Source organism: Phoca vitulina, unplaced genomic scaffold, assembly GCF_004348235.1.
Source record: "Phoca vitulina isolate PV1807 unplaced genomic scaffold, GSC_HSeal_1.0 scaffold83, whole genome shotgun sequence".
NCBI lineage: Eukaryota > Metazoa > Chordata > Mammalia > Carnivora > Phocidae > Phoca > Phoca vitulina.
The window spans coordinates 3,683,390-3,827,568 of record NW_022589786.1 but is presented as its reverse complement, the minus strand read 5'-3'; the positions used below and the strand labels follow the sequence as shown (position 1 = coordinate 3,827,568).

The window sequence follows — 144,179 nt, the reverse complement described above, 5'->3', positions numbered from 1 at the left end:
ATAATCCTCCAGGAAGGGAATGAAGAAAACTATTAGTGAGGAACATTTATTATTCATTAGTTTATGGTTGTTTAGAGAAGGACTATTACACTAGAGAACAACAATTTTATATTCTGATAGTAGTTCTATTTTGTAAAAATGTATTACTCCAAAGTGAAATATTAGTGACTCAACTGAGTACACTTAAGATTTTTGCACTTCACTGTGTGTTAATAATATGTCAGTGGAAGAAATAAGAAACAACAAAAATCATATTATAAAAAGAGCAAAAGCAAAAATTTTAAATGTATCACCAGTAATGGAAATTATTCCAGTGAGAAAGGATAATAGAAAGGCTCAACTAGGGGCACCTGGGTGGCTCAGTCGGTTAAGCGTCTGCCTTCGGCTCAGGTCGTCATCCCAGGGTCCTGGGACCGAGTCCCGCATCGGGCTCCCTGCTCGGCGGGAAGCCTGCTTCTCCCTCTCCCACTCTGCCTGCTTGTGTTCCCTCTCTTGCTGTCTCTCTCACTGTCAAATAAATAAATAAAATCTTTTAAAAAAAAGGCTCAACTATTTCATATTTCTAAAGGACAGTTCAAAGTTACCCCTAAGATGCTTACCTCTTAGAAAACGATAAAAGAATGTGGTTAATGATCATTCATATTAATGATTACAGTTAAAAGCAACAGAATTATTTGGAAGTAATCATTGGTGGGGTTATAATATCTTGCTTTAATATCTTTATGCAGATATTTCCATTTTTTTCCTGTATACAATTTTGACTTATGTTTTCAAATTCATAGTCCCCCTTTTATTAGTTTGCATCAAAGGTTCTTTGAATTTAATCATTACCAAAAAAGACAATGTTTTTTCTCCTGTTTTCATAATTTCAGATTGTCTCATCCATCTTTATGGACATTCTTCATTAATATCCTTATTCAAGATAAGATCACTATAGTCACGGGAATAAAAGGTACAGCATAGGGAATAGTAGTCAGTGGTACTATAATGGTGATGTATGGGGACAGATGGGAGCTATACCTGTGGTGAGCATGGCATAATGTGTAGAATTGTTGAATAGCTATACTGTATACCTGAGACTAATGTAACATTGAGTGTCAACCAGACTCAAAAAAAAAAAAAAAAGCCAAGCAGCAGGTGAACTTCCCCATCTCCAATAACTTCCCAAGGGCTGTTTTAATTCAATTTTAAAGTAGAATATGCTGATGCCAGTAAGCAAGGCAGGTGGTACAGGCCCCGAGCAATTGGCCTCATAGATGTGTCTGTATGTGCACAGGGATCACTAAGGTGGGAGCCACAGAAGCAATAGTGGTGACAACAACAGGTACAGCCCCAGGAGAGAAGAGGGGCTCCACGTGGAACAGCAAGCACAGGGACCTGGCTGGATTCCTGACCATTCCCGGACCCCACCCCTCTAGTGACTGTAATGAACTCTCTGGCCTGAGCACCAGAACAGGTACTGTAGATGCCCAGGCAGTAAACTTTGTCAGTAAATTATTACAAAATAACAGCATATCCATGGACATTGTAATAAAACATATCAAGAAGTTATTAGAATTCTTTAAAGAGTTCAGAGTCTCTGAAAATTTGAAAATTGCTGGGTCAGTGCAAGTACCCACAAGCTTAGAAATACAAATTACATTTAAAGATCACCCAATTCAACAGAAAAAAAAAAGAAACTCCACTGTGTTTTTACATGAAGCTTTGCATAAACCAATTAAGACAATTTGAAAATTAATTTTTCTTTTTAATTGAATATACAGAGAGACAATGTGTAAACAGGTGTTTTGAGCTATTTCATGAAGGCACTTTTGGTTTCTTGCATGACCTCCACAAATTACAGAAAATGTTATAGGAAACATTAAATTGCCATTGCATAACCTTTAAAGTTAAATTCAGACAGGAAACTCAGCTGTATAAAGAGCTAAATCTTTTTAGAAAAAGTGTTGTGAAACTCATCAACTGTAAAGGTACGATAATTTATACTTCAAGATAATTTATCAGAAATATGTCCCAGTGTTGTCACAGTCTATAAAATACTCTTAACAACTCCAGTAATGGTTGCATCAATGGAAATAGTCTTCTCAAAATTAAAAATTATAAAAAATCAGTTGCAATCTTGGATTTGCCAAGAGCTACTCACTTTGCTTTCAATTATATCAACTTGATAATAAAGTTACTACAAGTATAAATTTTGAAGACATAATAAATTTGCATAAAGGCAAGCCAAAAATATCTGCTCAATAAAGACATCAAAATAATATAGTATTTTATCCATTATTTTGTATAAATTATGACACCAAAATAATATTTTTTTACAATTTTAAAATTTACATTCTTATATATCATTATTACCTCTATTATATTTTATAAGTAACAAAATATTTTTAAGGTAAAATCTTTATATTTTAGTATCCTTAGTAGTCCTTTCTTTTAAATTTTTGAACAAGGGTCCCCATATATTCATTTTGCAGTGGGCCCTAACATAAAACAATATGTTACACACACTCCTATTTACTCAATAATTTTTTGGTTTTATGATTAGAATTTTTTCATTTGTAGGGCACATACAATTTGCTTTGATATTCTTTCAGTTAGTTTATATGTTGATGCATTTTATAAAATTGTGTACCTTTAAGAAAATTTTGATATTTAACATGATGCTCAAAGTGCAGTGCAGTTATATGTCACCTGTACATGAAAGATCACAAATAGTGATTTGTATTATTTGAAGGAAAAGTAACAGGAGTACCAACCACCACCCTAGTTTTGATCCCACAGCTCCAGATACTCTGGGCTCATTGCTATCTGGAAATGTCCCCAAAGCTTAGAACAATGTCTGTCAGAGAGTAGGTATCCAGTAAATATTTGCTGAATAATTGAATAAAAAATTTCTTGATTCTGTGCATGGGAAAATAAAGGTTTAAGTAACTGCATCTCTTCAGCTTAATAGGTGTTATTTAATATATATGTTAAATATATATTTATGGAGTAGGCACATATGCTGTTTAGATTTTGAGTGTTGAGTACATAGGATGTTATTTAATATACATTTTGTAGGGATAGAGAACATATGACCTAGGATTGCCTTTTAGCTGAAAACGTGGTTGTTGGAGGAAGGGTAGGCCTGTGAGCTTAAAGATGATAATGTAAGAGTCAGCATCAGCTGAGATTGGGAGAAAGGAGGTAAATTCTATGATAAGCTAGCAGCAATTGGGTAAGGACTAAATCACCCAGTAATAATGACAGGTTACTTCATATGTATGATGACTTCTTTGTGTTCATGGTACCTACACCCCTTATGGACCAGGAAGGTCCATGAATTAGACCTGCTGTTTCTGGCCTGAGCATGGTGGCTCTGTGACATTGGCAGCAATATTTTTTTGGCATCTGATTCAAGAGACAGAGTCTGTAGAGAAAAGTCCAGATACGTTCTTAAGTTGCCATTGCCATAATTAAGACCGTGGGCTGAATGCTTTGAAAAAGAAAGAAACATCAAAGCTCTCAAAATCTTCACTTAAACCCTGTGGCTTAAGGTTAAAGACTGGCAGGAAAAATTTAAGTAACAGTATAAGTTACCAATTTGACAACTCTTTCTTCTACATTTGAGTTAATTTTCTGGATATGTGTTGCTTCTTATTATTTTTAAAATATTTACATAGGATAGAAATTTAAAATTCATTTATCTAAAATGCTTACAAACTCACTGTAATTATGTGTAGTATATACAGATGATTCGTTCTAATTGAATTATTCTCTTTATCCCAAATAGTTTTTTCTAATGCTGAATCCCCTCAGATTTTAAATTCAAAATCTGAACAATATCACAAGATATTTGATGCATACGTTAGATCCCTATGGAAAATTAAGCCAAGTATCATGGGCTCCATGATAAAATATCTAGTTTATAAACAAGAACCAAATTAATCATAATATGGAGTAATTTTTGTTTTCTAGTTATTGTGAAGTTGAGATTATCATTTAGACATAGTCCCCAAAGTTTAGTGTTCATTATAATTACTAGGTTTACTCTAGTCTAGCTGAATATTTGGAGCTGTGTAAACATGGATTCAAAACCCAAAAATGGGGGCACCTGGGTGGCCCAATGGGTTGAGCCTCTGACTCTTGGTTTTGGCTCAGGTCGTGATCTCAGGGTCTTGAGATGGAACCGGCTTAGGCTGTGCACCCCACCTCAGGCTCTGAGCTCAGTGAGGAGGCTGCTTAGGACTGTCTCTCCCTCCCCCTCTACCCCTCCCCCGCCACGCTCATGCTCAAACATGCAATCTCTCTCTAAAAAAAGAAAAGATAAATCTTAAAAAAGAATGTTTTCTAAGCTCTAGCTACTGGAAAAGAAGCTTGACATATGGTAATGTGGAGATGTTTTCTGGAAATATCAAGTTGATACTCTTTCCAGTTATACTGGATTCAACAAGTACCAAGAGTTTTGACTCCCAACTTTCCCAGGCTCCGCTAGAACACTACACAGACACTGAGAATAGTAGGCACATAAGCTGTTCAGATTTTGAGTGTTGAGTAAATAGGATTTCCTGAAATGAACGAAGAGAAAAAGAAGGCTCATAATTACTTGATGGTTTTGGCCCAATCTAACTGGAGTGATGGAATTGCTATTCATAGAGTCTGGGTAACTGTTGGTGAAACAGAGGGAAAATAATAGTTCCATATATGTTTATCTTTTTATCAATATGTAAGAGCTCCTTAATGGTAGAGAAATACAGCTTTCACTTGATATAAGTTGCAATTTTTATTGTTTTATGGGTTATTTTTACTAACCCATAACTATAATTAGCATTGCTAATTATACATTTTTGATAATTGATTGTATTTTATCGTGGGTACATTTTTCATTAGACTTTTAAATGCCTTTCTCACACAAAGATTTTTAAATAACTCTTATCTTCTTTTTTTTTTTTTTAAGATTTTATTTATTTATTTGACAGAGAGAGACACAGCGAGAGAGGGAACACAAGCAGGGGGAGTGGGAGAGGGAGAAGCAGGCCTCCCGAGGAGCAGGGAGCCCAACGCGGGGCCCGACCCCAGGACCCTGGGATCATGACCTGAGCCGAAGGCAGATGCTTAATGACCGAGCCACCCAGGCACCCCAAATAACTCTTATCTTCTTTAGTACATTTTAATTTAATCTTAACACTTAAATCTTTGATCTATTTGAAGTTATTCTACAGTAAAGTATGTAATAGAAGTGAAAATTTATTTTCCCCCATAGGGCTATCAAGTAGTCTCAAGTTTCAAGTCTAATTATTGAATATTTCATCTTTTTTAGGCTAATACTAATCACCAACTTTATAACATATGAAATTTATGGATATGATTGAGCTTATTATTTTGTTCTTTTGAGAAGATAATATACAAAATCCAAGTTTGGAAATTTGAATCTCAAGAACCATTGGAACATCTGTGTATTTCTGAATCCTTCTTCTAATTCACCTCCATTGTTCACGCTATTCTGCCTTACTGAAGTCTGATGTACTGCATATATTGAAACATGCTTGAACTTCATCAGATGCAAACTGATCAATGTACCATTTCTATTTCTAATTTACTCTAAGTATATTCATTCCATCTGTCATGCCTGCTGCCTTTAGCCTTGCTCCCTGCTTTATATTGCATGCCCCATGCATCCTCACTGTGCATAGAGACAGAAAGCTGGAAAATATATAAAAAGAAGTTCTAGACTATGAAGAATTATGAGCCCAGAGGATGGCTAAGAGAGGTGAGGGTCAGAAACATTCTCATTGGAGCCCAGTGTCCCTTTCATGCATGCTCAGAAATGTGTCATTGTCTTCCACCAGTGCCTTAAGAGAAGCCACATTTCACAATGTACAGTAAGGTGTCTGGGGAGTGCAGGATGATCTGGCATATGCTAATTCACTCTCAGTACTCCCTGCCATGATCTGTACTGCTACTGATGCAGGTTCCTGCAAAAAGAAAAGAATTAACAACGGCTCTGTAACTCCCTCTTCCATGTAAACACTCTGATGGAATTTACAAGTAGGAAGATAACCAAAGAAGTTCTCATCTAAGAATGTTTTTAGTGGAATTTTGGCATTGCTTACTATAAACTAATCTGGAATTTATGGATTAGGGGTACAATTTAGAGAACAGAAGTTAGTCAGGTAATTTCCCTGTGTAACTGATGGAATGTAAAAACGACGAGGCTCTGAACTTAAATAGCTTCCTAGGACAAGCTGTACAACACATGTACAACACACACAGTGAACACTCATCTCTTTGCCCGAAAACAAAATATATCCCAGTGCAAAAATCTATTGTTTTGGAGGTACAGATGATAGTTCGGACCCTTCCAGAGATAGACGTTGCTATCTTTGTGCTTGCTTTTTGCTTGTATCCTTCACTGATTATTAGTAAAATTTGCTGTTAAGTACAGTGCTCGCTTTGGCAGCACATATGCTAAAATTGAAATAACACAGAGAAGATTAGCATGGCCCCTGCACAAGGATGACACACTATTAAGTAAAGTGCATTCTTTCTAGGGCTCTGCTTTGACAATTTGACCTCTGTGGGTAGAGTGTAAGGACTTTTCATCAGAATTGTGCCATTCAACCAGCTTTTAGTGTGCTTCTGAAACTGCTATAAATTCTTTTTTTTTTCTATATTTGTTAATTCTATTTTAACGGACCCAATGGGTACCCATCCATTTTTTTTTAATTCTATGCTCAGCTTCTCATTATTATCTTATTTTCTCCAAAATTTTCAATTATTTTAGGTCTTTAAATTTTCTGGTTCTTGTCTTTTTCTGCTACATTTGATTCCTTGGGGGGCAATCATTAATTTTGATAAAGTTATTCATAAAATCATTGTTTTCTCCCTAGGTTGTACAGGAGATCACAGTCCTTCTGTTTGGTTCATCATATTCAAAACACTCAATGAGAATCAAAACACTTGATTTCTTAGTTGAACTGCTTGTCCCCTTCTCATTTTATAGGAATAGAAAATTCCTCACATGTTCTCATCAAGAACAGTGATGCCAAAGTGGTCCATCTGGTGTGTAAAGCTGCAGGGTGGTACCCAGAGCCTGAGGCAAGCTGGAAAGCTTAAAGCCACACTCTAAAGGTGACAGCAAAAATGGGAAAAGCTTATTCTCCAATGAATCTTTAATCCTGGTAACTGAACTCAAAAGACTGCTCTCTGTTCCATCCTCAACTCCAGGCTCAACCGGAAAAAGGGGACAACTATTTCTGTTTCAGGTTAGTGTCTATAATTATATCTCATTGCCTGGAGAAGTGTTTTTAAAATGGAACGCATATTGTTGAGTTTCTAACAGAAAGGAAAATGATACTGAGTTCCTGTCCTGTACTTGTTGGGCAGCCTTACCACACGTACTACATCATTCTCCAATCTTTATTATTTTCTTCTTTCTGCTAGCTTTAAGTTTACATGGTTCTCCTTTTTCTAGTTCTTTAAGGTGTACATTTAGGTTGTTGAATTGAAATCTTTCTTTTTTAACATAAGGGTTTACAGCTATAAATTGTTTCTTTAGTACGGCTTTTATTGTATTCTATAAATTTTAGCATGTGTTTTGTTTTCATTTGTCTCAAAATATTTTCTAATATCCCTTGCAATTTCTTTGACCTGTTAGTTGTTTAAAAGTGTGGTGTTTAATTTCCACATACTTGTGAATTTTTTGGTTTCCCTTCTGCTATTTTTACTTTCATTCCATTGTGATTGGAAAGATATTTTGTGTGATTTTAGTCTTTTAAAATTTATTAACAATTGTTTTGTTGTCTAATATATTGCCTATCCTGAAAAACATTCCATGTGCACTTAAGAAAAATATTTTCTGTTGTTGTTGGGAGGAATGTTCTGTATGTGTCTGTTAGGTGTATTTGGTCCTTTGGTGATGTTCAGGTCCTCTATTTCCTTATTGATATCCTGTCTGGTTGTTTCATACATTATTGAAAGTAGGGTATTGAAGTGTCCTACTATTGTTGTAGATCTGTCTATTTCTGTCTCCAATTCTAACAATGTTTGCTTCATCCAGTTTGGAGATATGTTTGGTGTATATATGTGTATAATTGTTATATCTTCTTGGTGAATTGATCCTTTTATCAATATATAATGTCCTTCTTTGTCTCTTATAACAGTTTCTGACTTAAAGTCTATTTTATCTGATATTAGTATAGCCACCCTGCTCTCTTTTAGTTATTTGCATGGATATCTTTTTCCCATCCTTTCACTTACACATTATGGTGTCCTTAGATCTAAAGTGAGTCCCGTAGACAGCATATAGTTGGATCATTTTTTAATTCATTTTTGTCAATCTCTACCTTTTGATTGTGGATTTTAATCCATTTACATTTAAAGTAATTGCTGGTAAGATAGGACTTTCTTCTGCCATCTTGTCATTTTCTATGTCTTGTAATTTTTGTACCTCACTTCATTACTACTTTTCTTTGTATTTAGTTAATTTTTTGTATTTATGTGTTTTTATTCCCTTCTCACTTCCTTTGGTGTATATTTTATAGATACTTTTTTGTGGTTACCATGGGGATTACATAAAACATCTTAAAGTTATAACAATCTATTTTGAATTGATACCAATTTACTGTCAGTCATATCCAAAAACTCTACTTCTTTATAACTATAAATTAAACTTTATATATTGTGAACCTGTTCATATAAATTTATTATTTTTATGCCTTTTTCTTTTAAATACTATAGAAAATAAAAAGTGGAGTTCAACAAGCCAAAAGTACAATACAAGCATACCTCAGAGATCTTGCAGGTTCAGTTCCAATAAAGCAAATATTGCAATAAAGCAAGTCAAATGAAGTTTTTGCTCTCCCAGTGCATATAAAAGTTAGTTTTTAAACAATTGAGCAACCAGCCTTCCCTCCTGCCCTCTTTGTCTTTCCTCTTCTCACCTCCCTCTCCTCTATAGCCATCTCTGGTATCACAGCCTGGGGTCAATATGAAAAAGCCAACTTCATACTCAGTTGGATACACATCACATATAATTTATGACCTAACCATCTGTTTCTCATGAACAGTGTCACCATTTTGACCTGTATTCACAATCTCATAACTTTGAAGACATGGCCAAAATAATTTCTCTATGGAATTTACTGAGACCACTTCCTAGAATTCACAGAGTATGGTCCATTTTCTTTCCTAATTATAGTGGCAGACATATAGTAATTTTTCATACTTGTGTGCCAAATTTTTTTCCATCCCTTCCTTCTCTGTGTCTTCTGAAGTTCCATGGTCTTTATTAAAACTGTTTTCATCACAGTTGACCTTAGTTTGAAGATCAGCAATTTGTCTTCTTATTCTTCATCAATCTGTGTAATATGCTTTTTTTTTTTTTTTAAATAAAGGAAAATTACAGACATTTTAGTACAATGAGTTTCTACCATGTTGACCCAGGGTAATAAATCATCCGGATTTGTTTGGGACTAGACCAGTTTAGTGGTGAAAGTTATGTGTCCCAGGGAACCCCTTTTCATGATACAGAAACTCCCAGTTTTCTGTAATGGGTGCAGAAGGTTGGAGGAAAACTCTAAAGCCAAAACAGCAGCCCTCAAAAATAGAACTGAAAGAACACTCATTTTAATATCAAATGAATACAGCATAGATTATCTGACTTCTTTAGTCACTGCCACTTGAGTCACTGTCACTGCCCTGAGCCCTGACCTTAGTAATCATAATTTACAGTTCATAGTAATAAATCACCCATTGTTGCATCAGTCTGAGTGATACAACTTAAGTGTGCAAATTAATTACATTGTACTCATGAGCATTACCCATCCACCTTTGACTTTCTTGTAGATTAACTACTGTGCATTGTATCGAGATAGTGCTAAAATTTTTTTGTGAAAAAATTCTGGCTTAAAATTTCCCAAATTTGATGAATAGTACAAACTCAACAGATCTAAGAAGCTCAGTGAACCCAAGGCATAAGAATCATAAAGAAAACTATACAAAGTCACACCATAATCAAATTGCTTAAACCCAGCGATAAAAGGGAAGATATAAAAAACAGAAAGAAAAAAGATACATTAATAAGAATTACAGCAGACTTGTCAGAGGGACAAATGCAATAGAAGAGAGTAACTTTTTTTAAAGCATTAAAAAAAATTTTTTTAACTGTCAATCTACAATTTACCCATCAGAAATAAATTTTAGAAGCAAAAGTAAAGTACTTATTCACCTTATTCACTTATTACTTTCACCTACAAAAGGTGAAGGAATTCATTACCAACAGAGCTGCACTATAAATGTTCAAGGAAGTCCTGTAATTACAAGGAAGCTATAGCAGGTGGAAATCTGAAAAATGATAAATACAGAGACAAATGTAAGACTTTTATCCCTTAATATTTAAGTATCTTCAGAAGATGATTGACTGCTTAAAGTGAAAATAAGATTATATTCGTGGGTTTTATGATATATGTAGAAGTAAAATGGGTGAGAAGATAGGCACCAAGGCAAGGATGGGTAAATGGAAGAGTATTTTTGTATGGTTTTTAAACTGCCATGAGTATAATATAATAATAATTGTGGTATGTTAGAGATGTGTATTATAAATGTTTAGCTAAGAATCCATCAGGATCTAAAACATAAAGTATAATCAGAGGGAAAAGCTAAAGTTGTGCACTGTTCCTAGAAGTTACCATCGTTCATAGCCTGGAGGATGTGCTGAGGATGGAGTTAGCAGGTGTCAAGCCACAGAGGGCTTTTAAAGGCAAGAGGGTACCATGAAAAAATTTTAAAGCAAGGCTGTGACAAATGACATTTAGGTTTTAGGAAAAGGGTTCCAAAAGCTTCTTGGAAGATGACTTGAAGATGGACATCTGAGGAATCTGACCAGTTAGGAGGCTTTTCCAACAGTCTGGACAAGAGATGGTGACCTGATTTGAGATGCTAGATTCAGGAATCATGAAGGGATTAAATCAACAAGACATGGTATGGATGAGCTGGGGTAATGAGAATATGGATCATAGAGCTTGGGCTCTTGGAAGATGGTATTACTACCAACCAAGACAAACAATGTGGAAGAGTAGGCTTGTGGGGCAATGGCCAAGTTCAGGAGAGGACATGTTGAGTTGGTGGCAGCTAAGGGGCATTGCATGGAGGTGGTCAACTGTGCAGATGATTCTGAAGCTCTAAGGAGAAGCTGGGTTGGTGGTAGAAATTGGGAAGTCCTCAGCACAGAGAGAGGTGAAACCACAGATGGATGAGTTCACCAGAGATGGGAGAAGAAATGGAACCCAGGAAGGAGACAGAGAAGGAAGAGTCAAGGAAGTGTGAGGGAAACTGGGAGTGCACATTGTCATGGAGCCTAGAAGGAGTTTCTAGATGGAGGAAGTGATCAGCCACATCAAGTACAGCAAAAAAGTTATGATTATACAAAGGCTGAAAAAATGGCCTCCATTTGGGCAATGCCAAAGTCACAGTGACCCCAGGCTGACGTCACGCAGTATCATCCAGATGCCAACCACTTTTATTCAAATGGCTTACATTTAGGTAATTACTCACAGTCATTTTCATATTTCCCCTCTCTCCTTCAAAGTTTAAAGTGTTTGATTTGCTGGTGTCCTGGCTGACTCTGAAATTATGGTTGCACAAGGAATGTTTTCCATATTCACTCTCTGCCCTTTCTATTTACCATTGTCACCTCAGAGTCAGCGTGGGCCAGTGCAAAGGTAGGTGCAGGCATCCACCAGTGAAAATAGGTTATCTTGTTGCAGGGTTTACCTCCCAGGGTTTTAGACCACCTTGTTTTCCTTTTTTCCCCGGATGAGGCCACCTCACTATCGTTCAGTAATGCTAGTTGTTTCTGGTGGTGATGCCCCTGCCATCGCCCCTCAGCTCATCTTTAGTGCTTGTGTCTCCATAATGCTCACACACAAACTGTTGGGTATCTGTTTTGTGCAAAGCTTTTGATGGCTCTATATCTTGGAACAGAGCTGTATAACAGAAATGAGGAAATGCTCAAATGCACAAAGTCCCCAGGGAAGTGGGATGGCCTGGGAACTAGAACAGAGAGAAAGTGAGGTCTAAAGAGGACTTTTCTTCTCTGATAGAGGAGGAAAGGATGGGGTGGGCAGGAACAATTTGGAGAGAACAAGAAAGGAAGCATTCACCTAATGTCCTCCATTTGTTCTAGACATAAGAATTTTTACCCTGGGGGACCATGGAGCCCTTGGGAGTCTGTGGGTAGAATTCAGAAAATCCATGGAATTGGATGGAGAAAAAAAAAAAAATCACATTTTTATTTTCTCTTTTTGGTGTCAATATAAATTATTTAACAAGCACGTAATGCTTGCTATGTTCTAATCACTGTTCTATATCCTTTAAAATTCTCTAAAATACCCTTTAATCTTTATAACAAGTTTATGAGGCAGGTGACTACTGCTGCCTCCTTTTTACATAAGAGGGAAATGTGTTAGTAATCTATTGCTACATAGCAAATTACTAAAACTTCCCAGCTATCCCATTTATTACCTCCCAGTTTAGGGGATCAGGAATCTGGGCATGGCTCACAGTCTCTCACAGGGCTGCAGTCAAGATATCAGCCAGTTCAAGGACTCATCTGAAGATTTGACTGGGGAAGGATCTGCTTCCAAGCTCATATACGTGGTTGTTGGATTTAGTTCCCTCAGGCCTGTTGGACTGTGGGCCTCTGTCCCTTGCTGGCTATTGGCTGGCTGCCACCCTCAGTTACTGGCCACATGAGCTTCTCCAACATGTGAACTCTCTTCATCAAAGCCAGAGGGAGCGAGAGAGAGAGTTTTCCAGCAAGATAAAAGTCATGGAAGTGATAATCCCCTCATCATTGCTTCTATTGGTTAGAAGCAAGTTACATAAAAAGGATGGGATTATATAATCTGTGAAGAGCAGGAGGTAGCGATCACGGGGGGCCATTTTAGAGCCTGTCCACCACAGGAACAGAGGCCCAGAGGGGATTAGTACTTACCAGAGGTCACACAATTAATAGCAGTGTCAGGATTCCAAGTTAGGCAATTTCATTCCAGAATCTATGTTCCCCCTGCACTCTGCTGCTTCCTATGATGTAAATTAGGTGAACCAGTGCATACACAGAATTTTCTGTAAGGTCACACTAGAAACCATGGATAAAAGTTTCCTGAGAGAAGGACAAAGAGTGAATAGGATATTAATTCTTTATCAGATATATGACATGCAAATATTTTCTCCCAGTCAGTAGATTGCTTTTTCGTTTTGCTGGTGGTCTCCTTTGCTGTGCAGAAGCTTTTTGGGTGATGTAGTCCAGCTTGTTTATTTTTGCTTGTGTTGCCTTTGCTTTTGGTGTCAAATTTAAACTACATGCATGTAGTTCAGTATTTTATCTAGTCTAACACTCTTGATTTCTTTTTCTTTTTCTTTTTTTAGAGAGAAAGAGAGAGAAAGCCTGAAGGGGAGGGAGGGGCAGAGGGGGAGAGAGAGAGCAAAAATCTTAAGGAGGCATCACATCCAGTGTGGAGCCTGATGTGGGACTTGATCTCACGACCCTGAGATCAGACCCATCAGATCATGACCTGAGCCAAAATGAAAAGTCAGACGCTTAACCAACTGAGCCACCCAGGCACCCCTAACACTCTTGACTTCTAATTAGAATATCTGTTTACACTCAGTGGAATCAATGGTGTATTTTGGTTTAGCTCTATTATCTTAATATTTGTTTTCTATTTCACTTAGCTGTTGTGTGGTTTTAATTTTTTAACATTAAACCATAGTATAGCTTTGTGGATAAAAGCACTGGTTCTGGAGTCAGGCTGTGTGTGAGCATTTCCTAGTTCCACTACTTACTAGGTGTAACCTAGGCATGTTTCTGAACCTTTATAAATTCCATTTTCTTAACTGTAAAATGGGAAGATAATAGCAATCATAGCAATTTGGGCTGTTGTGAGAATTAGTTTTTAAAAATCACAGGCAAAAAATAGTAGTACTGTTTATACAATATGCTTTGTATCCATCTTAACCACTATTTTATTAACAATAAACATGATTTCTAAAGCTAATATATTTCCATATCTGACCAAAAAAGCAGGAGCTGCATCTGCTACTTCCTGCCACCTTTCAAATCAATGTTTTCCAATAATTTTGCTTGACATTTGTATGTGTTTTTGACAAGGAAATTTTTGTGCATGACTTTTTCTTGTCTCTTACATTATCTTCTTGGATTCTGTAGCGTGGGTTTTTGATGCCCTGCCCTATATCCACTTGGCCCTCATGAGTTTAGTAATAACCACAATAGATATTTTCCCTGGGAGCTTTTCCACCTCAAGAGCCTGGATCTCTTTCTTCTGCCTGAGAGCTTTCTCAAGCACCCTGGGAGCTTGCTCAGCTGCTGGGAGGAGCATCCCAGAAGTGCAGGGAAGGACAGTCAGTAGATAAATGGCCTAGCACCCCCTGTCCTCTGCTAGTGTGATTCTGAGGCATTTTTCTCCCGATTGTTTAGAGTCCCTGGTGAGCTTGTCCAATTTCGCAGAGCAACCCGCTCACTAGTGCACTCCTCTTAGCTTTCCTTCCAGCCTTGTCTCACTGGCCCGCTTTTCTCACTTGTGTTTTCTGGGCTCGTCTTCCAAATAAATACGTGCACCCAGAGTTCTTCTCAAATGTACTTTCTGTACATATTGAGATTATCATATGCTTTTTCTCCTTTGTGTCTTACAGTGTGGTGGTTTTCAATAATTTGTTTTCAAAAGTTAATCAACATTGCATTCTGAAAACAAAGTTAATACAGTTGTGATATACCATTAGATAGAATAGGCAAGATGAGATAAGATGGATAGATAGAAAGACGGATGGTTAGATGTAAAGATAGATAGATAGATATAGATAGATAGATGATAGATAGATAGATAGATAGATAGATAGATAGATAGATAGATAGAAAGAAAAAGAAAGTAAGGGACTCTATTTGCTAACATGGTATAATATAATTTTCATTTCTTATAATGTCCTTACCAGGTTTGGGCATCAAAGTTATGCAGTCTTTATAAAATGAGGCGGGGAGTATACCATCTTTTTCTATTCTCTGGAAGAATTTGTGGGAAATTTTATTTCTTCCTTAAATGTTTAGAATTCCTCATGAAAGTCATCTGGATCTATAGCTTTCTTTATGGGATGGTTTTTATTCTATTCAATTACTTTATTTTTTAAAAGATTTTATTTTACTTATTTATTTGAGAGAGAGTGAGAGCGAGCGAGAGAGAGAGAGAGAGAGAGCATGAGCAGGAGGAGGGGCAGAGGGAGAGGAAGAAGCAGGCTCCCTGCTGAGCAGGGAGGCTGATGCAGGGCTCAATGCGGGGCTCCATCTCAGGACCCTGGGATCATGACCTGAGCCAAAGACTGACACTTAACCGACTGAGCCATCCCAGCGCCCCTCAATTATTTAATAAATAGATCTGTTCAGATTTTCTGTTTCTTCATGGAGCAGTTTTGGCAAATTGTATTTTCTAGGTATTAGTAAATTTCATCCAAGTTGTCAAATACATTGTCATCAAGTAGTTCATAGTATCTTCATATGAAATTTGTAATCTCTATGGGACACTTTTTCTGTTCTCTTTCCCTTCTAAAGATTTATTCCTATTTTAAATTTCTTATTTCATATCAGTAGTATTTTGAACATGAAAAGAGGCAAACATTAGCTTATTGTGTCCTATTTAATCATAAATTCAATTTTAAAATACTCTGAATTTGGGCAGAAAAAAATTGAAAAATTTCTCAAAGAGATTGTCTTTCATGGATATAAAATCACCTCTGATGACTTTTTTTTGTTAAAGGTTTTATTTATTTATTTGTCAGAGAGAGAGAGAGAGAGAACACAAGCAGGGGGAGCCACAGGCAGAGGGAGAAGCAGGCTCCCCGCTGAGCAAGGAGCCTGATGCGGGGCTCATCCCAGGACCCGGGGATCATGACCTGAGCCAAAGGCAGATGCTTAACCAACTGAGCCACTAGGCGTCCCACCTCTGATGGCTTTTGAAGTGAAATTTTCTGAAGCTCTCATTCTGTACTCCTCCCCCCCCCCACCCCCACCCCCCACCCCCGCCCATCTTGCATCGGAGAGAGAATCACAAGCCGACTCTTCTTTGGAACCAGAATTTATATCTGGTTTAATTTTCTTTCTATTACGCTCACCAAACCTCCCTACTGTGTCCAGGTTCAATCCCTCCATTACCAGCAAAAACCATCTTAGTTTACCAGAACTACTCCAGCCTTGTATTACTTAAATGGGAACAAAAATCACAACTCAGAGTTGCAGTAGAGCTTAGACATAACACATTAGAAGGGACAAGCACAGCATTTGCTTCACAGTTGTACCATATGTGAGAGCTACCATTATTGCTTTCTATGCTTGATGTGCCAACGTGCACGAGGATGGCAGCCCATAATGAGATGGGTGATTTTTCATACACCTAGGTAAATCTCTCACTGTGGTCAATAACTGGCACGTAATAGATCCAAAATAGATATTTTTTGTTTGAGAGTCTGACTTGAAGTCCCGATCTTCCAGTACAAATCTTGTCCCTTAGATCCCTGGAACCACTACAAAGTTTCACAGTTTGATAAAGGCAGCATAGTTCTTTCCTGTAGTATGTAAGAGGGTACGGTCGAGTGATGAGTCACGAATGCCTCACCACCACTGAGTACAGTGCCTAACACACAGGTAGTTAATAGTTTTTAGTGATTGCATATTGAGGAGAGGTAGAGGAGAAGAAAACTCCCCTACAGAATCTGAACTCTTTTCACGTACATGCTTTACTAGCACTATGCCCGGCATATAAGGATGTTCAATGTGTTTAAAATAAAGTATTACTTTTGTATTTTATAAAGAGCACATACAAATCAACAAGTAAAGATGGGCAGGCTAAAAGACAAACAGAAAAGAAAAACAAAATTTACAAAATGCATTTTTGAATATTCAACATAACTAGTATTCAAAAACTACAAAGTTACAGAAGAGGATATCTACCCACATACAAATAAACTCAACTAGGCAAAGAAATAGCTTAAAGATTTTCTGCAGAATTGGTGAGGGTGCAGAGAATAAGATGCCCTTATAAAATGCGGGTGGAATGGCACGTGGGCACAATGTTTCTGGGTAAGACAACTGGGAAATGCATATCAAAAACTTTAAAACTAAACAATACTCTTTGACACAACATCTCCTTTCTTAGGAAATTATTGCAAAGAAATTACTAGATAATTTTATGGGAATGTAGATACAAAAAAATTGTTACTTATATAAATAAAAATAAAGGTATTGGAGAAAGAATGCCAACAAGTTAAGGAAACTTTTATATCTTAATTCTGATGTATATTAGTGGGTTTTATTTCAAATACTCAAGAACCAGTGAGTAAAAGAGAATAATTGTTATGATCACCAGGTGGCAATGTGGCTCTTTTTTTCAAATGGAACATTTTCCCATTTGCTCCAGGTTTGCTCTATAGAAGTTCACAACTTTCTTGGCAAATGCATTCAGGTTTCTATTATCAGAGTCCTGGAATCAAAACTGAGAGTTGCAGGGGAATTCAAAAAACTTACCTAGTTCTGACTCCTCACATCCTTTCCATGCCTGACTAGAGTGTTATCCACTAGGGTTAACCTCTGCATGTTAAAACACCTCCTACCAAAGCTGCCTTTGGAGATGTTAGGGAACTCTACTTAAAAGTACTTAAGGGGTGCCTGGTTGGCTCAGTCGGTGGAGCATACGGTTCTTGATCTCAGGCTTGTGAGTTCAACCCCCATGTTGGGTAGAGATTACTTAAAAACAAAACATTTAAAAAAAAGTTCTTTAAACAAAAATTTACTCCCATTCACCCCAACTGACTCTGCTCTCTGGTGCCACATAGGAGCATGTCTCCTCTCCCCTCCAGAGCTCAAACATAGGTAAAGATAACTAGCACTGTTTTCCCATATTTAAGATCTCCAGTTTTCTGTTCTTGTACCATTTGCCGCTTTGTTGTAGTTTTCTCTTTGTATTTTGCTGCCATTCCCACATTTTCCAAGCAACCATGTAGCTAGTGCTTACAGCCCAGGGCTTTGCGATCCTGACACCGCTTCCTAGTTGCATGTACTTGGGCGAGTTACTTATACACTCCGAGTTTCAAATTTTCAACACTGAGTGAGGAAAATAGTAGACTCTATGACCTCGTTAAGTGGTGGCGAGGATTGAATAAGACAGTGTGAAAAGCAAATGGCACCATTCCTGGCACAGAAGAGGCATTCTGTTTGTGTGAACTAGAACTAAACTTCTATTTTATGTAAAATAATACTCAGTTCATAAGTCACTGTGGGACTCTAATCAGAATGTCGGTAAACTGGCTCATACAGTGGCTCGCACTCACGAAGCATTGCAGAGGTGAGCCACTGTGCAGGGGTGCCTAAGGCCTCAGTCACTCAAGACTTCTGAACACATAAATGAGGGAAAGAGTGGTAGTTTGGTTTTTTTTTTTTTGTCTTTTGTGAGACTTTATTTTTTTAGAGTAGTTCTATGTTCAAAGCAAAATTTAGAGGAAGGTAGAGAAATTTCTCCCTGTTCCCACACATGCAAAGCCTCCCCCATTTTCAACATTCCCTGCCAGTGGGGTACATTTGTATCAACTGATGAACTGACACTGAATGTCATAATCACCCAAGTTTACTTCTTCTCCTCCACTCCCATCCCCAACTATATACACTTTAGGTAGAACCCAAAGCCAGCAGGAAAGTTCGTCTCACCAAAAAAGTTGAGCCAAAAGAAAATGGTCTTTGGTGTCCCCAGGCTACATTTTTTGGTGTTACGTACTTTTTCTACTTCATAGTTATCTGAGACTGCCTTCCATTTTCAGGGAGTTGTTTTCCTATATTCGCTCCCCAGTTCCCTATCTAAACCCACACTTAGATCTTCCATTCCATTTAAAGTCCTTTAATCTGTAATGATTTTTAGGGTAGTTGTCATGAGAGAGATTCCTAATCTTTTATAAAATTATCCCTTCAACACAAGATTTATTTAACTGATTTGGGAGAATATTACTGATGTCCGCTCATTGGGAGCTGGGAAATGGGACAACTTCCCCACATTTAAAAAAAACTTATTTATTTATTTGAGAGAGAGAGAGCACGAGGGCAGGAGAGACAGAAGGAGAGGGAGAGAGAGAATCTTTAGCAGGTGACATGCCCAGCACGGAGCCCTGCCAGGCTCCATCTCACACCCTGAGATCGTGACCTGAGCTGAAGTAGAGTCAGATTCTCACCCGACAGAGCCACCCAGGTGCCCCAACAACTTCCCCGCATTTTAAGATTATTGTCCTGGTATAAATGATGCCAAAGCATAAGACTTAATTCTATCTACTCATATCACACATCTTACATTTCTCAAGTTTAGTATCCCAGATTGTCACTCTCTCGCCTGAGCTGTTCTATATGCCAGGGAGAGTTGAACCAATAAACTAAAGATGACTCTTCACCCACTCTAGTTCTATTATATTGGTGGCCAAAGGATCAGATTTCTCTAGAACCTTACTTGTCTCATTGGAAAACTCCCCAGTGGACATGGGACAGAGTCAAAGCTGCAGAAGGGCTCCCCTTCTGGAGTAGTTTTTCTGAACCCAGGACCACAGCTCTGAGAACATTCAGAGACAGGAGTCTGAACAGAAATTGGAGAGTAGCATTCAGGAAGGATCTGAATATTAATTTCAAATGGGGAGGGGAAGAATGGAATAGAAAAAATGCGAAAATGTATACAATACATAAGGAAAGAAGTTAACCATAATCAACAAAGTGAAAAGGCAACCTATAGTATGGGGCAATATTTGCAAACCATGTATCTGATAAGGAGTTAATTTCCAAAATATATAAGGAACTCCTAGAACTCAAAGGCAAAAAAAAAGCACAGATAATCTGATTTAAAAATGGGCAAAGGAACTGAGTAGACATTTTTCCCAAGAAAATATACAAATGGCAACAGATACATGAACAGTGGCTCAACATCACTCATTATCAGGGAAATGCAAATCACAACCACAATGAGCTATCATGTCACACCTGGCAGAATGGCTGTCATCAAAAGGACAAGAAATAACAAGTGTTGACAAAGGAAACCCTGGCGCGCTGTTGGTGGGAATGCGAATGAGGGCAGGCACTGTGGAAGACAGTATGAAGTTTCCGCAACAAATTTTAAAAATATTTCTTGAAGGGGCGCCTGAGTGGCTCAGTCGTTAAGCGTCTGCCTTCAGCTCAGGTCATGGTCCCAGGGTCCTGGGATCGAGCCCACATCGGGCGAGCTCCCTGCTCAGCGGGAAGTCTGCTTCTCCCTCTCCCACTCCCCCTGCTTGTGTTCCCTCTCTCGCTGTGTCTCTCTCTGTCAAACAAATAAATAAAATCTTTAAAAAAGAAATATTTCTTGAAATTAAAAAAATTAAAAATAGAACTATCAGCCATCCTACTTCTGGGTATTTATCTGAAGAAAATGAAATCACTATCTTACAGAAATATCTGCAACCTCATATTCACGCAATGTTATTCACAACAACCAAGACATGGAAACGACCTAAGTGTTCATCAATATATGAATGGGTAAAGAAAATGTGATGATTCAGAGGGTGGTATTAAATATATTGAAGGAAAGGAACAGACTCAGCAGTTTTATCAAAACAGTCTACATTTAAACATGGAAGTGTTATTTTGTATAGCAATTCATGAATTTTCCTTATTTGTGGCCTGTTGCTTTAGAATATTGTGATTTCTCATTTCTTTATTGTTAATACAATTGCTTTTCTATGAAAAAAAAGAAAATGTGATTATATACACACACACATGCACACACACACACACAGATACAATGGAATATTATTCAGTCATTAAAAAAAAAAAGAAAATTCTGCCATATTCAACAACAAGGATGGACCTTGAGGGCATTATGCTAAGTGAAATAAGTCAGACAGAGAAAGAAAAATATGCTCTCACTTATATGTGGAGTCTAAAAAAGCCGAACTCCTAGAAACAAAGAGTAGATTGGTGATTGCCAAGGGCTTGGGAGTACTGGAAATGGGAGGCATTGATCAAAGGGTACAAACTTCCAGTCATAAGAGGAATAAGTTCTGGAGATCTAATGTACAGCATGGTGACTATAGTTAACAATAGTGTGTTGTATACTTGAAAGCTGCTGAGAGAATAGATCTTAAATGTTCTCACCCTTAATAACAACAATAACAAAATGGTAATTATGTGAGGTGAAGGAAGGGTTAACTAACCTTATTGTGGTAATCATTTCTCATTATATACATGCATCAAACCATCACATTGTGCTTCTAAACTTACATATTGTTATATGTCAATTATATCTCAACAAAGCTGATGGAGAAAAAAGTTACCTTTTCACAGGAATTAAGAATAAAATAGATAGGGGCACCTGGGTGGCTCAGTCGGTTAAGCGGCTGCCTTTGGCTCAGGTCATGATCCCCGGGTCCTGGGATCGAGCCCCGCGTCGGGCTCCCTGCTCAGCAGAGAGCCTGCTTCTCCCTCTGCCTCTGCCTGCCGCTCTGTCTACTTGTGCTCTCTCTCTGTCAAATAAATAAATTTAAAAAACAATCTTAAAAAAAAAAAGAATAAAATACAGATAGTAAATGTGGATGGTACAAAGGAAACCTAAGACAAAGCATCCAAATGTTGTGTACAAGTATAGGAAGATCTAAAAATCTAAATATTGTGCCAGAAATAAATGCTCAATTACATCACAATGAATGATTTAGTAATATAAAAGTTAGTACGGGGCGCCTTGCTGGCTCAGTCACTGAAGCATGCAACTCTTGATCTCAGGGTTGTAAGTTCAAGCCAAACATTGGGTGTAGAGATTACTAAAAAAATAAAAACCTTAAAAAAAAGTTATAATGTATATTGTGATTTTTATAACAAACAGTAAAGAGTTAACTTCTTGGCGTGCATACAGACATAATCTCTAATGCCTGCTTATATTGTTTTTATGTTTTATAATATTATAAGTTGCCACATATTCCAAAATTTTGAACAACTTTTTTCAATACTTTTTTTTCCATGCAAATGGCTTCCTTTGAAATGAAGTAATTTTATTCATGCGGATGGTGTGCAGATTTAACTAAAGAGGCTGAGAATTATTGGTGTTATCTCTCACTCTTCTTGCTATGGCAATTTATATCAATTCTGACCTTTTTCTTATAAATCAATATCCACTCTATCACCTCATCACAAATGATAAATTCTTGACCTAATGATTCTTTCAGGATGAACTGCCCCACTTTTCTCCGTGCTTCAATATTAGAAACATAGTTCATAATCTCATATTTTGCTTCTGGGATTTTTCTTCATCTATATGATCACCCATACTCTTGTTAAATCTGGTGGTCTTCAGAAAAGAGTGGAGCTGAGAGGGGCATCCTGGGATGCTGACATTGATCTGTGTTTTGACTTGATTTGTATCTATATGAGATACAAATTATGGTTTATATACAGATATATACAGTATATTAGTTAATTATACTGTGCATTTATTATATGCCTTTTCTGCATGGTTAACAAAAAAAGATTTTTAAAAAAGTAGTTAGATAAGGGGCGCCTGGGTGGCTCAGTTGGTTGAGTGTCTGACTCTTGGTTTTGGCTCAAGTCATGATCTCAGGGTGGTGAGATGGAGCCTGGCATAGGGCTCCCTGCTCAATGTAGGGTCTGCTTGTACCTTTCCCTCCCTCCCTGCCCCTCCCCCGCTTGTGTGTGAGCTCTCTCTCTAAAATAAAATATTTTTTAAAGTAGCTAATTAATTCATATTTCTAACAATTTTTATGAAAATTATCTTGTGTTTCATATGTAGACCGTTATATTATCGCTATATAATGACAATTGCATTTCTGATTTTCCTGATCTTTGTCTTTACTTCTCCAGTAGAACAGGCTTTGACCTCTACTATAAATGTCAAATAAAAAAATAATAGTATAAATCCTTTCCCTTATATTTCTCTCCTAATAAAAGCTTTCATCCTTCCCCTATTTTGAATAACGTTGGTTCATAAGTTTTTCTGTAGATACCATTATCAGATTAAGGAGGTTCTCTTCCATTTCCAATGATTAAAAGTTATTTTTCGGTTTCCTGTTTAATTAGAATGGATGCTGAATTTACCAAACACTTTTTCTATATTTATTGAGATGTTCGTGCGTTTTGTTCTTCTTTAATTGGTTAATGGGATGAGAACCTTTTATACATTTTCCGATGGAAAAATCATCTAATGACTGCTGGATTCATTGTGCCAATATTTTAAGTTCTTATATCCACATTCATGGGTAAAAAGATGCTCTAATGTGCCTTTCTTATCCTGTCTTCATCTGACTTTGTTATCAAATTAAATTAGCTTCACAGAATAAATTGGGATGTAGTTCCCTCTATTTTTATATTCAGAGATTTTCAGGAGGGTTGGAATTGTTGGAGAATTGCCTATAAAACTGTCTTTACTTGGTGTTTCTTATAAGGGAAAATAGTAATTATTTTTGCAATTGCATTAATTATTATGGGGTTATTTAGATTTTTTATTTATTTTTTATATATTTTAATAGGTTATATTTTCCTAGAAACATCGATTTCATCTAAGCTGTCAAATGATAGATATAAAATCATTTCATGGTATTCTCTTATTATGTGTTAATCTATACTAGATTGGTACTTATGTGCTTATTTTAATTCTCTTTTCCAAGAACCATCTTTTGACTTTCTTGGTTCTTTCCGTTTTACCTTTTTTTCTAATTTAACCATTCTACTTGTAGTTGGTGCCTTCCCACTATTTTATCTGGTGTAATTTTGTTGCATATTTCTTACCTTCTTTATTTGGACTCGCTATTATCCTGCAGTCTCCATTCTTAATATAAGAACCTATATGTATAAATCAAAATATACAAAACCAAAAATTTTTGGTACATGGTTTATTCACTATCATGAATTTGTTAATATTTTAATTGCTATGACTTTTTCTTTGGCCCATGGGTTACTTGTAAATGTACTTTAATTTGAAAATATATTAGAGATTAAACCCATCTTTTTTGTTCTAACTTCTAATTGTGTTGTGGCCAATAAGCATGATTTGTAATGGCGCCTGTTCTTTGAAATGCATGAAGACGAGTTTATGACCTAGTTAGTACAGAAGCAATTTTTACAGATGTGCCATATAGCCTTTCTTTGTGCTGGGTACAAGGTATGTCCCTATGTCTAGTTAGACCAAGATGAGATTGTGTACTTCCAATCTTCTTGGCTTGTCAATAATTAGAAGACATGCTTGAGTGTTCCATTTTGATGGTGGATCTTTCTGTTTCTCTCAGTGGTTCTATTATTTTGCTCATCATCAACTTTAGAGCTATTTTATTAGGTACGTATATGTTTAGAAGTGCTGTAACTTCTAAAGAAATGGAATTTTTTGCCATTATATACTTAGCCTCCTCTGCCTAATGATGTGTTTCATCTTAAAATCTTTTTTACAGTATAATATAGTCACACCAGTTTTTTGGTTTAGGCTAGTTTTTTTGCTGACACATATCTTTCCATCCTTCCATTTTCAAGCTATGTCCATATGTTTTGGGTGTCATTATGGTAAATAGCATAAAGTTCAAGGTTTTAAAAATCCAATCTGGCTATTCATGTCTTATTAATTAATTTTAATGCATTGGCCTTTTGGTATCTTTTAAATATTTGGTGTTTTTACCATTTAACCATTTTATATTTATTGCTGTGAGTACACTTTTTTTATTGTATTAGTTTATTAGTTTATTCTCTTACTCCACTTCTCTCTCTTTCTGATTTGTAATTTATATACTCTAATTTTGACTGGTTACCCTTGAAATCTTGGCATGCATTCTTAAGATATTTAATTTAAAGCCATTATTTGGCATTTTCCCTTCCCTTCCATTCTGTAGATTTAGTCTCTTGTACTTAGATGTTACTACCACTGTTATATACAGAGCTTTCAGTTAGATATTTCTACATATTTACCAGTTTATTGTTTTTGTAGACCATATATCCTTCTAGGACAATTTCCCTTTTCCTTACAGTGCAATTTTCACATTGTTCTTTGGATTTAGAGAATTCCACATCTCCTAAAACCCTTTTACATTCCTAATTAGAATATTTTAAAAATATTCTAGGTTCATCAATTATCTTAGTAGTGTCAAAACCAATGGGCATTTTCTTTATATATTGCTTAATCTGTATTAGATATTTGACATTTCTACCTCCTTAAAGATCAATCCATCATGAGATTTTGTGTATCAGCTCTCACTTGATTTTCATCTATCATTTTTAGTCATTTTTTGTTTAATATAATGCTTCTGGAACTCTACATGTTCCAAAAAAGTCAGGTTTCACATAGCTCTGGCCTAGGCTCTCTTTTCTTTTCATGTAACAAACACTTAAGTATATGTAGTTCCTGTTGAAAAATTTAAAATATAATATATAAAATATAACATATTATTCTTAGTCTAGATCTCTTTGATAAGATCCACACATATATATTAAGTATGTCCTGAACATCTCCAATCAGATTAGTAAAAGCCACCACAGATTCAAAATTTCCACAACTGAACTTATTTTCCACCAAACTCTGCTTTTATTCCTCATCTCAGTGTATCATACCTTTACCCAGCTAACTAAATAATCCAGAATCTTAGGATTTATTCTACATGCCCTCTTATCTTTCCAGTCCAGGGTGATAAACCAACAAGTTATCTCCAGTCATACACTGTCTCTCCCTCCCCATTCCCACTGCCCCGACCTCCTTCCGGGATGACAGCATACTCTCCTCATTGACTGACCTCTGGCCACATTGGCCACCCCATAACTGTAACTTCCATGCTGCACCCCAGGTATTCTCTAAAAACGTAAGCTTTTCAATGGCCCCTACCACCTAACAGAAATGAAGTTTGGCTTGGATCTCTTGATAATTGACATGTTACCTTAATTAGTTACCAATATTTAAAAATTATAGTTTACTTACCTTCCAGATTTAAGCACCTCTTGACAACCTGGGTGGCCTGGCAGTGCTGGCCCTCTAATTCCTCCATGGCAACGTTAGGCTGGACAGATGAGCAGTTGCCCAAATTTCACCGAGCTTGTATGTCACTTAATAAGTGGTCTCTGATTTAAAGACTAAAACCAGAGCTCTGTGACTTAGAAAACAGAGTACTTGGTACTATGGAAGCTACCTAACTTTCTGTCCTTACTGCTCACACGGTTTCACGTGCTTTCTTTCAACTCTGCCTAAAGGTACCAAGAACTTTTTGTTCAAACACGCCATGATATAGGATACATCAGTACCTTCAGACTTGCTGCTGATTTTGCCTAGAATGTCCCTCCCTCTTGTCTCCATCTAGTTAATTACTATTCCATTTTAAAAATTCAAGTCAAGGGGCACCTGGGTGGCTCAGTTAAGCGTCTGCCTTTGGCTCAGGTCATGATCTCAGGGTCCTTGGAACTCAGTGTTATGACACACCCAGATAATCCAAGATGATCTTTTCTCATCTCAAAGTCCCTAATTTAATGACATCAATAAAGTTCTGTTCCTCAAATAAATGCACATTCACAGGTTCTGGGAATTAGGAAGTGGGCATATCTTTTCAGGGCCACCATTCAAATTAGTCCCTTTTAAGTGTGACAAAATGAGAAGTTATGGTTCATTTACTTTAGCTTCCCATAAATTTAAAATAATTTAGTACTAAACATGAAAAAAGAAAAAAAAATAAGAGTGATCTACCACCCTGATGTCCACAAATCATTCTTTGGCCAATTGCTGTTCAATTCCTAGAACACAAATATCTTCCTTTTTAGAGTAAATATCAATTATTACACACAACACAAACATTTGCTATGTACAATGAGACAGAAACATTCATATTGGATTTTTTTTCTAACAACAACAACAAAATTTTAAATATGTTTTCTGAGGTGCAAATCTTGCATAAAGGCAAATAGAAGTATATAGGACTCCAGTAGGGGAAATTCTAAAGTCAATGATAGAAATTCAGAAGTTCATAATAAATATATTATTCATATTGTTGTTATGAAATTTGTTGTTGAAATGAAAAATTATGAAAACTATTTTTTTTTATGAAAACTATCTGTTTTTTTCTCTCCACATTTGTCTGTGTCTTTATTTCATTAACACTGAGTTCCAACCACCCTAAACTTTTATTGTACAGTCATATTATAATTTGGGAGTTTTTTGTTAATGTCACTAAGACACAAATCTGAGAGGGAAAACTTGATCATTAAAATAATTTTAAGAAAAATATATAAATAGAATATGAGGATAATAGTTATTTGAATTAGCTTTTTATGTTATTTCCTAATTTCTCCTTAGACAGTTTAGCTGTTGTGATATTGTGATTTATAAAAAATATATGTATTTGGTCATTCAGACAACCAAAATCTATTTGTTCATTGTCCACAGTTCCCAGCTCACAGCTCCTTGGAATTTCCTGAAGTGATAAGAGCAATGAGGGCATCTTTTGTCATCATATTTGATCTCTTGCCTTCAGTTCCTGAAATTGCTTCAGAGCCATAAAGGTGAAATGGGGGTGTCTTGTTATTCATAACAAGCTCCTTTCCACCACAACTGGATTTACGTTAGTGAGGTGACTTGTGGAAGGCATGTAAGGATGGGGCTGGTTGCCCCATGGCTGGACAGGGAAACCAACCATGAATATAGGAGTGGAACTTTCAGTCCCCACCCCCGATTTCCAGGGAGGGGAGAAAGGCTGGAGGTTGAATCAGTCACCAATGGCCAATGATTTAATCAATCATGCCTGTGTGATGAAACCTTCATAAAAACCTAAAAGGAGGGGGTTCAGAGAGTTTCCATGTGCCACAGTGCCAGGCCCCAAGCTCCACAGGGATAGAAGCTCCTTTGTTCAGGACCTCACCCTATGTATCTCTCCATCTGGCTATTGATTCATATCCTTCAATATCCCTTGTAATAAATCAGTAATCTAGTAAATAAACAGGTTTCTCTGCGTTCCGAGAGGCGCTCTAGCAAATTAATGGAAGGCAAGGAGGAGGTTGTGGGAACCTCTGATTTATGGCCAGTCGGAAGTACAGGTAACAACCCGGACTTGACATTGGTGCCCTGAGTTGGAGAGGAGTTGTTGGATCCTCCAATTTGGAGCCATAGGTCAGAAGCGCAGGTAACAACTGGGGTTTGCGCCTGGCCTGTGATGTGGAGAGCAGTCCTGTGGGACTGAACCCTCCACCTGCAGGATCTGATGTGCTCTCTCCAGGTGGAGAGTGTCAGAACCGAATTCGCAGACACCCTGCTGGTGTCTTTGCCTCTTGGTGCTCTCCTGCGGGTGCCCTGGGAATGTTTCCTCGGGTGTTTGGGTGAAACCAATCCAGCAGACTTGCCCCACCCGTATCTGTATATAAACGAGAGAGCTAACGATTCTCCTCCATTTTTACGTAACATAGAAGCACTGAGTACTTACTGCAAGTCAGGGTCTGTAAATATTTTAGATACGGTGTCTTGCTTAATCTCAGCGGCACCACAGAGCTAAGCATGACCTCCCGTTTTACCAATGAGGGCAGTGAGACTCGGAGACAGCTGTTTTCAACAGAACATGCTGGTGGCGCCACATGGATCTCAGGGTGCTTGTCCCGAAGTTCACACATGTAAACAATTCACTGTGTAATGGTAGCTGTCCAACTTTAAATATATATAAAAACTTTTTGGATGTTGACAAGTAATGTCAACATTACTTGCTAACCTGCTAACACAAACTTTTTTTAAAAAAGATTTTATTTGAGATAGTGAGCGAGAGAGAGAGAGCGAGCATGAGTGGTGTGGGGGCAAAGGCAGAGGGAGAAGCAGGCTCCCCACTGAGCAGGGAGCCCAACGTGGGGGGCTCGATCCCAGGACCCTGGGATCATGACCTGAGCCAAAGGCAGACGCTTAACCGACTGAGCCACCCAGGCGCCCCAAAAACTTTTTTCTAGCATGTAAATCTCTATGGGAATTGAAAAGCCTCTCATACACCTCAATCAAATTCTTCGTGTGATCTGGACAATTTAAAAGTTGCTTCGACTTTGGTAATTAAAGATTTCAAGATTTTATTATTATCATCATTTCACATCACAATCCTCTTTCCATTCTCTCTTTAGCAAGAATCATGTAAAGGCCTGATGAAAATTTTATCTTACTGAAAGGTTTTTAAATTTTTTTTACACTTAAAAATGTAGAAAGCAACTTCTGTAAAGGATTAAAACTTAAAAGTGGAAAACTTTGTGTTTGATTAAATAATGGTGAATAAGTTATGAAATAATTTCTAGGGGCGTCTGGGTGGCTCAGTCAGTTAAGCATCTGTCTTTGGCTCAGGTATTGAACTCGGTGTCCTGGGATCAAGCCCCGCATCGGGCTCTCTGATCATCAGGGAGTCTGCTTCTCCCTCTGTGCTCTGTGTCTCAAATAAATAAATAAGAATCTTAAAAAAAAAAAAAAAGAAAAAGAAAGAATTTCTAAAGGGAGATTAATATAGAAGAGGTACGACTTTTATACTTGTTTGAGGCCCTCCATGAATTTAGTGCCAATACTACAGGATGCCAGCAGGGAAGTTTTCTGCCAATGTTACTACTTTAACTGGTGATTTAAGGATCCAACCCCATTAGGCCTTTGGTATTTTTGCATTATTGGCCATATATTATAGTTACCATTATTGAGAGGCTACTATGAGTCAGGCACTGGCCAAATTTTTTACTTTTTGATCTCATTTAATCCTCTCCACACTCAGAAGTAACTGTCATCACCATTTTACAGATGAAGAAACTGGGACTCGTTAGTAATAGATCACATGTATTGAGCATTTGCTGTATTTTACCATTTCTCCTTGCGGCTGTGACCACATTTAATCCTCGTAACAAACCTGTGAGGTAGCTAGAGTTACTTCTATGCCTATTTTACAGATGAGGAAATTAAGACTCAAAGAGTTTGTTAACTTGTCCACAATCAGAGAGCCAATGCATACTGAAGCCAAGATTCTTCAGGCCCTTGCTCTCCTGGCAAAGGAGGGAGGGAGGATGACAGCCACCATGTAATGCAAAGTGTGAATTTCCCACCCAGGCAAGATGGTGGGGTGAGGTAAGTCATGACAGCGATCTTCATTCAGAATGCTCAGAAGTGGGCGCCTGGGTGGCTCAGTCAGTTACGTGACCAACTCTTGATTTCTGCTCAGGCCACGGCAGGCTCTGCACTCAGCAGGAGTCTGCCTGACATTCTCTCTCTGCCCCTCCCCACCCCATTCTCTCTAAAATAAATAAATAAATCTTTTAAAAAAAATGTTCAGAAGTTTCCCCAGGAAAAGGAAGTTGATCTCTTCAGGGTGGCCCCAAGAGGGCAGAGCTAGCATCCCAAGACCTGACTTCTCTCTTAAAGGAAGAATTTTAATACAACAGCTGTCAAGGAGTGGTTTCAGTAAGAAGTGGATTCCTTTCCACCAGCATGTGGTTCTCCATGTTTAACCTGCTCACTGATCATCCAGGGAGCTTGTTTTTACAAAGCAGATACGCAAGACCTTTTCCCAGAGATTCTCAGTAAGTGTGAAGCAGGCCCCTGGGAGCCGAATTTATAAATAAATGCTCCTGGGCGAACCTGTCGCAGGTGATCTTGAACAACACTGGGAAATACTGAATAGGCCACACGTGGCAACCTTCTCATTCGAGAGGGGATTCCTTTATTATAGGGGAGGTTGGACTGGATGTTCCTAAGTTACCTTCAGAGCTGCTGAAACCAGAACCAGAAAGATAAAATGTTGAGCTGCTAGGAATGTGATAAGATGAGCTGAAAACTTCTGTGAGCTAACTACTCCACTTGGGGGAAAAAAAAAAAAAAAGCTGTATCGCCATCTGGGGGGCTGCCTAAAAGTCTCTTATTTACACTCCACCCTAAAATCATAGAATGATTTTCTCATTTAATTCTGATACCTTCCACTTTACAGACCTGGAATCAGACTCAGAAAGGCTAGGGAATGCACAACACAGCCTACGCCCCACGTTCAGCAATTCCCAGTGTGCTGCTTCTCGTAGGCTTGAATTGCCCAAGACTAAGATTATGCTTATCAATTACAAATGTTCCAGGTTTTCTTCTAGCAAGCAATTAGGAGGTTTAAGTTCTGGGCAGCTGTCACAGTGAAACAAAGTTCCCAGATCGGTACTATGCTTCTCGAAGGACAGGGCACCGCATTAAAAACGCAGAATTCTTGGCTCTGTCTTTTGCCCATAGCTATGGAACGACAATGGGACCGTGGATGTTTCGCACCCTGTGGTCTCTGTCCCAAGCCCAGCTAGGTCCCACACGGAAGCCTCACATGTGTGCATCTGATTAGCAAAACCTCAATCACGTCTGAATCTCTGACTGTAGTTCAGTTAGGAAAATGTGGTGTTCACATTTATTGTAGGTTTTCACTTTCCAGCCTCTGTTGGCCAGGAAGGCATATTAGGGGAAAAGAAAAGAAAAGCAAAAGTTGGGATGGATGCTGAGCAAACCAATCAGAATCTTATCACATATATCTATCCCCCTTGACCATTCTTCCCAAACCCTCCTCCCTTACCTCTAGACTACAGTCCTCTATCTGGAAAGAGGTGTCCCTTCCGTCTCTGCTTCCTCTCCTCTGACTCATTCCTTAACTCACACAATATGATCGCATCCCCCCTCATATCACTTCTTAGCACATGACCTTTTCCACCTCCTTGCTTTGTCTCCCCCCACCCCAACCCATCCCCGTTCCCCTCCTATGTAGCGTCTGCCAAGTTCTGCATTTAGCACCTCACTGCCTCAGTCTGTGTACTCTGCCTGGGTGGTCCTGTCCACTTGTGTGGCATATCTACCATATGCAGATAATCCCCCGAAGTGTAACTCCAGCCATAAAATCTTTCCCAAAGAACACACCCAGGTTTCCAGTTGCATCCTCAGAGTGTCCGCCTAAAGATCACAAGCACCTCAAACTCGACATCTCTAATACAAAATTCATCACTTACTTGGAAAATTTGTTCTTCCCTCTGCATCCTGTGTGTATGTAAACTGCGCAACTACCCACTTGCCAAAGATAGAACCCCGAAGTCGACTGGATTCTTCTCTTTCCCTTTCAGTTCTTACATTCAAATGGTCTCTAAGGCCCATAAATTCAGTGGAATCCTTTTACCTGAGTTCCTAAGCTTAATAAGTGCTCTCTAAAGAAAGACCTCAGACATGTTCATTCTAGCACTTTATTGGAAATTGGTTGTATACATCAATGAAGTCAGACCAAAGTCAAAGCATCACTTCCACACAATATTCTGATATCTGTGCTATCTTTTTACATAATTTAATACATCCCAAGATACTCCTGATTTTGGTCAAGGAGCTTGAGTGGTCCAGAAATCTCTCTCTATAAATATAGATCATAGCATCTAAAATAACCATTGTTTTTGAGTTAGTTCCAAAAGTCCAGGAACATCTCTTAAAATCTGTAGCTTAGACTGGCTGCAGTGCTTGCTGGTGGGAGGGAATGAAGGGCTTACACTTCACACCATGGAGCTGGTTACAGCAGGTGCTGGGGCGGGGGGGACAGAGCTCCTCGAGTGTGGGGCACACAAGTGGGTGGGGGTTGGAGATCCTGAAAGCTGCCCAGGCCACTCAGCCACCCTGTGTTTTCCAACATTGCTTGAGTGTCAAAGTGAGGAGACTCCAATGTAGAAAGAAGCCCATCATCCCAGGTACCTTGGCATTGCCAAGAAATGGCACAGCCTCCTCTAGATTGTTATAGGGGTAGACATTCTGGCACAGAGAAGGTCCTGGGAAGTCCCACCCATCTCCCTCCCCCTGCCACGCTCAATTCCCTCCAAATTCCAATAATTTGAGGGAGTGGCACTGCAAAGAAAATGACTTTGAGCCAAAGTGCTGCTGGCCCCTTGGAATGAGGACAGGGTGCCTTTGCTTCATTTGACCTGGGCACCGACGAAGGCTGCTCTGCCCCCAGCATCTTCCTCGCCCCCCTGAAGGCCATCATCAGCGATCAAGTGCTTTGGTTCTTCGAAGCTTCTCAGCATTTAGCAATAGCACCTGTGTATCTGTGGTGGGCTTTACTGCTCACAATCACCAATAGCTTTAACCCCCACCAAGTCATTGGTTCTTGCAACCCTATGAGGTAGGAAGGGCAGGGATCATGATCCCCATTTAAAAGAGAAGGAACCTGGAACCCACAGAATTAGGTCCCTTGCCTGAACTCACACAGCTGGCTGGTGGCAAAATCCAAACAGAACCCCAGTCTCCTCTCACGTGGCAGGCTCCCGAGGCCACACTCCAAAGCCCCTCCTGCTGCTTTTCCGAGAAGGAAGAGGTGGGGGGAGGGGACACCGTCCACATCACTCCCTTGCCCCTCTTAGGAGATCTGATCTCAGACGGCTCCATTGAGGACGGGATGAGTCCGCATGCGATAGATAATGACCGCAGTGGCCGGACACAGCAACAGGGAGGTCATGATGACAATGGTGGCCAGGATGATGAGGACAATGACCCAGATATCCAGGATGTGCTTGGGGAGCGTGGCTTCCACCGGGACCTGGCTGACGGCGTCCATGCTGCTTCACTCTGTGACAGACAGGAAAGAGGAAGTCACTATCTTGCACCCTCTCCGGGAGTCAGAAGCTTGCATCCCTTACCACCTCCGTGCTCTTCAGGTTACCTGACCGATACGAATAAGGGGCTCACTTACCGAGGGCTTCCTACGGGCCAGGCCCCACGCTAGGCACTTTCTGTGTATTAACTCACTTAGCCCTCCCTTCAACCACCACCTCCATGAGGCGGTCAGCCTTTTGTATTTCTTGGACTTTATCTTCAGTTATTTCCGTTTTACAGATGAGGACCCTAAAGCCTTTACAGATGTAGTTAATTTGCCCAAGGAAGTGAAGCCAGATGCGTGGGACTCCAGAGCCTCCATGTTTAACTATTAAACTATCACACTACCAGTCTGGCCCCTCATCTTTTAATTTGTCTTTGGTCCTGTGCCCCTTCTCCCATTCTCCTGGTAATAAAACCTGCTCTTTTCTGTGGAGAACCTACCTATTCTGTGTGGTTTAGTGAAGGCGCTCACCTGAGCACAAGGGTAGATATGTGCTCTAGGCTTGGCCATCACTAATCATAGCCTCAATTCAGGGCTGGGCAAGTGACCCCGGCTGAGGCAGCCCAAGTCCTCCCAGGGCATTGGTTAAGATGATTCTTTCTGCTGGGGACTGCTCAACCAAAAGGATGTGAGTCTGGAAAGGACGGGCAGGGTGCTGTCTCACCCACGTGTGGCTAGCCCATCTTAGAGACGGAAAGAGAAATGGAGGCTTCAGGACCCGAACCCCATGCAGTCTGACGCCATCGGCAATCCTGGACACCCCAGACTCAGAAGCGAATCATTCCCTGCCTTTAAGCCGGAGTCAGCGTGGCTTCTCCCACTTAACACCTAAGAGTTCTGATGGATAAGAGGTAAACCGGTTGTTCCCAAACTTTTTCAATTCACAGCACCCTTAGTGTTTTAGTAATTTTTTTACAGCTCTGCAGGCCCAGAGGAATACCTAGCAGTTCCATTTATTATGGAGTTAGCTTCAAACAAGTCAGTAAGCATTTATGTCCTAACAGAGTAGTAGCTGCTTGAAAAAAGATCATACAAATTGAAAAAAGAAAATATTTTTATTTCATTCTTCACCAGTTACTTACTAATGGGACGTGGGCAGTGGGCAGACACTGCACCACTTTGCAGACTCTGGGGTCAGATCGGACGATGCCAAGCCCACTGCCCACTGCACGTTCATTTGTGCGCCCCACCTGCTGCATCCTGGCAGCCACCAAAAACTCAGCTTCACGAAACAGAGCATCGCCAAAGGGAATGCAGTATGGTTCACGTTCAAGTGCAAACTTTCTCGAGCTAGTCGTTTGCACAGTGCCTGAGGGATGTCAAAAATGTTACAGATCCTGCAGCCCCCATACACTTTTCCAATGAGTTCACTGTGGCTCCCAGGGCTCAGCGTACAACTTGGGAATGAACCACAGACCTAACCCATTCCCTGCCCAGAGGGCACAAGGCTGGAATAAACACTCTGCTGTGGTTCCTTCTAGATCTGAGATCTGAGATCTGTATTTCTGTGATTCTAGGTCCCAGACAAAATTTCCAATTCTAGTCCAATGCCCTGCTTTGTCCTAATCAATACCTTTTTCTTTCTAATGCCTTTGGCTCCATGCCCACTGCTGCCCCACTAAGTAAGCTGCTGACAGCCATATCCAAGGCAAAGCCTCCAAGATGCCATGTGCAAAGGGATGTTCATTTCTGCACTGTTTGTTACAGCAACCAATGCAACAAGTGTCCATAATAGTAATATAGCGTATATCCATATATTGGTACACCATTCACTCATTTAACAAATATTTAGTGCTTGCTATTCACCAAGTATTGTTCCAAGTGTGTTACAAATATTAACGTATTTAATAGTTACTAAAAAGAATGATGATCTACAGTGAGTTCTGAACATTCTAAGTGGGGGAAAAGTACAGTACAGAATAATGTACATAGGATTATTCGTCTGGCTCAGATTTTGTAGAATTAAGTAGACAGATGGGGGACGATACATAAATGTAAAATCATTTATGAGCAGAATCCAAAGAGTTAAATAGTGTTCACGCTGTTTGAATTTTCTAAACATGAGCATGTCTTACATTTAATTTTCTTAAGTCCACTGGATTGAGGGGAAAATGGTCCAATAAAATTCAAGTATGAGCCTAGATCAAGTGGTCACCAAATGCCCTATACTGTGTCAAGTGAGAACCATCTTAGGACAGTATTAAAAAACACTAATTTCTGGGTCCCATTATAGACTTACTGAATTAGACTCAAGAAGGGACAGGAGGAGGCCGTTTTTCCCAATACGCAGCCAGCTTTGGGAACCCCCGGACCCACAGATCTCTAAGGCTGCTACGACTCTCTCCAGCACTGTGATTTGGCAACTGATTCCCAGGTGCTCTGCAGCCAGTCTGGTCTGACCTAGGCAAGGCCCAGGATGAAGGAGAAACCTCTGGCAAGGCTCCCGAGGAGACCGGGGTTTTCAGGCTAGGGCCTGCCGAAGAGGGAGAGGCCGAGGAGGCTGACCCTGCCTCAGCCCTGGAAATGTGATCACTTACTCCAAGTCCAAGGCTCAGAAGCATGAGTCACAGGAGCCGTGCACTGTTAAGGAAGGACAGAGGCGGCAGAAATCATTCTTTGTGGTCTTCTGATTACATCAACAGCTAGCTTGCCCTGGGCCAAAAGAACCCCACGAAAGCCCTTTCTGGTAAATCCATTAACATCAAAGAGTTTCCGCAACTCCAAATGCCAGGAATAATTTCCCTGGCTGACTTTCATATGGAAAACCTGTCATTTACAGGAACTCAGGCTTCAGGGCTCATGCATCATCACGATTCACAGAAGCTACATCAGCCTTATTTCACAGATGGCAGAACGGAGGTCCGGAGGTCTTTCCCCACCTGCAACCCCACCTTCTTCCAGAATAATCATTCAAAGACATAAATCCAATCAAGTTGCTGCCTAAACAACACAAAACAGAATAGAACAAGTAGATGAATAAATGAAACTTCTTCTGTGTACTGCAATGCACTCTAGATTGTACTCTTTTGCACATGGCATTACTTAAAACCCTGATCACAAAAACAGATAAACACAGAGCTGCTCTAGAATGCCAGGGAGAAGGCAAAGGAGGGGTCTGGGGGTCCCAGCCAGCGGCTGGATAAATATCCTTAGAGGCCCTAAGCACTAGATATTAGGATGCTCACCCCCTTCCCACATACAATTCAAACTAAAAGCAATACTAAACCGTAACACATAAAACTAATTTTCCCAGGTGTTATTTTGGTGTCCCTGCTTAGCACAGCCTGTTCGCTTGGTACAGTACAGCTGTTCAGCTTCCCCTGAACCCCTTGGACTCCTCAAAACACAGTCTGAAAACCACAGGTTGTGATGTTCTCCAAGGGCCCTCTCAGCGCCACTACTGTTCCAGAGGGCTCTAAGGCTGGCCATGAACGTGACCAGGTGTCCGAGCGCACAGGGAGCTCTCGCTCCTTGTTTCAACCTTCTCAGTCTTCAAACGTGTCCCCTCCGACGGGCTGTTCCTTCCCCTGGAACACCTCTCCCCACCGTGAAAGAAAAGTTGTGTCCCCAAAATAAGAACTATGTAAAGCATATGTTCAGCATCTTCAATGGCACGCTGGAAAGTTTTCCTTGAGAAAAAGCAGGACTCGGGCTTCTGCCAGCTGACTTGTGTTTGACCTCTATCTGGCATCCGGGTGCATGGCTCCTTGCGAGTACATAAAACCCTGTTTCTTGGCCCATCTAATTAATCACCACAGATCAAGCTGCTTGTCATTTGCTTTGCAGATACACTACTTGTTATTTCTGATTAATGGGTCATGTCAGACTGTGGCCCAAACCATTCATATCACAGATTTAACCTTATCACAGATAAAAATGGGATTTTTTATGACCATGGGAGGTAAAACAGCAGTCAGGCCTAAACTCCTGTCAATTTAAACTGGCATACACTATCTCCTGATGACCTCACTAAATGAATAAATAAACGCCGACATATGTTCTATATAAGTTTGTCTAAGAAGCTGCGTTAACACCACTCTGAGCTGACAAGCAAAAAGTCACTGGTATCACCAGCCACCGACGCCGTGGGCCCTACACCACCTGCCCTGTGAGAGGCCAGTTTTCATAAGCAACTGAAAACCTTTTCGGGGAAAAAAAAAATCATTGTTCCAACCAATTCTATCATATGGCCAATTTTCTAGCGCCAACAAAAAATATATAAATTTCAGAAATTAAAATTTCCTGCAAGTCAGTAGTTTTAGAATAATTGAATTCAAGGTGACTAATCCGTGCTATCTATCCGCCTTTCAATCATGAGAATCACTCCCTAGCAAGCAGCTCTCACCCTCCGACGAAGTAATATTGGTTCTGGTTGAGCACCATCAGGACAAGTAACTCTGTCCAGGATGTTCGTTCATTCATTCATTCATTCATTCATTCAGTACTTGCTATATACAAGATACTCCCTTAGGAATTACTGTTATTTACTCAGAAGATATAACTCACTTCCAAGAAGCACAGAGAAGTTAAGTACCCCTCCTCTTATTTCCTCAAAAACAGGATCACACAAGCCAGCATTTAACAAATACCAAGTGCTAAGTACTGTGCAAGGCCTCGTCCCACACATTAACTTACTTAACCTTCACAATAATCCTGGGTTGGATATATTATTTTACAGATGTGGAAATGAAAGCCAAGGGAGGTTAACTGGCTGGTGATTACAAAGCGAAGTAACTGACATTCAAACTCAGGTCTCCTGACCCTATGTTCATCTCCAAAGCCTCCACACAGACCCAGGAGTAAGATCATGGAATATGCCAGATCCATAGCTCTGTCCTAAGTCCAGGTCAGACTCATTGCTTTTGGCCAAAGGCACTCTGGATTTAGAGAATTAAGAAAAGATATGCAGTCTATAACTAGAGATACCAAAAGATAAAATGATTTTTAATTTCTCTGAACCTAATTTCAGAATTATAAGGAGAAATAGATGAAGCCACAGTTACAGTGGGGGAGTTCAACACAATTCTCTTAAATACTGATAGAACAAAAAGTGTTTTAAAATCAGCTAAGGACATAGAAGATTTTTTAAATTAATAGTTTTCTATAATGTATGATTTCAAATAGAAAGGAGCAAAACTAATTAAATATAAAAAGTTAACATTTAAATTATTTCCTCTGGGAATAATTTTTATATATTAATATATATATTAAATTTAATATTTAATATATAATGGGAATATATATTATGCTATATTTTATATATATATAAAATTCTCAATTATGTAGTAATATATATTCATTTAATGCTATTGGAAAAAAATAACTTTGTGGATAATTACATGAGAATAAAGGGAAGCACAATATACAACATTTAAAAAACAAGTTCAAAACAGAATAGTTTTAGTGTAAGAACAAATAGTTTTTAGAACTGATTTCAAATGTTAAGTCATTTGACCTAACTCACAAAACAGAAAGTTGGCTCTAGTATGCTCCCGTCAGAACTGTAAAGAGGATATTTCTATAAAGCAATTGTGGTAAGTAGAACTCTAAGATGACCCCCATAATCTCTGTTCCCTGGTGCTACCCCTGGGATTAGGTTAGGTCACATAACAAATGTGAAGGGATTTTGCAGATGTAGTTAAGGTTCCAGATCCCCTGACTTTAAAGTAAACAAAAAGAGCATCCTGGGTGGGCCTGACCTAATCAGGTGAAAGTTCTTTAAAAGAGGGCTAAAGCTTTCCCTGAGGTCAAAGACACTGCTCTGCTGGCCTTGAGTTGCAAGAAACAAATCTGCCAACAACCTGAATGAGCTTGCAGGCAGCGTCTTTCCTAATTGATCCTCCAGATGCAAATGCAACTTGGCTGATACCTTGACTGAAGTTTTGTAAGGACCCAACGAGGTTGTGTTTGAACCCAGGGAAGCTGTGAGATCAGTGAATGTATTTTTAAGCCACCAAGTCTGTGCTAATTTGTTATGGCAGCAACAGAAAACTAAATCAGCAATACTATTTCGTCCTGGGTTTGTTCTGTGGAGAAGAAATCCCTGCAAAGTAATGGCATTCTAGACATCTACATAGAATTTAGACACTATCTAGCTTAAGCCACACAGCCTCCCTCCCATTTTACAGGTGAAGGAAATGACTTGCCCAAGGTCACACAGCAGGTTAAGGGCAGGACTGAGGGGAGAACTCAGGCCTCCTGATCCGCGCGCTCTTTTCAAATGCCATCGCTCTCCTGTTTGAGATGGGAGCCGGGAGAAAGTAAGGAGTCCGGTTGGAGAAGGCAGCGGGAGGGACAGGCTTCTTGATTCTACCTCTTTACTGTGTAAAAGCCATAGGGGCCTTGAGGCCCAGAGCCCGAGGCCACATCACAGTAGGTGGGACAGGTGAGATGGTTTTCCAGGGCCACACACACACCCCTCAACCAAAAATAAGTCCTGTCAGAATCACTGGAGAATGCAGTTCCATCCCTTTGGCTCAAGGCCCGAATGCAAATGAATCTAGAGAAGAAGGTAGTGGTGAAGACTGTAACTTAGCATCCCTCACCGTGAGACCGACAGGGAAGAGGGAGAGACACTGGCATCTGACTGGTCGTGGGGGACCCCGCAAGGTGGGGCAAAGCGCCATGCGTCTGGGATGAAGGACTGGACCCCGTGCCTGGCTTCCGGCTCTGCCGAGGCCCGGACTTCAGCCAGCACAGCGCCTTCTCCTCACAGAACGCGCCCCCTCTCTACTCAGTGGCAGGGGCACTGAATACACGTTTCTTAACTCAACCGCTCCCCCCAACACCCCACCCCCCCACCCCCGGAGCTCCTGGATGCTGGTTGGGCGAGGGGAGTGCATGGGAACGGAGGGAATACTTGGAAACAGCGGGGAAATCTCCCCTCTACACTCCCCACTCCCCTCTACAGCGTTAAGAGCGAGCCCCAGCTCAGAGGCCAGCTGGCTTGGGTTTCAATGTGGCTCCACCACTTTCTAGCTGACCTATCTTGGGTAAGTTATCAAACTTCCTAATGCTTCCATTTATTCAGCTGAAAACAAAAACAAAAATGGGCAAATAATAGCATCTGCCCTGTAGGGTGAGTAGAATTCCATGAGAGGATCACACATAGTACTGGGCAGTATTCTGACACCCGACGGGCACCCCACAAATGTCCATTCCATGATCAGTAATTCCTGGCTGCAGGAATCACGCACCTGAGCAAATAGCCTCCCCTCCCCGCCCCGACAACCAGTTAGAATTTGTTAGTATCCCTGACTTGGCATGTCTTCACTTTATCAACAAAGATGATAGAGGCTTAATCCAAATTAATGAATTTTTTTTTAATCAACCAATGACATGGTTGATTAACCTGACGGATTCCTCCAGGCTGAGGATGAAACACGGATGGCGCTGTGATTCCCACTGGGCATCGAGGAGTCGGGGTAGAGATGGAGATGTTTGCCCCTAAGAAGCTCACCCTCTTCTGCAGGAAAAAGACATCATGTAGAACTGCTAGTTGCAATACAAGGCAGGGCACTCCTACACTGAAGGTGCGAACCACACGCTCTTGGAGAAGAGGAAGTGGAAAGAGAAAGAGAAAGAGTGCAGGTAAGACAATCTTGATCTGAATCCTGCTTTCCATCCTTATCAACAGTGTGACTTGGGGCAAGTTACTTAAAATCTCTAAACCTCAGTCTTCTCATCTTTACAATAAGGACACTAAGAGTATTATATTGCACCCTACTTTTGTGAGGATAAAGCAAGACAATAGGTACATAGTCCTGAAACATAACCGATGCTCAAAACAATATTCGTCTTCATTCCTTTGTTCTTGTCTAAGTAAAACACAACACTTTAAAAAGACGGGGGACTTTGATATAGGCTTTGAAGAGAAGTAGGTGTCCAAAAGGAAAAAAATAAAGGGAGAGGCAGGATGAGTAGAACAGATACATCAACAAAGCCCCGAGCTGATAAGATATAGGGCGTGCTGGGGCATCTGTAGTCCTTGCGGCTCTGGCAAGAGGCTTACCCTTTCTAAGCTTCCGTTTCATCTGTAAAATGTAAACAGGACTACTTCATTGGGATGCCGTGGGATCTGAATGAGCTAACGTACGCACTTACTTCGGACCATGCCTGGTGCACAGTAAGGACTTCATCCATGTTAAACTGAGCTGGGGGACACAGCCCAGCTCCTAAATTCAGAGCGTTCAGAGCCCCACCACTATTTGGGGCGCTATGACCACTCCGAGGCTGATCTAGGAAAGCGCAGGGATAGTTTCATCCACACGGAGAGCCTTTGAGAGTCTGTCCCGGCTTTGATCTTCCACAGGAAAAGCACACCCTGCACTTCTGAGCTGCAGCTAGCAGTTGACTTTTGAGGGATTGCCCGTGGTTATCCAACCGGTTTTACCACCAAGGAGCTCACTGAGGAAGAAGGCAATAAAAGAAATGACTTCCTGCTGGCTGGCAAGCTTAATTATCCCGATGTGGGAGAGAAAGCAGACCGAGCAGGTGGCTTCCTGCAGGTGTGGCCTGCCACGGAGGCCGGAGGGGGGCAGTGAGCCCAGCTCTGAGTCACCGGCCCAGGGGCCATCTCTTCGGGCATCCTGCCAAATGCGGAGAATGAGGCTGACTGTTCCCACCCAGGGAGCAGACTCGGGGGCTTACTGGCATCACTCCGCTGATAGGACCCCTTCCGAAGGCTCTACCCTCAGAAGGAGCTGGTGCAATCATCTGAGAAGAATGGAGCATCGAGGCCAGACAGAGAAAGGAAGTCAAGTTCCGAGAAGAGGCCCCACTGGCCCCTTACTAGCCTGGGGTAACTAATGTCCTGATCAGACTTTTGTGCTTGCTGTTCCCTCTTCTTAGAATGCTCTTCCCCGCAGATCTTGCTTTTCAACAACCACTGTCTCAGTGTCCAGGACCTCAACTTAAATGTCACCTCTTTGGAAAAGCCTTTTTCCAGAATCACCTTGTTAAATCACTACCCTCGTCCAGCCGCCATTCTCTATCTCAGACCTTGTTTTAATGTCTTCAGACACTTTTCACAATTTAAAATTAGCTTGTTTGTTTGCGTGTGTATGTGGTTTTTTTTTTGGCCACCTTTGCCCACTGAAATGCAAGCACAAGGAGAGCAGAAGGCTTGCCTCCCGTTCCCAGCCGTACCCCCGGCACAGCTCTCCTGGCACACAGGACGGGCCCAATAAACCCAAGATGGGTGAGGGAATGAACACAGACAGATGGGAGGACTTCAGATCTGAGCTTAGTTGGAACTTAGCTGTCCGGAAGGATCCTCGCCCCATGATCTTAAAAGTCAGAATCCCATCTCTAAAACAAAATGCATCCTCTGACTTGATCATTTTCTGGGCTCTCTATACATTCAGGAAGGATTATGAGGGCCTCCTCCTTTCCCAGACTGGCCTGTACATACCAGGCAGAGAGAGGGGCACTGACCTTTCAGAATAACGTTCTCTAGGATTCCCTGGGCTCCAGAGCTGGGCACTGAGGTGAGTATAGGGGTGGGGGAGTTGCTGTCCCCAGCAGGAACATTTCCTTCTCTGTTCTCAGAACGGAGAGCTGATAAAAACGGAGGGGATTTCCCAGGCCTACTGCGGGTGAGACCATCCGCACCTCATTCACCCTCAGAGACAGTTCTCTTCCCCTTCTGTAACAGCCTCAAGCACTTACCAAGCCAAGCCATCTCACTAGGGACCTCTGTTCCAAAGACGGGGGCCAGAGGAAGGGACGGGCAGGACTTACAACTATCAAAAATGTGAAATGAATCAGATCAGAGGACTTTGTCCAATCACCCGAGGTCCCCGAGGAGGGCTCTGTTCTCATTTTACCCCAGCTGGCTTCCGTCTCCATCAAAATTCTTAACAGTCTAAAGACGTGTTCCCTGCTTGAGTTTCTGTCTGCTATTCTGTGGCTGGAAAAATGGAAAAACACCAGGATATTTCAAAGAGATCAGAAAACAGCCAGAACTATTCAAGACTGCACGTACCCATCAGACCCAGCCAATCACAGAGTCTTAGAAACCAACCGGGAGCCAGCAGAGAAGCCCTGGCCAAATCCACAGCATCCTGCTTAAGCCTCTACCATCCATCATGGTTATTTGCCAGTGAGTAAGAGCCTGCTGCGTGCTGGGCCCACAAAGGAGACTCTCCATGGTGGTGGGCTGGTGGGGTGGGGGGGCGGTTAGTGATAGAGCTGCAAGGGCACCAGAGTGGTGTGAATCCCCTGCCAAGCTATGTGATCGGGAACAAGTCAATCTCCAAAAATGCATGCAGCAAGCAGAACAGCAGACCCTCAAAGATGTCCATGGTCCTGGTCTCCGGAACCGTGACTATGAAAAAAGAAGCATGACTCAGAGGGCAGAGTCATGAAAACAGAGGCGAAGAGTCGGCAGATGTGATTTAAAGACTTTGAGATCAGATTATCTTGGACGACCAAGTGGGTCCAATCTAATCACATGAGTCCTTAAAAGTGAAGAGGAAGGCAGGAGGGTCAGAGAAATATGGCATGAGAAGCACCTGACTCACCATTGCTTGCTTTGAAGATGGAGGAAGCCGGCTACGAGCCAAGGAGTGCAGAGGCCTGCAGAAGCAGGGAATGGCCCCCAGCTGACAGCCAGAGAGGAAACGGTGACCTTGATCCTACAGCCATAGGAACTGAATTCTGCCAACAACTCAAATCAGCAGGGAACAAATCCTCCCCTAAAGACTCCAGAAAGAAACTCAGCTTACTGATGCCTTTTCTTCTGGAAAGACCCATACCATACTTCTGACCTGTAGAACGGTAATACAGTAAATTTGATTTTTTTGAAGCCACTAAATTGGTGGTAATTTGTTACAGCATTAGAAAATGACCACACTGTGTGATCCTGAGTAAGTCCCTCCTTCAAATTGGGCCTCCTTCTCCTGTCAGTCAATTGGAAAGGGTGGTCAAGGTGATCTCCAAGTCTCACTCTGCTCCCCTGACACCCTACCTCCCCTAGAGCCCTGCCCCAGGTCCAGGATGGTCTTGGGTTGAAGGCCATTAAAGAAAAAAACAGAAAGGAGCAAGGGGTGGAGAAGATGAATCTTTAAAAAGCCCCAAGGTGTTTCCTAAAATGCTACCCAGGATGCTCAAAAAAAAAAAAAAAGTCTCCCGTTTTGCCATTTGTTACTTCCTAGACCATCCCCCAGAGGAATGAAGTGGAAAATCTGGGAGAGCAAGAAAAAAAGCTTCACGATCAATAACTCAGAAGCTGTCCAGAGCACTGAGTTAAGGATTCCCTAGCCTCGCAGAGATTGCAAGGTGCAAAGTCCTGATTATCAGGGATTAGGACTGGTGACACGTATGCCACAAATAGGTCACCAGTACTTGAAACTGATTTGGGGAGTTTAGTTTTCTGTTTTCCTTCTCCCTCCTCCATTTCATTCTCTCTGATCCCATGTAGTTGGTCACCAGCAATTCGCATGTCCAATCAGCCAGAGTCCAAATCAATAAAATAAGGAAACTAGAGCTACGCACCACGAAGCAATGTAAAGTACACAGTAGAGTTGCTGAATCTGGTTTGCTGTTGTCCACCATGCTAGCCAGGGATAGTTCTGGCCTGTTCCCCTTCCTGGCTACCTCTGAGCTTTTCTCTTGGATGTACACCATTCTGTTTCCCTAGTGAGGCAGAAAGATACTAGGGTCCCTAGTGATTTACTAGTCCAGTGGCTGTCAAATTCTTACTTACCGTCCCCTAGGTGACCCTGCAAGTAACTGACAGAAACAAGATCTAATAACCCAGATCCCCATAATTCCAGTGCAGTTCAGAGCTCAGGCCCTGAAACCAAACTGCCTGGGTGCAAACTGCAGCTCCCTGTGATCACGGGTGAGTTCCCCACTCTCTTTGGACCTCAGTCTCCTCAACTATAAAATGGACAGAATGGTGGTCCCTACCTCATAGGACTGTGGTAAAGACTAAATAAATTAACACTTGTAAAATGCTTAGAATAATGCCTGGCTCATAGTCACCACTCAGTAAATGTCAAGTATGGTTTGTTTTGTTTTGTTTTTGGTAGGCTCAACATGGGGCTTGAACTCATGACCCTGAGATCAAGACCCGAGCTGAGATCAAGAGTCGGAGGCTGAGCCGACTGAGCCACCCAGGCGCCCCTCAAGTATGATCCTGATTACATCATTTGGCTTGTCTGGCCCGTCGGGACAGTTGTCTACAAGCTGTGCTAAGACCAGCATTTACTTACATAAACTGTGAGTGTGCGCACACGTGTCTACCTTGGATTCCACTGCCAACAGCAGCAGTGAGACCAATCAAGATAAAGATTCTCTTTCCTTGGCGACATTTCCTTTATTTGTAGATTTTAAACCACAGTGAAGAAACAGAAGCACTTTTTTTTAAAACAAGGATCAGCATACAGCTAGGGAAGCACCTGAAACTGAGACTGCCACTTACCCCGTTGGCGCCTCCCTATGTGACCCAACCACATGAGGCCCCCAAGGTCTCTAATTTGGTGTATGTCTCAAACACCGAACCCCAGCTCTATGATTCGTAGGCTATGCCAGAGACCATGCCCGAGACCGGGAATCCCCAGACCTGTCATGCAGGGGAGCCCACGGTTCTGACACCCTGAGAGGTCACTGTTTAGAACATCTGATGGAGCATGACTTGTGACCTCCAGGGCATGACTCATAACCCGAGGAGGGCTGGAAATGGGAGGTCCCTGGTGCAGTGCAGAAGTGCTTCTCCTCAGCTGTTCCGGTCCTGGCTGCAGAAGTACGGATGTCCCGAGGCTTGGCTGGGCTCACAGGACTGCTGGCCGCCCTACGGAACCCAAAGGGCACATCCCGCTCAAGCGGAGGTGCCCGTCTGTTCCATCCCCACTTCACTTTAGGGATGTGGAGAGCGAGGTCAAGATGGGGAAAATGCCTCATCAAGGTAACTCTGAGTGTCTCCTGACTTCCAGAGAATTGTCCTTCCCACCCCCACCCCTACCCCAACCCCCATTCAGGCATTTGCAAGCCTTCCTATTTCCCCACCGCAGTGGTACCACAGGTACTCAAGGAATCTTTGAGACTTCAATGTCTGAGCAGCTTTCACTACCGGGGCCTAGAGCTCTGAGGAATCTACAGAGGAAGGGGAGACTCCTGAGCGCACCCCCGCCGCCACCCCGGGCCAACAGGCCCAAGGCCAGTCAGGAAGAAAGGGTGGAGCTGTAGGAACAGGAGTCCAGCCTGGCCACTCAAAATAACAACCTCCCACAGGTGTGCAGGTTTTTACGGCTTACACCTCCCCTTCTTCCACGCGTGAACAGTACTGAGCACCTACTTGCCAGGCCCTGGGCCAAGGACTGAGGAGGTCTCGGAGATGAGGCTTGGAGACAGTCTCTACCCTCAAGGAATTTGTGGAGGGGTAGGGAGAGAAGGGGTGCAACGACTGGAACAACCAAGTCCGAAGTAAAGAGGTGGGAGGAGGAGGAGGGGGCGGAGGAGGGGGAGGGGGGGGGGGGGAGGGGGAGGGGGAGGGGGGAGGGGAAGAGCACTTGGAAGGAAGGCTTCTCTCCGTGATACTCTGCACACCCGCTCTCTCATTTGATTTCTGTACGCCAAGGATATTTTCTCCCTTTCACAGATGGAGAAACAGGGCCGGGAGACAGGATGGGGAAACTGCTGGTGCCGGACCAAGGGACCCCACACCCCACTCCAAACTCTTGGCGCCTCCCTCGCGGGGCTTTGGGAGAAGCCGCCGGCCGCGGGGCTGGGCTCACCCACCCGAGCCGCGGCTCCCACGAGGCCCCAGATCGGCCGAGGAGGTGGCTGCAACTTCGGGGCTGAGAGAAGCAGAAAAGGGGAACGCAGAAGTGATGACGGGGGAGGAAAGAGGCAGAAGAGGGGGAAGGAGAGGAGGACAGTTGGGAGGACGCTGGGCTAGGGACCACGGGAGAACGGAGCCCCACGCGCGACACCCGATGGCCCCACTCACCCGGGGATCCTCAGAGCGGCTTCGCAGGAAAGCCCGCGGCCCCCGCCGCAGCCGGATCGCGCGGGGTCTGCGGGAGGCTCGGGCCAAGGGACGGCTCGAGCGCTTCCCCCCGCTCGCGGGGGGCGGCCCGGCCCCGGGGTCGCGGCGCGCCACGTGCCGTGCCCTCGGAGCCCGCGGCGGCGGGAGCGCGCGGGAGCGGCCGGGACGCGCGGCTTGGCCCCGGGGAGGCGCTCGGCGGCGCTGGAATGCGCGGCCGCCAGGGGACCGCCCCCGGAAAACCCGGGCCCCCGGCCGCCGCCGCCGCCGCCCCGCCTCCGTCGCCCCCGCGGCCGCCCCAGCCCGGGGGAGAAACCCGAGGGCCCGGGCTTCCCCGCCGACCCCCGGGCCGCGCTCGCGTGCAGGCCGGCGCGATCGCTTCGGCCGTCGGACCCCCGCTCTCCTTACCGTGACCCGGGAGGCTCGGGCTGACCGAAAACGCGTCCTCCAAATTCCTTTCCGGCCAAAGTCCGGCCGATGGGTTTGGGCGGAGAGGCCGAGACTCTCAGCTCCTGCTTTGCAGTGCACTGAGTGTAGGATCCTTGACAGGCGGCTTCGAGAAAGTGAGGCTAGTAACACCTGTGTCCCAGCCCTGCTGTGAGGACGGACTTAGACGCCAGTGTGAAGCCGGTTGGTTGTCTGCCGTGACACGCCTCTGAGCATCCTGTTCATTCTTGTGACAACAGTGAAATGGCCCGATCCAGGGTGCTCATGAGCCCAGGAGAGCTGGCTGCTGAGAGGACTCCACGCCCTGCCAGTTCCCGGCCCGGCTCCCACGCAGAACAACGCAGCTGTGCGATCCCCTGCCGCCTCTGGGATGCACCAGGGACAGGGACCCACAGTTTTTAATTCAGCTGTCGAGCGCTCTTCAGTCTTGCTCTAAAACACAGGAGCTCAGGCCTTGACCATCAGTGTGACCCTGAGGAGTCTTGGAGCCCAGTTGTGTGTCAGTTTCTTCCTTTGCCCAATAGATTTAGTAAGAACTATACTGCTTTCCCAGGCCTAAATCCGGAATGGTGTGGGGGCTGAACTTACCCCCTACTGTCTTCTCTGAATCGGGGATGAGGTCAGCAGAAATGACGTCTAAATCATCACTACCAGATGCCAGTTTTTTAGAGGGGAAACAATGAGGATGAAGGGGATTGACATGAGAAATGATTTGACAAAAATTCTAGGAAATGTCACCCAACAACATGTTTTAATCAAAAGAGACGTGTGGAATCTTAAAAACAAACAAGTACCACACAATTCTGAATAGTTTAATAGAAAACTCTCAGTAGAAAAAAACAAACAAAAAAGCTAAAGGGGGACAATCTCAATTTAATACAAAGTGTTCCCTGGTTAGTGGAAGAAGTAGGGGAGTACTCTGGATGGACACCAGGAACTCCCTGTGCCCTGTGTGAATGCTGGCTTCCATCTGGGAGAACGCAGAGCCCCAGGGCCGGCGGCAGCACTAGCGAAACTCAATCTGCCTTTCCCAGTTCACAGTCTATCGGTGTCTCTTTAATAATGATTTGCCCTGGCACCCAAAAAGCGAGCCAAAAGAGAAAATTGAATAATAACCTATGGGAAACATACTACATTAGCTCTGTCTCAGCTGGGTTGATTTTGCTGAGAGGGCTTTGGAAGAGAGGAATAATGGATGCTGTGTTGGGGTAGGAGGAGGGGGGAAAAATAGCCAATTTCAGTACCAAGCTTTGTTACAGCAAAACCCAGGGAACAACTTATATTTCACTTCCTTGGTGCTCAATTACAAGTACTCCAAAGGGAAAACCATCAAGAATTAAAAAAAAAAAAAAAAAAAAGTAATACGGGACATCCCCCTGATAGTGGGGGGGGGGGGGGATTTGAATAAAAGAAGTTGTAGCCTAACAGCATTCTACCAAAATACTGCCTACAGGGGGCCCCCACTAGGATAGAATTCATCTCAGAAACCCTCTCACTGAATCACACGTATGCAAGAATTTTCTTCTTTCATATATTTTTCACTTGCACAAGTACATTTATTTAGTTTGGGAAAGTAATGTGGTATATTGGATTGGTAGTCAGGAAGCCAAAATTCTGAGTCTATCTAAGTAGCTAAATGATCATTAATGCCTCAGTTCCTCACTTGCAAAATAGTAAAATGAAACCTATTCCTTCTGATACAATTATTGTGTGTAAAGATGTCATTCACGTATTTCTTTATTCAGAATTATTCACTGAAAGTCTCATACATGTTCTAGGTACCAAGGAAGACAAATTCTCTTTCTTTATTGTTTGACATCTCGTGGGGGAAATGTTCACCATAAATAAGCAAACAAATAAAAAAACAAAGTGATATCAATTTGCGAAACCGTGAGGAATATAAAATGAGATGATGTAATAGAGTGATAGAGCACATTTTATGTTTGATCATGGAGATTGTAGTTAATCTGAATCTCCTGAATTGTTTGTATTATCAATGATTATATTACTCTTTAGTATATCAACTTAAATGTAATTTCCAAGGTCTTTCATTACACTCTAAGAATTTAGACTGATATTAAATTATTGCCTGAATAATTTGTAAGGAAGGTAGAACACAAAAACATTGATCACGAAACATGGTATGCATGCACACACGCACATGCACTCCTTTGCCTCCTACTTTTATATGTTTGAGAGTGGATAAACCCTTGGGGTATATTAATGTATACGTTCAATTTTGCCACTTTAAGAAATGCAAATGGGATGTGTGTGGCCATAACAGGTTTTACAGTGCTTGCTTTGCTGGTCTGCTAAATGTTTGTATCTTTCAAATCATGCTCAGTTACTTGCCTACAGTTACTTGAGGAAATAGAAGGTAGTTACATTGCTTAAAAGATGTAATTTATGTGCTAAGAGAGTAGATCTTAATGTTCTCCCCACAAAAAAAGAAGAGGTAACCATGGGATGGGATGGAGGTGGTAGCTAATACCATGGTAATAATCATTTTGCTATTTATAAATGTATCATATTAACATGTTGTACACCTTAGACTCATACAATATTAAGGGTCAATAATATGTCGATAAAGCAGGAAAAAAGAGAAATGGGTAGGATCCCATTTTATTCAATATGATGAAGACTAAAAAAATCTTTTTTAAAATACACAAAATAAGATATGAACAAATGTATGAACATACCATTCTTCATAAAAAAAAATCTAGTCTGTAACAATGCCAGTTCTCTTCAAATAAATGTATAAATCTAAAAAACATTGTAACTTTTATGGGCCATTGAGACTATCTTAAGAATTGAAGTAGTAAAGAAATATAAGCATAGAATAAGATTATGAGTGCAAATTTGTTATCAAGGGAAAAAGAGCCATTTCATCTTGAAGTAAAAAACTGTGCCGGGGGTGGGTGGATCAGTCATTAAGCGTCTGCCTTCGACTCAGGTCACGATCCCAGGGTCCTGGGATCGAGCCCCGCATCGGGCTCCCTGCTCAGTGGGAAGCCTGCTTCTCCCTCTCCCACTCCCCCTGCTTGTGTTCCTGCTCTCACTGTCTCTCTCTCTGCCAAATAAATAAATAAAATCTTTAAAAAAAAAAAACAACTGTGCCAGAATGTGAAAGATTAGCAAGAGACAAATTTGACTGGGTAAGTTGTAGAAGTTTGATGACAAGAAAACTTTGTTTCGTTGGTTTGTAATGCCTGCAAATAATGAGTCTAGAAGGAAACAATGAAATATGTTAAAATTTTGACAAAATTGGCTCTGTTTTTTTTTTTTTTTTTTTTAAGATTTTATGTATTTATTTGACAGAGAGAGACACAGCGAGAGAGGGAACACAGCAGGGGAAGCGGGAGAGGGAGAAGCAGACTTCCCGCGGAGCAAGGAGCCCGATGTGGGGCTCGATCCCAGGACCCTGGGATCATGACCTGAGCCGAAGGCAGACGCTTAAGGACTGAGCCACCCAGGTGCCCCAAAATTTGCTCTGATTTAATGAGCTTACTCATAAGACTTTTTAAAAAGGCCTTTCTGACAATTGTTTCATTAACTCAAGAGTAGAATTTGGTTTTGTTTTTCTCTATGTTAAAATGACAAACTAGTCTTGGAATATTCAGTTGTTTTTGGGTTTTTTTGTTTTTGTTTGTTTTAGAAAGGCAGACTGCCACATGTAGCACCTCATTTGGATGTGTCCGGAGTTTTGGAAGTTTGACTACCCTATGTTCCCCAGAAATGGACCTTGAGAGCTTGTGTGGAGGTTCTAGCAGGGGAGTGAAGCTTCTCATATATCCTTGATCGTTGATCTCTATGGGAGAAGGTCATCCTCTTCCACTGTGCTCAGCTTCGGGAGGAATGCACTAGGAGTGGTGTGGGAGGAAGGGGACACCCACTTAGCCAGCCAGATCAGCCGAATCAACCCTGGCGATCAATGGGGTGATATGTCGCAGCCAGACTGCACTCATATCCTTAGTTTCTTCTTAACAAGAACTAGTGAGGGGCTCCTGGGTGGCTCAGTCGGTTAAGCGTCTGCCTTCAGCTCAGGTCAGGATCCCGACGTCCTGGGATCAAGCCCCACGTCTGTCTGGCTCCCTGCTCAGCATGGAGTCTGCTTCTCCCTCTGCCCCTCCCCCTGCTCGTGCTTGCACTCTCTCTCTCAAATAAATAAAAAATCTTAAAAAAATAAGAGATAGTGAAAGTTATTTTTAATTTCTATATAATCTGCCCAAATAGCAGATATTATATATCTGATCAGCATAACTTTTCTGTGTTTTGTGCTTTGTCATGCCCTTGATTACTTAAAAACAAAACAACAGAAGTTCCTCATTTCTTAAATAGCTAAAGTTCCTTATAATGATACCTATGGTTATGTTTATTTAGTACTAGTGTATTGTTAATCTGATTAATAGACAGCCAAGCTACAACCATTCATCGTTCCCAGGCATCTATGCTTCTGTCTTAAGCTAAGGAGGATTCTTTTTTGAAAAATCTTTTTAACATTACCTTCCCATCAGTTCAATAGTTTATAAAAATGCAGTGTGTTTTTACCTATCAAAGCATCTTTGATGCTTCCTAGATAGCTAAAATACCAAAGGCTTGGTCTCTCACCTTGTAACCCATAATGTGTCATTCACAGTCAGGAGGGATAGTAGGTAAAGACTTAGTTAGGTATGTTTGAAATGCTCCCTATGTCTTAATTGGCTCACTACTGTTATAGGATTCACATTATATACTAAACCCACAAAATGGGATAAGCTGCCCAATCAAAAAAGTACATTCTAACTTCCCCATGTTTATTTTTAAAAGTAGATTTGTCTGGGGGGGTGCCTGGGTGGCTCAGTCAGTTGAGCGTCCAATTCTTGATTTCGGCTCAGGTCATGATCTCAGGGTTGTGAGATTGAGCCCCTTGTCGGGCTCCGCGCTGGGCATGGAACCTGCTTAGGATTCTCTCCGCCCCTCCGCATCTCTGAAAAAAAATAAAAAAATAAAAATAAAAGTAGATTTGTCTATGTACCCATGTCCACAGTACACTCTTGAGGAAACACTGACAAAAACCATAACCCAGTAGGATTTTACTCTCCTCTATTCTGATATGGTTGTCTAGCCTAATAAGTTAACAGAGGCTTCAGTCTAATCAACAACAAGTAGTTTTTGCTTTCTTTACATGTTTACCTGAAGTCCTCTGCTGCATGCTAAAGCATCCTCAACAAAGGACAGGCCCAGCAACGTGGTGAGAAAGATCGTACCAGGCACTCTTAACTGGAATAGATTTACAGGGTCAGGCTTCTCACCATAAGCTAACATTGCGACCACACACAGATATCTATAGATTGAAACACAGGACTGAATCAGGATTGCTCGGACTCTTTTTAGTCCAGAAACAAACAACTTTATGGAAGTACACTGTTGATCCAAGGTTTATGAGTCAAGAATCAATCACATGAGCCAAATAAGTTCATGAGAAGAATATAATTGCGGTTATTTTAGAATATTATTAGATTTTTTTAATGCTTTGTATTTGATGTGCTTATAAGGAAGTCCTTTCCCCCCATTTTTTTTTCTTTTCTGCTTTCTTCTCAATCTGTCTATAAGGCTCAATTTAGCAGGCTATGCTTATGCAAACTAAAAGGAAATATTTTTTAATGATATCTTGTTCCCACTGATCCCTCAGAATTCAAGAGTGAGCACTTTACTGAGTCTCTAGCGATGTAATTTATTTGTAAAGATGGAAAGAAACTGCCCTCCTCTTTACCAGGATGTAATTGGACAAATCTATTACCAAACAAAGCCATCTAAGGAGTTTTATATTTGAGAAAAAATTTCATTTAATTGCCTATGATCATGTAGCCGTTAAGGAACAAGAGTTGTACTTCCTGTGTGTACAGTGACCTCCCAGGAGACTGGTCTGGTGGAGCCTATTTCATGGCTCACAGGGTCCCAACATTATGCACGTAAGATAGTGAGAAAGTTCACTTGCTGACAGGTCACCAACCTTAGCAAATATTGGGGACCTTGAGAAAGGATGAAGTCTCTTACTTTTAGGGACTGCAAGTAGAGCCTGATAGAGATTAACTTTTTAGCTTTGGTTTTCTGTTATTGGAAAAATGAGCAAAGACATTAATCATTGAATAATTAAAATATTAACACTAGAAAACATCCACTTGATACAAAAGAAAGTGGCAAAGGAATAAAACCAAAAAATACATATGAGATATAAAAAACAAAAAATGAAATGGCAGATGTAAATTCAACTCTATTGATGATAATATTAAGTGTGACTGAGTGACACAGTCCAATCAAAAGGCAGAGATTTTAGACTAGAGAAAATAAAAACAGAATCCAACTATATGCTATGTACAAGAGGCGCACTTCCGATTCAAAGACCCGAATAGGTTGAAAGTAAAAGGACAGAAAAGATATATGACTCAAAGCAACAGCAACCATAAGAAGGCTGGAGTGGCTGTATTGCTAACAGGAAACAAACTTCTAAACAAAATGTTACTAGAAACAAGGAGGCACATTTTGTAATGATAAAAGCGACAATCCATGAGGAAATTATAAACATATATGCACCCAGCAACACACACACAACCATAAAGGCTGATAGAATTGAGGGGAGAAAGAGACAATGTGATAATAATTTTCAGGGACTCTCATACCTCACTATCAATATTGGCTAGAGCAACTGGACAGAAGATTAACAGGGAAACAGAAGAATTGAACAGCATTATACACATGATCCAAAAGGCAGATCTACCCAATGACGAAAGAATACCCATTCTTCTTATGTGCACACAGAATATTAGACCAGATTTCAGGCCATGACGTAAGTCTCAATAAATTTAAGTTGACTGAAATCTTACCAAGCGTGTTCTCTAATCAGGACAGCATGTGATTGGAAATGAATAACAAAAAGAAACTTGGGATATTAACAAATATGTGGAAATTAAACAGCATACTACTAAATAACCAGTGTATCAAAGAAGAAATCACAAAAGAAATTAGAAAATGCTTTAAGATGCATGAAAATGAAGACACAACATACAATAGCCTACAGAATGCAACTAAAGCAGCAGATAGAGGAAAATGTATAGGTATAAATACCTACATTAAAAAAGAAGAAAGATCTCACATAAACAACCTAAACTACCACTTAAGACACTGGAAAAAGAAGGGCAAACTAAACCAAAAGGAAGACAAGGAAGGAAATGATAAGAATTAGAATGGATATTAATGACATAGAGGATAGAACAAAAATTAAGAAAAATCAATGAAACCAAAAGTTGCTTCTTTGAAAAGATCAACAAGATTGACAAAGTTGTAGCTATACTAAACAAGAAAAACAGAAAATCAAATGACTAGGGTCAGGAATAGAAGAGGGGGCATTACTACTGACCTTTCAGAAATAAAAAGAATTACAAGGAAATACCATGAGCAACCCTGCCAAAAAATTAGGTAACTTAGATGGAATGGACAAATTCCCAGAAAAACATAAACTACCCAAACTGACTCGAGGAGGAACAGAAAAATCTGAATAGACCCATAACAAGTAAAGAAATTAAATTGGTAATCCAAATGTATGATCTCTCTCTCTAGATAGATAGATATCAGAAAACAAACAAACAAACAAAAAACCTCTAAAAAGGAAAACCCAGGACCAGATGTTTCACTAGTGAATTCTAACAAATATTAAAGAAGAATTAATACCACTTCTTCACAAACTCTTCCAACGAACATAAGAGAATGAATACTTCCCAATTCATTCTATGAGGCCAGTATTACCTCAATACCAAAATAAGACAAAGACAGCACAAGAAAACTACAGACCAGTGTTTCTTATAGTCACAAAAATTCTCAACAAACTACCAACAAATTTAATTCAGAAATAAATAAAAAAGATTGTATACCATTAGGTGGGATTTACCCCAGGAATGCAAGTTTGGTTTAACATATAAAAATCAATTATGTAATATACCACATCAAGAGAACAAAGGACAAAAATGACATGATCATCTCAATAGACACAGATTCAATGTAATTTCTATCAAAAATTCCAATTGTCTTTTTTTTTTTTTTTTGCAGAGATGGACAAGCTTATAAATTAAATTTCATATGGAAATGCAAAGGATCATAAGTAGCCCAATCTTAAAAAGAACAAAGTTGGAGGATTCTACTTTCTAATTTCAAAACGTACAGAGCTACAATAATCAACAGTAGTACTGGAATAATGATAGGTACATAGATCAATGGGAACATAATTGAGAATCCAGAAGTAAACCCTCACATTTATGGCAAATTGATTTTCGAGAAGCTGCCAAAACAATTAAGTGGGGAAAGAACAGTCTCTTCAACAAATGGTGCGGGGACGACTGGATATCCAAGTGTCACAGAATAAAGAATAGATCACACCATACATAAAAATAAACTCAAAATGGATCAAAGACATAAATGAAAGAGTTAAAATGGTAAAACTCTTAGAAGAAAACAGGACTAAAACTTCACGACCCAACAGTGGAATATTACTCAGCAATTAAAAAAAAAATGAAGTACTGATGCACACTTCAACATGAACCTTGAAAACAGTATGCTAGGGGCATCTGGGTAGCTCAGTCAGTTAAGCGTCTGACTCTCGATTTGGCTCAGGTCATGATCTCAGGGTCATGAGATGGAGCCCCACGTCGGGCTCCATGCTGGGAGTGGAGCCTGCTTGAGATTCTCTCTCATTCTCTCTCCCTCTGCCCCTGCCCCCTCTCTCTTCTCTCCTCTCTTTCTCTCTCTCCCTCTCTAAAAAGAAAGGAAGGAAGGAAGGAAGGTAGGAAGGAAGGAAGAAAGAAATAAAGAAAGAAAGAAAACAGTATGCTAAATAAAGGAAGCAAGGCACAAAGGACCATGTATTATATATTCCATTTATGTGAAATATCAAAAACAGGCAAATCAGTAGAGATGGAAAGAAGATTAGTGATATCCTAGGGCTGGGGTTGTGAGGAGGAATGGGGGGTAATATCTAAAGAGTGCGGGATTTCTCTCTGGGGTAATGAAAATCTTCTGAAATTGATTGTGATGATCTTTGCACAACCCTGTGAACATACTAAAAGCGGTGGATTATATACTTGAATGAATTGTATGCTATGGGATTTATATCTCAATCAAGGTGAGAATATATCTTTGGAAGGATAGTGGGTATTGAAAACTCAATCCTAGTTCTTTGTGAAGTCTCCAAACAGAAGTTAATTCTCTTGGCTGTGGTAGCGGTTCAGCTCCATATGCTCCACATTTGCTGACCACACAACAATGAGTCTTCTATGCAAACAAGACCGGTCAAATAACCCCCGAATATAATGAAATCAGCCATTTTTATGATCATAGATAATTCTTGAAGTTTGTGACCATAGAGGTGGAGTGATAAGAAAAATTATCCGGAACTTGGAAACAAACCAAAAGGAGGACTAGATGTCTTGTTAACATCAAACAAGAGCACAGCTTCACAAGCCTGCCTAAAGATCACCTGACTCTCTAGGGATGCGTACCTTTGTTTCATTTACTGTTTACTGTTAATTAACGATCCGGACATCTTACAACTCTGTAAAGTTAGATGCTAACTTGTAGAAAGTTTGACAAGGGACAGATCTGTTTGTTTGGTTTGTCCAGTAGAGATGCAAATGATTTCTATCTGTTAGCAAAGATGGCCCTAAAAGTTATGTTTTTATTGCCTTCGAGGGCATTAGCCAATTTTGCATCTAACTCATCAATCTTATTCCAGCGTTCTTTCTCATCCTGCCAGTTCCTTCACTAAACACCTAAGTAAAACTTTGATGCATGCTCACTATAAGTATGTATAAAATTATATTTTAAACATTTTCAAAATTATACTTTGAGAAACTATTTGGAGAGAACACTGTGCTGGAAACAGATCCCGGACTCCTTAAACTCATGCCATCCTTCCCAAATGCCCCAAATCCCCAAGCAAAAGGAGGTGTGTGCTCATGTAGTTTAGAGATTTTAAAAATTGAGTTTGCTGATTCTGGCAGTGAGTAACTATGTGACTCTGGGCCAAGGATTTAATGTCTATGAGCCTCAGTGTTCCCTTCTACAAAATGGGAATGGCACTGCCTTCCTCAAGAGGTTTTAGTTAGGATGAAGTAGGATCAAGTGAAATCATGAATGCGAAAAGAGCCTGTGACTGGTACGCATTACCTATTTGTATACATAATATATATGGAGCACATATTCATGTATGGTTTTTTCTGGGCCCTGACGTAGATGTTTTATTGCCCCCTAGAGCATTAACTAATTTTGCGTCTTGTTCAACAGTCTTGTTGGATTCTTTGCCATCTTATTGGTTGACTGATACTAGTGTCAATTCTTCCTGCATTTTCAGTAAATTAAGACCGTGCACATCCAAAATTATAAGGGAAAGTTAAAGATCATTTAAGCAAAGCCCTCTTTTACATATGGGGAAACTAAACTGAGGCTCAGGAAGACTGAGCAGCTTCCCAAGGTCACCAGCTGGTCATTGTCAAGGCCAAAATATGAGCCCAGGACTGTTTGACTACAGAGCCAAAATTCTATGTCACTGCACTAACAATTTGGGGTAGGGTCTGATTTTATCAAGGCCCTCCATTCAGAGATTGCAATATTGGTTGCAATGTTTTCCTTTCTATCACCAGCACCTGGTGCAGCATAATGCTGTCTGTGGGGTGAATAAATGACAGGATGTGGAGAGGAAGATGAGAGGTCAGCAAATACTTCTCTTTCTGGTTCTGAGGTTGTGCCTAAAGGTAGTTGGATGCTTGAAAACTTACTGTATTAGTTATGGCTCTCCAAAGAAACAGAACCAGTTGGATGGGGTGTGTGTGTGTGTGTGTGTGTGTGTGTGTGTGTGTGTGATGAGCTCCCTAACAGTGGAGGTATGCAAGCAGAGAGATATTGCAGAGGACTCCATTGGGATGGTGGGGGGCTGGTGAGACAGGGTAAGTGAGTGCACCATGGGCATGATGGAAATATCCTTTCAAAGCTAAGACTCAGGATCTTAAGATCACTACAGTTTTGAGTTACAAGCATATCCATGCAGGATAATCCACCTTGTTCCACTTAGGGAAATGTCCAGCTCAGACATCAGTTTCCTGCTTACAGGTCCCTCAACAGCTCAGTCCTTCCCCAAAAGTCAGGTACTGGACAGCAGGACTCCTGAGATGACTGTTCTCTCCCTTCCCCTCTCTCCTTGGAACAATTCCCAATTCCTTGAGCAAATGCCATCTTACTCTTTGGGGAAGCCCCACTACTTGCTAACTTTCAAAAGAAATGTGCCTTTAACCTAAAAACTAGATGCAGGAATTTTTATTTTTATTTTGATTACAACCTGTTTTATCGTAGTCGAAAGACCTCATTGAACTAGTGATGAGGCAAGAAGGTAAAATGATGGGATTTTCCAAACCTGTGGCATTTGAGATGAAAACATGTTGCTGAGCAGATAGGAAGGAAGAAATGGAGACGGGAGGCTTCCACATAACAGCTTTCAGGTGGAGCGATGGTCTTGCGGTCTCACGAGCGTGGTTGTAATTATCTGTATTCACTCTCATGGCTTAATTCCAAAGTGTTCAATTATCACCGTCATGTAGCTGAGAGGGAAGAGAATGCCTATTCCTGGCAGATATCACAGTCCAGCCAGTATAATTTTTTAAATTTTTTAAAGATTTATTTATTTATTTTTTTATTTTAGAGAGAGAGCATGAGTGGGAGGGGTGGAGGGAGAGGGAGAGAGAATCCCAAGCAGACTCTGTGCTGAATGTGGACCCCCATGTTGGGTTCAATCTCACAACCCTGAGATCACGACCTGAGCCGAAACCAAGAGTTGGATGCTTAACTGACTGTACCACCCAGGTGCCCCCAGCCAGTATAATTTTTGAAGTAAACTGTGGTCTTAAGGAAAAAAATCAGGGTGCCTGCGTGGCTCAGTGGGTTAAGTGTCTGCCTTTGGCTCAGGTCATGATCCCGGGGTCCTGGGATCAAGTCCCCACATCAGGGTCCCTGCTCAGTGGGAAGCCTGCTTCTCCCTCTCTCTTGCTCTCTCTCTCAAATAAATAAATAAATAAAATAAAATCCTAAAAAGGAAGAAAGACAAAAATATAAAATAACAGACTTTGCCTTTATTTTTTCCAAAAAGATTAAAGAACACTTCAGCATTTGCCACATAGCAAGGGTTTTACATGCATCATACCACTGAGTCCTTGCAGCCATTCTGTGGTGCAAACGTTATGAACCTCCATGTTACACATGGGCAAACGGAGCCCCGAAGGGGACATGCTGACTTGCCCAAGATTAGTCAGCCAGGAAGTGGCAGGACCGTTCCTAATGTCTCGCAGCTAACTGCCTCCTACTGAGTTCAGCCCTCCCCGAGCCCACGCCTCTGTTGTCCGCTCCACGAGAAGGAATAATTCCTGCCCTAGCTGCTGCACGATGCACGAGCACAGTCAGACCATTAGATGCATGACTATGATAGAGGGTGGAGGACAGGAATTGGGAGAATCAAGAGGAAAAACAGTTTTGAAACCTAAACAGTGCTATTAAATTTTAGGGAGTATTGGTAAATATTGCTCAGTTAGTTTATTTTTTTGTCTTTAACCCTGAATTCTTCTTTCAGTTTTTATTTATTTTATATTCGTTTAAGTAGTCACTGTACCCAACGTGGGGCTCGAACTCATGACCCCGAGATCAAGAGTCAATGCTCTTCTGACTGAGCCAGCCAGGCACCCCTACTTGTTTACCTTAAATATGCGTGTACGTTTTCTTTGTCCCTCTGGAATCTCCCTCCGCACACGCCTCGCTCCTGCGATGTGCATGGGAGGTGCATCTGTACGGGCGGTAGGCTGCACCCATGGGACGCTGTCAGCGCCCTGACCTCCCCCGCTTCGCTCCTCCCCAGGCTCTCAGCTGCCGGCACCAGCCTCTTGGTGGCTGAGGGCTTTTCCCACACAAGCTCAGCCTGCCAGCCTGGCAATCCCAAAGTACCAAGGAATTCACACGCATCCCCGGGAGCAGCCCTCAGCCAAAGATGGGGGTAGAGGCATAAACACCTGACTCCTTCACCCTGCGGTGGAGATGTTTTGAGGTGTGTGTTTATGTTGTCCCCCAGAGCTTCTCTGTGGGACTAAAGCTCAGGTCACCCACCCGGACTGCCCGTTTAACAACCCAGCCTTATTGGTCGCCTCGCCTTCCCTGTATCAGTTCCTCACTCCTCTACTAGTGTTCCCGGAGCCTCTGCACAGATGATTTCACTTAAACCCTCATCTTGTAGTCTGCTTCGGAGGGAAAACAAACGGAGATAGGTTTCCTTGATGTCTGACCTCCTGTTGGGTTCAGCTAAGGGGGACGTGGCAGCAGGAGCTGAGGCATTTTGCATTCTACCTTCTGCCCTGGGGATGCCGATGCCTGGCTCCGTCCTGGACCCAAAGGTCCCAGCTCCTGTCAGGGGGCCCTCTTCACATCGCCCTGACTCCAGGTTCCAGTAAGTGCTCCCTCCGGTTAGCCCTCCAGACCTCAGGCCATAAATGGCACCCTGCTGTTATTAGCCCTGGGGTGCTGCAGTACTCCTTGTGATTACACTCCACTCCACTCCCACTTTTCAACAAAAATACGAACCCAGAAAGATGCGTGCCCTGCCGTGTTCATTGCAGCATCATATACAATAGCCAAGATGTGGAAACCTCAGTGTCCATCGATGGATGAATGGATAAAGAAATTGGGGTGCGTATACAATGGATATTTTTCAGCCATAAAACAAATGAAGTCTTGTCATTCGTGGCAACAAGGATGGACCTCACGGGCTTTGTGAAGTGAAATAAGTCAGACAGAGGGAGACAATTGCCTTATGATCTCTTCACTTACAGATATGTCCTGGAATGTCCTACAGGCAAATCAAAAAACAAACACAAAAACAGAAAAGCTTCCCTGGGAGGACAGAAAGATTCTCAGATGAAACACTGACAGCTCAAAATCTAAAAGGGCTCCCCAGAAATGAATTGTAAGAGGCAACCAAGAAGCACAGACAGGAGTGTGGGCAAGACTGGAAATCCCAATCATCCAAACATAGTAAAAGAAATCAACTTGGTGCTCATTAGGTAAGCTAGAGATCCAGTTTCACTCCAGACAAACCACTTCCTCTGTCTGAACCTGTTTTTCCACATGTAAATGAAGGAATTAGACTAAACTTGGTGGCCTAATAACAAATACTAGCAACGTAATATGTTCTATGTTGTACCCACTTTAACTTTCATTCACTTGTTTTACTTTCACAGCAAAGGATAAAGCTTGTTTGGAAGAGCCCTTGACGCCATTCCAAAGGGGCTGGGCTCTCCCACACCAGCGTCCCCTTCTCAGCCCGCGCCGGAGCTCTGGGGATCTGATGAATGTTTAGCCACGGACTGGCTCTTTCTCTGGGCCTCTTGTGAAATATACTTTTCTGTGTGGTAACCATCATGCTTTGTGATTTGGAACAAAGTAAACTAGAGACCGGACAAGTTAGTTTCATCCCCTTCTTTTAAACATAAAAGCATCTGATCCTTTCTGTGACGTTTTTATTTTGACCTCAGTAAGAAGAAACAGATCGTCTTGATAAAGAAATAAACTCCCAGTGGCTGAATTCAGCTAAACCATGAAATAGATTATTCCCTGACCCAACATGGGCCTCTGTGATGCATGACTCCAAACCACCCTTCATATGGCAGTCTGTATGCATGACATACCCGAGTTGGACATCAGGACATCCTATCCTGTAGGCTCTACCTTCAAAATATAGTCAGAATTTCTGGTCCATGGCACTGTCACGTCCCACCTGGATTACTGCAGTGATCTCCAAACTGACCCCTTGCTTCTATCTTTGTCTTTCTATAGTTCATCCTCAAAATAGCATCCAGAGTGACCCTTGTAAAATGTAAGTTAGACCACGTCACTGCTCTGCTTGAAATCCTGCAATGGCTCCCTACTGCCTTCAGAGCAAAAATACAATGTCCTTAAAATGCCCTTCGAGATCCTACATGAGCTGCACCACCCCTTACCTCTGAGACTTCATTTCCTAAACTTCTCCCCCTTCCTCGCTCCTTAACAGCCCCTCTGCTTCCTTGCTGTTCCTCAGTTATAGAGACTTTGCCGTCCTCTGCTTGGAAGGCTCTTCCCCCAGATAGACACCAGCCTACTTCCTACCTCCTTCAAATATTTGCTCAAATCCAATCTCACCAGGCCTACCCTAACCACTCTATCTAAAACTGCAATCTGCCTCCCTTCCCCTATTTCTTTCTTTCTTCCTTTCTTTTTTCTTCTTTCTTTCTTTTTCTTTCTTTCTTTCTTTCTTTCTTTCTTTCTTTCTTTCTTTCTTTCTTTCTTTCTTTCTCTTTAAAGATTTTATTTATTTGACAAAGAGAGAGAGCATAAGCAGGGGGAATGGCAGGCAGAGGGAGAGGGAGAAGCAGGCTCCCCACTGAGCAGACAGCCTGACATGGGGCTCAATCCCAGACCCTGGGATCATGACCTGAGCCGAAGGCAGATGCTTAACCAACTGAGCCACCCAGGCAGCCCTACCCCCATTTCTTTCTTTACCTTCTAAAAGAAGGAATTGCTGAAAGTTCAAAAAAAATTTTTTTTAATTCATTGACTTCTATCCGCCAGCAAGTTCTAGATGGTTGAAGGTAGTATTCATCCACTCAGCAAATGCTTATTGAGTGTCTGCTGTGTGTCAGGCACTGAGTTGGGCCGAAATTCAATCTTCGATTCTATTTTAGTCAAATCAACAGTCAATACACTGGTGGGTCTTCTAGAAGCCAGGTTTGGAGTTAAGCGGTGAACTGTGTAGAGATGGAGGTCCAGCCACGTATAGTGAAGGCAATAAACTTGGAATGAAGACCTGTGTTCAAACCCTGGCTTTACCTCTAACTTCCTCTGGGGTCTTCCCAAGTCCCTTCCCTTTTCTGGGTTGGCTTTAGCTCATCTTTACAGTAAGGAGAGTGGACTAAATAATCTTTAAGGTCACTTCTGGCTCTACTGTTCCATGCTTTTACCCTTATTTCATGAGAGCTAATGTGAGTTCCCTGGGGTGAGTCGGCAAACAAGTGGGAGGAGGAAATGAGTGGAGTGCATGGCCATGAGTTGTCTGTTCCTTATGAGCCAGCACTTCAGGGGCCAGAGGTCTGTCTTAAGCACCAGCTGCAGTTGGGTAACAGCTGCAGTGGTTAGCTCGAGGTCGCCCTGTGCATCCTCTAGCTGAAAGAGGACACCCAGCTCATGTCTCCACATCCTCAGGAGAGCACAGAGGAAGTGTTCCATGGGGCCACAGAACTGACATCAGCTTTCCGTTGGTCTACTAAGACCAGAGAAGGGAGAGTGTGGAGGACAGGCTTTGCTTTGGCTTGAGGTGTGTTTGGGAAAGTCCTGTGGAAGCCAAGGGGAGAGCACTCTAGAGATGTGAAACTCACATGCCTCAATTGGGAAGGATGCCATCCCAGCAAACTTCCCAGGCAAAATTGAACAGACTATCCATTAGCATCCCACTTACTCTTACATTTGCTTTCTTCCTTCTTTTTTTTTTTTTAAGATTTTATTTATTTGAGAGGGAGAGAGAGAGAGAGAGAGAGAGAGAGAGAGCAGGAGAGAGAGGACACGCACAAGCAGTGGGGAGGGGCAGAGGGAGAGGGAGAAGCAGGCTCCCCGGGAAGCCTGGGGCAGACGCTTAACCGACTGAGCCACCTAGGCGCCCCTTCTTGTTTTTTAAGTGTTGTTAGAGGAGCAGCTGGTTTCTTACTCAGCTGCGGATATGAATGAACAGATGCAGCACGAAGCCAGGAAGTTCATTTATGAAATGAGAAAACATAATACTGGGGCGCCTGGGTGGCTCAGTCAGTTAAGCATCTGCCTTCAGCTCAGGTCATGATCCCGGGGTCCTGGGATCGAGCCCTGCCTCAGGCTCCCTGCTTCTCCTTCTCCCTCTGCCCCTTCCCCACCCACTCCTGCTGCTTGTGCTCTCTCTCATTTTTTCTCTCTCCCTCTCCCATTCTCGCCCTATCTCAAATAAATAAAATCTTTAAAAAAAAAAAAAGAGAGAGAGAGAAAAGAAAATGGAATACTGTACCAGGAATCAGAAAACCTGGGGCATATTTCTCTTTAACTCTCTGGATCTCATTTCACCATCTGAAAGATGCAGGGATTAAAGTGGGATCTTTCTGGTATGTGATGATTCGAAGTCATCCAGTCTACTATACCAGGATGCTATCATAGGCGGGAGACAGCAAACTCCAACCCCTGGCTGCTGCCTGTTTCTGGGAAGTCTGCAGGCACCACTGGGGCAGGCTGGCACTGTAAGCCTTGGCAACCAAGCCAGTCGTCCTCCTGTGCCCCTCTTTCCCTCACTGCTTCCAAGGCCTGCCTCCCAGGCCAGGAAGGCCTGTGCCTTACTGCTGCCCGGGGCCCATGCTGGTAGCTACCTACACTGGGGATTCTGCTACTGGTGACTGCCAGTCACTGAGCAGAGGAATCTCAGTCTACCCCAGTTGAGATGGCCAGGCTCTCTTGGGAGGAGAGAAGGGCGCCCAGACACAGGTCACTGGGGAAGAAAGTTAAACTGAGCAGGATGGCAATCTCTCTCTCCTGTACCCCTTTACCCCACCCCCTTGCCACTAGCCATTCTCCCTCTTTGCTGGGAGAAGGTCTCCAACTTGGGGCAATGTGTGCCCATCATCCTGCAATGGGCAATACAGAGAGAGGACCAGAAGTTTTCTCTCTTGTTACACAGCTACATAATATCCTTGATTTTACCTCTTGGCCTGCAAAGCCCAAAATATTTGCGATCTGGCCCTTTACAGCACAAGTTTGCCAACCCATGAGCTATAGGGTAATCTGTAAGATGGTGGAGTGTGGAGTTAGGTGAGCTGGGTTCATCCATTTCCCACTGGCGTGACCTTGGGCAAGGTCCTTAACTTCTCTGAGCCTGTTTCCTCACCTGTAAGACTGAGTTCATAGGGATAGCAACTGCTGCATGTATATGTATGTTAGATGACTTGCGAACAATAACCTATCAGGCAATGTGAGCAGATTTAGCAATTTCTGCATGTAATAAATAGTCCCAGATGTATGTCATCAAGCAGAATTTATTGAGTCCCTATTCTGGGCCAGGCCCTTTGCCAGGCCATGGTCTGGAAGGGAAGACAGATTTGCTAAGAAAACAAAGACAATGCAGTATGTCAGTTGCTCTAACAGGACACAGCTGTGGGACAAAGGCGAGCGTGTCCAAGTCCCTCTTTGTAGGTTCAGACAAGGTTTCACTGATGAAATGAACCTTGAACCGGCAAGCAGATGAAGGTTATATCTGGCGGAGGGAACTGCACATACAGAGGCATGATGGCTTACATGAACTGCACATTTCTGTTGGTGGCTCGGCAAGAGTTAGATAGGCCTTGAGTCTAAGTAGGAGGTGTTTGGAAGATGAGGCTGAAGAGGTAGGCAGGCCCCAGGGCCTGGGGGGCCTTATATGCTATCCCAAGAGTTTGGGGGTGTCTCCTGTATGTGTTGGAGAGCCACCGGAGAAAGCTGAACAACAAAAAAGGATCAAGATCAAAATATGGCTTTCAGAAACATCGCTCTGGCTCAGTGTGGAGAGCAAATCGAGGAGCAGTCAGGGGGCTGCGACACACTGAGGAGAAAAGTGGTGAAACTGAATGAAGGCAGCGGGCAATGAGAATGAAGAGAGGCAGGGGGCTGGGCTATGCAGAAGGTAGGATTGAAAGGCAAGAGCCACCCAGGAAGTCCCCAGGTTTTTGGCTGGGGCAGCTAGGTGAGAGTAAGACTACAGCTACAATAGAGGAGGCAGGGAAACGGAGCAAGGTAAGAAGCTCTGGAAAAACAATTCCGAGTTGAGTCTGTGGCCACGCCCCCAGAACGAAGACAGAGCTGCAGCCCTCTGCCATGTTTCCGCTGGGGAAATAAGCCAGAGCCAGCACCACCACCACATTTCCCAGGCAGCGCCCTTCGGGGGGGCCAGGAGGGGTTTGAAGAAACAGGGGACTTTTTTCTTCTCCCTCTGTTCACTTACTATGGCTTTTAGGTGAGTGTGCAGATTCAATGCAGGGAAACCTGTGGTTAATGCAGTTTTCTAGCAGGAAACCCAAACGAGAAGGGTGACGCAGGCTGATGGCCAGCACCGGTTCAGACTAGCCCTCCAGGATTCTTACGTTGCAGAGGACCCTGAGCCTTTGATGTGGGGGCTCAATTTCAGGCCCTCTCTGCAGGATCTCATCTGACCAAAGGGTGACTAACTCCAGTTTTTTTTAGTCGTTATTGTGAATTTACTCTGAGGGATTCTTTAGAGAAAGGAAAACCCTTTTGGGTTTTTCATATTTGGAATAATCAGGGACCGTTTCTTACATGTGCCTAGTCCTTCACAGCTTACAGAGTGCTTTCTCAGCCACGGTGATTTGCTATTTACCTCAAAACAGGGATTATTTTTCCATTCTGTGGGTTTTGAAACAAGACTCGGAGTGAAAATGGCTTTTTCAAGATCCCATAGCTAGAAAGCGTAAAATTATTCACCCATATTTGATAATATTCCATGTTCGCAAAACAATGAGGAAATGGGAGTTTCGGATACTAATGGTAAGAGTATAAACTGGTCTGGTCTTTTCATGAGGGCTCCCTGCCAATAAGTATTAAGTGTGGTTACCAGTTACCTGGCAGCTACACTTGTGGGTTCCTATCTTAACTTCAACTCCCCTTAGACATCAGAGCTTGCAGGCAGGGAGCTGGGAAAAGTCAACCAGTTGAAATGAAGGTCAGTACAAGGGCACGTTACACAAGCTGGTCACCACCGCATGCAACTAGGGCTTGATCCTGCTGGTACCCTCTAAAGATACATTAAGAATGTCTAGGAGAAAGAAGAGAGAGGCATTTATTCACAGGTTCCCACCCTACATTGGTCAATGATTGTCCCATAGAATGTTCACTCTTTCACACCTCCAGGTTTGCCAAGTGGATTCCCAGAGGGATCCCAAGGAGGTATTCATGTAGTAATCATATAGTTCAAAGTAAAAAGGTCTGGGCAGGACCCTGGGCCTGGGGACTGGAGTTGGCCCTGGAACACGGATCTCCAAAGTGAGGACTAATTTTCAGAGTCTGACAGGTAGGGCTCTGTGGAACCGGAATCATGGAGAATAGAATCCAGCCCCCGAAGGTGGGGAGAGAGGCCTGGCAAGAGATAGGCAGGATGCCTTAGTTTTCTGCCATTGGAGACTTCCCATATTCCATAGCACAGGGGGCAGAAAACATCTGATAACCTGCAAGGCAGTGCTACCAATGCTCAGAAAGCAGCAGAGACAAGACCTGCCATGCTCAGGCCTGGGGCCAAATACAGAAAGTTAAACAAGTGATTATGAAAAAACAGTGGTTCTCCAATTTTGTGGGCATGAGACTCATCTGGAAGCTTAATAGAGATTTAGATTTCTGGGCCTCACCCCCAAAAATTCTAATTTGGGTCTTTTTTAATTTTTTTTTTAAAGATTTTATTTATTTATTTGTCAGAGAGAGAGAGAGAGAGCAAGCCCAAGCAGGGAGAGGGGCAGGCAGAGGGAGCAGCGGGCAGAGAGAGAAGCAGGCTGCTTGCCGAGCAAGGAGCCTGATGCGGGACTCTGTCCCAGGACCCTGGGATCATGACCTGAGCAGAAGGCAGACGCTTAACGACTGAATCACCCAGGCGTCCCTTAATTTGGGTCTTGATAAGGGCCTGGAATCTGCATTTATAATGTTAATTCTCTGTGTAGGTGATCCACGGCCACACTTGAGAAACACTGCCCTAGGGCCTAGGGCAGGAACTGTCTCATTTATCTCTGATTCCCACCCCAGTACCTGCCACATAGGGACCAGATGATTGTCCATTGAATTGAATTGTTCAAAAGCAGTGCTCCAAAAGGTATGTTTCATGTGGAGTCAGCTCAAGTCTGTAGCCTTTCTCTACCTCTAGGCTCTGGGCAACAAGAGCAAACATAGACGAGTGGGATTCCATCAAACTAAAAACCTTTTGCATAGCAGGAGCGCCTGGGTGGCTCAGTCAATTAAGTGTCTGCCTTCGGCTCAGGTCATGAAGCCAGGATCCTGGGATGGAGCCCTGCATCCGGCTTGGGGAGCCTGCATCTCCCTCTCCCTCTGCCGCTCGCCCTGTTTGTGCTCTCTCGCTCTCTGTCAAATAAATAAAATAAAATCTTAAAAAAATAAAAAAAACTTTTCGCATAGCAAAAGAGACAATCAACAGAATGAAAAGGCAACCTACAGAATGGAAGAAAATATTTGCAAATCATGTATTTGATAAGGGGTTAATATCCAAAATAAATAGCAAAATAAATAAATGAGTACCCCAATTTAAAAATGGGCAAAGGACCTGAATAGATAGGTCTCTAAAGAAAACACAAATGACCACCAGATATATGAAAAGGTGCTCAACATCACTAATCATCAGGGAAATGCAAATCAAAACCACAATGAGCCATCACTTCACACTTGTTAAAATCGCCATTATCAGATAAAAGATAACAAGTGTTGTCGAGGATATGGAGAAAAGAGAACTGTTGTACACTGTTGAGGGAATGTAAACTGGTACAGCCTCTACAGAAAGCAATATGGAGGTTCCTCAAAAAATTAAAAATAGAACTATCCTATGATTCAGTAGTTCCACTTCTGGGTCTATAGCCAAAAGAAATGAAATCAGAATCTTAAAAGAGATAGCTGCACTCCCATGATCATTTCAGCATTATTCACAATAGCCAAGATATGGAAACAATGTAAATATCAGCAGATGAATAAAGAAAATGTGATATATAAATATTTACACAATAACTGAAATATAAATATAATATAAACATGAATATATAAATATATATCTCCTGCCATTTGTAGCAACAGGATGAACCTGGAGGACAGTATGCTAAGCGAAATAAGCCAGACCCAGAGAGATAATATTGCATTATCTCACTTGTATATGGATTCTAAAAAAGTCAAACTCATAGAAGCAGAGAGAATGGTTATTGCCAAGGGCCGGGGGGAGGAGGAAATGAAATGTTGGTCAAGGGGTACCCATCTACCTTCTGGAAGTCGGCCTGGAAGGTGAGGGCAGGAGAGGCAGTTGTAAATAAAACAGAAGAGCAGCCTTTCTTTCTGGAAGAAACAAAGAAAAGGAGAGCACTGGCCTGTCTGGTTGTGATCTGTGATTGCGTACTTAACGATAGAAAGGTCGGACTTCGCTCAGGCAACAAACGCTCACTGAAACGTTGTGGAAGAAAGCAGGGATCCACAGCTGCGCACGCGCACTGTGACTTTCGGCCCGCGTCAGACCCCCACTAGGTCGGAAACCTTACGCAAAGTCTCCGACGAAAGACGTAGGAAAAGCGGCGAGGCAAACGCAGGCTCTTGGATCACGTGACGCGACGAGAGCGTCGTTGACTCCTCCCCCTCCAAGATGGCGTCCTTGCTGCAATCGGAGCGGGTTCTCTACCTAGTCCAGGGAGAAAAGAAGGTTCGGGCCCCGCTGTCGCAGCTTTATTTCTGCCGCTATTGTAGCGAGCTGCGGTCGCTGGAATGTGTGTCTCACGAGGTAATGCAGTCGGCCCGTAAAGAATGTGTATATGTTGGGGGAGAGGGGGGAAGGGTTCGTCCTAGTCACCGCGACTGGCGGGTAGTCATTTTCCTGGCTTGCTGATTGGTTATGTCTTCCGTCACTCAGATTTGCTGTTGATTTAATTTGCTTATAATTTGTCATTTGGGAAGAAGGAGCGGCCTTGGGTGGGGCTGAGCGGATCTTTTGGTTCTAGAGCGCTCTCGGATTGGACAAACCTGACTTTAGGGACCCTGGCGGTCTCCTGGGGTGTTTGGTAATTGGGTGGGTTGGGGAGGAAGATGGGTGGATTATTCAGGCCACTTGAGGGGCGAGATCCAAGACTGATTGTAGGGTGGAGCCCACAGGCATTCTCATTCATGCCCCTCCCATCCTGGAAGTTCTGCCCCTACTTTGGCCAGAAACTGGGCGTTGCTGTGTTTTCTGGCTCAGGCCAAGGCCTGCCCCAGGGAAGAGATTGGGTTGGGGCGAGTTGGGTGAAAAGCTCTTAGAATAAGGTCTGGTCTAAGAAGCTCATGGCGCTTCTCCAGAGGGTATGGTGCTGTCGTTCGCAGGCACAAGTGGGCGTTGGAAGTCGGATTGCTCAGAACGTAAAACGCCCCACCCCATAAAAGAAACAAACAAAAAAATAAGAAAATCCGCAAACTTCTACAGCACTTGGCACATCTTGTTGTTCATTCCGTAAGCTTTGGGTTTTAAAAGACGAGAAAAACATAAATCCTGCTGTTGAGTGACTCAGTCTAGTTAAGGAAAAGCTGCTGGTAACAGTTGCTGGTTATTCAGAGCTTTCTATATGCCACCTGGTTTATGTAAACTCCTTTAATCATCCTACAGGCCAATAGAATGGATATTATTTAAAAAAAAACAAAAAAAAAACTGTGATTAAAGCAACACAGTGTTTGCCCTAGGTCACACAGCCAAAACTTTGGGGGTGGCAGGGAGGACCAAGATTTGAAACTCAACAGCAGCCTTTCAAATCAGGATTTGAAACATGATTCAGAGAACATTGAAAATCCCTGGACTGTTAAAAATGCATATGAAAACGTGTCCTATACTATAAGCTGTTTTACACATTATTATTAACAATTTTATTGGGTGTATTTTTCATAATATTAAGAATAGTCACAGAAAGCAGTTAAGTAATACAAGAGAAAAATCAATGCCATATAATATACATGATACTTCTTGTATTTTTTTCTCCATTAGCATTTTCTCTGTGTGTATCTGTTTAGCAGGTCCTTTGTCTTTTTAGATGCTTTCCTGTTCCAGCTCCACCTCCACCTCCAGAATATGTTGGAATAGATTCCCACTTGATGGTCATTAGAGAGCTCAGTCTCCATGATTTCTAAGGATATCTTGAGCTAGGACATTCTGTCTTACTGCATCTTTTACAGACTCATGTGTACCTCCACCTATGAAGTGGAGACCATTTAGGGTTTAGGGAAGGATGAGGCTAGGGAGGGCTGGAGGAGTCCAGAAAGTTCTAATGGAGAACATGGGATTGGAGCTGCACATGAAGGGACAGGCAGAATTTGAAAAGAGCCACAAGAAGGAACAAATTATAGTTTGCCTTTTATGATGAGTAAGTGCAGATATTAGTTAGCAATACTGTGTTTTATGTTCCTGGAGATTATTTGAGCAGCGACTTTATTTTTTCAAAGGTGGTCCTGTGTATAGCAGATGATGAAGAAAGAAGCCAGTTTCTGTCATAGTATTTATATTCATTTAAATCTGTCTTTACATCTGTAGGTGATTAGAGTTCTAGAACTGTCAAATAGGATCTACCTACATTGAAGAAAATAATTATTCAGAGCTTAAAAAATACAGTGAATTTATGGGGCGCCTGGGTGGCTCAGATGGTTAAGCCTCTGCCTTCGGCTCAGCTCATGATCCCAGGGTCCTGGGATCGAGCCCCGCATCGGGCTCCCTGCTCTGCGGGGTGTCTGCTTCTCCCCCTCCTTCCTGCTCGAGCTCTCTCTCACTATCTCTCTCTCAAATAAATAAATAAAATATTAAAAAAAATACAGTGAATTTAATTTTCTTCTGTGTTTTTGAGTTAAATACAATAAGACTATCTTGCTAGTTTAGTAGTTTAATTTGCCATTTAAAAATCTCTAACCAGTTGGCTAAAGCTGATTTTGTAAATGTTAATTTATGCTTTTGTGAACATGTAATACTTTAGTAATGAGAAAACTTTTAAAGTCTCCCTTAACAACTTAAGTGTGGTCAAGTTAAAACAGTATAAAAGGATAGAAGGATATTTGATCACAGCTTCACAAATTGGGTTATTTTATTTATTAGTCTGTTCATTAGATTATCATAGAGTTCTTCTTTTCCATAGACAACTTTTAACACATTATTACATAAAATCCTGATGAAAGGGAACAGGTAAGATCAGAAAGGAAAAATGGAAGGGTTTTAGGAAATACAGAGGATAAGAAAAAACATGGTTGAAGAATAAATCCTAAGCTGAAAACAGTGTAGGTTCTTCGGCATATCAGTGGTTTATCACTTTCTGCTGCAGTATATTTTAGAATTCACTATTTGGAATAGATGTATATACAAGCTAGACTGAGTGCCTTTTCCTCTGATTTTTGATTTCTTGTTTCTTTCTAGGTGGACTCCCATTATTGTCCCAGTTGCTTAGAAAATATGCCATCGGCTGAAGCCAAACTAAAAAAGAATAGGTAAGATTGGGATCCATTTTTTTTTCTGTTTTCCTCAACTATTTTTTTAATAGCTGGCAAGAAAACACATGGAAAATAACTCACATTTTTAACTAGCTGGTTTTCATTTTTTAGCATCACCTTTGCCAAAGATGAAATGTCCTTTGATTTTTTAAAATTAATTTTCTATTTTAGAACAGTTTTAGACTTAAGAATTATTGTGAAGATGGTATAGAGAGTTCTGTGTACTTCATACATAGTCTCCCCTATTGTTAACATCTTGTATTAGTATAGTATATTTGTCTCAATTAATGAACGTTGATACTTTATTATTAAATAAATGCTTCATTTTATTCAGATTTCCTCAGTTTTTCCCTAATTTCCTTTTTCTGTTCCTGGATTCTATTTAGGATACCCATGTTATATTTAATACTCATGTCTCTTTAGGCTTCTCTTGGTGTGACATTTTCTTAAACTTTCCTTGGTTTTGAGGACCTTAAAAGTTTTGAGGAGTACTGGTAAGATATTTTGTATAATGTCCCTCAATTGGAATTTATCTGATGTTTTTCTCGTCAGCTGGGGGAATGTGTTATGGGGAGGAAGACAACAGAGGTAAAGTGCATCTTTCATTACATCCCACCAAGGGTACATACTGTCAATGGAACTTATCACTGTTGATGTTAGCCTTGATGACCTGGCTTGAGCTAGTGTTTGTCAGGTTTCTCCAATATAGAATTTTTTCTCTTTTTTTTATACTGTACTCTTTGGAAAGAAAACACTCTTACAGCCGACAGTTAAATAGTGGGGAGTTATGTTCCCCCTCCATGAGGGTTCTCTACTTAAATTATTTGGAATTCTTCTGAAAGGCAGATTTTTCTCCTCACCTATTTATTTAATCATTTATTTAAAGCGTGAATATTGATTTTATACCTTGGGATATAATCCAGTACCACTTTATTTTTTTGCTCACGTTGTTCCAGCTTTGGCCATCGGGAGCTCTTTTGGTAGACTCCTATATCCCTTTGACGTACCCCCATTGTTGCATGGGTTGGGGGGGGGCTGTTCATTCATTTGAGCAATTTCTTATTTTTTGGTCCTTCAAGATACTCCAGGCTCATCCCAGGACTCTGCCTCAGTCCTTGAATTAGCCATTTCTCCAAGGAGCCCTGGTTCCTTTTATTGGAAAATGGTATTAAAAACCAAGATCTGGGTAGTAGGTGTGCTCATTGTCACTGGGTGCCATTTGGTTTTTAGCTTAGTGTATAAGTCCTTTGCTACCAATCATACCCTTACACCTCCATGGATGTGAACCACCATGACTTTTCTTTCCTGAACCCGAGAAATAGTTCCTAATAAGCCAGACACTGTTTCTTTGTGTGCTCTCCACACATTGATTTCATCATTTAATCCTCAAAGTATCAGTGAGCAGTGAACAGTGTGTAGATACCATTATTATCCTTATATGAGGATGTTATGGCAAAATATCACAGGTAATTAGAGTTGTAGAACAGAGCTTCAGAGTAAGTCCAGGACTAGGAGTGAAATCTTGATAATCTCAGATGGTGAAAAAGTTACAAGCAACAAGGCACAGGGGCCCCCGAAGGGGAAATGTTGGCTGAGCATTAGGAAGAGTAGTGCCTAAGGAGAGAACAGAAAGCCCCGAAAAGGCACTGCTCCTGAACTGTTGCAGTTTGATAGCATCGTTCGGTTTCTGTGTCAGCTCTCTGGCACAGCAAACAAACAGTTGTTTTCCAGACCCAGTTTCACAGCCTATTGTAGTATTGCCTCTTGAGTTTTCATTGTGCAGCTGCTCTGTCCTGTCTAAAGGCATAAGCGGTGACCTCTCTCTTCCTCAGAAATCTTTGTGGTCTGTACAAGCCTAAATAGAATCTGAAATTGTTAAATCTGGGCTGTTTAATAGTGATTTTCTCTGGAGTAGGATTGGGTCAGGCTCTAATTCTTCAGGAACTTTGGTGATGATTGCATTTTTAAAAAAATTAAATGAACATGTAATATCTTTTAAATTTTAAAACAAGATTTTAATATGTTTTTTATTTCTTTTTAGTTGAGAGACAGTCCTCCCTTATAGTTCCCTCTTGAGTTCCTAACACCTAGAACAGTGTGTGGCACATAGCAGTTGCTTGATAAATATTTGTCAGATGAATAACAGTGGTGTTGTATTATAGGTGTGCCAACTGCTTTGACTGTCCCGGCTGTATGCACACTCTCTCTACTCGGGCAACAAGCATCTCCACACAACTTCCAGATGACCCTGCCAAGACCACCATGAAGAAAGCCTACTACCTGGCCTGTGGATTTTGTCGCTGGACATCTAGAGATGTAGGCATGGCAGACAAATCTGTGGGTGAGTCAGGCGGACTTCAACATGAGATTTTGTGAAATTGGTAGTGTTAAAATTGCCCACAGATGATTATTTCTGTTACCTGTTGGAAGGCAGGAGCTAAATTCAGAGGTAAATCTTCTGTGTTTCCAAATTCTCACATTTATGGAGTATAATGTTTCATCTAAGACTGGGTAAACTATTGAGTTTTCTTAGAGTTGATAAAATAGCATTGGTAAATCCGACACTTTTTTAGAATCAAAATGTTAATGCTCTTCATAAAACATAAACACTCCTGATGATGAAAGACACCATGAACAAATTTAAAAGATAAAAGTGACAAACTAAGAAAAATATTTGGGTCATATATAACAGACTAAAGATAAATAACCAAAAATGAAGAACCCTTGTAAATCAAGAAAGAAGCCCCAAAGAAAAACTAGGCAAAGGATAAGAAGAGCAGCTCTCAGAAGTGGAAGTAAAAATGATCAATAACCAAAATGTGTACATAGAAGGGCCCACAGTCGGGTTAAAATGATCTTTATCTTGACTCCAAACTCCTCCAAACCTTGCAGATTCCATGGAAAGACCTTAACCTTTATAAAGTTACAACTCAAGTTTGTGTCTCTCCCCTGACATTTTTTAGCCCTTTCTTTTTTTTTTTTTAAAGACACATTTAGCGTCTTATAGTCTGATCAGCGTCATGATCAGACTATTACATTTAGCAATCAACAGCTTGGGTGCAAAAAAAAAAAACTACATTAAAACCTTTTGTTGGAATGCTTTACACTTTCCACAGAACTAAAATAACCTGTTACACAATTAGTCACAAATACAGTCCTCGAGTTTTTTGCCCATACACATGAGTATTGTCTAAAACATGTCTTCTTTGTAGCAGCGAGGCCCTGCCACCACTGTGCTTGGCTGAGTTCACAAATCTGCTGTAACCTGTAGCTTCCCTGTCACTTCTCTGGCTCTCCCCTCCTGCTAACCCTTGTTTCCTGGCAGTGATTAGAACCTCCTGCCGCTGCCGTAGCTCCTGCTGCTGCTGGAACCACCACAGCCACCTTGGTTTCCTGGTTTGGCAAAGTATTGGCCTCCACCACCATAGGGGCCGGAGCTTCTGCCTCCAAAATTTCCTCCTTTCGTGGGTCCAAAATTTGAGGATTGATTGTTGTAATTGCCAAAATCATTAGAGCTTCTGCCACCTCCAGAGTTGCTTCCATCATTACCAAATCCGTTATAGCCATCCCCACTGCCACCATAGCCACCACCACCTCGACTGCCACCAAAGCCTCCTCGACCACGGAAGTTCCCTCCACGACCAAAGTTGTCATTCCCACCAAAACCACCTCCACGACCACCACCAAGTTTCCAGAACCACTTCGACCTCTTTGGCTGGATGAAGCAGTAGCCATCTCTTGCTTAGATAGGGCTTTCCTTACTTCACAGTTGTGGCCATTCACAGTATGGGATTTCTGAATGACAATCCTGTCTACAGAGTCATGGTCATCAAATCTTACAAAAGCAAAACCTCTCTTTTTGCCGCTGCCTTGGTCAGTCACGATCTTGATCACTTCAATTTTCCCATACTGTTCAAAATAATCTCTTAGGTGATGTTCTTCAGTGTCTTCTTTAATGCCACCAACAAAAATCTTTTTCACAGTTAAGTGGGCACCAGGTCTTTGAGAATCTTCTCTTGAGACAGCCCTCTTTGGTTCCACAGCTCTTCCATCCACCTTGTGTGGCCTTGCATTCATTAGCCCTTTCTTTTTATTTTGACTCTTTCTTTGAGTATCCATAAATTGCCTTGTATGATTAATACAAATTAAAACTTCATTGATTTGGCAAATTTTTTAGATCTGGTAATATCACGTGTTGGCAAGAATATGGCAAAATAGTCCTTTCATCTACTACCACCTTGGAGAGCAGTTTGATAATTATTAAAATTTTATTTATTTATATTTATTTATTTTTAAAGTATATTTATTTAAGTGAGCTCTACACCCATCATGGGGCTTGAACTCACAGCCCCGAGATTGAGTCACATGCTCCTCCTTCACTGAGCCTGCCAGGGACCCCTATTTTTTTTTTTTTAAAGATTTAATTTATTTATTTGAGAGAGAAAGAGACCATGAGTGGGAGGGGCAAAGGGAGAGAGAATCTCAAGCAGACTCCATGCTGAGTGTGGAGCCCAACTTGGGGCTCGATGTCACGACTGAGATCACGACCTGAGCCGAAACCCAGAGTAAGACACTTAACTGACTACACCACCCAGACACACCCCCCCCCTTTTTTTCCCCCACACTTGGGGCTTGAACTCACAACCCTAAGATCAAGACTCAAGCTGAGATCAAGAGTTGGACGCTTAACTGATTGAGCTGCCCAGGTGCTCCAAAGTGCCCCTATTTATGTTTGTTTTTATTTTAACAAAATAAATGGCATTTTACTTATTTATTTTAATTCTAGTAGAGTTAACATACAGTGTTACATTCATTTCAAGTGTACAATACAGTGACTCAACAATTCTGTACATTACTCAGTGTTCATCATAATAGTGTACTGTTAAAAACCCCTTCACCGTTTATTGAAAATAAATGGCTTTTATCCTTCTGCCCAGCATTTCCATATCCAAATATGCTGGAGCATTAAACACATGCTCAAAGACACATGTATTTACGTAAAATGTTTAGCAGTAAAACAGAAAAATTGTGTGTGTGTTTTGACCTAAAGACCACCTAAGGCACTAACTGCCTTTCCATCATTTGAGAATTTCAGGGTGGAGATTGCACTTACCTTTATTAAAGGGAACTTCCTTTATTTATTTATTTTTTAAATAAAAAGTTTATTTAAGAAACAAAACAAATGAACAAAGAAAAGAAGAGACAAAGAAAAACAGACTCTTAACTATAGAGAACAAACTGATGGTTACCAGAGAGCAGGTAAGTGGGGGGATGGGGGAAATAGGTGAAGGGGATTAAGAGTACACTTATTTGAGCACTGAGTAATGCATAGAATTGTTGAAACACTATATTGTACACCTGCAACGAATATAACACTGTACATTGGTTATACTGGAATTTAAAAAGTAATTAAGTTTTTAAAAAGTCCCACAACGAAAAAAAAAGAGTACACTGATTGTGATAAGCACTGAGTAATGTATAGAATTGTTTTGGGTTTTTTTTTTAATTGTTGAATCACTATATTGTACAACTGCATCTAACACTGTATGTTAAAAGCATATTCATGATAAAAAATAATAAAATTAAAATACATAAAAATAAAAAGTTTAAAAATAGATCTTAATAACTATCTAGGGTGAATTCTCCAGCTTTGTCCTTCTTTAATATTATATTGGTTATTCTTTTTTTTTTTTTTTTAAACATATAATGTATTATTTGTTTCAGGGGTACAAGTCTGATTCATCAGTCTTAATACAATTCACAGCACTCACCATAGCACATACCCTCCCCAATGTCCATCACCCAGTCACCCCATCCCTCCCACCCCCCTCCACTCCAGCATCCCTCAGTTTGTTTCTCGAGATTAAGAGTCTCTTACAGTTTGTCTCCCTCTCTGATTTTGTCTTGTTTCATGTTTTTCCTCTCTTCCCCTATGATCCTCTGCCTTGTTTCTCAAATTCTACGTATCAGTGAGATCATATGATACTTGTCTTTCTCTGATTGACTTATTTCACTTAGCATAATACCCTCTAGTTCTTTTTTTTTTTTAATACCCTCTAGTTCTGTCCATGTCGTTGCAAATGGCAAGATTTCGTTTTCTGATGGCTGCCTAATATTCCATTGTATGTATATACCACATCTTTATCCATTCATCTGTCGATGGACATCTAGGCTCTCTCCATAGTTTGGCTATTGTGGACATTGCTGCTATAAACATTGGGGTGCACGTGCCCCTTCGGATCACTACATTTGTATCTTTGGGGTAAATACCCAGTAGTGCAATTGCTGGGTCATAGGGTAGCTCTATTTTCAACTTTTTGAGGAACCTCCATACTGTTTTCTAGAATGGCTGCACCAGCTTGCATTCCCACCAACGGTGTAGGAAGGTTCCCCTTTCTCCGCATCCTCGCCAACATCTGTCATTTCCTGACTTGTTAATTTTAGCCATTCTGACTGGTGTGAGGTGGTATCTCATTGTGGTTTTGATTTGTATTTCCCTGATGCCAAGATGTTGGGCACTTTTTCATGTGTCTGTTGGCCATTTGTATGTCTTTGTTGCAGACATATCTGTTCATGTCTTCTGCCCATTTCTTGATTGGATTATTTGTTCCTTGGGTGTTGAGTTTGATAAGTTCTTTATAGATTTTGGATACTAGCCCTTTATCTGATATGTCATTTGCAAATACCTTCTCCCATTCTGTCGGTTGTCTTTTGGCTTTGTTGACTGGGAAACTTCCTTTATTTTTACATTTCCGGTACTCCATGGTTAACATCAGAGAGTAGAAACTCTGTGTAGTCAGTTCAAAATCTTGAGTTGCTATTTATTTTTTATAAAAATAGTTGCATTGCTAACTCCCCATGTCTTTTATCTTTCTGAAATTTTATTCAGTTTTCTGAAACTTTTTAGACTTGGTAAGAATTCCCATCTTGGGGGCTGCCTGAGTGGCTCAGTTGGGTGTCTGCCTGCAGCTCAGGTCATGATCCCAGGGTCCTGGGATCAAGCCCCACATTGGGCTCCCTGCTCAGTGGGGTGTCTGCTTCTCCCTATCCGCCTCCCTCCTGCTTGTGCTGTCTCTCTCTCTCAAATAAATAAATAAAATCTTTAAAATTTCAGCTTACTAGTCTATGATGAAGCCCATAATGAACTCATTATGTCAGTTGACATAACTAAAATGAAGATGGACTTTAAGTAAAAACTTCTTATAGATGATTACACAATTTGGAAGTAAATGTGGGTCAGGTTTCTTTAGATTCAACTCTCTTCTTAAAAATTTAATCCTTGGGGTGCCTGGGTGGCTCAGTCGTTGGGCGTCTGCCTTCGGCTCAGGTCGTAATCCTGGGGTCATGGGGAGCTGGGTGGCTCAGTCGTTAAGCGTCTGCCTTCGGCTCAGGTCATGATCCCAGGGTCCTGGGATCAAGCCCTGCATCGGGCTCCCTGCTTGGCGGGAAGCCTGCTTCTCCCTCTCCCACTCCCCCTGCTTGTGTTCCTGCTCTCGCTCTCTCTCTGTCAAATAAATAAATAAAATCTTTTAAAAAAAATAAATAAAAATTTAATGCTTGATTCTGTTGTGTTTGCTCTTTGGTTTAGAATGCTTGAGCTCTTGGTTGTTGCTCATTGGTGGATAGATATTTCCTGAAATGTGATTTTTATTAGAAAGAGTCTATAGCATCTTAAGATTGTCAGTAAATATTTGTGTATTTTAGTATCAGTGTAGCAAGTAAGTTGTTTGAATTTGCTTATGAATGTAAGTTAAATATGAAAAACAACCTCAAAGTGGCAGAGTATGTATGCCTCAGTGAGTTGAAGTGTATTTTTTTTGAAGCGTATTTTTCTGTGTTTGTATTTTGTCTCTTGTTGTCAAGGTAAAGAAACAAAGCCCAGAAGTCCAAATAGATTTCTGAGTGTTACTCTTAAGAGAATGTTTTATGCTTTTTAGATTATGAGCCATTAATGTTGGAGAATTTATATTTCAGAGCTTAAAACCTGTGTTTACTTCTAGAAGTCTATCTCCTCTAGGGTATCGTGACAATAATAATTGAATACTGGGAGCTCTTAAAGAGTACAGATAATTTTTTCTTTCATGATGTCATTGGTGTCTGAGAAACTCTGAAACCACTTTAGAACTATTTGTTTATTTATAAGTAAGCCATTCTGTCTGTAATGTGCAAGGAAATGAGATCGTTATGTCTCCCAAATTGCTCTTCAGAATAAATTACCAGTTCTAAAGCAGTTAGGTAAAACATCTAGATTTTTCGAAGTATTACAGCTAAAACATTTCTTTCACATATTATTTTTCATGATTGTCTTAAGTAAGGCAACCTTTAAAATATGAATATCATACTAAAGGATATTGTTGTCATTTCTTGCAAGAAGGTGTGGTGTCACCTTCAACAAGCGTCCTTTTTGTTTTGAAAAAAGGTTATTTTTACTTATACAGATAATACACATTCATGTATTTATCACCCAGCTTCAGAAATTAAACATAACCAAAACAGTTTAAGCTCCTTGTGTAGCCTATCCCCACTAGATCCCCCTTCCTCAGCCTCCCAGAGAAGTAATCATACCAGTCCTGAATCCAGTGTTTATCGGTATCCATGCATGTCTTTATACTTCTCCACATATGTATGTAGCCACTAACAATGTTTTTTCAATATGAAACAAATGGAAATATACTGTATATGTATCCTACTACAGCTTTTCTCTATTGGCATTATGTTCCTGATACATAGCTGATTTATGCATGACTTACCACAGTTTACTTATTCAGTCTCTTCTTGATGGACATTTATTTAGGCCTTCATTTTTTTTGCTTTTGACAACAGTGCTATTAGAAACATTCTTGTCTGTATTTCCTAAGTCCAAGACTAAAGGCTTCTCTGCATAACTGAAAATAAAATTGCTTGTTTTAAGTTGTCTACATCTTCAGCTCTCCAAAATGGCTTACCAGTTTTTGCTCCCACTAGTAATAAGAGTAGACTACCCGCTGCTCCAGATCCTTGGCTGCTCTAGTACTGTGGGACTTCTTTCAAATTTTTCCAAACTGATGGTTGTAAAATGGTATCTCATTATAGTTTACTTTTTCCCTTTTTTTTTTTGTTAGCTTTATTGAGATATACAGTTGACCCTTGAACAAATGCAGAGGTTAGAGGTGTTGACCCCCCTCACTGTGCAGTCGAGAATCTGCATGTAACTTTTGACTTCCCAAAAACTTAACTACTAATAGCTTACTGTTGACTGGAAGCCACACTGATAACATAAATAGTTGATGAACATATATTTTGTATATTGTATGTATTGTATATATGTAGTCTTATAATATAGTAAGCTAGAAAAGAAAAAATACAGTTACAGTGCTTTATTGTATTTATTGAAAAAAATTCACCTATAAGTGGACCCTCACAGTTCAAACCCATGTTGTTCAAGAGTCAGCTGTATTCATTATGGTTTTAGCTTTCTGGAATAATCTTTTCCATTGTGATTTGTGCTGTTTGTTTCTTATGTAAGAAATTCTTCTCTGAATCAAGGTCATAGAACATAGAAATTGCACAGTATTCTAGATAAGATCAGGTTCTTAAGAGTCAGGCTGCTTGAGTTTGAATCCCAGCTTTACCACTTACTATCTGTGTGACTTTGGGCAAGTTATTTAACCTCTTTGAGCCTCAGTTTCATGAGACTGATAATAAGAATCCCCATGTCAGAGGGTTATTGTATAAAATGAAATGTAATGCATTTCAGATGCTTGGCACAGAAGCTATGCATGTGTTAGTTGTGGTGGGGGTGGTTATCTTTGTCAACCGTCATTTTTTTTTTTCTAATTAATTTATTTATTTGAGAAAGCGAGAATGAGCGAGAGAGAGAGTACATGAGGGGGGGAGGGTTAGAGGGAGAAGCAGGCTCCTTGCTGAGCAGGGAGCCCAATGCAGGACTCGATCCTGGGACTCCAGGATCATGACCTGAGCTGAAGGCAGTCGCTTAACCAACTGAGCCACCCACGTGCCCCTGTCACCATCATTATTTTTAATGAAAATTTCATTCTGAATGTTCTGGTCTATATAACTCATAGGACTATTTCTTAGAAGTTCTATGATTTTGGGGCACCTGGGTGGCTCAGTTGTTAAGCATCTGCCTTCGGCTCAGCTCATGATCCTGGGGTCCTGGGATCGAGCCCTGCATCGGGCTCCCTGCTTGGTGGGAAGCCTGCTTCTCCCTCACACTCCCCCTGCTTATGTTCCCTTTCCCGTTGTGTCTCTCTCTGTCAAATAAATAAAATCTTAAAAAAAAAAAAAGTTCTATGATTTTATGTTTTTAAGTTTCATTTTGTGGCCTGCAGATGACCTGTTTTTATGAAAATAAAAATACCAAATTATGAAAATTTGTTTAATGTCCTTTTGTTTTGCAGCTAGTGGTGGTTGGCAGGAACCTGAAAATCCTCACACGCAACGGGTAAGTAAAGCGTCATCAGAGAGAGGATGAACTAAGAAAAGATGGAGAAAAAGGCTGAAGATCTTCCATTTTATCAGTGGATATGGCATATGCCAGAAATCTTTGATATGTATTTTGGTGTCTGTTACACAGAAAGGGCTTCTCATAAGACATTTAAGTCACAATGGCTATATTTTCTAGTCTGGCTTAAGTTAATAGAGAAACCTAGCTGTAGCTTTAGTTCTGTAGTCAGGCTGTGAATCAGAAAAAGAAAACAGTATGTGTTTGTTTCTAGTGAAATAAGAAGTTATAAAATAATAAGTTTTTCCGCTATATGGAAAAATACTTATTTTCAGACGTATAAAAGCTGTATATCTATACACGGGGTTTTTGTTTTAATGCGTGCAAAATGTAATCTCATACCCACGTCTGTAGTGTGTAAGAAAGATATCTAAGCTGATAATTGCAGATACCTTTAGTGAGGGCAAGAGTGGACTTGGGCACAAGAGACATAAGAGAAGTATTGCTTTTTATTCTTTATGTTTAATATTGCTTGAAGTTTTCACAATTAACATGTATTGCTTTTAGGGTTAAGACATACTTTAAAAATGAAAATATATGAGTGGGGGAGAAGACAGTACAAGATGTCACATTCTTAGAAGTAGATAGGCCTGTGGCCATGCAGAAGAAATGGGAGTAGTTGTAAGGGGAAATAAGTAATGAAGTAAAAGAGGAGTGAAAAGAGGGCATGAAATTTCCTAGCCTTTTCATTGCCCATTTCTTCCCATTGTTAAACTTAAAGGTTCCATTTTAATATTGCAAATAATTCAGAGAAATGTAATGAAGAGACATTCTCTTTGAAGAAAAGGGCAAATTTGCCTACCGTAGTCATTTGTCTTCTCTGTTCATTATGTGTCCAGTTAGTGTTATTGATTAATTTTACATATTTCCTATTAGCTTTTTCATGAAAACAATTACTGCATCTTTGATTTCTTACAGATGAACAAACTGATTGAATATTACCAGCAGCTTGCTCAGAAAGAGAAGGTTGAGCGAGATCGCAAGAAACTGGCACGGCGTAGAAACTATATGCCTTTGGCTTTTTCGGTGAGGACGTGGTACAAAAAGGAGTGTGCAGTTCATTGAACAAGACCTGTGTGCCTTGAGAACAGTGATCATTTCAGAAGGTGGCCACTGACCTTAGATTTCTGAATGATAGGTAGCAGAGGAAAGTTTCTCAAATCATAGGTTTTTAAGTCCAGCAGTTAGGTTTTTGCCATATCATTTACTCTATTTGAGTTCTTTGAGTTTTAAGGACACTTGTGTTCCTTTTTGCATCACTGCCCTCTCTTTGCTGATTATTCCCCAGGGCTAGTGTTTAATTTTGTAGGTACCACAGAACTCTTAATCGGAAAAGTCAGAGAAGATGGGCAATTGTTAGATTTTATTCATATTACCTAGGTAGGCCACCTTTGACATTCTATAGTAATGGTTTCCCAGCTCAAATGATTATTTCTGGCAGCTTCCTATAGTTCTCCAGGGTGAAGAACGCTGACTCTTACACGGTGCCTTTTGCATGGTTAAATAAATAGTAATATGTGCCAATGTCATTGATAGGAATTCTTTAAGGAAGTCATTCTCTAGTAGTTTGTGTACTACCAATCCAGAAGCAAAAGATTAGGATTTGGAGCTTTTGTTATTGTCCCCCAAGTTTTATTTGCTCTCAAAGAACAATTTCTTTTCTGTATGCTTGCTTGGGGTCGAGCAGGTTGACATTGAATAAGTAACATTTATTGAAGGGCAGTGATGTGTCAGGCACTGTTCTAATAAGGACTTTTCACATATTTAATCCTCACAACAATCCTGTGGGGTAGATTGACAGTTGAGGAAATGTAACTTGTCATACTGCTTCTGCATGAGAATTAGTTAAGCCATTGAAACCCTAAGGATTGGTGAGGTCCATATAAAAATATTTAGTTTAGAACTTAATAAAAACATTAAAATATGCAAAGCATGTACATTTACCAGAGACTTTAATGAAGTCTAAATAAAATTTTCAGAATAGCCCAGTGGTATAATCAGCATATGCACTAGTGTATGTAGGAGAGAAATTTGAATTAAAGGCATTATTCTTCCAGCTTCCCTTATAACCTGCCTGCTGTATGAGTTTGCTTCTGTCTTATGCTGCATTTTTTTGTCTCTGTTGCAACCTGCTGCTATTTGGGGGCCTACAGCAACACACTATTCATGTAGTGGTAAGTTCTCTTTTATGATTCTTGCTAACCTTGAAGAAGTTAGCAGATGATCACTGGGTGTTCCAAGAAGACATTCATCGTTTGCCTTAGACACTCCACATAGTTCTGGTCTAAGTCATAGCTTAGATATTTTTAGATTAATAGTTTTTAAAAAGAATCACATTTAGTTCAGTTTTACTCTACTAATGTATTTCAGTCTCCATGTTTGGTGCTTTTGCTATTATTTTAAAAATAAGATGATGTGGGGCTACAAATTACTTTCTTTAAAAGGAGCTTTCAAATTAGCTTTTTTTTTTTGCTTATTTCCCTGAGCTTCTCATGCTGTCCCACCCAAAAGTCTTTCTTTTGGTAAATAGGATGTATAAAAATGGGATTTATAATTGGAATTTCTGAACTCTGTTTAGGACAAATATGGTCTTGGAACCAGGCTTCAGCGACCACGAGCTGGTGCAACCATCAGTACCCTTGCTGGACTGTCGTAAGTTTGGACATTAAATGGCTTTGAGGAGAAAAGCAGGTATCAAAATGAATATTGAAGGAATGTGACATTAAACAGTTGCTACTGGGGAAGAAGATTGTCATGCTTAGAAAAGACCTGAACAGAGAAAGAATGTTCTACAATAGAAGAATACTTCAGTTATTGATATCATAGACTTTGAAGATGAACAGGTGGACCTTTGAGAAATTAGTGCTTTTTATCTTTTAGCCTTAAAGAAGGAGAGGACCAGAAAGAGATAAAGATTGAGCCAGCTCAGGCTGTAGACGAAGTGGAGCCGCTACCTGAAGATTACTATATAAGACCAGTAAATTTAACAGAGGGTAATATTTTTATATTATTTTGCTTTGTTTCTATTTTACATCTAATTTTGCTTTTGTTACTAATACACCCTGAGTTTTCAGATATTTAAGGCATCATGGTTGTTAGTAGTAAAATAAATCAAGTAACAAATGAAATAGATACAATCATTTGAAGAACTTTAAAATATCAAATTTCTCTATTGTAGTTTTTGAAGAACTATTCACAAAGGAAGTATTGTTTCATATGATTATCTCATAAGTCTGATTTTGAGTGAGTCATTGTAAACTAAGCCTGGGTTCTGCCTTTCATGCTAGTGACCACCCTTCAGCAGCGCCTCTTGCAGCCTGACTTCCAGCCAGTCTGTGCTTCACAGCTCTATCCTCGTCACAAACATCTTCTGATCAAACGGTCCCTGCGCTGTCGGGTAATTATTCCATTCTGCACAATTGTCATTTGTACCAGAGAAAAGCAGAAATAAATTAAACATTGGTATCTGGCCAATACCGAAACTTCTGGAATGTAGTAAATATAAAATATGCTTATAGAGAATGTACTTGGTGTCCAGGCACCATTTTAAATGCTTTCAAGATAAAAATCCTCCCAACTATGAGATGAAGGTACTATTGTTACCCCTGTTCTATAGATGTGGAAACTGAGGTACCTGAAGGTTAATAAGTTCAGAGCACAGACCCCTAAAAGAGTAGTGAAAGAATATATAACTTTTAAGCTGGTAGAGAGGAAACAAAGAGGAGTAATAAAATAATTTAAAAGAGGGGGGCGCCTGGGTGGCTCAGATGGTTAAGCATCTGCCTTTAGCTCAGGTCATAATCCCAGGGTCCTGGGATCGAGTCCCGCGTCAGGCTCCCTGCTTGGAAGGGGGCCTGCTTCTTCCTCTCCCTCTGCTGCTCCCCCTGCTTGTGCTCTTTCACTCTCTCTGTCAAATAAATAAATAAAATCTTAAAAAAAAAAAAAAATAATAATAGTAATTTAAAAGAAAGCAAGAAAGAAGAAACATCAGCAAAATCCAGCCTCTATGAATTTATAAAACAACTGAGTTTCTTCAATAAATACACTGTAAAAGAAAACCAAAAGAAAATGGAAAAGAAACCTTTTGGATCAATGCTATTCAGCAGAACTTTCTCTGATGATGGGAATGTTCTGTATATGCACAGCCCAACATGGTAGCCACTCACCAAGGGTCGCTATTGAGCACTTGAAATGTGACAGTGTGGCTGAGGTGCTAAGTCTTTCATTTTTATTAATTAAATAACCACATGTGACTAGTGGCTACCGTTAACAACACAGCTGTAGATTAGAAGAGACCTGAGAGGCATATCAACCAAACACAGTGTGTAGACTTCATTTAAATCCCAATTCAAACAAAACCTAAGAAGAAAGGGGCAAGGGAGGGAGGGACGAAGGGAAGAAACATTTATGAAACCTTTGGAGAAAGTTAAACACTAGCTGGATTTTTGATGCTATTACAAGAACTTCTCATGTTTTTAGGGATAATAATAATGTTATTTTTAAAAATATCTTCATCTTTTAGAGATGTATACCAGAATATTATGGATGAAATGACATGATGTCTGATGTTTGTTTCAAAATAGGCATGGCGAATGGGTGAGAGTATAGATGAAACAAGATTGGCCATTGTTGCTAACAAGTTGCTAATTGTTGAAGCTGGGTCACGTGTACCTAGGAATTTCTAATACTATTCTGTATTTTGCATATGTTAGAAAATTGCTATAATGCAAAAGCTTTCTAAGAAAGAAGGAAAAGATACAGGCTTCTACTTATGGACAGGAATAAAAGGCTCAGCATAGGAATATAGTTAATGATACTGTAATAGTGTTGTGACAGATGGTAGCTACACTTGTGAGCGTAGCATGTAGGGATGTTGAATCACTATGTTGTACACCTGAAGCTCATGTCACATTATGTGTCAACTGTACTCAACAAATACTTTAAATAAAAGAAGGAAAAACCCACTTTTTAAGTAAAAAGACACATATAGATTAAAAGTAAGCAGATGGAAACAGATACACCATGCTAACACTACTCACTGGAGAGCAAGAAGAGTAGCTGTATTAGTTTCAGACAGAGCAGATTTCAAAGTGAAGAAAGTTAACAGAGATAAGAAGGGCATCATATCATGCTAAAGGGGTTAATTTTCCGGGAAGACATAACAGTTCTTAACGTGTATATGCCTAACAATAGTGTCAAACTATGTGAGGCAAAAACTGATAGAGCTGCAGTAGATGAGAGAGAAAATAGATGAATTCACTCTCATAGTTGGAGACTTCATTACCCCCTTCTCAGAAATGGACAGATCCAGCAGGTAGAAAATCAGTAAGGACATAGGTGAACTCAACACCATCAATCACTAGATAAAATTGACGTTTGTAGACTGCTTCATCTAACAGAATACACATTTTTCTCAAGCTCACCTGGAGCATTCACCAAGGCAGTCTACATTCTGGGCCATAAAAAACAAACAAAAAAAAACCCCTTAAATTTAAAAGAATAGAAATCATACAGTTTCTACTCTCAGACCACCATGGGAGAAAAGTAGAAAGTGTTCTAGAAAACTAGAAAGTTCCCAAGTATGTGCAGATTAAACAACACATTTCGGGTGCCTGGGTGGCTCAGTCGTTAAGCGTCTGCCTTCGGCTCAGGTCATGATCCCAGGGTCCTGGGATCGAGCCCCGCATCAGGCTCCCTGCTCGGCGGGAAGCCTGCTTCTCCCTCTCCCCTCCCCCTGCTTGTGTTCCCTCTCTCGCTGTATCTCTCTCTGTCAAAATAAATAAAAAATCTTTAAAAAAAAAATAAAATAAACAACACATTTCTGCTTGAATCTTGAAGCTGCTTCAGGATTCTTTCCCTCTACCCCTCCCTCTCCCTCCCTCCCCCCCACACTCACTCACTCACTCTAAAATAAATAAATCTAAAAAAAAAAAAAATTCAAGCAGAAATCAATGAAATTGAAAATAGGAACTCAATTGAGAAAAATCAACAAAACCAAAAGTTGGTTCTTTGAAGACCAATAAAATGGATAAGCCTCTCTTCAGTCTAACTAGGAAAAAAAGAGGGCACATTTTACTAGTCAGAAATGAAAAAGGGGGCATCACTTGAGCGCCTATGAAAATTAAAAGGGTAATAAAGAAATACTGTGAACAACTTTATGCTCACAAATTTGATAACCTAGATAAAATGGACAATTTTTTTGAAAGACCCAATCTGCCAAAATTCACACAAGAAGAAACGTATGATCTGAATAGACGTATATGTATTAAATAAGAAATTGAATCAATAATTAATTATCTTCCAAAACAGAAAGTCCCATGCTCACGTGTTCATTGGTGAATTTTACCACATATTTTATTATACCAATTCTTATAATGTGTTTTAGAAGGTAGAAGCAAAGGGAATACTTCCTAATTCATTTTATGAGGCCAGCATTACCCTGGTATCAACAAGGCAAACATTACAAGAAAATTACAAAGCAGTATCTCTCATGAACATAGAAACTCCTCAACAAAATACTAACAAATCAAATCCAAAAAGTATTAAAAGAATTATACACCATGACCAAATGGGATTTATCCCTGGGATGCAAGGCTGGTTCAACATTTGAAAATCAATGTAATCCATCACATCAACAGACTAAAAAAAAAACACATGATCATATTGATACGTGCAGGAAAGGCATTTGACAAAATCCAACACCCGTTCATGATTAAAAAAAAGGGGGGGGACTCTGTAAAACAGGAATACAGAACTTTCTCAGCTTGATAAAGGCTACGTACGAAAAGAAAAGAGGGAAAAGGACATAAAACTGGTGGTTCAAATAGAAAGTATGTAGTGAGATAGATTTATAGCCAAATATCTCAGTATTTATATAAATGCCAGTGAACTAAATGCTTGTTAAACAACTAAATAAGAAAACCAACAAAATGCCTACCCATTACATGCTAATCACAAGAAACATAAACAGAATTCAGAAAGGTTGGAAGTGAAGATAGCTGGGGAAGATAGATTGTGTAAATACTAAATTTTTAAATGGATAATTCATGAAGAAATAATTCACAAAGAGGATGTAACAGTTCTATAATTGTATGCACTAAATAACGTAGACTCAAAATATATAAACATTTGAGAATTTGGGGAAATTCAACATGCTTCTCTTGGTAACCGAGAGAATAAACATGTACTCAATATCTGCAGAATATATATTCTTTACTATACACTTATAAAAATTATAAACTTATAAAAATTAAACTTATAACACTTATAAAAATTAACTGTATACTGGTCATAAAGTTAGTCTCAACATTTTTCAAAAGATGACATTATTAGAATATATTATTTGATCATAATGCAATTAAGTTAGGAATCAGTCATTCCTGTAGAGCAAAACTTATAGGATGTAACTAAGGCTGTGCTTAGAAGTAAATCTATATATTAGAAAAGAAGAAATAAAAGATCAGTAATTTCAGGAGATATTTTAAGAAGTTAGGAAAAGAACAGCAAAGTAAGTACAAAGAAACTTGAAGGAAGAGGATACTAATGAATTAAGAACCACTGTAAAATACAAAAGAGTTGGGGTGCCTGGGTGGCTCAGTCAGTTAAGTGTCTGCCTTCTGCTCGGGTCATGATCCCAGGGTCCTGGGATCGAGCCCCGCATCGGGCTCCCTGCTCAGCGCGAGGCCTGCTTCTCCCTCTCCCACTCCCGCTGCTTGTGTTCCCTCTCTCACTGTCTCTCTCTGTCAAATAAATAAATAAAATCTTTAAAAAATAAATAAATAAATGAATAAATAAAAATAAAATAAAATACAAAAGAGCAATAAAACCGAAAGTCGATTCCTTGAAGAAGATTAATGATAGTAAATTTTAATATGTAAATTAATAAAACTTTATACAAGATTCATGTTGACTGTATAATTCACCATATTTACCAAAAGTAAATAAGCAGTTTCCTATTGATCCATCTGTCTTCAGGGTAGATAGGCCTCCACAAATACAAACCAAAATATGCAGATTATGGTACATCCACACAGTACTATAACTCTAAAAAAGAATGTACTAATATGGGATATATTTTTAAATGCAAAAAGCAGGGTGTGTGGCAAAGTACACACTTTTTGTGTAAGGAAGGGGGGGAGGGAAGGAAAATTAAAATGTGTGTATAAACAAAAATTTGTTTCAATATGCATATATATAGATTAATAGACTTGGAACAGAATAGAGAAAGCAGAAACAGACTCATGGGTGTGAGGAAACTTGGTATTTACTAAATACAGCATTGCAGATCATTGGGGAAAGAATAGCCTATTAAATTTTGCTAGGTCAAATAATCACATGAAAATAAAATTGGGTCTCTGTCTCACACCATACACAAAAGTCAATTTCAGGAACATTAAAAACTATTTTTTTTAAGATAATTTTTATTTATTAGAAGAGTGCATGAGCAGGAGGGAGGGGCAGAGGGAGAGGGGGAGAAGCAGACTCCCCACTGAGCAGGGAGCCCGATGCGAGGTTCATTCCCAGGACCCTGAGATCATGACCTGAGCCGAAGGCAGTTGCTTAACCGACTGAGCCACCCAAGCGCCCTGGAACATTAGAAACTTTAATGAGCACATATGAAGAGCAAAACTTCTAGAAGGAAACAAGAAAATCTTTGACTTCTGGGTAAGAGAGTATTCCATAAATAAGACAAATCAGCACGAACTATAGAGGACAATATTATATATTTGACACATTAAAACTTGCACCTGCACTCCAAAGAAAACCTGTCGTAATGAAAAGATAGGCCATAGCCTGAGAAAATTAATTTGTAAGATATGTAATTAAGGGATTAGTGTCCAGAACATGTAAAGAACTTTGGCAAATTAGTAAGGAAAAGATACTCCAGTCAGTATACGAATACCCAGTAAACAGTATCATAGAAGTCACGGCAGAGGAAATCCCAGTAGCCAATAAACATGAAAGATAGTGCTACAATAATCGGAGAAATGTCTGTTAAAACTACAGTGAGATACCATTTGATAGTTAACCAGATTAGCAAAAGTTAACACGTGGGAAATGGCTGATCTACAAGAATACTTAACTGATTGCTGCATTATTTATAGTAGCAAAATCAGGGAAACATCCCAGATATCCATCAATTTGGGTATGGTTGAATAAGTTTTACGGAAATGATTACAGTAAGTTACAGAGGTAGCTCTGTGTGCTGGCATGGAATTCTAAGATAAGTAAAAAAGCAAAGGGCAGAAGAGTATATAAAATACTCCCTTTTATGTTATTGTAAAAAAGACGATGTGTGTGTATACTTGTATGTGCACAGGCTGTTTGTGAGAAAACACATGAGATACTGGTTGGGCTCTGGGGAGGAGGACAAGGGGACAAGTAATGGGTACCTTTACACTGTTCCTGTTTTGTACTGTTAAGAGATTTTTTTAAACCAGGTATATGTAGTATCCATTCAAGAAAGTAAAAAATTGTTACTGTATTTTAAAGCATGGGATCTGAAATCACACTACTTAGATTTAAATCCCAGCTTTGATTCTTTTTTTTTTTTTTTTTAAGATTATTTATTTTAGAGAGAGCACGAGAGCGTGAGTGGGGGGCAGAGAGAGAGAATCTCAGACTCCCAGCTGAGCGCGGAGCCTGACTCGGGGCTCAGTCTCATGATCCCAAGATCTTGACCTGAGCCAAAACCAAGAGTCAGATGCTCAACTGACTGAGCCACCCAGGTGCCCTGACCCAGTTTTAATTCTCACTGGCTCTGTGGAGTTGTACAGATGACTTACCCTTCTTGTGCCCCATTTTCATCATGTGTAAAATGGGGACAATAATAGTTTTGGTACCTACACTCACCTTACAAAATCGATGTGTTGTTTAAACCCACTTAAATTGGGCGCCTGGGTGGCTCAGTTGGTTAAGCGACTGCCTTCGGCTCAGGTTATGATCCTGGAGTCCCGGGATCGAGTCCCGCGTCGGGCTCCCTGCTCGGCAGGGAGTCTGCTTCTTCCTCTGACCCTCCCCCACCTCATGTGCTCTCTCTCTCAAATAAATAAATAAAATCTTAAAAAAAAAAAAAATAAACCCACTTAAATTAAGGAGCACATGGTTCAACACACCTAGTATGCACTCAGTATGTGTCGTTACTATTTCAGTAGTTATTAAGCACCGCAAAGGTATAATAATATCTGATATTCTTGCTTACGTCCAGACAAGTCCAAATCATCTTTGCAAATTTTGGCAATCAGTGGCATACACAGTATTTCAAAACGTGTGGTATTGTAGCAGAATAAAACCGCAAAACTCGAGTCAGTGCTGTCCTTCCGAATTTAGCAGCTCTGTGGATCCAGCAGGGTTTGTTCTTGTTTTCCTCTGATACATACTATAATTTTCTCTTTTTAGAAATGTGAACACAATTTGAGCAAGCCAGAATTTAATCCAACATCTATCAAATTCAAAATCCAACTGGTTGCTGTGTGAGTATTTTGGGATCAGTGTTTTTAGTTACTGTTGACTTTTTCAACACAAAATGTATTTACTCTGGGCTTAAAAACAAAAGAAAAGAAAAACTACATCAGAATAATCTTGCTATTTCTTCTGTTTAGGTTTCAAGTTATATACCATGAAGTTTAAAACAAATAAACCTAGAATCCAGGCTGTTTGCATCAGGGGACACTGTGATGATGTGGTCTGGGGCAGTGATTGTTAGTTGATTATTGGACAGAGAGTCACTGGTCATTGACTACAAATTATAAAGAACCTGATTTTGGTAATGATCCAAAATATTAAAGTAAAAAATAACCAAGCATAGCAAATGAAAGAGTATCCCTGCAACAGTGTTCATCTTATGTTCTGATAACAGTCATTGAGTGGGATAAAAGTGATTATTAGTGTTAATTCACTGGGACTTGTCAATAGAAGGGAATTTTGTGTACAAAAACCACCTATCAAACAAAAATATTTTGAAAAATTAGGGAAATATTGTCTTGACTTCAGGGCAAGAAGTGCTTAGAGGGAACTAAGTAAGGCAGGAAACCCAGAAACCACTAAAGAAGAAAATAGACAGCTGGCCCTTAGCAAAAAAAAAAAAACAACAAACATGACTTGTAATATATATATATATATATATATATACATATATATACACATATATTTGACAACAGAATCCTAAGACAGACAATAGAGCAGGAAAGAATATTTGCTACTCCATGACAGATAAAAATTTAATGTCCCTGGAAGACATAATTCCCACAGATTGGAAAGATAAAAATGTGAGTGGGATTTGAACTGGCAGCTTATAGAAGAGGAATTTCAAATGGTCAGTGAATACATGGAAAGACTCTGCAACTTGATAGGAAAAGTTTAAAATAATAAAGTTATTTAAATAAAGAGCATTTAGTGCTCGTGAGAATGTGGGGAAACATATTTGCATACATTGTTGGTAGGCTTGTGGATTGCTAGAGTCTTTTTGGAGAGTGGTCTGGAATATCAAGACAAAATTAAATAGACTAAACCAGCAGTACTATTTCAGGAATCTATTCTGTTGAAACAAAACCACCAATATCTAAAGATACCTATGTAAGGATGTGTATTGTAACATTTTAATGGCAAAAAGCTAAAAACAATTTCAGTGTCAAGCTGATGAACCATTAACAAATAGTTGATTAAATTGAGGTACACTCAGGTTGTAGAATATTGTGCAGCAATTAAAAATAAGTCCTTCCAGCCGTCAAAAATGTTGAGAAATGCTGGTCTGTTGACTTTGGAGGAAAGAATAAGTATATAAACACTAAGCTGAGATTTGACCCTGGGTGATTTTGAGTTCAGACTAAGCACATGTGAGTATAGTATTCTGTTGTCTTACTTAGAGAGGCAGCAAAACAGTGGTTAAGGGGAAGGACCCTGGAGCCTTGAGTTTGAATCCTGGCCACTCACCAGCAAGTTACTTCTCCCAAGCTGAGTTTCTTCATCTCTGTAATGGGAGTGATGATAATAACACCTGTCTCGTGCAGTCACAGTGAAAATTACATAAGTTAAATTTAAAGTGTTTAAAACATTGCCTGGCGCATAGTGCTTTATAAAAGTGATAAGTATGTGGTAGTGTGTTTCCACCTCTGCAGTGTGTTACTAAGTCAGTTGTGGGTCCTTTAACCAGTTGCCTTTTAGATTTACAGAAATGAATAAAATCTCAAAAAATATATCTAGCAAATGTATAAGGAAGATACCTACCATGATGCACACAGATATATAGGCTCTAAATAGAAGTGTACATAACGATTTCAGAAAGAACTCATTACCAGTTGGTTTCATGTCTTAAGTTCTTACTATGATGGTATGATTCTTTAAAATTCTTTTTCTGTGACGTATTCTAATTAACTTGAAGAAATCTTCACTGAAATCACTTTAAAAAAAAGTAACAATAATTTTAAGCGACTTCAATGAACATTAATGTATTTTTTTATTCACACATAGCAATTATATCCCAGAAGTGAGAATCATGTCAATTCCCAACCTTCGCTACATGAAGGTTAGTACTTTGCTTATTGACTGGAAGACAAAGGATTGATCAGAGATGTGTGTGTATGTGTATGTGGGTGGCTGTGTGTATTTAGAATGAGATTCAGGAGCAAGGGATAGAAAAGAAAGTTTGAAATCATAAAGGGATTGGGATTTTTAACTTCTTTAAGCTGGGATTTTTGGCAACAGCATCTTTGACATACATTTAAAAGGAGCAGCGTGCACATTATATAAAGATGGAATCATGGGTGGGGAAAGAAAGAAGATGTTTTACCCCACAGACATCTTTAGCTCTTCTCCAGCCAGGAGACTCTCCACATCCCATGTCTGTGCGTGTATCAGATACCATGAATGAACAGGATTTCTTCTTTACCACAGCCCCTCTCTTCCTTGAGTTCCTTATCTATGCCCCCTCATCCCCTCCATGAGTTGTATATTCTGCAACAGTCCCTTTTGTTCTTTCCTTTCATGCTGCTTATGAAGACATTTATGGAGTCCACGTTCATCTGAAAGATTTCGCTAATCTCAAAGTACCAAACAAGGGCAAATTATGGGTCAAGAAATCTTAAAAGTCTTTTAGAGTCCTGATGAATGATCTTTTTCTGTGTCTGGCTACCCTGTGGCTCTCATACTTTATTTGTGAGGACTTTCAGACTAAGCATACTAAGTTATTGCTTAGGAGTCCTTACGTGGAGGACTGGATGGAGCAAGAGTTGTAAACTTTAATCACTTGGATAATGTACGTTCCTCAGAATTTCTGAATCTAGTACCTGGCCCTTTCTATGGGATCTGCCCTATTTCCTCAGGTAATTTGAGGAACTCCAGAGCATATATAGCCTAATCTATAAATAATAGAATAGGAATCCGTGAGCACTTTAAGAATGTAGTGATGTAGAGGTGTAGGGGGGTGTTACTGCTCGGGAGTGATTTTGTGAAATGCTTGGTACAACAACTAAGAAAGTGGACCTAGGTGGCAGTAGTGGAACATGTCTGAGAGAGGCTTGTCCTGTTCCCCAGGAGAGCCAGGTCCTCCTGACGCTTACGAATCCAGTGGAGAACCTTACCCACGTGACACTGCTGGAGTGCGAGGAGGGGGACCTGGATAATATCAACAGCACTGCCAAGGTAGGAGCATTTTGCCTCATCCTGAGAGACCCTGACTTTTCCTGGAGGGGCCTGTTGACCTGGCTTAAAGGACTCCATGCTGTCTTCCATTTCCGCATCCAAGCAGTCATCATGTTCTTTTGATTTCATCTCGAGTTTTTTTTTACTTTATGCACAATCACACTGCCACTGCCCTGTTTGAAGGTCTCATCCTTTCTTATCTGGACTGTGCCAGTAACGTCCTTGTTGACCTGTTTGGAATCTACCCCCACTTCCATTCCAGCCTATCGTCTGTCTTGGCCACCAGAGTGATCTTTCTAAAATCTAACTTTGATCATGGCATACTGATCACTTGGCATCTCTCTGACTTAGGGAGGAAATCCAAATTCCTCGGCATAGCATGAGAGGTTCTCAGTGGTCCCCCCTCTATCTGTTCTTCCAGGATGACCTTCCCCCAGATCCCCAAATCTAGCATTCTCCAAATCATACATATTAATGCATATAATCCAAGCAGATGCAGTGCTTATGAGCTTTCATGCTGGAGAATTGCAGACGCTATTCTTTCTTCCTAGAATGCAATTCCCTGACATACGTACATACCCACACCTCTCTGTCTAACACATACTCAGGCTTCAAGACTCCTAGGAAATAACATGTCCTTTTAAACGCTGGTATGCCTCCTCTAGATGCCCTTCACTTACATACAGCGTGCATAGCACTAAATATTAAAATAGGTGATTTTGACTTTCAGTAAATGTTAGTTGAATGAATAAAATGCGGCCTTTTTTCGTTTGGCTATTTGGCGATTCATCTAGTACTTGAAATTTTAGATCAAGAACTTTACTCAATGGGCAATCTATTATTGACTCATAATTCAGCATGATACAACAAAAATTGATAGAAATGATGTCTATATCTTTCATTAGCTGTTATTCAGAGAATACTTATTAGTAGAGAATTTCTTTATCCCCTTTTTCTTTTTTCTTTTTAATGATTTCACTTATTAGCATCACTTTCAAAGAGAGATGACACTCATCTGTCCTTGCTTTTTTTATTAACACTAATAACCTGTTCCCGTGAGACAGAAATAAGTGCCTGACATGTACACCCAGTTTGTAGACTTGCTATCTTTCTCTTTATACCTCCCAGCCTCATTCGTATCCATAATTAGAAATGTGGTTGACATTGTTATCTGCTAACCTCTGCCTTAGCAAAGTTGAGGCCTAGTAACAACATAAGGCTTAGTCTGAAGAATGCTTAACTGTTCTTTGTTCTTGTACTTTTACTAGAAATGTCTGTGTTCCTAAATAGTAAGTTTTTAAACTCTGTAAAAGTGAAGTAATACTCTGTTTCTTGAAACTTGAAACTTCTATATGTTTAGGTTGGTGTACTGCTGTCTTGTATTTTGTTGAATGAATGTCCTACAACACACTGACCCATTCTGAGGCAACCCTCTCTGTTTTGCTCTCCAGGTGGTGGTGCCGCCCAAAGAGCTCATTTTAGCTGGCAAGGATGCAGCAGCGGAGTATGATGAGTTGGCAGAACCCCAGGACTTTCAGGATGATCCTGAGTGAGTGATCTCTTAGTGATCCCCCCAACATACCACAGTTGGCTAATATAGGAGGCCCACTTACAGATCTCAGTTTTTTTATCTTGATTTTTTAAGATGATTTTTTCTTCTTGTTTATAAAAATAATTACTGTAGAAATTTGCAGAATATATATAAAACTATGAAGAAGGAAAATAAAATCCCACCACCAGAGATAAGCAGCATTAACATTTTGGTCTTCGTCCTTCCATATATTTCTTCCATTGTTGGGATCATTCTGTAAGCAGTTTCTAATCCTTGTTTCATTTTAAATAGTAAATATTTTCCCCTGTTAATAAAAATTTTCAAGAGCATTATTTTTAATAGTTGTGGACAGGATACAGTATTCTCTCTCTATAGTTTTATCATTGGATTTATCCACTTACCCCTCCCCACCTGCCCCTTGAGTAATAGATTTGACTCGCTCTTACCTAATAACTGAGAAGTAAAAAACCAACCCTCTCCCTGGATGAGGATACATCAGTCAGGATCCAGTCTAAAACTGCAACGGGGGGGCGCCTGGGTGGCGCAGTCGTTAAGTGTCTGCCTTCAGCTCAGGTCATGATCCCAGGGTCCTGGGATCAAGCCCCGCATTGGGCTCCCTGCTCTGCGGGAAGCCTGCTTCTCCCTCTCCCGCTCCCCGTGCTTGTGTTCCCTCTCTCGCTGTGTCTCTCTCTGTCAAATAAATAAATAAAATCGTTAAGTAAATAAATAAAACTGCAACGGGTACTGCCCCTTCTTGGGTGAAGAAGCATTGCTGGAGTGAGGCCCACAGGAACCACACACACACAGGCAGCTCATAGGCAGGAGTAAGCCCCTTCCCTCTCCAGGTTTCTAGTCTCCTTTAGAGTCCCTCCATTTGACATGAGCCTGACAGGGAGCCAGCCTACAAAGCAGAGAGACATGGACAGCAGAATCCTGTGTCACAAAGCAAGATACAGAAGGTAGGCTTGGAGCTGAAAAGAATAGCTTCATCTACTGACACAAGGAACATGTAAGGTCTTTTTAACAGAATGATCCAAAGCTCCCTCAGCAAGACATTGAAAGAAGAAATAACATGGGATGGGTGGGAAAAACAAAGGGCAAAGATGAGTTTAATGCAGTGATTGCCAAACTTGAGTTAATTCAGAAAGCACCAGGGCAGGTGTTTTGTTTTGTTCTATAGAGTTCCAGGCCCCACCCCAGAGATTTCTCTTTGGCAGGTCTAGGGGTACACCAGAAATCTGCATTTCTTTTTTTTTTTTTTAAAGCTTCCCAGATATCAGTGGTTGCCTGGGAAATTAGGCTAGAAAGACACTAACTTTTGCCTTCTTACTATTTATAACTGAGTTTTTTTTTTAATGAATCCTACAAATCAAGGGTTTAGTTATTTACTACAGTATAAAATGCATTATTGAGTTAATACAATACAAAATGCATTCTCTGTAATCCTTGCTTTATGTGGATCCTTAAATGACATTAATTCGGTATAGAAATTTGTTAAACCAAGGTCAGCGGCTGGAAAGATCATCTGAGATACCAAATTCTAGTCAGATTACATGACAGAGTAATAAAAAATTGAATTAATTATATTTCACATTGCACTTTTAGGACTTTGAGATATTTGGAAATTAATACTATATAATACTATGTAAATGTTTAAATCCAATAACTTTTCTTAGAGTATCGTTTGAATAGTAGATCAAATTCTGTTTCATTGCACTTTGACTTTTTGTTTGAAGCTAAGTTATTAAAGCACAAACTTCAAGTGCATGTCAGAGAAAATCAAAATGGAAATCTCAACTAAAGAGATTATTTTTCTATTCTAAAAATTTCTAATTTACAGAGCTTATTTACAAAAACACTAATTCAATTATGGTGTTCCAGAAATTCCTTTAGAGTTCTGAGTTAATATCCGTCTGTATCCTATAGAAACATTACCACATGCACACAAAGATAAATGTAAAGGGATATTCACAGCACCATTGTTTATACAGGAAAACTGGCAGTAACATCAGTATATACAATTACAGTAAATCTATAATAGAATACTATGCAGCCATTAAGTAGAATGGAGAAGATCGATATATACCAGTATGGAAAAGTGTTTGTGATAAACTGAGTGGAAAAAACCAAGTTAATAGAATAAATAGTGTGTCCCTTTTGTGTTGGTTAAAAAAGCAGAAAGGTGTAAACTCATAGAAAAATATCTGGTAGGTTAAGAAACAAAGTGTTTGTAGTTTTTCTGTGTGCTGAAGGGGAAAATAAGGGAAGACTTATTTCTTCCCATTTGAATTTTTTAGGACTGTATTTTACTTTTGTAATACTAAAAAGATAGATTGACATTTTGCTCAAAGAACTCTTTATTGCTAATAAATGAGGTGGTGGTCTTAACTTGTCATCAGATAAAATGTAAGTCTTAGTGGCTTGGCTGACCTGTGACCTGCCTAATACTGTACTTATTTTTTTCCATAGCATTATAGCCTTCAGAAAGGCCAACAAAGTGGGTATTTTCATCAAAGTGACACCACAACGTGAGGAGGGCGAAGTGACCGTGTGCTTTAAGATGAAGCATGATTTTAAAAACCTGGCAGCCCCCATCCGTCCCATCGAAGAAAGTGACCAGGGCACAGAAGTCATCTGGCTCACCCAGCATGTGGAACTCAGCTTGGGCCCACTTCTTCCTTAAAGGTGCCACTGGTGGGGCAAAGGACACCATGAGCCCACATTAAAATGTGGAAGCTGCTGCTTCATTAAGCCTTGTCTGTAACGATGTACCCATACACTACTGAATCCTATTCCTAGGAGGGTGGGGGCAGTGGCAAGGCCTTAGGAACACAGGCTAACTGCTGTTCTCTCGCTCTCACTTCTGTTAATACCAGTAATCTGTCTCCCTCACTGAACCCTGCACGTGTCGAGTAACAACAGCATAGTTCCCTCCCAAGATAGGGGATGGCTGTTCTTTGGAGTGGCATTAGATTTACCACCTGAGAAACTCTGACCATACTATCTCCCAGTCTCATCTCAAAAAGGATCACAGTTTCACAGACAAAATGATAACAAACCTGCTGTTAATGATCCAGCGTCGGTCTCTGTACTGGCTGCTATCTGCGTTCCATATAGCTATATAATCTAGCAGTCTAAACATACCCCTTCACTTGCCGCCATGGCTCCCATCTTGCCAAGGTTTCCACTGGACAGAAAAATAGAATTGTCACATTGTCTTTAGTTTTGTGGTGTTTGGAAAAACCCGTGAGATTCTTAAGTCGCTCTCATTTGCCCTCTTCTGAGTAAATACAGGATGCATATTTATCGGGTGCTCTTAAAATTTCTTTCTCATTAGAATATGGAACTTTTTCCTTTAAGAATTGGAGAAGCAAGCAATCACATGTCATGTCAAGGGGGTGGCGAATTCCATTCATTTTAAATGTTGCCACAATATCCAGGGGTTAACGCTGTCATCCGTAGGTAGCCCTTCTATGTCTTACTCCCTCCCCCTCCCCTCTGCTCTGCCTCTTTAACTCAATAAGTTGTTCTAAATACTTGGCACCTGGAAAGAGGCCAAAGAAAACTTGGTAGACAAATTCACTTCTGGAATGCAGAAAACATTTTAAAGGTCAGATTTTTAGCATGATCCAAACTGATGTTCTTTCCATTGATTTGAAGGGGGAAATAGCAGTTACAATCTCTTGAATCCCAAACTGGATATTAAGATAAAGAACCTTTCCCCTTCCTGAGTTTTAAGACTTTTATCATATGGTGTGTCGAATAAGGCCGTTTTGATGTAAACCATAAAAAAGTTCATCTAGTACCCCAGAATACTTGCCTGACAGCACACATGCTGTTTTCTTTTGGTATCCTGGAGTTGGCTTGCTAACCTTAATTTCTGTGACGTTTTCTAAAATGAGACTTGACCAAGTAGACCACCTTCTACACCACATTTTCTATAAATGTATTGTTAGCAAGCAGCCAACACATTTTTGGGGAAAAGAGAAATTTCCTGTTTATCCTGGTTTTGTTTTTAAGTTCAAGCCTTTAGTTTAAAAAAAATTAAGATGTGTAGTAATCTAGAATACAGACAGGACGTAGTAACTTATTAGCTCCCTCTGGAAGATAAAAATATTTAGGAAGCCTTTGAAAGACACTAAATTGTACTCGAAAGGTCAAGCTGACTTTATGAAACAATGCTCCACAGAGTAATATATATGCTGCAGTATAAGAAAAAAATACACATATCTCTAATATTATGACAATAATAAGTAAGGTTTAGCCTCTTAGGAGTTGTGGCAGGGGGTTGTGTAATGACAAAGACTAGAGAAATCGTTTAATTTTTTGTGACCCCACAGAGTGTCGGTTTTTATTTCACTACCTGCTAGAGCCTACTCTGAAGCCATTGCTCCCCATTTGCCAGTGGAGGACCCGAATGTCAAAGGAGAGAATGGCTTCCTGTGTTTACACGTTTGCAGGCCACACACACTTGTATATTGTGCGTTTACGGCATGTAGCTAGTATTTGTTCCCCAAAGTAATAATGTTGAAGTAATGGGTCTCATCACCCCCATGTGACACAGAAACACAAAAATACTTTTGATCATAGAATTTTTTTTTCTTCACAAGCCAAATTAACTTGAAGAAATAACAGAGCCATTGTTTTAATGTTTCCTCAAGATTTCAGTGCAATCCAGTATTCTGTGTATTAGTAGAAACGGTTCAACAGCTGCAGGTGGTGACTTTGGAATTTTATCTGTTGCATTTTTATATTAGATCAGGTGCAAGATTGTCAATGCATAGGCAGTGTGCACCACTGCAGGTGAGTGAGATGTCATTAGCACTAGAAACTACAGTTTTGGAAATATAAAGCTAAGTTAATTTGTATTTGTGGTTTGATTAACCCACCGAGGTTTCTTTTGTTCAAAGTGCTTATAGGTGTAATGAGCTAAATAAATGTCACGCATACTTGTGAAGAAACATCATTTTTGGTCCCTTTTGGGAATGAGAGCCTCTCCTTGATCTTTATGAATTTACAGGTTCCTGTTTTGCCTTATAGCTTAACTTAATGTAGTGAAATAAAGCAGACAAAGCTTGAGTGTGTCTTTCATTTGCTTTCATGAGGACTGAATGGAATAGCATGGCTCAGAGTGAAGACTGGCTTGGAGTGAAGAGACTTAGTAGGAGAGTCAGTGGGGTGTGCTCCCTCTTCCATTTCTTTAAATGAACTAAGCTGAAACCTCCTATCAAGTTAGTTCACTATAACATAGAGGTAGATGATGCTTGAGCTCTGTATAAACATATTCACAGAACCGTTACATAAATGTTATGTTGTTAGGTCTCTGTCAGCTTTTATCCTGGGTCATTGCTCCCAAAGATACCTTTTCAGATACCTAAAATGGCCCATGCCTGACAGGTAAGCCCCCCGCACGCCCCCATTCCTCCTGGCACTCCTCCTTCCCTCCTGGGCCTGTAGATGATCTGTTGACACTCCTCTCTGGCGCTGGCCCCACCACCTAGCGCAGCTGGTCTCATCCTCTCACCTGTTCAAGGGTATCACTTCTGCAGCTCTCCCTCCACCCTCCTGCATCTTTCCATTAGCGTGCTAGGATTTCTCTCCGCTTAGAAACTGACCTCACACCCCTCCTTCAGCTGCCACCCCATATCTCTACTCCCTTTACAGCAAAACTCCTTCAAAACCCTTGAGTTCCTCTCCTGTTCTCACCTGAACCTGTTCCACTTAGGCTGTCACTCCAGCTTATCACCAAAATTGCTCCCGTCAAGTTCTCCAGCAATCCACACTTAAATACATGGCTGATTCTCAGTCCTTATGCGCTTAATCACTCAGTAACATCTGGCAGCTGATCTCTCCCTTCTTGAAAACCTTTCTTGACTTGGTTTCCAGAACACAAAGCTCCTGGTTTTGCTTCTATGTTAATGGCAACTTTTCTTCCATAAGGAGTGTGCCAGGTCTCATTTCTTACACTTTTCTCTCTGCTCACTCTTAGTGATCTCACCGTTTTCAGACCATCTATCAAATTTACATACCGGGGCACCTGGGTGGCTCAGTCAGTTACACAACCGACTTGATTTCGGCTCAGGTCATGATCTCAGGGGCATGAGATCAAGCCCTGTGTGAGAGCATGCACAGCATGAGCCTGTTTAAGAGTCTCTCTCTCTCTTTCCCCCTCTGCCCCTTCCCCCGAGTGCACTCTCTCTCAAATAAATTTACATATCAACTCTAGAATAGTCTCTGAAAGTTTAAAACCACAGTGGGATTTCTCTCACCACATCTGCCTCTCCTGCATTCATCCTTAGCTAAATGACAACTGTATCCCTTCAGTTGCTCACAACAAAAACCTTGGCATCAACCTTGACTCTTTACATGCCCCGTGCAGTAAGTCAGCAAATCCTATCGGCTCTGTCTTCAAACTGTGACCACTTCACACCCTCTCTACCATTACTATCCTGGGCCAAATCACTATAGACTCTGTAGACCCCGAGATTATTGCAGTAGCATCCAAACTGGTCTGGAAAGCACCCTGGCCCTCACCCCACCCTTGAGTCAACGTTCAACACAGCAGCCAGAATGAATAAGGCATTTTCCCACTTCAGACTCTTAGGCTTTTTAGCTTGCTCAAGAGCAAAGCCAAATACGAACTCCTTACAATGACTAATGAGGTCCTACATGATATGAAACCCACCCCCTGCCGCTGCCTCCCTGAATTCATCTATCACCTCCCCATGCTCCATCCACCGCAGCTACACGAGTCTGCTATTCTTTAGTTACCCTGGCAGGCGTCTTCTCGGGGCCTTTGCACTAGCTGTTCCATCTGCTTAGAAAACCCCTCCCAGATACCTGTATAACGCACATTGTCGTCACACTCAGGCCTTTGCTCAAATATTTCCTTCTTAGTGAGGCTTTCCCTGACCACCCTGTATAGGGGTGTTAAAATTGCCGTCCCCTCCCTGCTCAGTGGGAGTCGGGAGTCTGCTTCTCCCTCTCCTCCGTGCTCGTGCTCTTTCTCGCTATCTCTGTGTGTGTCTCTCTCAAATAAAATCTTAAAAAAAAAAAAACCTGCCCTCCCCTAAGCAATTCCCTATCCTCCTTGGCTGTGTTCTTTTTTTTCCATAGCACTAAACACCAGTATAATATATACTTTATTTTCTGACACATCACACTAGAACATAAGCCTTACAGTGCAGGGATTTTGCCTTTTTTAAGTTGCTATATCTGCAGAGGCTAGAATACCTGACAGATAGTAGGCACCCGATATTTGTTAAATAAGTTAATGTCACCCTTTCCCTTATGTATGTAGCTGTTGATCTTTTAGCTTTATTTTTTAAAAAGATTTATTTGAGAGAAGAGAGCACAAGTGGGGTGAGGGGCAGAGGGAGAAGCAGACTCCCCTCTGAGCAGGGAGCCCAGTGCAGGGCTCGATCCTGGGACTCTGGGATCATGACCTGAGCCGAAGGCAGATGCTTAACCAACTGAGCCACCCAGGTGCCTATTTTTTTTTTTTTCTTAATATACATAAGCCTCTTTTTTGTCATAAGCCAAATATCTCACTTGCCTTGAGCTTTCTTGTTCTGGTGTTTTCTCTACCTAGAATACTTCTTCCTTCTGCACCTCCTCCAGAATTACTTCCCTGCTCTCCCTTCCCATCTCCCTTACTTCCATCTAGACATGACCTTGAGCCACAGCACTGTATCTCTCCAGGGCATTTACCTCTTTCTTTATGGGGTTTTGTATGCATGTAGCCCAGTTACTGGATTGCAGACTCTTTCAGAGACAAATTCAGGACCCTTTGTCACCTGTCTCCCCTTTATTCCATTGAAAGAGCAGCCTAGACAAAACTCAGAGCTGAGTCTCTTGCTCAGTGGCAATACTTAACTTTGTTTATCCTCATTTTCTGGCCATCAGGGACATATATATTGAAATATATTTCACAGTGTGAGGCATCTACACAAGATGACTTTAAGTATTAAATAATATGGAATCAGCCAGGGGAAATAGTTTCCTCATGCTTTATAGCCCTATCTTTCTGTTAAGGAGAAAGTATCAATACTCAACATTTGTAACATCTAACACTTCCTCTTTTTTTTAAAACCTAGGCATCTAGTTCAGAGCCTTTGGCAGACAACAGTAGCTGCTTACTAAAAAATACTGTTTCGGGCGCCTGGGTGGCTCAGTTGGTTAAGCGACTGCCTTCGGCTCAGGTCATGATCCTGGAGTCCCTGGATCGAGTCCCGCATCGGGCTCCCTGCTCGGCAGGGAGCCTGCTTCTCCCTATGACCCTCACCCCTCTCATGTGCTCTCTCTCTCTCTCTCATTCTCTCTGTCTCAAATAAATAAATAAAATCTTTAAAAAAAAAAATACTGTTTCGTTTTTACTGTACTTGTTTTTAAGGCTACATCTAAACATGTGATACTAATTTTCCATTTACAGAAGTGATAAAAGTGTTCCTCTTAAACTGTATTTCAAAATGAGGTCACTCAGGAGTTCACTTCTGCCTATGATGTAGATATCTGGAAAGAGTGTCACTCCCTGCTCAAAAAGAAAAGGTGGATAGATGATAAAATCATAAATGTTATGGTATCTGTCAGAGAGCTGATGTGGCAAAGCAGCCAAATGGCCTGAATTTCAAGGAGGGACAGACCCAAGGAGAGATCAGACTTGTAGACTGACTCACGCACAGCATGAGAGGAAGAAGTGTTGACCATCATATGACAGGTAAGAGAAAATCAGTGAAAATCTTAAAGAACTGTTAAAAAGGCCAAACTTGGGCTAACAAGACAGTATAAAATCCCTGGGAGGCTAAGACACTAAGGGAGTTTGCATGCACTCACAAGCCCTTTCTAAAACTTCCACCAGGTATTCATGAGAAAGATCTGCAGGGAGAGGAGGATGCTGGAGCTCCAGAGAGCTTCCTTGGTTTGGAGGCATGCGGGAGAGATCTGCTGCTACTGTGGGAAAGGCAGGAGAGCTTGCCGCCTCCTGTCCAGGCTCTTCCCTCATAAGGAGTAAAAAAGGCCTAAGCCACTCAGAACAACAGAAAATCATGTCTCCCCAGGGCACAGGTAAAGACCCATTGCTGCTGGGACCTGGTAAGAAAAAACCTCTACTCTTGGTGGGGGACAAGACTCAGTCCTGAGCCCCAGGATTCCATACCAATCAATACCATTAAAGTTCTACCACTACGGGAAGGACAGGAAACTCTCCCCCACAAGGCCGGTGATGAACACAAGTCATGGTTTGGCTGCCACAGACAGGAGGGGTAAGAATGTTGAGAAAAATCCATCCCCAAGGCCTGGCCACAAAGGACCTACTGAAGACTGAGGCTGAACTGAAACAAAGAACCCCCAACCCATTCCCAACTACCAACCTAGCAAGGAGCTAATAACTAATAACAAATAACAGCTGCTGGGGGATAGGCAAGGCCATAGAGACTTACCACTATGGTTCAGGTGTGCAGGACAGCTGAAAGCTAAGGATGAAATATGAACGCTTGAGAAAAGTTCTTCAGCCCCATCCTAAAGCACAAAGTAATGCTAGAGGATATAAAATCTGTAATGCATTGAAGGCAACCATAGCAACCACAAAACGCAAACCCAGCTCAGTTTCTGACTGGACTGACCAAATCCCACACAAATAGCCTGACTGAACAGATCTGCCCATTTCCAAGCATTAATACTTGTCTACTTCAGTCTACTGTTACATAGCAATGACTGGCATTCAATAAAAAATTTGAGTTACACAAAGAAGCAAGAAAAAACAACTCATTTTTCATAGGCAAAGTAAGACCATACACAGATATGCCCCAGATGTTGGAACTATCAGATGGGGACTTAAACTCTGATTAACATGTTGAAAAATCTAGTAAAAAATACGGATAATATGTATGAACATTTCAGCAGAGAGGCAGAAACTATAAGAGGCAGAAACTAAAAGACAAATTGAAATAAAAAACACAGGATCAGAGATGAATATCCTCTATGGTCTCATCAGTAGACTCATCATAGCTGAGGAAAAAGAGTGGAACCACACAGTATTCAAGATCTATGGAACAATGACTGACATGTATAATTTATGGAGTCCCAGATGGAGAAGAAATTAGGCAGAAGAATATTTAAAGAAATGATGTCTAAGAGTGCAAAACAGGGGTACCTGGCTGGCTCAGTCAGAAGAGCATGCGACTTGATCTCGGGGTCGTGAGTTTGAGCCCCATGTAGGGTGTAGAGATTACTTAAATAAAAATTTAAAAAACTAAAAAAAAAAAAGAATTTGCAAAAGATAACAGACCATAGGGGCAGCTGGCTGGTTCAGTCAGTAGAGCATGTGACTCGATCTTGGGGTTCCAGGTTTGAGCCCCAAGCTGGGCATAAAGTTTACTTAAAAATAAAAAATAAAAAAGGGGTGCCTGGGTGGCTCAGTTGGTTAAGCATCTGACTCTTGACTTCAACTCAGGTCTTGATCGCAGGGTTGTGAGATCGAGCCCTGCGTCCAGCTCTGCGCTGGGCATGGAGCTTGCTTAAGATTCTCTCTTCCTCTACCCCTCCCCGCCACTAAGAAAAAATAAAATCTTTTTCAAAAAGGTAACAAACCATAGATTCAAGAAGCTCAGATAAATCCAATAACTTTCTCATCCGGGAAAATAAATACTTACCATTTGATCAAGTAATCCCACTCTTGTATTTAAAATGAAAACGTATGTCCATACAACATGTATGTGAATGTTATAATGGCTTTATTTATAGTCACGAAATCTGGAACAACTCAAATGTCTATCAACTGGGAATATGGATTTTTTAAATCCCCCTGGTACATTAGAATTCTCAGTAATAGGAACAAATTACTGATACATGTAACAATATGGATTTGTGACTTCATTTTTAGCTACACGACAAGAAGTTACTTAATTTCTCTAAACTTGTTTCCTTGTCTATATAAAAAAAGGGGGGACAATCATACTTGCCTAGAGGGTAGTGGTTACCAGATAAAATATAGGACATCCAGCTAAATTCGACTTTCAGATAAACGAGTCATTTTTTAGTATAAATATGTTTGGGACATATTTATACTAAAATATGGTTTGTTGTTTATCTGAACTTCAACATTAACTAGACGTTCTGCGTTTTTGTTTGCTAAAGCTGGCAACCTTACAGAGAAATTGTGAGAATTAAGATACTGGCACAGCAAGACGTTCGCCCACCATTAGGCATAATAAGCGCTCCATGGGAGCAAACGCTGTTTTAATCCCAGTCCCTCATTCCTTACTTGTTCCTTTATTTTTTTGCTCCATTTTAAAATAAATCAACTGTACTTGTGGCTTTTCTTCCCAAATAGGGACCAACTCGAAGAGAGCACCAGGTTTCAATCCACTAGCACTCCCAATTGTCAAGCGAAGAAATTCCCGGTGACGTCACGACGCACAAGGACCGCCCCCAAGGGCGCCCACGACGCATAAATAAGACGTCAACGGGCCGGGAGCCAGCCTCGGGGTCTGACGGGATTGTGGCGGTCCTCTTTACCAACTCGGAAGCCACCGGTGCCTCCAGACGCTCTCAAGATGGCGACCTCTCTGGGTTCCAACACCTACAACAGGCAGAACTGGGAGGATGCGGTGAGTATGCCTGCCGGAGGAGGACAGAGAGAGGCGGCGGAGCCGGGCCTCCTTCGGGCAGGCAGGGCCGTGGTTGTGGAGCGGCCGAGGGAATTCCGGGCAGGAGCCAGGGCTGCGGCCTAGCTCGGCCAGAGCGGGAGGCTGGAGGGCGGCCCTCCTCCTCCGGGCTTGGAGGGAGGGGGCTTAGCCAGGGTCCCGGACCAGCCCGCTTCCCACCCCTGCCCTCTCCACTCACTTCGAGCTGGTCTTTTCTCCCGCCACCTGCCGGAAGTGCAGACAGCGCCCCCTCACGCGACCCGGCCCGTGCTGGACCTCGGGTTCCTGCCCTACCCTGTCCCCCACCCTCGCTCCTCGCCTACCCTCCCCCCCCCCCACGTCCCCAAGAGTGTGGCAGAGATGGCAGGGTCTTCGGAGCCTGGCTCTCAACCAGATTTCCCATTTTCACCAGGACTTCCCCATTCTGTGCCAGACGTGTCTTGGAGAAAACCCATATATCCGAATGGTGAGTGATCGCGTGTGAAAAGGGAGTTTATTCAGGTTCTGTCATTGTTGTGGTATTTGCACGCTGTCCGTGAATTGCTTCTCTTAGCCAAGCCAAAGTATTGATGCTCCTTTACTAACCCAAAGCATAGGACGATTTGCAAAGGACTGTCATGCTTATTCTGTCTTTGGAACTCAGCAGCAGTCCTGCGATGTAGGAGTCCTAATATAACAGCTAATATTTGTTGAGCATTTATTTACCTAACAGTTAGGTCTGTTTGTTAACCAGAGGCAGAGACAGTTACGTCTTTTCAATATGGCAAGTAAGGAGTGGAGCTTGGATTTAAATTCAGATATGCTGACTCCAGGAACCTTAGCAAGGTAGGAGGAGAACCAGGACTAGATTAAGTGTCCTGACTCCTAATCAAATGCCTTTTGGCCACTGCACCTCTAGTCTCTTTAGTGTAAGGTAACCCCATCCTTATAAATGAGGGTAAAATAATCAGTAATTAACATTTAATAATTAGAATAGGGCTATGTTGTGATCGACCTCAGAGATCTTGATTGACTCTATATAGAGTATCTGACAAGATGGGTCTATAGTAGTTACCCCTGACTAACTTTTGTAAAATGGGCTGGCCAGAGCTATGTCCTCCGTGATTTGAGGACTGTGGAAACTGTTAGGAATTTTAATTCCTAGGGAGAGAACTTGGGAGCCAGAAATGAGCCTAAGAATTGTGGCAATGGAAAGATACATACTAACTTAGAGCCATAAGATTCTTAAGAGGTTATGACTCATAGTAGCTGGTTAGAATATATCTCCTCTCTCTCACCTCCAATAGTGATCCATCACTACCACCTTATTAGGATGCTGGGGATCTACAGACACATTTCTTGGGTTGTCTTTATGGAAGGAGCAGACATCTAGTTTTTGTTTTTCTCTAACTTGCTCTTTTCTATTTTTTCTGTTTCAGACCAAAGAAAAGTATGGGAAGGAATGTAAAGTAAGTATGTCTGTTAAAGAATAATGATTTAATTTTATTTTCCTTTTCTTTTCAACTTGCTGGGCTTTGAGGTTCTCCAATAAAAGTCAGTGCTACACAGACTTTCATATATCATTTATATACTCATTGACTGTTAACTGTTTAGTGTGAGAGGTAAGAAAGTGAGCCCTTTAATGTAAAGGTTCTTAACCTGGTGTCTGTGGATGGGCTTTGAACCCTCTGAGATATACTGAGTGTTGTCTGACAATGCACATAAGGATTTTAGCAGAGGAGGAAGGTCATAGCTGGCATAAGATTCTTAAAGGAGTATATGGCACTCCCCATTGCCCCCTTAAAAAGATTAATGGTCATATTATTAGTGGTGGTTACCTCTAGTGTGGGGAGGACTTTGACTCTTTAATATTTCATTTCTGTACTATGTGAATTTTTTAACTCCTGGGGAAGGGTGTTATAAATGGGATTGAAACATCAGATGGTATTTAGACTACATAATTGCTAAGGTCTCTTTTAAACCCTAGATTCTAGGATCTTTTCTTTCAATCTCCCATTGTTACTAAATCTTCTGGCCTTAATTGTCCAGATCAGAACTATGAACACTCTGTGGCTCTTATTTTGTTTTCCCAGATCTGTGCCAGACCATTCACGGTGTTTCGTTGGTGCCCCGGGGTCCGCATGCGTTTCAAGAAAACTGAAGTGTGCCAAACCTGCAGTAAATTGAAGAATGTCTGTCAGACCTGCCTCTTGGACCTGGAGTACGGTATGTTTACCCTGTCTAACGGGTCTGAAAGCATGTAGGTGCCCGTGCCCTAGACAACAAACCAGTCTTTTTCTTTCCCATTTCTCACCCCATCTCTGGTTCTGACGCCACTTTGGAGGGCCTACTGTGCTCTACTTTTCCTAGAAGAGGAGAATCATACTAGGCCATTCTAGAGCTCTTCTGAGTAACAGGAAGAACTTAACGAAAAGTTGGGAATTAATCAGAAGTAGCCCAAATCTCTCTCATATACATCCCTATAGCCAAAGTGAGGGAAAGGCATCGTTCCTATGATAGGTAATTGCTTTGCCTTGGGCTTCTTTCAGGATTCAGAGCTCTTTCCCACAATCCCTACCAGAAGCATTGGCTAATTATGTTTTAGATTTTTGTCTCAACTGTGTTTTTAGGACTGGTATACTGTAACTGCTACTATTTTAAGGGTAACTGCTTTTGAGAGTGATTTTTTTTTTTTTTAACTAAAAGTGACTTTTTGTTAATGAGAAAAATAATTTTTAAACAAGAATTTCTATTATACAATAAAAGGGAAAATATAAGTTTATATATATGTTAAGTTCAGAAAGATAGCTGCTAATCGAAGTCCTGGTCACATATTGTTTAATATTATTTATATATTTGTTAAAAGAAGTGTTCTGGTTCTAGAATACTGTGATCCTTACATGCTTGTGACTATCCAGAGGATCTATAAGACAGGCTTAAAAAATAACTCACTTTTGGGGCACCTGGGTGGCTCAGTCAGTTAAGTGTCTGCCTTTGGCTCAGGTCATGATCCCGGGGTCCTGGGATCGAGCTCCACATCTGGCTCCCTGCTCGGTGGGGAGCCTGCTTCTCCCTCTCCCTCTACCTGCTTGTGCACGTGCGTGCGTGTGTGCTCTCTCTCTCTCTGTCAAATAAATACATACATACATACATACTTAAAAAAAAAAAAAAACCCACTTTTTACACTTATTTAAATAAATGCTGTTCTAGTAAAAGCTATTATTTATTATTTAAGCTATTATTTATTAATTACAGGTCAAGTTTGACTGTAACCAAACGTCGTTCATCTAAAATATATTCTAAAACATTGATTTCAAATTTCATGACAGGTCAGGAATTTGGACAGTTTCATAGGATACTCTGTGGTAGTTTTGGCCTGATGGTAATAAAGATTTTGAATAAAAATAAAGCCTCCAATACCTAGGAAGCTGGAGAAGGGAATAATGATGTTGTATTCCATGTGCAGGTTTGGTATGGATTTGTTTAAAAATATATCTTGAGGTTTTTTTCCTCTTTTCCTTTGTACTAGGGCTGCCCATCCAGGTTCGTGATGCAGGATTGTCTTTTAAGGATGACATGCCAAAGTCAGATGTCAACAAAGAGTACTACACACAGAATATGGAGAGAGAAGTATGCTGCCACTTTCTTGATGTAGTTTTATATTTGGTAGAATCCTAGCGGTTTGACACAGTCTGTACAATTTATCTTTGGAACGTGTCATCCCTCTATAGATCTCTAACTCTGATGGAACGCGGCCGGTTGGCATGTTGGGGAAAGCCACCTCCACCAGTGACATGTTGCTCAAGCTGGCCCGGACCACACCCTACTATAAGAGGAATCGACCCCACATTTGCTCCTTCTGGGTAAAAGGAGAATGTAAGAGAGGAGAGGAGTGTCCATACAGGCAAGAACTGAATTGGCACTTTCATTATCGGCTTTTAGATAGTCATTTAAGAAATGGGAGGTGCTAGTTTAAACTATTTCTGATTTAAAATCTACAAGTTTATACAACTAGTATGGTAGATGTCGTGTCTTAGGGCTATTACATTTAGAAGAGCTTGTTGAAATTGTTGTTTTTATTTGTAATGGGACTTTTACTCATAACCAGGCCTTGGGAAACTAAGTTGTTATGCCATATGCAGATGCTGACTCTAAAGGTAAGTCATCACTGTCATGGTATAACTAGCTTGAATCTCAGTGTATGGTTGAAGTCCAGTGAAGGCCAGGCCTCTAAAGGGTGTTTGAGTATGTTTCAATCAAGATTGCCGAGCATCTGGACTAGGAGTTGTTTTTTTGTTTTTTTTAAGATTTTACTTATTTATTTGACAGAGAGATAGCGAGAGCAGGAACACAAGCAGGGGGAGTGGGAGAGGGAGTAGCAGGCTTCCCGCGGAGCCGGGAGCCCAATGCGGGGCTCGATCCCAGGAGCCTGGGATCATGACCTGAGCCGAAGGCAGACGCTTAACAAACTGCGCCACCCAGGTGTCCCTGGACTAGGAGTTCTTGACTTGGGGTTGGTTAACCCCACACCCACAAAAAAAAAAAATTATCCTTTTTTCTGGGGCTGGTCCATTAGCTTTAATGAGACTCTCAGTGGCATGCAAGACCTCAGATACATTAAGAACCATTGACCGAGAGAAGGGGAACCATGTTTTGGTTACTTCTTGTTTTGGAGTGGATTGTGCCAAAAGCATTTCTTGATAAAAAAAAAACCCTGTTACCTTAGACGGCCATTTAAATGGCTTTTAGGAGGCTGGCAAGTCTTTGTGTGATACAGTAAATCCTTTGGTATTAGCTCTGTCTTGATAATTATGTTTTGGTATGGCCGTGGTTTCTAGTTCAGAAGGCATTTCTGGGTATGTGTATGTAGCTACTGTTGGGTGATACCTGTAAATTCTTTTCCTTTGTTTCACCTTTATGTGCTGTTCTTTCCTGAACCATAGACATGAGAAGCCAACAGATCCAGATGACCCCCTTGCTGATCAGAACATTAAAGACCGATATTATGGTATCAATGACCCTGTGGCAGATAAGCTTCTAAAGCGGGCTTCAACAATGCCTCGTCTGGACCCACCAGAGGACAAGACTATCACCACACTGTATGTTGGTGGTCTGGGTGATACCATTACTGAGACTGACCTAAGGTTTGTAGATAAAATTTTATGAGCTTTTTCTGCTTTTAACTGTCCTGGAATACTTTTTTAGCAAAAACACAGCAAGCATGATAATTCTGTACAAAGTACATTTTTCTTTAGCCACTCTATAGTTAGTATCATGCCATCTAGAATTTTTATAAAATTATCCTTTCCGAAGCCAAAGTGGTAGTGTTCATCAACAGTGCTTGCTTGATCCTTGCGTATAGTAATGATTACGTGAGATTCTTTTTTTTTTTTTTTTTTTTTTTTGGAGAGAGGGCACGTGAGCAGGGAGCAGGGGGATGAGGGGCAGAGAGGGAGAGAGAGAATCTTTTTTTTTTTAAAGATTTTATTTATTTATTTGAGACAGAGAGAATGAGAGAGAGAGAGAGAGCACATGAGAGGGGGGAGGGTCAGAGGGAGAAGCAGACTCCCTGCCGAGCAGGGAGCCCGATGTGGGACTCGATCCAGGGACTCCAGGATCCTGACCTGAGCCGAAGGCAGTCGCTTAACCAACTGAGCCACCCAGGCGCCCGAGAGAGAGAATCTTAAGCAGGCTCCACGCTCAGCATATCACTGACACGGAGCTCGATCTCACAACCCTGAGATCACGACCTAAGCCTAAATCAAGAGTCGGATGCTTAACTGACTGAGCCACCCAGGCTCCCCTATGTGAGATTCTATTTGACCTATAATAGCCAATTAGAATTTTTAAAATATGGCACATATCCAAGTATGATTAATTACGTCAAGGAGGGAGAACTTGGCAATTATAAAGCTCTTACAGTTTAAATTGTTGACCTTTTGAAGAGATTTGTATTTGGTGTATTTGTATTATCCTTGGCTTGTATTTTGCTTGGCTAGATGAGACATCTGGATAGATAGTGATGGAAATTACCTCTTGCAAAGAGATAAATGAAGAAGAGTCTCCTATAAGTATATAACATGCCTTCCATAACCTTCTCCATTAAACCTGGTCTGAGAGAGCTAGACCGTCCCTGCAGTTGGCAGACGTTTCCGTGCTCCTCCTCCTCCCTTTTATTTCGTCGTCATTGTCGTCGTTGTTTCACAATCTTAAAAAAATTTTTTGAATATTCTTGGTTCATGGGCCATGGGGGCTATAGTTTGCCAGACCCTTATGTAGGGCTTAGGTCCCTAAGGAACCTGCTGGACCCCTTTTTCCTCCATGGGAAAAACCTCTGAGATGTTTGTAAACCTTTATTTACTCATTATTTTTCTTACTCTCTTTCAGTAAGTAGCACCCACAGTAGGGCAGGGTATTGGGGGGTCTACCTGCAGGTGGTTAGACAGATAACCATGGGGCCACCTGCTTCGTGAGTCAGCGGAAGAGTGAATAATCCATCACAGCCTCCTGGGAGTATATCATTAACTCTCCTGTTTCTCTGCCTGTATCCCTTCAGAAATCACTTCTACCAGTTTGGGGAAATTCGGACGATCACTGTCGTGCAAAGACAGCAGTGTGCATTCATCCAGTTTGCCACGAGGCAGGCTGCAGAAGTGGCTGCAGAGAAGTCTTTTAATAAGTTGATTGTCAATGGCCGTAGACTCAACGTGAAATGGGGAAGGTGAGAATTAGACTCTTAACATTTTTTTATTGAGATTTTCAAGAAAGTGTTCCATTATCTGGGGACTAGTATGTTTTTGGTGAATAGATATAAATCAGTAGGACTGTTAAAAAGAATTTTTCATTTTCTAACACTTCAATCTTGTGGATGTTGGGAAGATCCTGCTTTGGAAATTCATTCAGGGTTTTGATGTAGTAATCTACTCCTTTGAAGGTTCGTGTTTTTTATGACCAGCTATTATAGGCCAACTGTGACGCCAGGGTATGAAAAGTGGATTTGAGAGTTTACAAATGCATTAGACCTAGATTCTGCCCTCTAGAGGCTGGTTGTCCAATGGAGAAGAAAAGCTAATTCAAGTTTTTGAAAGTGATGATTGTGTAAGAGAGACTCAGGTGAAATGCCCTGAAGGTTCAAAGGGAGGACAGGTTTCCGGCTTAGAAGCAGGAAGGAGATCACTAAAAGCAGCGCCCCAGACCAAGTGCTTCCGGTGTGCTAAGTCAGCACCATGCCATACACACAGAGGTAGCCTCTTCTCGTCCGTACATTTCCAGCAGATTTTGGATCCAGGTCTTTCTGGCTTTAAAACATTTGCTTTTATCCACTCTGCACTGTGGCCTTTATGGGGAAGGAGTGTTTGCCGAAGAGGAGGCAAGGAGCGAAGGATCTCTGCTTGACTAAGAAAATGAGAAGCAGACATGTGAGAGAAGGTGGGACCAAGTGCTGACATTGTGTGTTTGTGTATGTCTCTCCCAGGTCCCAAGCAGCCAGAGGAAAAGAAAAAGAGAAGGATGGAACCACAGACTCTGGGATCAAGCTTGAGCCCGTTCCAGGACTGCCAGGAGGTGAGTGCAGACTTTCTGCTCCCCCCCCTCCCCGGTAGCTGGCTGACTTCAGATGCTCACACTGCCCTAATGTTCCTCAGTGGCTGGGTGTCTGGCTCCTGCAGCAGCCCTTTTCTGTCAGCAGGAGCCCAGGACTTACAGGGGGGGAAGCAGTGTTGCACTGTTGTCTTCCCTCCAACTGTTGGCTCTTTTCTGTTCTCCAGCTCTTCCTCCTCCTCCTGCAGCAGAAGAAGAAGCCTCTGCCAACTACTTCAACCTCCCCCCGAGTGGTCCTCCAGCTGTGGTGAACATTGCACTGCCACCACCCCCTGGTATTGCCCCGCCCCCACCCCCAGGTAACATCCATCCTCCTTCTCAGTAGATAGGTCTAACTTAGCCCAGAAAAATCCTTGTGAGAGTCCTGTCTTCACACCTCATTATCATGTCCAGATCCTTTTAATTTCCCCCATAGAAGTCTGCAAGTAAACCTGATTTGTTAGGGTCCCTGATCCTTTCTTTTTTTTCCTGGCCTGCCAAGGAGAGGAAAGTCGCCAGAGCTAAAGATCTGAGTATATATATAATCAGAATGGGAGTTACTGGATTACAGTTATCTATCATCAGTTTGTCCCCTGTTCTAAACTAAATCCTAACTAATGTCCTAGAGTGCCATTGCTTAAAGTGGATGTGTGTCACTGTACAAAGCATTCATTACCTGTCTATAAGATATAGAGCTTGTGCCAGGATATAAGTTCATTAAGAGAGTTTTGTTACAAAAAATGTGTCAGATGAACTAAACAGGGTGCTTGTTCTTGTAATTAAGTTAAATTTTGGCTCAAGTTACATATGGCTTTATCTTTGGGGGGGGGGGCAGTAATAAACAGTTCCAGGACCAGCACTTTGTATCGTGCTGCTCTAGAAGCTGTCAGTGACAATGTGAAAAATGTAGGTAAATCACAAGTGGCCATTTCTCCTGTGGCAGCGTCCCCATCCTCTTTAACGAAGTCCTGGTTTTTGAACACCCTCCATTCCAGGATAAAGCATTGATGTTGGTGGTGACAGGGTCTTGCCTCCGCCTGATTTCTTCCTCCCCTCGCAAATCCTGATTGAATCCTGGCCAGTAGGAGTGGCGTGTTCGATAGATACCAAAGGTTCAGATGACATACTAGCAGATACCTTGAGTCCCATGGAGTTTTCTTTTAACCTGGTGTGAGGGGACAGGTTTCTAAAACCAAGGAAGTACTACAGGTAGACGTTCCTGAGCAAGTCTGTGAACTGACATTTTCTGAAGCCCCTTGTCAGCTAGCTTGGTTTCTGTGTAGGTGGTTTTGACCTTAGAAAGATTCAAAGGTTTGAAAGGTTGTCAAGGAAACTGCAAGCCTAACAAATTTGTCCTCTCCCATCTGCAGGTTTTGGGCCACACATGTTCCACCCAATGGGACCACCCCCTCCTTTCATGAGGGCTCCAGGACCAATCCACTATCCTTCTCAGGACCCTCAGAGGATGGGCGCTCATGCCGGCAAACACAGCAGTCCCTAGCACATTATCACCACTCCGGGGCTTTACAGAAGAAAGGGCGCTTAAAAATCCCAGTACATGAATCTTGGAATAAATATATTTTTCCTTCCTTTGTAGTTTCCATGGTAGCTGAATGTGTTCAGATGTGGGCAGTCGGAGAACGACAGCCGTGCTTCCCTACACGTATTCCAAGGATTGATGGACCTCAAATAAGCTGCCATTAACACATCTGGTTACTACTATAACATTACTAATCAAACTTAATGCCTGTTCTCCTTACTTCTGTGGCGAACAAGCAACTGGGTGAATTGGAATGTCTAACGGAGTTACCATCCCAATTGTATGTTCATTTTGTATCTTTTTTGGGGGGAAAAAATTGACCTGCAGTAAAATCTTTTTGACCATTTTTATGTCCATTGGGTATTTTTCCTTTTTATCATCTGCAAAAAGATTACTAGTACTAATCATTGTAGTGGCATGAGTGTGATTTAACACTTCAGAAGTCAACATTAAAGAGACAAGTAGAAACCAGCACCCAGCACAGCCCAGATCTTTTCTTACCTCTCCTTTCCTCATTTATTACTAAAGGAATCTGCCGGATAGTTTTATCTCTCTGTGCTACCAAAACAAGACAAAAACAAAAATTGCTTTTTATTCCCGTCAATTGGATGGAAACACAAATGTTATGGAGCTGCTTATTATTGAAGAAATCTGGTGTCTGGGATGAAATTATTTTAAAGAGCTTCCTGTAAAACACGTGAGCAAACTGAGCCGAAAGGCACTGGCGCGTGTTGGAAGACCTGTGACCTGCAGCTAGCTGGGACTGTCACCTCTAGCATTCACCTTCGTGTGTCTTCAGCGTCACGTCTTCAGCCCCTGCTTCTGGCCAGGGCACTCTGTTTGGTTTTAGAATGTTTGGATATAACTGAATTGTAGATGGTAAAAATAATTGGATGTTGTGTTGTGTTTTTTGTTTTTAAAAAATTAAAACGGGTCAATTTTCCAAACGTTGTCATAGGCTTATTTCTAGATTTTTGTTTTCCTTATCCTTTGGTAGCTCACCTTGAGGTTGGTAGAAGTTAGAAACCAGTACATTTTTGGCTTTAGACTGTTCTGATTTTTATCTCTGTGTCCATTTTATGATGGGAAAAAGGCCCAGGCCGCTTTAGTAAGTACTTAAGGGTATGAGGTTGAAATAAGATAATGCACAGAGGGCACTCCGTGCAGAACCTGCCATGTGGTGGTTGATAAGTGGTAGCTTTAAAAAGTCATTGCCATATTTTATAGAAGTCATTTTAAAGGGAAACAAGCAAAAATTACCTGAAATTCCATTTCTCCAGGAGCCGATTCCGTGTCACTTACCTAAAATATATACTAATGGGGTGGACATAACCCATATAAAACCCATTTTTAGCTTCTCTGGAGAATTTTTTTTTTCCTCTAGAAGGCTTCATCATGGAGGGGTTTTTTTTGTTTTTTATTAAGTTTTTTTTAAGTTTTAAAAATCTAAAAGGATTTAGAAAATCTGATTTAATTTCTAGTAATAGCAAATGTGAATCAATGAGGGTACTTACAAGTATTTTGACACCATTTTGGGTAGGGTTGAGTTTGTTTTAGTTTTTGGCCTACTTTTGAACATGTAAAAGATTTTTAACCAATTTGTGAATAAGATGTGGATTAGGTATGGTGTTTTAATAATTGCCAAGTTTATATCTGTACATATATATATATATACGTATGTAAATATATGATTCCAATTGTATATTCTTGCCTTTTTGAGAAGGAGGAGATTCTAAATTTTGTGCACTGTCTGGCTATGGATATATATTTTTTGAAAAGCATAATATGCCAGCATAAATTGAAGTATAGAATCGATGCTCAATCTTTCTTGAGTAAATCAGAATTAAGAGCAATTAGATTTTGACAAAAACTCTTAGGTACTTAACCACCTCCATTTCCTTTTCCTCTAGGGCACACAGCTGGGGGCACACTTGGTGAAAAGTAACCTTTGCCATTCCCAGACCAGGTCTGTAAAAACATCTCACTTAATCCTATGAGCTCTTTTGCCGTCTGGCTAAATACACTGGAGAATGATGAAGATGGCAGAATCACACAGAAGGAGCCTGGGTTTTCTATCACTGCTTTGAAGATAGAGCATTATAATGGGAGGAATTTTTGTTATAGTAAACTTTTGAGACCTGGGGATTTATCTGTTAGAGCAGCTAGTGTTACTCTAGTAACAGAGATGTAGCTGACTCTCATCACAAAAAAAGAAAAACCCCATTTTTGTTTATACTGAGTAATGGTTTAAACAGACTCTGGAGCCAGATTACTGCGTTCAGATTCTCACTTCGGCACCTCCCAGCTGTGTGCCCTTGGGCACATTACTTAGCCTCTGTCTATTTGTCATAATGCCTCCCCCCCAACCCTTGTCGCTGCCTGTAGTATTTTGAGGTCCTCCCGTCATGGAGAAGGCTCAAAAGGTACAGCATCATGATAGCTGAACTAAGGCAGCTTATGGGGCAAAGAGTGATGTGACAGATGTTTTAGAAGCCAAGTCAGTGAGCCAGTGTAATGTCACCTGAAATAAATGGAAGTGAAAGAGGGGTCTAGGATGACCCCCAAGGTCTCTGGTTTGCTCAAATGGGCAGAAGGATGCCTTTTCCTGACAGAATGATGGGTAGGGGAGGAGAGTGAGATTGGGAAATAGGGGTAGGAGAATGAGTCCAATGTGGGGTTTGGTAAGTTGAAGTTACCTATGAGACCAGTGGCAATTCCCAGCCCAAAAGGAATTGGAGCTTAAGAAAGATCAAGATTTGGGAGTTGGTGATGAAGTAGCATTTGAAGCTCTGGGTGTGGAGTGAAATCCTGCGGGATAGGGATATAGAACATTTGTTCTTAAACTTCAGTAGGTGAGTTCCTTCCATGGGTAAGGCAAAGACCACCCTCTGAGAAACACTAGTATAGGATAAAATGGCTTTCTAAGTTCAGAAAAAGTTATCCTCCCCAGATATCCTCTAGTCTTCATATTCTCCGTAACATTTTATTATAAAAATTTTCTAACATACAGGAAGGTTGAATGAGTTTTACTGTGAGCAATCCTATATCCACTCACTAGATCCACAATTAACATTTGGCCATATTTGCTTCACCACATATCTGTATTCCTTTATGCATCCATCAATCTATTTTTTATGCATTTCAGAGTAAATTGAAGACATCAGTATACTTCACCTTGAAGCACTTAAGCATTTATATAATTAACCAGAGTTCAATATTTATAGATTTTCTAGGTAAAATTTACATAGATTAAAATGCACAGATCATGAGTATGCTGTTCAAGAATTTTAACATTGTATCCATCTATGTGACCCAAATCTCTGGCAAGATGTGGAGCATTACCATCATTCCAGAAAAATTTCCCTTCTTCTCCCCAGTCAATACCCACCCCCCCACCAATCTCCAGAGGCAACTACTATTCTGATTTTTTCACCATAGCTTAGTTTTACTTATTTTAGAACTTTATATAAATGGAATCATGCATTGTGAACTCTTTGTATTTGACTTCTTTCCAACAACATGATGTTTTGAAGGATCATCCATGATGTTGTATATAATTCCTTTTTTTTGTTGAGTAGCATTCCATGATATTATACCCTCAACCTATCAACTTTCTGCTATCATGATTTGAAGCTGCTATGGATATCCTTGTACACATTTTTTGGTGAATATATGTTTTTATTTCTCTTAAATAAATAGAGTGGAATTCCTGGATCACAGGGCTGGTGCCTGTTTAGTTTTAAAAGAAACCGTCGGACCTTTTCCCAAAGTGGTGGTACCCTTTTACATTCCCACCAACAAGAGTTCCAGTTGCTCTACAACATCACCAAAATTTGATGTAAAAAGTCTTTCTGGTGGGTGTATCGTAGTAGTTCATTGTGGTTTCAGTTTGCATTTCCATTTTGACAAATAAGTTGAGCACCTTTTCAAGTAGTTGTTGGTTGTTTATATCTCTTTTTTTGTGAAGTGTCTTTTCAGGTATGTTGGCCATTTTTATTGGCTTTCTGTCTTTTTTTTAACTAGTTATAGGAGTTTAAAATATGTATATGTATATATATATATATATATATATATATATATATATATATATATATATATCCTAGATATTAGTCCTCTGTCAGATATATGTTTGCAAATACTTTCTTCGAATCTGCCTATTAAGTTTCCTAATGCGCAGATGATGACCAATTTTCTTGATGGTCAGAGATTTCTCATTTAATGAAGTCCAATTTATTGTCCAGCATACCAAAATTTGTATCAGTTTGCCAAGGCTGCTGTAACAAAGTATCATAAACTGGGTGCCTTAACCAACAGAAATGTAGCGTCTCCTCTTTCTGGAAGTTAGATATCCAAGATCAAGGTGTTGGCAGGGTTGATTCTTTTTAAGGCTGTGAGAATGTGTTCCGGGTCCCTCTCCTAGCTTCTGGTGTTTGCCGGCAAGCTTTGGCATTCCTTGGCTTATAGAAATATCACCCCCGTATCTGCCTTTGTTTCCACATGGTGTTCTCCCTGTGTATATGTCTCTGTTTCCAAATATCCCCTTTTATATCAGGACACCAGTCAGATTGGATTCAAGCTCATCCCAATGACTTCATTTCTTGTTTGTTGAAAAGATATTCCTTTGTTAGGTCTTTTGCATTTCCATATACATTTTAAAATGAGTCTGTCAATGTCTACAAAAACATAGGACCATGATTGGGATTGCATTGGATTTGTAGATCAGTTTGAGAAGAACTGACATCTTGACACTACGGAGTCGTCCAGTTTATGAGCATGGTATATGTTTCCATTGCACCAGGTCTTCTGTAATTTCTCTCAGCAGTATTTTGTCCTTTCAGCATACAGGTCTTGCATGACATTTGTTACCTGTTGCTGAGAATTTTGTGATTTGTTCCTATTGTAAATGGAATTTTAAAAAAATGTACTTTCTAATTGTTGCAGCTAATATATAAAAATATAATGATTTTTGTGTATCCACCCTGTATCCTGTGACCTTGCGAATTCAGTTTTTCTAGTCCTTGCTTTATAGATTCTAGCAATAATACCATCTGCAGATAGAGACTATTTTACTTATCCATTCCCAATCTTTACGCCTTTTATTTCTTTTTCTTGCCTTGCTGAACTGGCTGGGACCTTGAATAATATATTAAACAGAACTGGTGAGAGTGGACATCTTTGTCTTGTTCCCAATCTTGGGGGGATACCTTCAGTATTTCAACATTAAGTAGGATATTAGCTATAGATTTTTTTTTTGTAGCTGCCTTTTATCAGACTGAAGAAGCTACCTTCCAAATTCTCTGAGAATTTTCACCATAAAATGGTGTTGAAGTTTGTCAGCACTTTTTTGGCCTCATATGGTTTTCTCTTTCACTATGTTAATGTGGCAAATTACATTGATTGATTTTTTTTAAGTTTTTATTTAAATTCTACTTAGTTAACATATAGTGTAATATTGATTTCTGGAGTAGAATTCAGAGATTTGTCACTTAAAACACCCAGTGCTCATCACAAGTGCCCTCCTTAATACCCATCACCCATCTAGCCCCTCCCCTACCCACCTCCCACCAGCGGCCCTCAGTTTGTTAAGAGTCTATAGTAAAGAGTCTCTTATGGTTTGCTTCCCTCTCTTTTTTTCTTCCCCTTCCCCTATGTTCATCTGTTTTGTTTCTTAAATTCCACATATGAGTGAAATCATATGGTATTTGTCTTTCTATGCTACACTGATTTTTAAATGTCAAAGCAACCTTGCATTTCTGGGATAAGCCTAACTTAGTCATAATTTATTTCTTTTTAAAATTTTTTTATTTTATTTTTTCCACTCTTACTGAGATATAATTGGCACATAGCATTGGATTAGCTTAAGGTGTACAATGTGATTTGATACTTGTATGTATAGCAAAATAATTACGAAATAACTAGTTCACATCCATCACCTCACATAGTTACATTTTTCTCTTGTGATGAGAACTTTTAAGATCTATTCTCTTAAAAACTTTCGAATATGTCATACAGTTTTGTTGACTATAATCACCATACTGTACATTATATCCCTAGAACTTATTTATCTAACAGCAGGAAATTTGTGCCTTTTGACCACCTTCACCATTTGAAGCCCTATCACCCAACACAGTCGTAATGTATTTTATATATGTATTTATATATCATATATCTTTATATTTATGAATTACATATATATCACTTGGTTTTTTGTGTTTATGAGAAGTATTGATCTTGAATTTTCTGTAACATCTTTGTCAGGTTTCTTCTGGCTTTATCAAATATCTTTGGAAATGTTACCTCTTCCTGTATATTCTGAAAGAATTTGTGTAACATTGCTATTATTTTTTTCTTAAATATTTGATACAATTCACTGGTGAAGCCATCTGGGCCTGGAGTTTTCTTTGTGGGGATTGTTTTTTCTTTAGTTTTAAAACTTTATTTTGGAATAACTTGAGATTTACAAAAAAGTTGCACAGATGTACAGAGAGTTGTTACTGTTCACCCAGCTTTTCCTAATGTTAACATCTAACATAGCCATGGTATTTTTGTCAAAACTAAGAAATTAACATTCATATAATACTATTAATTAAACAAAGTCTTTATTTGAATTTCGCCATTTTTCCCCCTCTGATATCCCTTTCTGTTCCAGAACCCAACACAGTCTACCACATTACCAACGAGTACTGGTAAGCTATTTTGTAGACTGTCTCTCGACTTGAATTTGTCTGATGTTTTCTCATGATTAGCCTGGGCTTATGGATTTGGGGAAAATATCTCAAGGGGCAGTGCCCTTCTTATCATGTTATGTCAGGGATCTGAATATCATTGATGATGTTAACCTTGATCCCTTGATGTCTTCCAGGTTTCTCCTTCATAAATTTACTGTTTTTCCCTTCCTATGTTCTATTTTTTGGAAGCAAGTCAGTAAGGCCAATCTACAATCAATAGGATGGGAATTACATTTCATCTCCTGAAGAGGAAGTTTCTACATACATTATTTGGAAGTCTTTTGTGAGGAAGAAGGAAGGTTTGTCTTTTCTCCCCCATTTATTTGTTTGTTCAATGATTTATTTACATCACTGTGAATTCATGGATATTTACTTTATTCTTTGAGTTGTAATCTTTTATTCTGTAGATTGTCTTTTCACTGTCTTGATCTTACACTGTTGGTGGGAATGCAAGCTAGTACAGCCACTCTGGTAAACAGTGTGGAGGTTCCTCAAGATGTTAAAAATAGAGCTACCCTATGACCCAGGAATTGCACTACTAGGTATTTACCCCAAAGATACAGACGTAGTGAAAAGAAGGGGCGCATGCACCCCAATGTTCATAGCAGCAATGTCCGCAATAGCCAAACTGTGGAAGGAGCTGAGATGCCCTTCAACAGATGAATGGGTAAAGAAGATGTGGTTCATATATACAATGGAATATTACTCAGCCATCAGAAAGGATGAATACCCAACTTTTACATCAACATGGACGGGACTGGAGGGGATTATGCTAAGTGAAATAAGTCAAGCAGAGAAAGACAATTATATGGTTTCACTCATATGTGGAACATAAGGAATAGCGTGGAGGATCACAGGGGAAGGAGGGAAAGCTGAGGGGAAGAAATCAGAGAGGGAGACAAACCATGAGAGACTCTGGACTCCGGGAACCAAACTGAGGGTTACAGAAAGGAGGGAGGTGGGGGGATGGGGTAACCGGGTGATGGGTATTAAGGAGGGCACGTGTTGTGATGAGCACTTGGTGTTATACGCAACTAATGAATTGTTGAACACTATATCAAAAACTAATGATGTACTATATGTTGACTAATTGAACATAATAAAAAAAAGGATCCTTTGATGCATAAAAGTTTTTTTTTAATTTTTTTATTGTTATGTTAATCACCATACATTACATCATTAGTTTTAGATGTAGTGTTCCATGATTCATTGTTTGTGATGCATAAAAGTTTTAAATTTTGTGTGTTCATTTTATGAAGTGTTTCATAGTAGTTGAAAATAATGAGTATTCTCTAATTTGGTGGTGCAAGATTCCACATTTTCCTTTTATTGTATAAATTTCCTATATCCTTACTCTGATGACTGATCAGTAATTCAAAGAACTGTATTAAATCTTCCACAATGACTATGGGCTTATCATTATGTAAGGATCCTCTTTATCACAATAATGCTTTTTGCCAGGAAGTCTCCTTGTCTGATGTTAATATAACTAGATCACATTTCTTCCGGACAACATCTAACTGCTTTATCCTTTTCCATTTCTTTAGTTTGCCTCCATGTCATATTTTTAGGAGTGCTATTTGTGAAAGGCATAGAGCTGGAATTACTTTTTACCCAAACTGTGAGTATCTTTAAATTGGTGAGTTGTATACATTTACATTTATTATGATAACTGATATATTTAAATGTATTTATACTTTAATTCATGTCCCTTTAATTGCTTCTTTTTCATCCTTCCTGCTGTCTATTGAATTGATTGATCTCTGTGCTCACCATTGCTTCTTAGATTCTATACTTTTTTTCTGGATCCTTCCTAAAGCATGTTCTTTTGTTCTTTCAGGGGTTAGTGGGAAATTCTCATACTACTTATTTGTCTGAAAATGAGTTTATTTTGCTCTCACTTCTTGAAGATATTTTTGTGTTATTGCTGTCATTGTAAATGTCCTTCTTTTGTAGATAATCTAGCTTTTTCATCTGGGTAATTTGTAGGTAATTTAAGCTTTCTTGAAATTTCTCTGTGACTTTGGAGTTCTGCAATTTCAATACAGTGGGTTTTTTTTTTTTTTTTAAGATTTTATTTGAGAGAGAGAGAAAGAGAACGTGAGTGCTCCACAAGTGGGGGAGGGGCGGGGGGGAGAGGGAGGCGCAGACTCCCTGCTGAGCAGGGAGCCCTCAGGGCTTGAACCCAAGACCCTGAGATTATGATCTGAGCTGAAGGCTGATGCTCAACCGCTCAACCAGCTGAGCCACCAAGGCGCCCCTCAATACAGTGGTTCTTAAGTGTAGATTTAATATCCCTTCTCATGACAGGGTGAGGATGGTGTGAATTTATGTCTTTTATCAAATCTGGAGAAAACCCAGTCATTTTAAAGCATTTTCTGGAATTCCTATCAGTACTGTCAGACACTTCCATTTTATTCTCCATGTCTTTTTTTCTCTCATACTCTCTGTCTTTTCACCTCTCTGTGAAACATTATGGGCACTTCTAGTTCACTAATTCTTTCATCAGGTACGTCTGATCTATTACTGATTTGTCCATTCACTTTTTGAAAGAAGGGATTGTTTTGGTAAAATATAACACATGCACAGAACAAGTGCATAAAATACGGATGTACAACTAAATTTAATATTCTAGAATGAACACTCATGTAACCGTCACCCGAATCCAGCAATGGAAATTGTCCAGCTTTCCCCAGAAGCCTTTTATCCTTCACAATCACCAACCTTTCCTTCCTCCCAAAGTTAACCCCATCCCGACTTTCATATGAACACTTCCTTGCAACAGCACACATACATGTTTGTATCCGCCTTCCTTTGCTTGCCGATTTGTGTCTGCGCCCACGCCCAAGGAACCCAGCTCCTCTCCACTCATCCCTGCCATAGCTCATGTCCACTTTCCCAGTGTTCTGGCTGGTCTCAGTCCTTTTCATTTCCATATCACCGGATGATTTCATTTAGGTAAGGAACAGAACAGGCAAAAGCATAGAATTTTCTATGAACAGGCAAAGAATAGGATTTTATATGAAGGGCTCACTAAACCCACAAATTACATGAAAAGTTAATCGCCTGCTTTTTCAGGATCCAAATTTTACTTATTGTTGAATAAAGATGCAAAATACAAAATAGTACATACGGTATGATCCCATTAAACAAAGACATATTTTTGCCCCTATGCACCTTTCCACACTACATATTTATCTAGTCAAATAATTCTAGAATTCTAGAAGGTCCAAACTGTTACTCATGGTTACCTCCAATATGTGGGGATGAGGCAGAATGCAGGAGGCTGGGAAAGTCTATGAGCATGGGAGATATTATGAGCATGGGAGATGGGCCAGTCTTTCCACATTTTACTTACTTATTTATTTATTTAGATAATAAGCATTCCTTTTTTTTTTTTTTTTTTTTTAACAACATCAGTGAAAGTCACATCATCAGAAGAAAGAATGCGGATTCGCTTTCGGGTGCAGCAGGCCCTCCTCTCCTGTAGCTGGGGGCAGCCATCACCATCCGGAACACAGCAGAGCCAAGCCAAGGTAGTCCAGATCCTCTCTTCTATGTGTCAGACACTTTCACGGTTGGTTTTCAGCTCATGCAGACATGGTTTTCAATAGCAGCCCCCCAATTCAAAACAACACATCAATGGCAGGCAAGTCTAATAGGCTGCTGGCCCCTCAGGATGGTGTGGCGTGCAGTGAAAGTCCAGAACAAAAGGAAAATGTAACCACTATCCCACACACCCTGGGAACTAGCTGGATTTCTCACCTTCTCATGTCCTCAAGAGAGGGAGTCAGGGAGGAGGCAGAGGGAGGTAATTCCATGTCCATGTCCACAGGGAGCCCTACAGTAATCAGAGGCTCTCCTTCCGGCTTAAGCTTTCCTGACCCCAATGACATCTTGCAGCCAGCTTCTCAAGAACAAGAACGTCTCTTCCAGTCAAGAGCAGTAGCTGCATGAAATCTAATAATGACTGAGGGCTTCTTAAGTATGTGTCCATCACTGTGCTCACAACAGCCCTATCCAGCAGCTTCTGGCCTTGTCCTCATCTTACAGGTGTAGAGACAGAAAAATGACTTGCTCAAGTTCACACAGCCAGCAGTAGCTGTTAGAGCCCAACCCATCCATTCTGACTTCCCAACCTGCACTTTTCACCCCTAAGCCCGAAGGCAGGACACCATGCTTAGATGGTTCCAGAGTGAGTGGGCATTGGTCTGGCCACCCAGTGCAGTGAAAAGGGACAGCCAGTGGAATTAGACATTCTCATTTTGGCTCTGTCCCTGGATAAGCCACTTCCTTTCAACCTGGATATCCACATCTGTAAAATGGGACAATACCTTTCCCTTAGGGTTGAACTGAAAATAAGAAATAGGATATGTGGAGAATCTACTAGCAGCCCAAGCACCGAGGCACCCAATAAAAAGCAGCCACCACCATCATCATTTTCATTGTCCTCCTCATCACCAGTTGAACTAAGAGGCATTCCTTTCTCTCCTTTTCCTAGTGAGAGGGATATAGCCTTGAATAGCCCTGGTGGAGACTAGGACGAGATTTACCCTGAGGCTTGCACAGGATGGTGAGTGGAAGGAGAAAAGAAAGAAGGGGGCCTTACAGGTACTCCACATTGTACCTGACCTGTAAGGTGCACAGAGGGGTGCCCCTTCATTCCATCCCCATGGCCATCTCCCTAGTCTAGACCTTGTTCCCTGCAGGATTCCTGGCTTCTGGCCTTAGTCCTTGCCACTCTGTGCCCCACATAGCAAGACCCATCACTCCTCAGCTTAAAAACTGCCCCCATCTCCTGAGTAAAGTCCCCCCAGTGCTGTCCCTCACTGACCCCTCTAGCACAGCCCCCTCCTTTTTCCAGAACACACCTCTTCTGTGCACAATTCCACACTTCGCACATGCTGGTCCACTTGGCAGGAATGCCCTCCCCATCACTCCCTCTGCCCTTGATGGCTCTCAGGCCTCCTCTGGGGTCCCACCCAAAGTCTCTGAGAAGCTTCATGGAATCCCGCCCCAGCCCCAGGGTTAGGGACCCCCTCTTCTGCCTCAAGCCCCCTTTCTTCCTCTGTTGTCAGTCAGTGTGCTGTAGGGAAAAGGAACATGATTTCCTGCTTTACAAATCTGTCTTCCCTACTGTCCTTTGTTCCTCTAGGCCAGGGCCTGGGCGTATTCGCCACACACTCTCCCTGGGCTGGCAGGGTGTCTAGCACACAGTAGCTACTTAGCAAATGTTTAGAGCTGCATCTCAGTAAAAGGAAAAACTTTCTAATTATCAGAGTTATCCATAGGTAAATGGGCTGCTAGTGAGCTCCCTGTCAGGGGAGTGTAAGCTAGAGTCCACAGCAGGGAGGAGTGGAGGCATGGACGTGAATTCACTGGTAGCTTGGATGTCTAAAGACGCAAACCATGAACAAGTTTCACTGGAATCACCTCGGAGTGTTGGTTACTAATAGAAATTCCCCAACTCAGGAGATTTGAATGCTGCAAGTCTGGGGCAGGCCAGAAATTTGTATGCAAAACATCATCCCCAGGAAATTTTGAAACACACCCCATTTGGGGACTACTGAACTTTGTGGGCCTTTGAGGCCATTTGCAATAAGGTTTTGTGTGTGAAGACCCTTCATAAACTGTGAAGTGCCGTCCAGAAGTCTTGACTCCAAGATGTTACCCGAACACCAAGACAGGGGAACTGAATATTCAGGCTGGGGCTACAGCTCCTCGGACTCAGGGAGGTTGCGGACCCAGCCCTGGGCCACTCTATTGAAGCTGGGTCTGAGACGAAGGAGTTCCAAGCCACTGATGAGCTCCGGGACAGAGGGGGTGCCTGCCCTGGGAATGGTCTCTCCCACCAGGGGTCCTCCAAAGGGCACCGGGGTCCTGGGGAGAGAAGAGCAGCAGGAGAGGTGGGCTGTGTGGGAGACCACTGGATGGCAGAGCACTGACATGCGGGTCACCATGTAGAGCCCCCTCCCTGCCTCCCTCTGGGCCTCAGTGTCACCACCTGGACAGCAAGGCTTTGTGTTATCTTTAACAGGTTTCTCCAGCTCTGCCCATCCCCCGATCTGCCTCTAGTGGGGATGGCTTGGTGCTTGGGAATAGGAATGAAATTTTCAAAGCTAGAATTGGCTTGTCCTAGGCAAAACTCTAGGTTCCCCTTAAGTAAGCTCCAGAAGGCAGTGGAGCTGGAATGGGGTTTTTCCTTCCTCTGCTCATCTCTCCTCAGAACAATATACCTGCAGGCCAGAGAGGGAAGAGGGGTTAGAAAGAGCACCAAGAATCAGGAAATGCAAATGATAACAGAGACATGCCACTTCTCACCTGTAAAACTGGTGAAAAGAAATAATTTGATAATGGGGCAAAGTTGGTGAGATGGTGGGGCAAATTTTCACTCAGATACCGCTGGTTGGAGGGTAAATTATGCTGCTACCTTGGACAACTTGCAGGATCTTTTTAATTTAAAAATGTGCAAACTCTGTGAACCAGCAATTGCACCCGTAAGCATAGGGCTTAGGGGAGCACGTGCATGCACACACAAAGACACGAGTATGAGCAGTGAGTGGTGACAAACCAGAAACAGCCCAGATGTCCATTAGCAGAGACCCAGACAAGACAGATGTACTGTATTCGCATGGTGGAAGACCATACAGCCACTTAAAGGGAATGAAAAGATCTGTGTACAATAAGTAGTATAGATTTCAAAACCTCCAAAAGGCAAGCAAGTTACAGAATGAGATACAAAGTATCAAAACGCACACATACACCCCAAACAATGCCATCCACTATAGGACTGGAGTTGCTGGGAGAAAATGATCTGAAAACATACACACCAACCTGACCAGTGTTACCTTTGAGAATTTGGGAAGGGAACTGGGATTGGAGGATGCTGAACAAAGGGCTCTCTCTTTATTTGTAGTTGCCTCTGTGTGTGTGTGTGTGTGTGTGTGTGTGTCTGTGTGTGTGTGTAAGAGAATATAAGTATGTTATTTTTAAACTATTTTTTCATCTTAAGAAAACTTAAAAAGCACCGCTCATGTAGTGTTTTCCTCGAAGCCTGGGAGCAGTGGGAATGAGGGAGTGCTTGCCTCTGGGGTAGAAAGGCAGGCCTCGGGCCAGGGCCTGGGCTCCAGCCAGGAGAACGGGTCTGCCTAGACCACCCCGGCTGTGGCGGCAACAGCCAGGCCCTGCGGGAATAGGCTGGGCAGTTTCCAAGCTGCACAGGCCTCACGATCCAGCCCTTGACTGGAAGCCCAGAGCCCTGGATCCTTAGCACAGCTTGGCCACTAACACTGCGGCTCACCCCCGCTTCGGCATCAGTTGGCTCTTGGGTCTCAACGGGGGCCTGGCCTTAGGGCCCCCTAAGGCCCTCCTCCTGTTGGTAGGAATGTGCTTCGTCCTGTCCTAGCTGTAGCGTGAGATGGATGGGGCCAGCCTGGAAGCCGGCGCTCAGGACTGAATGTCTACCGAGGGTCTGAACTAGCTGGGCGGGTAAGGGCTGAGGGCCCCAGGAGCAGAGAGAACACGGTCTGGCCTGGCGGAAACCCCAGAATGCCTGCCAATGGCTCGTGGCTCCCGTGGTGCCTGTTGGGCACAGTTCTTCCCGTTGGGGCCCTCCCTGGCTATCAGCTGTGTGAGGGAGGTCACCTCTCTTCTGAGCAGTCTCTTCTCAGGGCTGATCGCCCCCGGCTGTCAGACAGTCTCGCATGTGGTCTGAGCAGGTGCCAGAAGAGCTGGACCGTGGCCTCCTCCTGTGGACCCTCGTCTTTCTCACTTAATGCCGCCCAGGCCAGAGGAGCATTTTTCAGAAATCGCATCAGCCTGAGGAAGCCAACTGCAGTTGAAAGGCATCCCCTAGCCCAAGGCCTCCCTCCAGTGCCAGGCTCCTGTCTTGACACCTGTGATTTGTCTTTGGGCCCCTGGGGCAGAACACTAAATTTATCCCTTTCCAGTTCTCTCTATTAGCTTTTCCAACCATTATTTCAGCCTGCAACTAATACTAGTACCAATACTAATACTAATAGCTACTGTTTATTGAGAGCTTATTACTCACTAGAAACTTTGCCTACGGCTTCTCATGCCATCCTCACAACAGTCTTACAAAGTAGATACTGTAATAGTCTCATTTTACAGATGGGGAAATAGAGGCTCAGAGAGGTTAAGTCACTTGCCCAAGGTCACACAGCGAAGCAAGGAGTCTGCATGTAAGCCCACATTGAGGCCCCATGCTCTAAATAGTACAAGCCACTCCTCTGCGGCTCTCAACATCTGGCGTCCAACGTTTCACTGCCACTCCCCACTTTGATACACCTCAAAGCCATCTCTAGGCCTCTTCCAGACCTTTGAGGAAAGTGAGGAAAAGGCTGAGCTGATCTAGGACTAGTGAGATTGGGGCCCCACCCAGGGAGGAACGTGCGTCAAAGGGATGGCACACAACGGAGGAAACAAGAAACCGGGCTCTGGAGTCAGACAAATGCAGACTTGGATCCCACACCCGCCGCTTCCTTGCTTTGTGACTTTGGGTAGGTTGTTGATGTTCCTGAGTGGGTCCCTTCACTCGCAGAATAGGAAAAACTGTAGCACCTCCCTGCCCTGTTGTGTGGAGAAACCAAGATGTGTGGCACATTCACCCATTCATTCCCTGTGCATTTCTTGAGCACCTACTATGTGCCGAGGCAAGAGTGTGAAAGTGCTCAGATAGAGCTTGGCCTGTGAAGGGCTCAGGAACTGGCGCACGGGCACCTGCACACCCTAGCCATCTCTCCCCAAGCTGCCCCCCGCCCCCGGCCTTACTTGTTGAAATTTCGATACTGGGCCACACTGGGGGTGTGACTTCTGCCATCCCTCTGGTAGTCCCGGTAGCTGATGAACTCCTGCCAAGGACAGCGGTAGCCCTTGGGGATGGCTGTGTGGTTGAACTTCTCTGGCGGGACACCCTTCAGTGGCTCGGCATAGCCTGGAGATGGAGCAGGGCTCATGGGGGGCAGGCAGATGGGGGAGCAGCTCGGTTCTTTTCTCCCTCAGCTCCCACTCCTGCCCACCCCACAGATATGGTTGGGGGAGGGAAGCCTGGAGCTGGGATGGGGGGTGTGGGGGGAATATAACGCCAGAGTTGTTCCAGCAAAGGGGACTGATCCTTCCCCATCCCTGGAAGCAAGGAGGACTGGAGCAGGGGAATCGTGAGTTGGGGCGCAGACTCTGGCTCAGTGTGTGACCTTGGGTGCATTGCTGCACCTCTCTGGGCTTGTGTTAGGTCTGTGGAGGGGGATGGGGGACGTAGACTAGACACTCTCTGGGCTCTGGTTCCCGCCCCACAGTGGAGCACGGCCTGGGCTCTGGTCCCCCAGCCCTGGTCCCAGGACCCGGGGAGGCACTCACCTGGTGCCAGGGCACTGGGGCTGCGGGCACGCACTGCGGGGAAGGCTGCAGAATGGGCTTCCTTGGGGCCCTGGGATGAGGCTGGGAAGATGTGGAGCTCAGAGCGGCAGTTCTGCCCCTCAGGGCCATTGGCAACCTGGGCACAGGGGCAGGTGCTCAGAGGCCATGGACTGCCACACAGAGCTGCCTGGCCCCTTCCCCCAGCTTCCCCTCTTGCGGGGGCTCCTGCATACTCACCGTCCCCAGCTCCGCTGTTCCTGTCACCTTCGATCCTGTTACCTTCCCCTTGGCACTTCCATCCACGATCTGTGGGGGCAAATAGACCACAGGGAGGCTCAGTGCAGCAAGGGGCCAGGGTTCTCCTTCCACCAAAAAAGGGGGTGTATAATCTTAGTGCCCACATCCCAGGGATATTGGGGGGATGAATTAATAGCATAGGGTGCTAATCCCAGTTCCTGGAACAGAGAAATGCTCTCTGTATGTTAGTTGCTATTCTAATATTGACCTTGGGCAGATAACCATCCTGAGTCTCAGTTTCCTCATCTATAAAATGGGAGTAGTGTTGATAATTTCTAGCTTATAGGGCTCTATGGGCATTAAATGAGATGATACACATGAAGTGCTTGGCTAGCAAAGGTAGGTGTTTTGTTGTCTTTACTATTCTGCATTCTGCCACATCATCCCCTCTCAGTCACCCCCTTTTTAGTCCAGACATTGAGTGGAGGAGTGGAATGACCCCGAGTTCATTCCAAGTAACTGAAACTGCCTGCTCACTTTTTGAAGCCTGAGGATAAGCCATTCTTGTCTCTACCAGCAGACTGTTTTCTGGCCTTTTCGTTCTTCTAGGGGCAAGAAGAGAGAGTTTTGTGTTTTCTCACTTAGGTCAAGTTCAATGTCTAATCTAAATCCTGCTCACTGCAAAGTCAGCCCAGAGCACTTTTTGTAGGAGCCAGAATCCCTTCACCTACAGCTCGCCGTGCCCATTCCACTTTATGTTTTGTATCTGGGGAGAGATGCCTAAAGAGATACCACTTTTCTAGGATCACAGAGCAAGTCAGGGGCTCAATCTGATGGGAACATCACAGCCTTTCCAGCTGGAGCTGGAGGGACTCCCCAGGGCCAGACGTCCTCATCTGGCTCACTGTTTGGCTTTAGGCTAACCACTGGCCCTCTCTGGGCCTCAATTCCCCTATAAGCACAATGGGACTAACTCACCACTCGTGGGCTGGCTGCAAACTCAAAGGTGAATCTCTGCACCCGGCGCTGTCTCTTCTGGAAGAGGAGGGATCCTCTGTTGTTTCGCAGCGAGAGCTCCTCCATCATCAAGTCCTGGGGCACGCTCAGCTTCTTGCCCAGGTCCAGCAAAGGGACTGCCCAGAGAGGCCAGAGTGAGCTCTTACCGCTAAACCCTCGGGGCCCTCGGGGCTGCCAGCTCTAAGGGTGCCCGCCTCCGAGCACTCTCCAGGGTGTAGGAGAATGCCGCTTTCTCCCCACAGCTGCTGACACTGGGTGTCACCATTCTGTGGGATCTTTGTCTACCTGGTGGGCAGAAATGACACCTAATTTGCATGTGTTTGTCACTCAGTGAAATTGAACTCCATTTCAGATGTTCTTTGGCCATTTGTATTTATTCCATGAATTTCCTCTGCAGTTCTTTGCCCATAGCGGTAGGAGTCGTGAGAAATGGTCAGATTCTAGATTAATCTTCTAACAGTGAGCCATGGGTGTGAGCTCTGCCACGGGAGGAGGGGAGGTTTTTGGCCTGAGCCACTCTGTCCTCATCCTGGGAGCAGCCACTCACTGAGATAGGAAGGGCAGGAGGAGGTTGAGATGGGAAAGATCAGGAGCTCAGTGTTAGACATGTGTTCTTTCCATTTTAAAATAGCCTTTTCTTATAAAAATAGCATATATATATATATATATGCACTGAAGGAATTTAGAAAATACAGATATAAGGGGAAAAGAGAAAAATACCATTTGTATCTCCCAGAGGTTGCTACTTTTAACACCTTAGTGTATATCCGTTCATATCCTTTTCAAAGACTATATATTCATGTATGAGGGGCGCCTGGGTGGCTCAGTCAGTTAAGTGTCTGACTCCTGATTTCAGCTCAGGTCATGATCTCAGCGTCCTGGGGTTGAGCCCCACCTGGGATCCACGCACACCTGGGAGTCTGCTGGAGGATTCTCCCTCTCCCCCTCCCCCTGCTCATGTGCTCGCTCGCTCTCTCTCTTCTAAAATAAAATAAATCTTATAAGAAAAAGACTATATATTCATGTAAGAGTTTCCAGCCAAAACAAAGTCATAGTTAATACATGCTTTGTAACTTGCTTTTTATCAGTTAAAGATCTCCACCTGTGCAAGTGGACACATTTTTGTTTTGTTTTGTTTTATTCAATGCCTAATCCATATTCAAATTCCCCTAATTGCCTGCAGAACTGGGCATACAAGGTTTGAAGAGCCTTGCAGATGTCCAAGTAGAGAAGCTGAGAAGGAGAGAGCCAGATATGGGAGCCTAGTGCTCATGGGAGAAACTGACCTGAGGTGAAAGTTGGGGCATCGTGAGCTGACAAATGGTATTTGTTGTTGTTTGATGAAGACATTTCTTTCTTTTTTCAGAGTTAGGACTCATCGTGATAGCCACATAGAGGGTTTCCAGGGCTGATGGCTGTCCTTAATAGTTTGGAGCCTATCCATATCCTTTGTGTTCCCCCACTGGCAAAACACCCACTTTGACACACTTCCCAACAAGGAGAGGTTTTGGGAGGAAAGGGGTGACGGAGGGGTGAGGACACCAGTAGGAAAAGGATAAGTATGGACAGCATGGCCAGAGTTGTCCACCTCTAAAATTGGATACACGGAGGTTCATGTTCCAGCTCTATAAATGGTGTTTAGAGTCGGGAGGCTGGGTAAGATCACCAGGGGTGTGAGGGGGAAAGAGATCCGAAGGCTGAGCCCCGGACTGGCTGCTGGCATCCAGACCGAGGAGGTGAGGAACCAGCCACGGAGCCTGGGAAGGGGCACCCCGTGAGGCAGGAGGAAAGCCAAAGCGTGGTGCCCTGGAAACCAAGGGATAACAGCGTTTCGGGGAAGATGGAGTGCTCACGGAGCCGAAAACTGACCATCCTCTTTAGTGTCGGGGCATTGTTATTGGTCATCTTCATAAAAGTAGTTTCTATGGAGTGTTTGGGTGTGAAAACTGTATTGGAAAGTGTTAAGAGAAAATGGACAGAGGAGCATTTTAACCACACCTTGAGGAAGCAGTGAACCAAATTGAGAATGTGAGATATTTTATAGGGCAGCTGGCCTGGGTTCTTCAAAGGAGGGAATGACCTGGAAAAAAAAAATGATAGGGCAGGGCAGGAGTGGGGCTTATAGATTCAGGGAGATTGAAGAGCCGTGGCCACCAGATAAACAGTGGTCCTTCTTGGAGCCTCATTAACACAAACTAGAAAATTGGAGAAAGTTGACTGTGGGACTGGTCATTAGGTGGTATTAAATCAAAGTTGCTAATTTTGTTCAGTGTGCTACCGTCTTTGTGGCGTGTAAGGAAATGTCTTCTTTGTTGTTTTTGGTGCATCCTGAAGTATGGAGGGGATGAAATGACACACTCTTTGGGTTTTGCTTTGGACTCCAGGAACAAAAGGAGGGCCATGAGGATTTGCACTCCCTATTTTTGTGTGTTTGGAAGTGAGCTTCATAAAATGTTAGAGAGAGAGAGGAGGTGAGAAAGTATAGACAATAGCTTTGAGGAGTTGTGCTCCATAGGACCGAGGCAGCAGGAGAAACAGGAGGTGTTTGTTTTTAAAAGGGAGAAATAAAAGCATGTTTTTTAGCTGACGGGAAATTTTAACAATACAGTAGAGAGGGAAGACTGCCTGGAAGAATGTCCTTGAGCAGGACAGAGGGGAGGGGAGGGGAGGGTGTGGACCGGAAGAGGTCATCCTCCACACACAGATGCGAGCACAGGGCCAGGTATGGAGGAGGGAGCTGGCAGAGGTGCTCTTTTGGTTCCTTCACTCTCCTCAGTGCAATAGGAAGCAAGGTCATCAGCTGAGAAGGAGGACAGGGGAGGAGGCATCGGGAGTTTGGGGCCAGAGTTTGCCATCATCGTCTAAGCGAGTCCTATGGGACAGGGAGATGGACGGGGCTGCCAGGCAGCATCAGCGGACCACGCAGGTGCTGTGATTCATTCCACTCAATGGAATCCAAACAGGCTTTTAAAAAAGGAGGCTGATGGTTTTTTAATTCTTTCAGCAAATATAGAGAGAAGACCTCCTACATGTTAGGAATAGAAAGAGATCCATTATAGGTTAAGAGGGGAAAAAAGTAAGTTTCAGAAGAATCTGTATTCTAAGATCCCACTCATTTATTTAAAAAAGTAAGTACTATATGTTTATGCATGCATTGAAAAATCTGCACGGAGGCATGCCGAATATCAGTAGTGACTATAGGACGTAGGAAGCGGAGGGCTGGAAATTGCACTGTTCTTTTTTAACAAGAAAAGGTACTGCATACTAAAAGCATGAAAGACCATCTATATCTAAATACATAATAAAAAGTCCCCTGGATCATATTATCAAATACTACCAGATGGGACGCCTGAGTGGCTCAGTCGGTTAAGCATCTGCCTTCGGCTCGGGTCATGATCCCAGGGTCCTGGGATTGAGTCCCACATCGGGCTCCTTGCTCAGCAAGGAGCCTGCTTCTCCCTCTGCCTGCCTCTGTCTCTCTCTCTCTGATAAATAAATAAATAGTTCTATTTCTAGGCATTCTTTCTTAGGGAGAAAAGTTGAATAAACATGCCTGAAGACAGACATACAAGGATGTTGATTACACTGAGGTTTCAGATTGTGAAAACCGGGCATCCGTGTTTTGGGGGCGCTGCCCAGATGCCCTTCATCAGTGGCTCAGGGTCACAACTGCCCCTCTTCTGCAGAGGGTTGCCCTGCTGAGCAGAAGCGTTCATGGCCTCCTCGCTGAAGACATGTGAATTTTGTGGAGCCATTCGTGCTCTGGAGCTCCCACGGGATCAGACTGAACCTGGGCTAACAGCTGAGCCCACATCCTTGCTTAGCAATTTCCCCTGCCCTATCCTGCTTCCGTCATTTCCCTCTTCCTGAGGGCGTGACCTCAATCAGTCACTTGTGTGAGAATCCTCAGCTCTGCTCCTAACGGTCCAACCTGAGATGAACCTTCCTGACCACCAATATGGTGTGTGTGTGTATCAATATACTTAATATATTACATGCTGGGGGAGCAGGGGGAGGGGGCGGAGAGATACATCATACCAGGATGGAAAGAAGTCTGTGGTAGGCTGCTAAATGAAAAAAAAAAGCAAGCTGAAGAACACAGCGTAGAGTACTTAGCCCACATATATATGGGTTTTTATAAATATGTTTATATATGAACGGAAGATGACTTTTCACAAATATGTTAACAGTGGTTATCTCCAGATGGTCCCATTATGAGGAACTTTCACTTTCAAAGTCATTCATGTCTGTTTTGTCTGAATATCTTATAAAAGGGATGTATTATTTGTACAACTGTGTAGTAAAGGAGTAGCTCTGGAGACAAAGAGATCTGGAGTCCAATCTCAGCTCTACCAACAATTAGCTATGTGATCACCTAGCTCCTCTGAACCTCGGCTTTCTCGTCAGCAAAACAGGGGCAACAATATCTAACTTAGAGAGTTGTTGTGAGGGTTATATAACATAAAGCACAGAAGCTCTTAGCACAGGATCTGACACCAATTAAGTACATAATAATGGTGTTTGTATTATTATTACAGTGGCTGTCTTTTCATGGTAAGACCATGAGAGTTTTTTTCTTTCTACTTTTCTTTAGCTTCAAAACTGTCTTGAGTTAATATCCTAGCAACAGCCAACAATTTATGTATTTCCAGTCTGGCATAAATGATATGTGCCCACATTTGGGGGACTGTAATTAATTAATTACTTAGCCAAGGGAAAAGAGAATGCATTGCCTGGTTCTTCTAGTTAGAGCATCAATACCTCACAAAGTTGTTGTATGTTAGCACCCAAAATCATGAAATTAAAAAAAAAAAAGAAACTTGACACCCACAAAAGGCGGCAAGAACACACAAAATAGGTTAGGACCACTCCCATATAAAGTCATACAAGAGGATAAAATACTTAGAAGCTGCATGGGGCAAAACCTCAGTGGTGTCCTTACGGGACGGTTTGTCAGAGCTCGGGTCATGGTCCATGTGCTCCAGAATCCCCCGGGCACTTGTCTCAAAGGCACATGTCCGGCCCCCTCTCCAGGTGCACTGAATCAGGATCCTGAGGGTGGAAGCTGGGAATCTGCATTTTTAGCCAACAGCACCTCTCACTATCATTTGCACTATAGGATGAGAGCCCTGACCTAGTTGAATTTGTTTTTAAAATACTTGAAATCCCCATTTCAAGCCTGGGTGGCTCAGTCAGTTAAGCGTCTGCCTTCAGCTCAGGTCATAATCTCGAGGTCCTGGGATCGAGCCCCGCATCGGGCTCCACACTCAGTGGGGAGTCTGCTTCTCCCTCTCCCTCTGTGTGCACACTTGTTCTATCACCCTCTCAAATAAATAAATAACATCTTTTTTAAAAATAAAATACTTGCAATGCTCTGAAGTAGGCCAAATTAACAGACTCCAAAATTATGCCGAGAGTTCTGGAGGAGGTCTTATATGGTGATAAACATGTATTTTAGCTGATTTCTTCATTGGGTGAGCCTACTTTTAAGTGAAATGGTCTGAGTCACACTGGGGAGTCTGCTCTGGCCAGCCTGTCCCCACTCCCCCCTGACAATTGTCTCCTGCCACGGGGGCTCTGGGAGACCCACAGTGACAGGAAGCAAGGGCAAGTGTGGGGGGAGCTTGGGGCCACAGTTAGGGCTGGAACTGGGACCAGAGCCCTCAGTATTCAATCTGGGGCTGAGGTAAGGACTTAGTTAGGCCCAGGGCCCAGTGTAAGGCATTCCTCTCAGCCTCTGGGTGTGTGGGCATCAGGGCAAGGCCCCTCGCAATCCTTTGGGAAGTGACCCAACCCAAGTGGCAGATTCCACAATGCTCCCTCAGGGCTGGCCTGGAACTCACACCTGTTTGCCCAGGCCTCAGGCCAACAGGCCCGAGTGGCTACACTTTGGGACCAGGAAAGGATGGGGTCTGAGGACCGCACAAGGGCTGAGTCCACCTTACCTGGTCCAGTGAGGTCCCCCATGGCAGCCATCACTGGCCCCTTCTGCTCCTTAGGGATCATCCTGTGGAAGAGAGATGCCTGCAAATAGCCAGCCGCTAGCCAGCCGCCCTTCATCCCTCCCCAGATGTCCTCCCAGTCCCTGGTCCACCCAGCCTCAGCCCTGAACTGCCTTGGCCCACCCCAGTCTCAAGGAAGGGCTCTGAGCTGGACAGGGCTTTGGGGTCTCTTTGTACAGAGGAGGAGACTGAGGTCCAGGGAAGGCAAAGGAGGTGCTAGAAGCCACACAAATCTGCTTCCCATGTTGCCAGGGAGGCACTCTTTCTTCAGGGGGCAATCTCTGGGACACGAGGGGTAAGAGGGGTGGGGGTCTCAGACGACTGTCATCTGCTCACGCAGATGAACTCTAATCAGAGGCTGAAGGAGGTTTAAGTCAGGGAGAGGGGGATATAGATGGGTTGTTAGTCTGGGGCTACACTGGGTTCTACAAGGCTGATCCTGTCCTTCTGTCCCCAGTACTTGGCTCTGAGGCTTGAGGGCACAGGCTGGTCCAAGGAAGCCGAGAGACCCATCACCCCCTTCCCTATGCCCCATTCCTCAGCTGACTTGCAGGGTGCTCTCCTTCACCCTTCTCTACCTCCCCTTTTATCCCCCCTCCCCATTTGCACCTCATGGCACTTTCCAGCGATCTTGGAAGAGATTTACAAACAAAATGAGGTCCAGAGCCCCAGAGAATCCCTGTAGGTTCCAAATCCAGATTCCCTAACTTGCCCCCAGGAGAGAAGGCAGAGCTCTTGAGTCTCCTTACAGACTACCCCTGTGTTTTGCTTCCAGGTTTTCCTACACTCCTTCCTTTAGAAAAAAAGTCCACCTCCATCTATACCCCACACCCACACATGGCCCTGCGTCAGTGGGCACTGAGTTGGGCAACCTGGAGTCTAATCCATGTCCTTGACTTCCTCTGTAACTGTGAGCAAGTAGCTCTCCTGCTTTGTGCCTCAATTCCTCTTATGTGTCTCTGTTACATAAGGAGGTTGG

The 144,179-nt window shown here is 41.7% G+C and overlaps 4 protein-coding genes, 1 long non-coding RNA gene and 1 other non-coding gene across 11 annotated transcripts in view; 4 read left to right on the top strand and 2 right to left on the bottom strand.

Annotated features, from left to right (window-relative positions):
- Positions 1–6,423: 6,423 nt before the first annotated feature.
- LOC116626169 lies at positions 6,424–6,530 on the top strand. The gene has a single exon (XR_004298184.1). It is a non-coding gene; the product is annotated as a U6 spliceosomal RNA (small nuclear RNA).
- A 25,707-nt stretch (positions 6,531–32,237) lies between these two features.
- Positions 32,238–70,472, bottom strand: SMIM3 (small integral membrane protein 3). Of its 4 annotated transcripts, none has more exons than XM_032395261.1 (2): positions 70,189–70,472; positions 32,238–33,614 (listed from the first exon to the last, which is right to left on the bottom strand). In XM_032395261.1, the coding sequence occupies exon 2, from the start codon at positions 33,601–33,603 to the stop codon at positions 33,421–33,423; it is 183 nt and encodes a 60-aa protein (XP_032251152.1). In that variant the 5' UTR covers positions 33,604–33,614; positions 70,189–70,472; the 3' UTR covers positions 32,238–33,420. The 4 variants fall into 4 exon arrangements, with proteins under 4 accessions (XP_032251152.1, XP_032251150.1, XP_032251151.1 ...); XM_032395259.1 differs by lacking the exon at positions 70,189–70,472 and adding an exon at positions 48,044–49,390; XM_032395260.1 differs by lacking the exon at positions 70,189–70,472 and adding an exon at positions 47,600–47,735.
- Positions 70,473–70,521: 49 nt separating this feature from the next.
- Positions 70,522–104,181, top strand: DCTN4 (dynactin subunit 4). Of its 2 annotated transcripts, XM_032395257.1 has the most exons (14): positions 70,522–70,697; positions 73,335–73,405; positions 75,571–75,749; positions 83,809–83,852; positions 84,831–84,938; positions 86,066–86,086; positions 86,491–86,564; positions 86,793–86,905; positions 87,200–87,309; positions 94,311–94,384; positions 96,381–96,435; positions 97,443–97,550; positions 99,002–99,099; positions 101,572–104,181. In XM_032395257.1, exons 1-14 carry the CDS (start codon positions 70,563–70,565, stop codon positions 101,783–101,785), a joined length of 1,404 nt encoding a protein of 467 aa, XP_032251148.1. In that variant the 5' UTR covers positions 70,522–70,562; the 3' UTR covers positions 101,786–104,181. The 2 variants fall into 2 exon arrangements, with proteins under 2 accessions (XP_032251148.1, XP_032251149.1); XM_032395258.1 differs by lacking the exon at positions 86,066–86,086 and having other exon boundaries at positions 70,533–70,697.
- Positions 104,182–110,573: 6,392 nt separating this feature from the next.
- RBM22 (RNA binding motif protein 22) lies at positions 110,574–120,788 on the top strand. 2 transcript variants are annotated; one of them, XM_032395335.1, is made up of 11 exons: positions 110,574–110,708; positions 111,157–111,210; positions 112,163–112,192; positions 112,817–112,949; positions 114,253–114,353; positions 114,455–114,627; positions 115,667–115,867; positions 117,280–117,444; positions 118,198–118,286; positions 118,490–118,597; positions 119,672–120,788. In XM_032395335.1, the coding sequence occupies exons 1-11, from the start codon at positions 110,655–110,657 to the stop codon at positions 119,800–119,802; spliced, it is 1,239 nt and encodes a 412-aa protein (XP_032251226.1). In that variant the 5' UTR covers positions 110,574–110,654; the 3' UTR covers positions 119,803–120,788. The 2 variants fall into 2 exon arrangements, with proteins under 2 accessions (XP_032251226.1, XP_032251225.1); XM_032395334.1 differs by having other exon boundaries at positions 118,490–118,621.
- A 5,423-nt stretch (positions 120,789–126,211) lies between these two features.
- Positions 126,212–131,328, top strand: LOC116626135. The gene is made up of 3 exons (XR_004298177.1): positions 126,212–126,868; positions 128,117–128,190; positions 129,990–131,328. It is a non-coding gene; the product is annotated as an uncharacterized LOC116626135 (long non-coding RNA).
- Positions 131,329–131,443: 115 nt separating this feature from the next.
- Positions 131,444–144,179, bottom strand: part of MYOZ3 (myozenin 3) — a 13,304-nt gene continuing 568 nt past the window's right edge. Inside the window, exons 2-7 of the mRNA XM_032395348.1 lie at positions 143,144–143,205; positions 137,160–137,314; positions 136,182–136,250; positions 135,945–136,080; positions 135,360–135,522; positions 131,444–132,449 (exon numbers count right to left, since the gene is read on the bottom strand). Coding sequence (XP_032251239.1) covers positions 132,281–132,449; positions 135,360–135,522; positions 135,945–136,080; positions 136,182–136,250; positions 137,160–137,314; positions 143,144–143,204 — 753 coding nt within the window. The 5' untranslated portion in view covers position 143,205 and the 3' untranslated portion in view covers positions 131,444–132,280. The remainder of the gene's footprint in view (positions 132,450–135,359; positions 135,523–135,944; positions 136,081–136,181; positions 136,251–137,159; positions 137,315–143,143; positions 143,206–144,179) is intronic.

What these genes read in the sequence shown, in the direction of transcription:
- DCTN4 (XM_032395257.1), top strand. Translation starts at nt 70,563, where the DNA reads ATGGCGTCCTTGCTGCAATCGGAGCGGGTTCTCTACCTAGTCCAGGGA. An exon ending in TGGAATGTGTGTCTCACGAG is followed by an intron (nt 70,698 to 73,334) that starts GTAATGCAGTCG and finishes GTTTCTTTCTAG; the next exon opens with GTGGACTCCCATTATTGTCC. An exon ending in ATATCAACAGCACTGCCAAG is followed by an intron (nt 97,551 to 99,001) that starts GTAGGAGCATTT and finishes TTTGCTCTCCAG; the next exon opens with GTGGTGGTGCCGCCCAAAGA.
- RBM22 (XM_032395334.1), top strand. Translation starts at nt 110,655, where the DNA reads ATGGCGACCTCTCTGGGTTCCAACACCTACAACAGGCAGAACTGGGAG. An exon ending in CCTCTTGGACCTGGAGTACG is followed by an intron (nt 112,950 to 114,252) that starts GTATGTTTACCC and finishes CCTTTGTACTAG; the next exon opens with GGCTGCCCATCCAGGTTCGT. An exon ending in GGAGAGGAGTGTCCATACAG is followed by an intron (nt 114,628 to 115,666) that starts GCAAGAACTGAA and finishes CCTGAACCATAG; the next exon opens with ACATGAGAAGCCAACAGATC.
- SMIM3 (XM_032395261.1), bottom strand. Translation starts at nt 33,603, where the DNA reads ATGGACGCCGTCAGCCAGGTCCCGGTGGAAGCCACGCTCCCCAAGCAC.